Below are 144179 nucleotides of genomic sequence, written 5' to 3'. Positions count from 1 at the left end.
GCTAAACTTGGTATGTGTCCAACTCCAAGTAATAACTTCATGCCCCATCTCCCTTACTTCCAGCTAGTAAGGATCACATAATTCCTAACAAAGTTTTGACACAGATTCCCAATTCGGGCATTCAGAACATATAGCACGTTGCTGTAAGCAAGCACATTCTCATTCAAAGTTGCAAGTTACTATGTAGGAACAAGTTTGTATAGGTATTTCAAACATGCCCAGAACTGAGCTAAACTTGGTATGTGTCCAACTCCTAGAAATAATTTCATTCCCCATCTCCCTTACTTCCAGCTAGTCAGGAGCACATAATTCCTAACAAAGTTTTGACACAGATTCCCAATCCGGGCATTCAGAACATATAGCACGTTGCTGTAAGCAAGCACATTCTCATTCAAAGTTGCAAGTTACTATGTGGGAACAAGTTTGTATAGGTATTTCAAAGATGCCCAGAACTGAGCTAAACTTGGTATGTGTCCAACTCCTAGAAATAACTTCATGCCCCATCTCCCTTACTTCCAGCTAGTAAGGATCACATAATTCCTAACAATGTTTTGACACAGATTCCCAATTCGGGCATTCAGAACATATAGCACGTTGCTGTAAGCAAGCACATTCTCATTCAAAGATGCAAGTTACTATGTAGGAACAAGCTTGTATAGGTATTTCAAAGATGCCCAGAACTGAGCTTAACTTGGTATGTGTCCAACTCCTAGAAATAACTTCATGCCCCATCTCCCTTACTTCCAGCTAGTAAGGATCACATAATTCCTAACAAAGTTTTGACACAGATTCCCAATTCGGGCATTCAGAACATATAGCACGTTGCTGTAAGCAACCAGATTCTCATTCAAAGATGCAAGTTACTATGTAGGAACAAGTTTGTATAGGTATTTCAAAGATGCACAGAACTGAGCTAAACTTGGTATGTGTCCAACTCCTAGAAATAACTTCATGCCCCATCTCCCTTACTTCCAGCTAGTAAGATTCACATAATTCCTAACAAAGTTTTGGCACAGATTCCCAATTCGGGCATTCAGAACATATAGCACGTTGCTGTAAGCAAGCACATTCTCATTCAAAGTTGCAAGTTACTATGTAGGTACAAGTTTGTATAGGTATTTCAAAGATGCCCAGAACTGAGCTAAACTTGGTATGTGTCCAACTCCTAGAAATAACTTCATGCCCCATCTCACTTACTTCCAGCTAGTAAGGATCACATAATTACTAACAAAGTTTTGACACAGATTCCCAATTCGTGCATTCAGAACATATAGCACGTTGCTGTAAGCAAGCACATTCTCATTCAAATTTGCAAGTTGCTATGTAGGAACAAGTTCGTATAGGTATTTCAAAGATGCACAGAACTGAGCTAAACGTTGTATGTCTCCAACTCCTAGAAATAACTTCATGCCCCATCTCACTTACTTCCAGCTAGTAAGGATCACATAATTCCTAACAAAGTTTTGACACAGATTCCGTTTTCGGGCATTCAGAGCATATAGCACGTTGCTGTAAGCAAGCACATTCTCATTCAAATTTGCAAGTTACTATGTAGGAACAAGTTTGTATAGGTATTTCAAAGATGCCCAGAACTGAGCTAAACTTGGTATGTGTCCAACTCCTAGAAATAACTTCATGCCCCATCTCCCTTACTTCCAGGTAGTAAGGATCACATAATTCCTAACAAATTTTGACACAGATTCCCAATTCGGGCATTCAGAACATATAGCACGTTGCTGTAAGCAAGCACATTCTAATTCAAAGATGCAAGTTACTATGTAGGAACAAGTTTGTATAGGTATTTCAAAGATGCCCAGAACTGAGCTAAACTTGGTATGTCTCCAACTCCTAGAAATAACTTCATGCCCCATCTCCCTTACTTCCAGCTAGTAAGGATCACATAATTCCTAACAAAGTTTTGACACAGATTCCCTATTCGGGCATTCAGAACATATAGCACGTTGCTGTAAGAAAGCACATTCTCATTCAAAGATGCAAGTTACTATGTAGGAACAAGTTTGTATAGGTATTTCAAAGATGCCCAGAACTGAGCTAAACTTGGCATGTGTCCAACTCCTAGAAATAACTTCATGCCCCATCTCCCTTACTTCCAGCTAGTAAGGATCACATAATTCCTAACAAAGTTTTGACACAGATTCCCAATTCGGGCATTCCGAACATATAGCACGTTGCTGTAAGCAAGCACATTCTCATTCAAAGATGCAAGTTACTATGTAGGAACAAGTTTGTATAGGTATTTCAAAGATGCCCAGAACTGAGCTAAACTTGGCATGTGTCCAACTCCTAGAAATAACTTCATGCCCCATCTCCCTTACTTCCAGCTAGTAAGGATCACAAATTTCCTAACAAAGTTTTGACACAGATTCCCAATTCGGGCATTCAGAACATATAGCACGTTGCTGTAAGGAAGCACATTTTCATTCAAAGTTGCAAGTTACTATGTAGGAACAAGTTTGTATAGGTATTTCAAAGATGCCCAGAACTGAGCTAAACTTGGTATGTGTCCAACTCCTAGAAATAACTTCATGCCCCTTCTCCCTTACTTCCAGCTAGTAAGGATCACATAATTCCTAACAAAGTTTTGACACAGATTCCCAATTCGGGCATTCAGAACATATAGCACGTTGCTGTAAGCAAGCACATTCTCATTCAAAGATGCAAGTTACTATGTAGGAACAAGTTTGTATAGGTATTTCAAAGATGCCCAGAACTGAGCTAAACTTGGTATGTGTCCAACTCCTAGAAATAACTTCATGCCCCATCTCCCTTACTTCCAGCTAGTAAGGATCACATAATTCCTAACAAAGTTTTGACACAGATCCCCAATTCGGGCATTCAGAACATATAGCACGTTGCTGTAAGCAAGCACATTCTCATTCAAAGATGCAAGTTACTATGTAGGAACAAGTTTGTATAGGTATTTCAAAGATGCCCAGAACTGAGCTAAACTTGGTATGTGTCCAACTCCTAGAAATAACTTCATGCCCCATCTCCCTTACTTCCAGCTAGTAAGGATCACATAATTCCTAACAAAGTTTTGACACAGATTCCCAATTCGGGCATTCAGAACATATAGCACGTTGCTGTAAGCAAGCACATTTTCGTTCAAAGTTGCAAGTTACTATGTAGGAACAAGTTTGTATAGCTATTTCAAAGATGCCCCGAACTGAGCTAAACTTGGTATGTGTCCAACTCCTAGAAATAACTTCATGCCCCATCTCCCTTACTTCCAGCTAGTAAGGATCACATAATTCCTAACAAAGTTTTGACACAGATTCCCAATTCGGGCATTCAGAACATATAGCACGTTGCTGTAAGCAAGCAGATTCTCATTCAAAGATGCAAGTTACTATGTAGGAACAAGTTTGTATAGGTATTTCAAAGATGCCCAGAACTGAGCTAAACTTGGTATGTGTCCAACTCCTAGAAATAACTTCATACTCCATCTCCCTTACTTCCAGCTAGTAAGGATCACATAATTCCTAACAAAGTTTTGACACAGATTCCCAAATCGGGCATTCAGAACATATAGCACGTTGCTGTAAGCAAACACATTCTCATTCAAAGATGCAAGTTACTATGTAGGAACAAGTTTGTATAGGTATTTCAAAGATGCCCAGAACTGAGCTAAACTTGGTATGTGTCCAACTCCTAGAAATAACTTCATGCCCCATCTCCCTTACTTCCAGCTAGTAAGGATCACATAATTCCTAACAAAGTTTTGACACAGATTCCCAATTCGGGCATTCAGAACATATAGCACGTTGCTGTAAGCAAGCAGATTCTCATTCAAAGATGCAAGTTACTATGTAGGACCAAGTTTGTATAGGTATTTCAAAGATGCCCAGAATTGAGCTAAACTTGGTATGTCTCCAACTCCTAGAAATAACTTCATGCCCCATCTCCCTTACTTCCAGCTAGTAAGGATCACATAATTCCTAACAAAGTTTTGACACAGATTGCCAATTCGGGCATTCGGAACATAGAGCACGTTGCTCTAAGCAAACACATTCTCATTCAAAGATGCAAGTTACTATGTAGGAACAAGTTTGTATAGGTATTTCAAAGATGCCCAGAACTGAGCTAAACTTGGTATCTGTCCAACTCCTAGAAATAACTTCATGCCCCATCTCCCTTACTTCCAGCTAGTAAGGATCACATAATTCCTAACAAAGTTTTGACACAGATTCCCAATTCGGGCATTCAGAACATATAGCATGTTGCTGTAAGCAAGAACATTTTCATTCAAAGTTGCAAGTTACTATGTAGGAACAAGTTTGTATAGGTATTTCAAAGATGCCCAGAACTGAGCTAAGCTTGGTATGTGTCCAACTCCTAGAAATAACTTCATGCCCCATCTCCCTTACTTCCAGCTAGTAAGGATCACAAAATTCCTAACAAAGTTTTGACACAGATTCCCAATTCGGGCATTCAGAACATATAGCACGTTGCTGTAAGCAAGCAGATTCTCATTCAAAGATGCAAGTTACTATGTAGGACCAAGTTTGTATAGGTATTTCAAAGATGCCCAGAATTGAGCTAAACTTGGTATGTCTCCAACTCCTAGAAATAACTTCATGCCCCATCTCCCTTACTTCCAGCTAGTAAGGATCACATAATTCCTAACAAAGTTTTGACACAGATTGCCAATTCGGGCATTCGGAACATATAGCACGTTGCTGTAAGCAAACACATTCTCATTCAAAGATGCAAGTTACTATGTAGGAACAAGTTTGTATAGGTATTTCAAAGATGCCCAGAACTGAGCTAAACTTGGTATGTGTCCGACTCCTAGAAATAACTTCATGCCCCATCTCCCTTACTTCCAGCTAGTAAGGATCACATAATTATTAACAAAGTTTTGACACAGATTCCCAATTCGGGCATTCAGAACATATAGCACGTTGCTGTAAGCAAGCACATTCTCATTCAAAGTTGCAAGTTACTATGTAGGAACAAGTTGTATAGGTATTTCAAAGATGCCCAGAACTGTGCTAAACTTGGTATGTGTCCAACTCCTAGAAATACCTTCATGCCCCATCTCCCTTACTTCCAGCTAGTAAGGATCACATAATTCCTAACAAAGTTTTGACACAGATTCCCAATTCGGGCATTCAGAACATATAGCACGTTGCTGTAAGCAAGCACATTTTCGTTCAAAGTTGCAAGTTACTATGTAGGAACAAGTTTGTATAGCTATTTCAAAGATGCCCCGAACTGAGCTAAACTTGGTATGTGTCCAACTCCTAGAAATAACTTCATGCCCCATCTCCCTTACTTCCAGCTAGTAAGGATCACATAATTCCTAACAAAGTTTTGACACAGATTCCCAATTCGGGCATTCAGAACATATAGCACGTTGCTGTAAGCAAGCAGATTCTCATTCAAAGATGCAAGTTACTATGTAGGAACAATTTGTATAGGTATTTCAAAGATGCCCAGAACTGAGCTAAACTTGGTATGTGTCCAACTCCTAGAAATAACTTCATACTCCATCTCCCTTACTTCCAGCTAGTAAGGATCACATAATTCCTAACAAAGTTTTGACACAGATTCCCAAATCGGGCATTCAGAACATATAGCACGTTGCTGTAAGCAAACACATTCTCATTCAAAGATGCAAGTTACTATGTAGGAACAAGTTTGTATAGGTATTTCAAAGATGCCCAGAACTGAGCTAAACTTGGTATGTGTCCAACTCCTAGAAATAACTTCATGCCCCATCTCCCTTACTTCCAGCTAGTAAGGATCACATAATTCCTAACAAAGTTTTGACACAGATTCCCAATTCGGGCATTCAGAACATATAGCACGTTGCTGTAAGCAAGCAGATTCTCATTCAAAGATGCAAGTTACTATGTAGGACCAAGTTTGTATAGGTATTTCAAAGATGCCCAGAATTGAGCTAAACTTGGTATGTCTCCAACTCCTAGAAATAACTTCATGCCCCATCTCCCTTACTTCCAGCTAGTAAGGATCATATAATTCCTAACAAAGTTTTGACACAGATTGCCAATTCGGGCATTCGGAACATATAGCACGTTGCTGTAATCAAACACATTCTCATTCAAAGATGCAAGTTACTATGTAGGAACAAGTTTGTATAGGTATTTCAAAGATGCCCAGAACTGAGCTAAACTTGGTATGTGTCCGACTCCTAGAAATAACTTCATGCCCCATCTCCCTTACTTCCAGCTAGTAAGGATCACATAATTATTAACAAAGTTTTGACACAGATTCCCAATTCGGGCATTCAGAACATATAGCACGTTGCTGTAAGCAAGCACATTCTCATTCAAAGTTGCAAGTTACTATGTAGGAACAAGTTGTATAGGTATTTCAAAGATGCCCAGAACTGTGCTAAACTTGGTATGTGTCCAACTCCTAGAAATACCTTCATGCCCCATCTCCCTTACTTCCAGCTAGTAAGGATCACATAATTCCTAACAAAGTTTTGACACAGATTCCCAATTCGGGCATTCAGAACATATAGCACGTTGCTGTAAGCAAGCACATTTTCATTCAAAGTTGCAAGTTACTATGTAGGAACAAGTTTGTATAGGTATTTCAAAGATGCCCAGAACTGAGCTAAACTTGGTATGTGTCCAACTCCTAGAAATAACTTCATGCTCCATCTCCCTTACTTCCAGCTAGTAAGGATCACATAATTCCTAACAAAGTTTTGACACAGATTCCCTATTCGGGCATTCAGAACATATAGCACGTTGCTGTAAGCAAGCACATTTTCATTCAAAGTTGCAAATTACTATGTAGGAACAAGTTTGTATAGGTATTTCAAAGATGCCCAGAACTGAGCTAAACTTGGTATGTGTCCAACTCCTAGAAATAACTTCATGCCCCATCTCCCTTACTTCCAGCTAGTAAGGATCACATAATTCCTAACAAAGTTTTGACACAGATTCCCAATTCGGGCATTCAGAACATATAGCACGTTGCTGTAAGCAAGCAGATTCTCATTCAAAGATGCAAGTTACTATGTAGGAACAAGTTTGTATAGGTATTTCAAAGATGCCCAGAACTGAGCTAAACTTGGTATGTGTCCAACTCCTAGAAATAACATCATGCCCCATCTCCCTTACTTCCAGCTAGTAAGGATCACATAATTCCTAACAAAGTTTTGACACAGATTCCCAAATCGGGCATTCAGAACATATAGCACGTTGCTGTAAGCAAGCACATTCTCATTCAAAGTTGCAAGTTTCTATGTAGGAACAAGTTTGTATAGGTATTTCAAAGATGCCCAGAACTGAGCTAAACTTGGTATGTGTCCAACTCCTAGAAATAACGTCATGCTCCATCTCCCTTACTTCCAGCTAGTAAGGATCACATAATTCCTAACAAAGTTTTGACACAGATTCCCAAATCGGGCATTCAGAGCATATAGCACGTTGCTGCAAGCAAGCACATTCTCATTCAAAGTTGCAAGTTACTATGTAGGAACAAGTTTGTATAGGTATTTCAAAGATGCCCAGAACTGAGCTAAACGTTGTATGTGTCCAACTCCTAGAAATAACTTCATGCCCCATCTCCCTTACTTCCAGCTAGTAAGGATCACATAATTCCTAACAAAGTTTTGACACAGATTCCCAATTCGGGCATTCAGAACATATAGCACGTTGCTGCAAGCAAGCACATTCTCATTCAAAGTTGCAAGTTAGTATGTAGGAACAAGTTTGTATAGGTATTTCAAAGATGCCCAGAACTGAGCTAAACTTGGTATGTGTCCAACTCCTAGAAATAACTTCATGCCCCATCTCCCTTACTTCCAGCTAGTAAGGATCACATAATTCCTAACAAAGTTTTGACACAGATTCCCAATTCGGGCATTCAGAACATATAGCACGTTGCTGTAAGCAAGCACATTTTCATTCAAAGTTGCAAGTTACTATGTAGGAACAAGTTTGTATAGGTATTTCAAAGATGCCCAGAACTGAGCTAAACTTGGTATGTGTGCAACTCCTAGAAATAACTTCATGCCCCATCTCCCTTACTTCCAGCTAGTAAGGATCACATAATTCCTAACAAAGTTTTGACACAGATTCCCAATTCGGGCATTCAGAACATATAGCACGTTGCTGTAAGCAAAGACATTCTCATTCAAAGATGCAAGTTACTATGTAGGAACAAGTTTGTATAGGTATTTCAAAGATGCCCAGAACTGAGCTAAACTTGCTATGTCTCCAACTCCAAGAAATAACTTCATGCCCCATATCCCTTACATCCAGCTAGTAAGGATCACATAATTCCTAACAAAGTTTTGACACAGATTCCCAATTTGGGCATTCAGAACATATAGCACGTTGCTGTAAGCAAGCACATTCTCATTCAAAGTTGCAAGTTACTATGTAGGAAGAAGTTTGTATAGGTATTTCAAAGATGCCCAGAACTGAGCTAAACTTGGTATCTGTCCAACTCCTAGAAATAACTTCATGCCCCATCTCCCTTACTTCCAGCTAGTAAGGATCACATAATTCCTAACAAAGTTTTGACACAGATTCCCAATTCGGGCATTCAGAACATATAGCACGTTGCTGTAAGCAAGAACATTTTCATTCAAAGTTGCAAGTTACTATGTAGGAACAAGTTTGTATAGGTATTTCAAAGATGCAAAGAACTGAGCTAAGCTTGGTATGTGTCCAACTCCTAGAAATAACTTCATGCCCCATCTCCCTTACTTCCAGCTAGTAAGGATCACATAATTCCTAACAAAGTTTTGACACAGATTCCCAATTCGGGCATTCAGAACATATAGCACGTTGCTGTAAGCAAGCAGATTCTCATTCAAAGATGCAAGTTACTATGTAGGACCAAGTTTGTATAGGTATTTCAAAGATGCCCAGAATTGAGCTAAACTTGGTATGTCTCCAACTCCTAGAAATAACTTCATGCCCCATCTCCCTTACTTCCAGCTAGTAAGGATCACATAATTCCTAACAAAGTTTTGACACAGATTGCCAATTCGGGCATTCGGAACATATAGCACGTTGCTGTAAGCAAACACATTCTCATTCAAAGATGCAAGTTACTATGTAGGAACAAGTTTGTATAGGTATTTCAAAGATGCCCAGAACTGAGCTAAACTTGGTATGTGTCCGACTCCTAGAAATAACTTCATGCCCCATCTCCCTTACTTCCAGCTAGTAAGGATCACATAATTCCTAACAAAGTTTTGACACAGATTCCCAATTCGGGCATTCAGAACATATAGCACGTTGCTGTAAGCAAGCACATTTTCATTCAAAGTTGCAAGTTACTATGTAGGAACAAGTTTGTATAGGTATTTCAAAGATGCCCAGAACTGAGCTAAACTTGGTATGTGTCCAACTCCTAGAAATAACTTCATGCTCCATCTCCCTTACTTCCAGCTAGTAAGGATCACATAATTCCTAACAAAGTTTTGACACAGATTCCCTATTCGGGCATTCAGAACATATAGCACGTTGCTGTAAGCAAGCACATTTTCATTCAAAGTTGCAAATTACTATGTAGGAACAAGTTTGTATAGGTATTTCAAAGATGCCCAGAACTGAGCTAAACTTGGTATGTGTCCAACTCCTAGAAATAACTTCATGCCCCATCTCCCTTACTTCCAGCTAGTAAGGATCACATAATTCCCAACAAAGTTTTGACACAGATTCCCAATTCGGGCATTCAGAACATATAGCACGTTGCTGTAAGCAAGCAGATTCTCATTCAAAGTTGCAAGTTACTATGTAGGAACAAGTTTGTATAGGTATTTCAAAGATGCCCAGAACTGAGCTAAACTTGGTATGTGTCCAACTCCTAGAAATAACTTCATGCCCCATCTCCCTTACTTCCAGCTAGTAAGGATCACATAATTCCTAACAAAGTTTTGACACAGATTCCCAAATCGGGCATTCAGAACATATAGCACGTTGCTGTAAGCAAGCACATTCTCATTCAAAGTTGCAAGTTTCTATGTAGGAACAAGTTTGTATAGGTATTTCAAAGATGCCCAGAACTGAGCTAAACTTGGTATGTGTCCAACTCCTAGAAATAACGTCATGCTCCATCTCCCTTACTTCCAGCTAGTAAGGATCACATAATTCCTAACAAAGTTTTGACACAGATTCCCAAATCGGGCATTCAGAGCATATAGCACGTTGCTGCAAGCAAGCACATTCTCATTCAAAGTTGCAAGTTACTATGTAGGAACAAGTTTGTATAGGTATTTCAAAGATGCCCAGAAATGAGCTAAACGTTGTATGTGTCCAACTCCTAGAAATAACTTCATGCCCCATCTCCCTTACTTCCAGCTAGTAAGGATCACATAATTCCTAACAAAGTTTTGACACAGATTCCCAATTCGGGCATTCAGAACATATAGCACGTTGCTGCAAGCAAGCACATTCTCATTCAAAGTTGCAAGTTAGTATGTAGGAACAAGTTTGTATAGGTATTTCAAAGATGCCCAGAACTGAGCTAAACTTGGTATGTGTCCAACTCCTAGAAATACCTTCATGACCCAACTCCCTTACTTCCATCTAGTAAGGATCACATAATTTCTAACAAAGTTTTGACACAGATTCCCAATTCGGGCATTCAGAACATATAGCACGTTGCTGTAAGCAAGCACATTCTCATTCAAAGTTGCAAGTTACTATGTAGGAACAAGTTTGTATAGGTATTTCAAAGATGCCCAGAACTGAGCTAAACGTTGTATGTCTCCAACTCCTAGAAATAACTTCATGCCCCATCTCACTTACTTCCATCTAGTAAGGATCACATAATTACTAACAAAGATTTGACACAGATTGCCAATTCGGGCATTCAGAACATATAGCACGTTGCTGTAAGCAAACACATTCTCATTCAAAGTTGTAAGTTACTATGTAGGAACAAGTTCGTATAGGTATTTCAAAGATGCCCAGAACTGAGCTAAACGTTGTATGTCTCCAACTCCTAGAAATAACTTCATGCCCCATCTCCCTTACTTCCAGCTAGTAAGCATCACATAATTCCTAACAAAGTTTTGACACTGATTCCGTTTTCGGGCATTCAGACCATATAGCACGTTGCTGTAAGCAAGCACATTCTCATTCAAAGTTGCAAGTTACTATGTAGGAACAAGTTTGTATAGGTATTTCAAAGATGCCCAGAACTGAGCTAAACTTGGTATGTGTCCAACTCCTAGAAATAACTTCATGCCCCATCTCCCTTACTTCCAGCTAGTAAGGATCACATAATTCCTAACCAATTTTGACACAGATTCCCAATTCGGGCATTCAGAACATATAGCACGTTGCTGTAAGCAAACACATTCTCATTCAAAGATGCAAGTTACTATGTAGGAACAAGTTTGTATAGGTATTTCAAAGATGCCCAGAACTGAGTTAAACTTGGTATGTGTCCAACTCCTAGAAATAACTTCATGCCCCATCTCCCTTACTTCCAGCTAGTAAGGATCACATAATTCCTAACAAAGTTTTGACACAGATTCCCTATTCGGGCATTCAGAACATATAGCACGTTGCTGTAAGCAAGCACATTCTCATTCAAAGTTGCAAGTTACTATGTAGGAACAAGTTGTATAGGTATTTCAAAGATGCCCAGAACTGTGCTAAACTTGGTATGTGTCCAACTCCTAGAAATACCTTCATGCCCCATCTCCCTTACTTCCAGCTAGTAAGGATCACATAATTCCTAACAAAGTTTTGACACAGATTCCCAATTCGGGCATTCAGAACATATAGCACGTTGCTGTAAGCAAGCACATTTTCATTCAAAGTTGCAAGTTACTATGTAGGAACAAGTTTGTATAGGTATTTCAAAGATGCCCAGAACTGAGCTAAACTTGGTATGTGTCCAACTCCTAGAAATAACTTCATGCCCCATCTCCCTTACTTCCAGCTAGTAAGGATCACATAATTCCTAACAAAGTTTTGACACAGATTCCCAATTCGGGCATTCAGAACATATAGCACGTTGCTGTAAGCAAGCAGATTCTCATTCAAAGATGCAAGTTACTATGTAGGAACAAGTTTGTATAGGTATTTCAAAGATGCCCAGAACTGAGCTAAACTTGGTATGTGTCCAACTCCTAGAAATAACTTCATGCCCCATCTCCCTTACTTCCAGCTAGTAAGGATCACATAATTCCTAACAAAGTTTTGACACAGATTCCCAAATCGGGCATTCAGAACATATAGCACGTTGCTGTAAGCAAGCACATTCTCATTCAAAGTTGCAAGTTTCTATGTAGGAACAAGTTTGTATAGGTATTTCAAAGATGCCCAGAACTGAGCTAAACTTGGTATGTGTCCAACTCCTAGAAATAACGTCATGCCCCATCTCCCTTACTTCCAGCTAGTAAGGATCACATAATTCCTAACAAAGTTTTGACACAGATTCCCAAATCGGGCATTCAGAGCATATAGCACGTTGCTGCAAGCAAGCACATTCTCATTCAAAGTTGCAAGTTTCTATGAAGGAACAAGTTTGTATAGGTATTTCAAAGATGCCCAGAACTGAGCTAAACTTGGTATGTCTCCAACTCCAAGAAATAACTTCATGCCCCATCTCCCTTACTTCCAGCTAGTAAGGATCACATAATTACTAACAAAGTTTTGACACAGATTCCCAATTCGGGCATTCAGAACATATAGCACGTTGCTGTAAGCAAGCACATTTTTATTCAAAGTTGCAAGTTACTATGTAGGAACAAGTTTGTATAGGTATTTCAAAGATGCCCAGAACTGAGCTAAACTTGGTATGTGTCCAACTCCTAGAAATAACTTCATGCCCCATCTCCCTTACTTCCAGCTAGTAAGGATCACATAATTCCTAACAAAGTTTTGACACAGATTCCCAATTCGGGCATTCAGAACATATAGCACGTTGCTGCAAGCAAGCAGATTCTCATTCAAAGATGCAAGTTACTATGTAGGAACAAGTTTGTATAGGTATTTCAAAGATGCCCAGAACTGAGCTAAACTTGGTATGTGTCCAACTCCTAGAAATAACTTCATGCCCCATCTCCCTTACTTCCAGCTCGTAAGGATCACATAATTCCTAACAAAGTTTTGACACAGATTGCCAATTCGGGCATTAAGAACATATAGCACGTTGCTGTAAGCAAGCACATTCTCATTCAAAGATGCAAGTTACTATGTAGGAACAAGTTTGTATAGGTATTTCAAAGATGCCCAGAACTGAGCTAAACTTGGTATGTCTCCAACTCCAAGAAATAACTTCATGCCCCATGTCCCTTACTTCCAGCTAGTAAGGATCACATAATTCCTAACAAAGTTTTGACACAGATTCCCAATTCGGGCATTCGGAACATATAGCACGTTGCTGTAAGCAAAGACATTCTCATTCAAAGATGCAAGTTACTATGTAGGAACAAGTTTGTATAGGTATTTCAAAGATGCCCAGAACTGAGCTAAACTTGGTATGTCTCCAACTCCAAGAAATAACTTCATGCCCCATATCCCTTACATCCAGCTAGTAAGGATCACATAATTCCTAACAAAGTTTTGACACAGATTCCCAATTCGGGCATTCAGAACATATAGCACGTTGCTGTAAGCAAGCACATTCTCATTCAAAGTTGCAAGTTACTATGTAGGAACAAGTTTGTATAGGTATTTCAAAGATGCCCAGAACTGAGCTAAACTTGGTATCTGTCCAACTCCTAGAAATAACTTCATGCCCCATCTCCCTTACTTCCAGCTAGTAAGGATCACATAATTCCTAACAAAGTTTTGACACAGATTCCCAATTCGGGCATTCAGAACATATAGCACGTTGCTGTAAGCAAGAACATTTTCATTCAAAGTTGCAAGTTACTATGTAGGAACAAATTTGTATAGGTATTTCAAAGATGCCCAGAACTGAGCTAAGCTTGGTATGTGTCCAACTCCTAGAAATAACTTCATGCCCCATCTCCCTTACTTCCAGCTAGTAAGGATCACATAATTCCTAACAAAGTTTTGACACAGATTCCCAATTCGGGCATTCAGAACATATAGCACGTTGCTGTAAGCAAGCAGATTCTCATTCAAAGATGCAAGTTACTATGTAGGACCAAGTTTGTATAGGTATTTCAAAGATGCCCAGAATTGAGCTAAACTTGGTATGTCTCCAACTCCTAGAAATAACTTCATGCCCCATCTCCCTTACTTCCAGCTAGTAAGGATCACATAATTCCTAACAAAGTTTTGACACAGATTGCCAATTCGGGCATTCGGAACATATAGCACGTTGCTGTAAGCAAACACATTCTCATTCAAAGATGCAAGTTACTATGTAGGAACAAGTTTGTATAGGTATTTCAAAGATGCCCAGAACTGAGCTAAACTTGGTATGTGTCCGACTCCTAGAAATAACTTCATGCCCCATCTCCCTTACTTCCAGCTAGTAAGGATCACATAATTATTAACAAAGTTTTGACACAGATTCCCAATTCGGGCATTCAGAACATATAGCACGTTGCTGTAAGCAAGCACATTCTCATTCAAAGATGCAAGTTACTATGTAGGAACAAGTTTGTATAAGTATTTCAAAGATGCCCAGAACTGAGCTAAACTTGGTATGTGTCCAACTCCTAGAAATAACTTCATGCCCCATCTCCCTTACTTCCAGCTAGTAAGGATCACATAATTCCTAACAAAGTTTTGACACAGATTCCCAATTCGGGCATTCAGAACATATAGCACGTTGCTGTAAGCAAGCAGATTCTCATACAAAGATGCAAGTTACTATGTAGGAACAAGTTTGTATAGGTATTTCAAAGATGCCCAGAACTGAGCTAAACTTGGTATGTGTCCAACTCCTAGAAATAACTTCATGCCCCATCTCCCTTACTTCCAGCTTGTAAGGATCACATAATTCCTAACAAAGTTTTGACACAGATTCCCAATTCGGGCATTCAGAACATATAGCACGTTGCTGTAAGCAAGCACATTCTCATTCAAAGTTGCAAGTTACTATGTAGGAACAAGTTTGTATAGGTATTTCAAAGATGCCCAGAACTGAGCTAAACTTGGTATGTGTCCAACTCCTAGAAATAACTTCATGCCCCATCTCCCTTACTTCCAGCTAGTAAGGATCACATAATTCCTAACAAAGTTTTGACACAGATTGCCAATTCGGGCATTCAGAACATATAGCACGTTGCTGTAAGCAAGCACATTCTCATTCAAAGATGCAAGTTACTATGTAGGAACAAGTTTGTATAGGTATTTCAAAGATGCCCAGAACTGAGCTAAACTTGGTATGTGTCCAACTCCTAGAAATAACTTCATGCTCCATCACCCTTACTTCCAGCTAGTAAGGATCACATAATTCCTAACAAAGTTTTGACACAGATTCCCAATTCGGGCATTCAGAACATATAGCACGTTGCTGCAAGCAAGCACATTCTCATTCAAAGTTGCAAGTTACTATGTAGGAACAAGTTTGTATAGGTATTTCAAAGATGCCCAGAACTGAGCTAAACTTGGTATGTGTCCAACTCCAAGAAATAACTTCATGCCCCATCTCCCTTACTTCCAGCTAGTAAGGATCACATAATTCCTAACAAAGTTTTGACACAGATTCCCAATTCGGGCATTCAGAACATATAGCACGTTGCTGTAAGCAAGCACATTCTCATTCAAAGATGCAAGTTACTATGTAGGAACAAGTTTGTATAGGTATTTCAAAGATGCCCAGAACTGAGCTAAACTTGGTATGTGTCCAACTCCTAGAAATAACTTCATGCCCCATCTCCCTTACTTCCAGCTAGTAAGGATCACATAATTCCTAACAAAGTTTTGACACAGATTCCCAATTCGGGCATTCAGAACATATAGCACGTTGCTGTAAGCAAGCACATTCTCATTCAAAGTTGCAAGTTACTATGTAGGAACAAGTTTGTATAGGTATTTCAAAGATGCCCAGAACTGAGCTAAACTTGGTATGTGTCCAACTCCTAGAAATAACTTCATGCCCCATCTCCCTTACTTCCAGCTAGTAAGGATCACATAATTCCTAACAAAGTTTTGACACAGATTCCCAATTCGGGCATTCAGAACATATAGCACGTTGCTGTAAGCAAGCAGATTCTCATTCAAAGATGCAAGTTACTAGGTAGGAACAAGTTTGTATAGGTATTTCAAAGATGCCCAGAACTGAGCTAAACTTGGTATGTGTCCAACTCCTAGAAATAACATCATGCCCCATCTCCCTTACTTCCAGCTAGTAAGGATCACATAATTCCTAACAAAGTTTTGACACAGATTGCCAATTCGGGCATTCAGAACATATAGCACGTTGCTGTAAGCAAGCACATTCTCATTCACAGATGCAAGTTACTATGTAGGAACAAGTTTGTATAGGTATTTCAAAGATGCCCAGAACTGAGCTAAACTTGGTATGTGTCCAACTCCTAGAAATAACTTCATGCCCCATCTCCCTTACTTCCAGCTAGTAAGGATCACATAATTCCTAACAAAGTTTTGACACAGATTCCCAATTCGGGCATTCAGAACATATGGCACGTTGCTGCAAGCAAGCACATTCTCATTCAAAGTTGCAAGTTACTATGTAGGAACAAGTTTGTATAGGCATTTCAAAGTTGCCCAGAACTGAGCTAAACTTGGTATGTGTCCAACTCCTAGAAATAACTTCATGCCCCATCTCCCTTACTTCCAGCTAGTAAGGATCACATAATTCCTAACAAAGTTTTGACACAGATTGCCAATTCGGGCATTCAGAACATATAGCACGTTGCTGTAAGCAAGCACATTCTCATTCAAAGATGCAAGTTACTATGTAGGAACAAGTTTGTATAGGTATTTCAAAGATGCCCAGAACTGAGCTAAACTTGGTATGTGTCCAACTCCTAGAAATAACTTCATGCCCCATCTCCCTTACTTCCAGCTAGTAAGGATCACATAATTCCTAACAAAGTTTTGACACAGATTCCCAATTCGGGCATTCAGAACATATAGCACGTTGCTGTAAGCAAGCACATTCTCATTCAAAGATGCAAGTTACTATGTAGGAACAAGTTTGTATAGGTATTTCAAAGATGCCCAGAACTGAGCTAAACTTGGTATGTGTCCAACTCCTAGAAATAACTTCATGCCCCATCTCCCTTACTTCCAGCTAGTAAGGATCACATAATTCCTAACAAAGTTTTGACACAGATTCCCAATTCATGCATTCAGAACATATAGCACGTTGCTGTAAGCAGGCACATTTTCATTCAAAGTTGCAAGTTACTATGTAGGAACAAGTTTGTATAGGTATTTCAAAGATGCCCAGAACTCAGCTAAACTTCGTATGTGTCCAACTCCTAGAAATAACTTCATGCCTCATCTCCCTTACTTCCAGCTAGTAAGGATCACATAATTCCTAACAAAGTTTTGACACAGATTCCCAATTCGGGCATTCAGAACATATAGCACGTTGCTGTAAGCAAGCACATTTTCATTCAAAGTTGCAAGTTACTATGTAGGAACAAGTTTGTATAGGTATTTCAAAGATGCCCAGAACTGAGCTAAACTTGGTATGTGTCCAACTCCAAGAAATAACTTCATGCCCCATCTCCCTTACTTCCAGCTAGTAAGGATCACATAATTCCTAACAAAGTTTTGACACAGATTCCCAATTCGGGCATTCAGAACATATAGCACGTTGCTGCAAGCAAGCACATTCTCATTCAAAGATGCAAGTTACTATGTAGGAACAAGTTTGTATAGGTATTTCAAAGATGCCCAGAACTGAGCTAAACTTGGTATGTGTCCAACTCCTAGAAATAACTTCATGCCCCATCTCCCTTACTTCCAGCTAGTAAGGATCACATAATTCCTAACAAAGTTTTGACACAGATTGCCAATTCGGGCATTCAGAACATATAGCACGTTGCTGCAAGCAAGCACATTCTCATTCAAAGATGCAAGTTACTATGTAGGAACAAGTTTGTATAGGTATTTCAAAGACGCCCAGAACTGAGCTAAACTTGGTATGTGTCCAACTCCTAGAAATAACTTCATGCCCATCTCCCTTACTTCCAGCTAGTAAGGATCACATAATTCCTAACAAAGTTTTGACACAGATTCCCTATTCGGGCATTCAGAACATATAGCACGTTGCTGCAAGCAAGCACATTCTCATTCAAAGTTGCAAGTTACTATGTAGGAACAAGTTTGTATAGGTATTTCAAAGATGCCCAGAACTGAGCTAAACTTGGTATGTGTCCAACTCCTAGAAATAACTTCATGCCCCATCTCCCTTACTTCCAGCTAGTAAGGATCACATAATTCCTAACAAAGTTTTGACACAGATTCCCAATTCGGGCATTCAGAACATATAGCACGTTGCTGCAAGCAAGCACATTCTCATTCAAAGTTGCAAGTTACTATGTAGGAACAAGTTTGTATAGGTATTTCAAAGATGCCCAGAACTGAGCTAAACTTGGTATGTGTCCAACTCCTAGAAATAACTTCATGCCCCATCTCCCTTACTTCCAGCTAGTAAGGATCACATAATTCCTAACAAAGTTTTGACACAGATTCCCAATTCGGGCATTCAGAACATATAGCACGTTGCTGCAAGCAAGCACATTCTCATTCAAAGTTGCAAGTTACTATGTAGGAACAAGTTTGTATAGGTATTTCAAAGATGCCCAGAACTGAGCTAAACTTGGTATGTGTCCAACTCCTAGAAATAACTTCATGCCCCATCTCCCTTACTTCCAGCTTGTAAGGATCACATAATTCCTAACAAAGTTTTGACACAGATTCCCAATTCGGGCATTCAGAACATATAGCACGTTGCTGTAAGCAAGCACATTCTCATTCAAAGTTGCAAGTTACTATGTAGGAACAAGTTTGTATAGGTATTTCAAAGATGCCCAGAACTGAGCTAAACTTGGTATGTGTCCAACTCCTAGAAATAACTTCATGCCCCATCTCCCTTACTTCCAGCTTGTAAGGATCACATAATTCCTAACAAAGTTTTGACACAGATTCCCAATTCGGGCATTCAGAACATATAGCACGTTGCTGTAAGCAAGCACATTCTCATTCAAAGTTGCAAGTTACTATGTAGGAACAAGTTTGTATAGGTATTTCAAAGATGCCCAGAACTGAGCTAAACTTGGTATGTGTCCAACTCCTAGAAATAACTTCATGCCCCATCTCCCTTACTTCCAGCTAGTAAGGATCACATAATTCCTAACAAAGTTTTGACACAGATTGCCAATTCGGGCATTCAGAACATATAGCACGTTGCTGTAAGCAAGCACATTCTCATTCAAAGATGCAAGTTACTATGTAGGAACAAGTTTGTATAGGTATTTCAAAGATGCCCAGAACTGAGCTAAACTTGGTATGTGTCCAACTCCTAGAAATAACTTCATGCTCCATCACCCTTACTTCCAGCTAGTAAGGATCACATAATTCCTAACAAAGTTTTGACACAGATTCCCAATTCGGGCATTCAGAACATATAGCACGTTGCTGCAAGCAAGCACATTCTCATTCAAAGTTGCAAGTTACTATGTAGGAACAAGTTTGTATAGGTATTTCAAAGATGCCCAGAACTGAGCTAAACTTGGTATGTGTCCAACTCCAAGAAATAACTTCATGCCCCATCTCCCTTACTTCCAGCTAGTAAGGATCACATAATTCCTAACAAAGTTTTGACACAGATTGCCAATTCGGGCATTCAGAACATATAGCACGTTGCTGTAAGCAAGCACATTCTCATTCAAAGATGCAAGTTACTATGTAGGAACAAGTTTGTATAGGTATTTCAAAGATGCCCAGAACTGAGCTAAACTTGGTATGTGTCCAACTCCTAGAAATAACTTCATGCCCCATCTCCCTTACTTCCAGCTAGTAAGGATCACATAATTCCTAACAAAGTTTTGACACAGATTCCCAATTCGGGCATTCAGAACATATAGCACGTTGCTGTAAGCAAGCACATTCTCATTCAAAGTTGCAAGTTACTATGTAGGAACAAGTTTGTATAGGTATTTCAAAGATGCCCAGAACTGAGCTAAACTTGGTATGTGTCCAACTCCTAGAAATAACTTCATGCCCCATCTCCCTTACTTCCAGCTAGTAAGGATCACATAATTCCTAACAAAGTTTTGACACAGATTCCCAATTCGGGCATTCAGAACATATAGCACGTTGCTGTAAGCAAGCAGATTCTCATTCAAAGATGCAAGTTACTAGGTAGGAACAAGTTTGTATAGGTATTTCAAAGATGCCCAGAACTGAGCTAAACTTGGTATGTGTCCAACTCCTAGAAATAACTTCATGCCCCATCTCCCTTACTTCCAGCTAGTAAGGATCACATAATTCCTAACAAAGTTTTGACACAGATTGCCAATTCGGGCATTCAGAACATATAGCACGTTGCTGTAAGCAAGCACATTCTCATTCACAGATGCAAGTTACTATGTAGGAACAAGTTTGTATAGGTATTTCAAAGATGCCCAGAACTGAGCTAAACTTGGTATGTGTCCAACTCCTAGAAATAACTTCATGCCCCATCTCCCTTACTTCCAGCTAGTAAGGATCACATAATTCCTAACAAAGTTTTGACACAGATTCCCAATTCGGGCATTCAGAACATATGGCACGTTGCTGCAAGCAAGCACATTCTCATTCAAAGTTGCAAGTTACTATGTAGGAACAAGTTTGTATAGGCATTTCAAAGATGCCCAGAACTGAGCTAAACTTGGTATGTGTCCAACTCCTAGAAATAACTTCATGCCCCATCTCCCTTACTTCCAGCTAGTAAGGATCACATAATTCCTAACAAAGTTTTGACACAGATTGCCAATTCGGGCATTCAGAACATATAGCACGTTGCTGTAAGCAAGCACATTCTCATTCAAAGATGCAAGTTACTATGTAGGAACAAGTTTGTATAGGTATTTCAAAGATGCCCAGAACTGAGCTAAACTTGGTATGTGTCCAACTCCTAGAAATAACTTCATGCCCCATCTCCCTTACTTCCAGCTAGTAAGGATCACATAATTCCTAACAAAGTTTTGACACAGATTCCCAATTCGGGCATTCAGAACATATAGCACGTTGCTGTAAGCAAGCACATTCTCATTCAAAGATGCAAGTTACTATGTAGGAACAAGTTTGTATAGGTATTTCAAAGATGCCCAGAACTGAGCTAAACTTGGTATGTGTCCAACTCCTAGAAATAACTTCATGCCCCATCTCCCTTACTTCCAGCTAGTAAGGATCACATAATTCCTAACAAAGTTTTGACACAGATTCCCAATTCATGCATTCAGAACATATAGCACGTTGCTGTAAGCAGGCACATTTTCATTCAAAGTTGCAAGTTACTATGTAGGAACAAGTTTGTATAGGTATTTCAAAGATGCCCAGAACTCAGCTAAACTTCGTATGTGTCCAACTCCTAGAAATAACTTCATGCCTCATCTCCCTTACTTCCAGCTAGTAAGGATCACATAATTCCTAACAAAGTTTTGACACAGATTCCCAATTCGGGCATTCAGAACATATAGCACGTTGCTGTAAGCAAGCACATGTTCATTCAAAGTTGCAAGTTACTATGTAGGAACAAGTTTGTATAGGTATTTCAAAGATGCCCAGAACTGAGCTAAACTTGGTATGTGTCCAACTCCAAGAAATAACTTCATGCCCCATCTCCCTTACTTCCAGCTAGTAAGGATCACATAATTCCTAACAAAGTTTTGACACAGATTCCCAATTCGGGCATTCAGAACATATAGCACGTTGCTGCAAGCAAGCACATTCTCATTCAAAGATGCAAGTTACTATGTAGGAACAAGTTTGTATAGGTATTTCAAAGATGCCCAGAACTGAGCTAAACTTGGTATGTGTCCAACTCCTAGAAATAACTTCATGCCCCATCTCCCTTACTTCCAGCTAGTAAGGATCACATAATTCCTAACAAAGTTTTGACACAGATTGCCAATTCGGGCATTCAGAACATATAGCACGTTGCTGCAAGCAAGCACATTCTCATTCAAAGATGCAAGTTACTATGTAGGAACAAGTTTGTATAGGTATTTCAAAGACGCCCAGAACTGAGCTAAACTTGGTATGTGTCCAACTCCTAGAAATAACTTCATGCCCATCTCCCTTACTTCCAGCTAGTAAGGATCACATAATTCCTAACAAAGTTTTGACACAGATTCCCTATTCGGGCATTCAGAACATATAGCACGTTGCTGCAAGCAAGCACATTCTCATTCAAAGTTGCAAGTTACTATGTAGGAACAAGTTTGTATAGGTATTTCAAAGATGCCCAGAACTGAGCTAAACTTGGTATGTGTCCAACTCCTAGAAATAACTTCATGCCCCATCTCCCTTACTTCCAGCTAGTAAGGATCACATAATTCCTAACAAAGTTTTGACACAGATTCCCAATTCGGGCATTCAGAACATATAGCACGTTGCTGCAAGCAAGCACATTCTCATTCAAAGTTGCAAGTTACTATGTAGGAACAAGTTTGTATAGGTATTTCAAAGATGCCCAGAACTGAGCTAAACTTGGTATGTGTCCAACTCCTAGAAATAACTTCATGCCCCATCTCCCTTACTTCCAGCTAGTAAGGATCACATAATTCCTAACAAAGTTTTGACACAGATTCCCAATTCGGGCATTCAGAACATATAGCACGTTGCTGCAAGCAAGCACATTCTCATTCAAAGTTGCAAGTTACTATGTAGGAACAAGTTTGTATAGGTATTTCAAAGATGCCCAGAACTGAGCTAAACTTGGTATGTGTCAAACTCCTAGAAATAACTTCATGCCCCATCTCCCTTACTTCCAGCTAGTAAGGATCACATAATTCCTAACAAAGTTTTGACACAGATTCTCAATTCGGGCATTCAGAAAAAATAGCACGTTGCTGTAAGCAAGCAGATTCTCATTCAAAGATGCAAGTTACTATGTAGGAACAAGTTTGTATAGGTATTTCAAAGATGCCCAGAACTGAGCTAAACTTGGTATGTGTCCAACTCCTAGAAATAACTTCATGCCCCATCTCCCTTACTTCCAGCTAGAAAGGATCACATAATTCCTAACAAAGTTTTGACACAGATTCCCAATTCGGGCATTCAGAACATATAAAACGTTGCTGAAAGCAAGCACATTCTTATTCAAAGTTGCAAGTTACTATGTAGGAACAAGTTTGTATCGGTATTTCAAAGATGCCCAGAACTGAGCTAAACTTGGTATGTGTCCAACTCCTAGAAATAACTTCATGCCCCATCTCCCTTACTTCCAGCTAGTAAGGATCACATAATTCCTAACAAAGTTTTGACACAGATTCCCAATTCGGGCATTCAGAACATATAGCACGTTGCTGTAAGCAAGCACATTCTCATTCAAAGATGCAAGTTACTATGTAGGAACAAGTTTGTATAGGTATTTCAAAGATGCCCAGAACTGAGCTAAACTTGGTATGTGTCCAACTCCTAGAAAAAACTTCATGCCCCATCTCCCTTACTTCCAGCCTGTAAGGATCACATAATTCCTAACAAAGTTTTGACACAGATTCCCAATTCGGGCATTCAGAACATATAGCACGTTGCTGTAAGCAAGCACATTCTCATTCAAAGTTTCAAGTTACTATGTAGGAACAAGTTTGTATAGGTATTTCAAAGATGCCCAGAACTGAGCTAAACTTGGTATGTGTCAAACTCCTAGAAATAACTTCATGCCCCATCTCCCTTACTTCCAGCTAGTAAGGATCACTTAATTCCTAACAAAGTTTTGACACAGATTCCCAATTCGGGCATTCAGAACATATAGCACGTTGCTGTAAGCAAGCACATTCTCATTCAAAGTTGCAAGTTACTATGTAGGAACAAGTTTGTATAGGTATTTAAAAGATGCCCAGAACTGAGCTAAACTTGGTATGTGTCCAACTCCTAGAAATAACTTCATGCCCCATCTCCCTTACTTCCAGCTAGTAAGGATCACATAATTCCTAACAAAGTTTTGACACAGATTCCCAATTCGGGCATTCAGAACATATAGCACGTTGCTGTAAGCAAGCACATTCTCATTCAAAGTTGCAAGTTACTATGTAGGAACAAGTTTGTATAGGTATTTCAAAGATGCCCAGAACTGAGCTAAACTTGGTATGTGTCCAACTCCTAGAAATAACTTCATGCCCCATCTCCCTTACTTCCAGCTGGTAAGGATCACATAATTCCTAACAAAGTTTTGACACAGATTCCCAATTCGGGCATTCAGAACATATAGCACGTTGCTGTAAGCAAGCACATTCTCATTCAAAGATGCAAGTTACTATGTAGGAACAAGTTTGTATAGGTATTTCAAAGATGCCCAGAACTGAGCTAAACTTGGTATGTGTCCAACTCCTAGAATTAACTTCTTGCTCCATCTCCCTTACTTCCAGCTAGTAAGGATCACATAATTCCTAACAAAGTTTTGACACAGATTGCCAAATCGGGCATTCAGAACATATAGCACGTTGCTGCAAGCAAGCACATTTTCATTCAAAGTTGCAAGTTACTATGTAGGAACAAGTTTGTATAGGTATTTCAAAGATGCCCAGAACTGAGCTAAACTTGGTATGTGTCCAACTCCAAGAAATAACTTCATGCCCCATCTCCCTTACTTCCAGCTAATAAGGATCACATAATTCCTAACAAAGTTTTGACACAGATTCCCAATTCGGGCATTCAGAACATATAGCACGTTGCTGTAAGCAAGCAGATTCTCATTCAAAGTTGCAAGTTACTATGTAGGAACAAGTTTGTATAGGTATTTCAAAGATGCCCAGAACTGAGCTAAACTTGGTATGTGTCCAACTCCTAGAAATAACTTCATGCCCCATTTCCCTTACTTCCAGCTAGTAAGGATCACATAATTCCTAACAAAGTTTTGACACAGATTCCCAATTCGGGCATTCAGAACATATAGCACGTTGCTGTAAGCAAGCACATTTTCATTCAAAGTTGCAAGTTACTATGTAGGAACAAGTTTGTATAGGTATTTCAAAGATGCCCAGAACTGAGCTAAACTTGGTATGTCTCCAACTCCAAGAAATAACTTCATGCCCCATCTCCCTTACTTCCACCTAGTAAGGATCACATAATTCCTAACCAAGATTTGATACAGATTCCCAATTCGGGCATTCAGAACATATAGCACGTTGCTGTAAGCAAGCACATTCTCATTCAAAGATGCAAGTTACTATGTAGGAACAAGTTTGTATAGGTATTTCAAAGATGCCGAGAACTGAGCTAAACTTGGTATGTGTCCAACTCCTAGAAATAACTTCATGCCCCATCTCCCTTACTTCCAGCTAGTAAGGATCACATAATACCTAACAAAGTTTTGACACAGATTCCCAATTCGGGCATTCAGAACATATAGCACGTTGCTGTAAGCAAGCACATTCTCATTCAAAGACGCAAGTTACTATGTAGGAACAAGTTTGTATAGGTATTTCAAAGATGCACAGAACTGAGCTAAACTTGGTATGTGTCCAACTCCTAGAAATAACTTCATGCCCCATCTCCCTTACTTCCAGCTAGTAAGGATCACATAATTCCTAACAAAGTTTTGACACAGATTCCCAATTCGGGCATTCAGAACATATAGCACGTTGCTGTAAGCAAGCACATTTTCATTCAAAGTTGCAAGTTACTATGTAGGAACAAGTTTGTATAGGTATTTAAAAGATGCCCAGAACTGAGCTAAAATTGGTATGTGTCCAACTCCTAGAAATAACTTCATGCCCCATCTCCCTTACTTCCAGCTAGTAAGGATCACATAATTCCTAACAAAGTTTTGACACAGATTCCCAATTCGGGCATTCAGAACATATAGCACGTTGCTGTAAGCAAGCAGATTCTCATTCAAAGATGCAAGTTACTATGTAGGAACAAGTTTGTATAGGTATTTCAAAGATGCCCAGAACTGAGCTAAACTTGGTATGTGTCCAACTCCTAGAAATAACTTCATGCCCCATCTCCCTTACTTCCAGCTAGTAAGGATCACATAATTCCTAACAAAGTTTTGACACAGATGGCCAATTCGGGCATTCAGAACATATAGCACGTTGCTGTAAGCAAGCACATTCTCATTCAAAGATGCAAGTTACTATGTAGGAACAAGTTTGTATAGGTATTTCAAAGATGCCCAGAACTGAGCTAAACTTGGTATGTGTCCAACTCCTAGAAATAACTTCATGTCCCATCTCCCTTACTTCCAGCTAGTAAGGATCACATAATTCCTAACAAAGTTTTGACACAGATTCCCAATTCGGGCATTCAGAACATATAGCACGTTGCTGTAAGCAAGCACATTTTCATTCAAAGTTGCAAGTTACTATGTAGGAACAAGTTTGTATAGGTATTTCAAAGATGCCCAGAACTGAGCTAAACTTGGTATGTGTCCAACTCCTAGAAATAACTTCATGCCCCATCTCCCTTACTTCCAGCCAGTAAGGATCACATAATTCCTAACAAACTTTTGACACAGATTCTCAATTCGGGCATTCAGAACATATAGCACGTTGCTGTAAGCAAGCAGATTCTCATTCAAAGATGCAAGTTACTATGTAGGAATAAGTTTGTATAGGTATTTCAAAGATGCCCAGAACTGAGCTAAACTTGGTATGCGTCCAACTCCTAGAAATAACTTCATGCCCATCTCCCTAACTTCCAGCTAGTAAGGATCACATAATTCCTATCAAAGTTTTGACACAGATTCCCAATTCGGGCATTCAGAACATATAGCACGTTGCTGTAAGCAAGCACATTCTCATTCAAATATGCAAGTTACTATGTAGGAACAAGTTTGTATAGGTATTTCAAAGATGCTCAGAACTGAGCTAAACTTGGTATGTGTCCAACTCCTAGAAATAACTTCATGCCCCATCTCCCTTACTTCCAGCTAGTAAGGATCACATAATTCCTAACAAAGTTTTGACACAGACTCCCAATTCGGGCATTCAGAACATATAGCACGTTGCTGTAAGCAAGCACATTTTCATTCAAAGTTGCAAGTTACTATGTAGGAACAAGTTTGTATAGGTATTTCAAAGATGCCCAGAACTGAGCTAAACTTGGTATGTGTCCAACTCCTAGAAATAAATTCATGCTCCATCTCCCTTACTTCCAGCTAGTAAGGATCACATAATTCCTAACAAAGTTTTGACACAGACTCCCAATTCGGGCATTCAGAACATATAGCACGTTGCTGTAAGCAAGCACATTCTCATTCAAAGTTGCAAGTTACTATGTAGGAACAAGTTTGTATAGGTATTTCAAAGATGCCTAGAACTGAGCTAAACTTGGTATGTGTCCAACTCCTAGAAATAACTTCATGCCCCATCTCCCTTACTTCCAGCTAGTAAGGATCACATAATTCCTAACAAAGTTTTGACACAGATTCCCAATTCGGGCATTCAGAACATATAGCACGTTGCTGCAAGCAAGCACATTTTCATTCAAAGTTGCAAGTTACTATGTAGGAACAAGTTTGTATAGGTATTTCAAAGATGCCCAGAACTGAGCTAAACTTGGTATGTGTCCAACTCCAAGAAATAACTTCATGCCCCATCTCCCTTACTTCCAGCTAGTAAGGATCACATAATTCCTAACAAAGTTTTGACACAGATTCCCAATTCGGGCATTCAGAACATATAGCACGTTGCTGTAAGCAAGCACATTCTCATTCAAAGTTGCAAGTTACTATGTAGGAACAAGTTTGTATAGGTATTTCAAAGATGCCCAGAACTGAGCTAAACTTGGTATGTGTCCAACTCCTAGAAATAACTTCATGCCCCATCTCCCTTACTTCCACCTAGTAAGGATCACATAATTCCTAACAAAGTTTTGACACAGATTCCCAATTCGGGCATTCAGAACATATAGCACGTTGCTGTAAGCAAGCACATTTTCATTCAAAGTTGCAAGTTACTATGTAGGAACAAGTTTGTATAGGTATTTCAAAGATGCCCAGAACTGAGCTAAACTTGGTATGTCTCCAACTCCAAGAAATAACTTCATGCCCCATCTCCCTTACTTCCACCTAGTAAGGATCACATAATTCCTAACAAAGTTTGGACACAGATTCCCAATTCGGGCATTCAGAACATATAGCACGTTGCTGTAAGCAAGCACATTCTCATTCAAAGATGCAAGTTACTATGTAGGAACAAGTTTGTATAGGTATTTCAAAGATGCCCAGAACTGAGCTAAACTTGGTATGTGTCCAACTCCTAGAAATAACTTCATGCCCCATCTCCCTTACTTCCACCTAGTAATGATCACATAATTCCTAACAAAGTTTTGACACAGATTCCCAATTCGGGCATTCAGAACATATAGCACGTTGCTGTAAGCAAGCACATTCTCATTCAAAGATGCAAGTTACTATGTAGGAACAAGTTTGTATAGGTATTTCAAAGATGCCCAGAACAGAGCTAAACTTGGTATGTGTCCAACTCCTAGAAATAACTTCATGCCCCATCTCCCTTACTTCCAGCTAGTAAGGATCACATAATTCCTAACAAAGTTTTGACACAGATTCTCAATTCGGGCATTCAGAACATATAGCACGTTGCTGTAAGCAAGCAGATTCTCATTCAAATATGCAAGTTACTATGTAGGAATAAGTTTGCATAGGTATTTCAAAGATGCCCACAACTGAGCTAAACTTGGTATGCGTCCAACTCCTAGAAATAACTTCATGCCCCATCTCCCTTACTTCCAGCTAGTAAGGATCACATAATTCCTAACAAAGTTTTGACACAGATTCCCAATTCGGGCATTCAGAACATATAGCACGTTGCTGTAAGCAAGCACATTCTCATTCAAAGATGCAAGTTACTATGTAGGAACAAGTTTGTATAGGTATTTCAAAGATGCCCAGAACTGAGCTAAACTTGGTATGTGTCCAACTCCTAGAAATAACTTCATGCCCCATCTCACTTACTTCCAGCTAGTAAGGATCACATAATTCCTAACAAAGTTTTGACACAGACTCCCAATTCGGGCATTCAGAACATATAGCACGTTGCTGTAAGCAAGCACATTTTCATTCAAAGTTGCAAGTTACTATGTAGGAACAAGTTTGTATAGGTATTTCAAAGATGCCCAGAACTGAGCTAAACTTGGTATGTGTCCAACTCCTAGAAATAACTTCATGCTCCATCTCCCTTACTTCCAGCTAGTAAGGATCACATAATTCCTAACAAAGTTTTGACACAGATTCCCAAATCGGGCATTCAGAACATATAGCACGTTGCTGCAAGCAAGCACATTCTCATTCAAAGTTGCAAGTTACTATGTAGGAACAAGTTTGTATAGGTATTTCAAAGATGCCCAGAACTGAGCTAAACTTGGTATGCGTCCAACTCCAAGAAATAACTTCATGCCCCATCTCCCTTACTTCCAGCTAGTAAGGATCACATAATTCCTAACAAAGTTATGACACAGATTCCCAATTCGGGCATTCAGAACATATAGCACGTTGCTGTAAGCAAGCACATTCTCATTCAAAGTTGCAAGTTACTATGTAGGAACAAGTTTATATAGGTATTTCAAAGATGCCCAGAACTGAGCTAAACTTGGTATGTCTCCAACTCCTAGAAATAACTTCATGCCCCATCTCCCTTACTTCCACCTAGTAAGGATCACATAATTCCTAACAAAGTTTTGACACAGATTCCCAATTCGGGCATTCAGAACATATAGCACGTTGCTGTAAGCAAGCACATTCTCATTCAAAGTTGCAAGTTACTATGTAGGAACAAGTTTGTATAGGTATTTCAAAGATGCCCAGAACTGAGCTAAACTTGGTATGTTTCCAACTCCTAGAAATAACTTCATGCACCATCTCCCTTACTTCCAGCTAGTAAGGATCACATAATTCCTAACAAAGTTTTGACACAGATTCCCAATTCGGGCATTGAGAACATATAGCACGTTGCTGTAAGCAAGCACATTTTCATTCAAAGTTACAAGTTACTATGTAGGAACAAGTTTGTATAGGTATTTCAAAGATGCCCAGAACTGAGCTAAACTTGGTGTGTGTCCAACTCCTAGAAATAACTTCATGCCCCATCTCCCTTACTTCCAGCTAGTAAGGATCACATAATTCCTAACAAAGTTTTGACACAGATTCCCAATTCGGGCATTCAGAACATATAGCACGTTGCTGTAAGCAAGCACATTCTCATTCAAAGTTGCAAGTTACTATGTAGGAACAAGTTTGTATAGGTATTTCAAAGATGCCCAGAACTGAGCTAAACTTGGTATGTGTCCAACTCCTAGAAATAACTTCATGCCCCATCTCCCTTACTTCCACCTAGTAAGGATCACATAATTCCTAACAAAGTTTTGACACAGATTCCCAATTCGGGCATTCAGAACATATAGCACGTTGCTGTAAGCAAGCACATTTTCATTCAAAGTTGCAAGTTACTATGTAGGAACAAGTTTGTATAGGTATTTCAAAGATGCCCAGAACTGAGCTAAACTTGGTATGTCTCCAACTCCAAGAAATAACTTCATGCCCCATCTCCCTTACTTCCACCTAGTAAGGATCACATAATTACTAACAAAGTTTGGACACAGATTCCCAATTCGGGCATTCAGAACATATAGCACGTTGCTGTAAGCAAGCACATTCTCATTCAAAGATGCAAGTTACTATGTAGGAACAAGTTTGTATAGGTATTTCAAAGATGCCCAGAACTGAGCTAAACTTGGTATGTGTCCAACTCCTAGAAATAACTTCATGCCCCATCTCCCTTACTTCCACCTAGTAATGATCACATAATTCCTAACAAAGTTTTGACACAGATTCCCAATTCGGGAATTCAGAACATATAGCACGTTGCTGTAAGCAAGCACATTCTCATTCAAAGATGCAAGTTACTATGTAGGAACAAGTTTGTATAGGTATTTCAAAGATGCCCAGAACTGAGCTAAACTTGGTATGTGTCCAACTCCTAGAAATAACTTCATGCCCCATCTCCCTTACTTCCAGCTAGTAAGGATCACATAATTCCTAACAAAGTTTTGACACAGATTCTCAATTCGGGCATTCAGAACATATAGCACGTTGCTGTAAGCAAGCAGATTCTCATTCAAATATGCAAGTTACTATGTAGGAATAAGTTTGCATAGGTATTTCAAAGATGCCCAGAACTGAGCTAAACTTGGTATGCGTCCAACTCCTAGAAATAACTTCATGCCCCATCTCCCTTACTTCCAGCTAGTAAGGATCACATAATTCCTAACAAAGTTTTGACACAGATTCCCAATTCGGGCATTCAGAACATATAGCACGTTGCTGTAAGCAAGCACATTCTCATTCAAAGATGCAAGTTACTATGTAGGAACAAGTTTGTATAGGTATTTCAAAGATGCCCAGAACTGAGCTAAACTTGGTATGTGTCCAACTCCTAGAAATAACTTCATGCCCCATCTCACTTACTTCCAGCTAGTAAGGATCACATAATTCCTAACAAAGTTTTGACACAGACTCCCAATTCGGGCATTCAGAACATATAGCACGTTGCTGTAAGCAAGCACATTTTCATTCAAAGTTGCAAGTTACTATGTAGGAACAAGTTTGTATAGGTATTTCAAAGATGCCCAGAACTGAGCTAAACTTGGTATGTGTCCAACTCCTAGAAATAACTTCATGCTCCATCTCCCTTACTTCCAGCTAGTAAGGATCACATAATTCCTAACAAAGTTTTGACACAGATTCCCAAATCGGGCATTCAGAACATATAGCACGTTGCTGCAAGCAAGCACATTCTCATTCAAAGTTGCAAGTTACTATGTAGGAACAAGTTTGTATAGGTATTTCAAAGATGCCCAGAACTGAGCTAAACTTGGTATGCGTCCAACTCCAAGAAATAACTTCATGCCCCATCTCCCTTACTTCCAGCTAGAAAGGATCACATAATTCCTAACAAAGTTATGACACAGATTCCCAATTCGGGCATTCAGAACATATAGCACGTTGCTGTAAGCAAGCACATTCTCATTCAAAGTTGCAAGTTACTATGTAGGAACAAGTTTATATAGGTATTTCAAAGATGCCCAGAACTGAGCTAAACTTGGTATGTCTCCAACTCCTAGAAATAACTTCATGCCCCATCTCCCTTACTTCCACCTAGTAAGGATCACATAATTCCTAACAAAGTTTTGACACAGATTCCCAATTCGGGCATTCAGAACATATAGCACGTTGCTGTAAGCAAGCACATTCTCATTCAAAGTTGCAAGTTACTATGTAGGAACAAGTTTGTATAGGTATTTCAAAGATGCCCAGAACTGAGCTAAACTTGGTATGTGTCCAACTCCTAGAAATAACTTCATGCCCCATCTCCCTTACTTCCACCTAGTAAGGATCACATAATTCCTAACAAAGTTTTGACACAGATTCCCAATTCGGGCATTCAGAACATATAGCACGTTGCTGTAAGCAAGCACATTTTCATTCAAAGTTGCAAGTTACTATGTAGGAACAAGTTTGTATAGGTATTTCAAAGATGCCCAGAACTGAGCTAAACTTGGTATGTCTCCAACTCCAAGAAATAACTTCATGCCCCATCTCCCTTACTTCCACCTAGTAAGGATCACATAATTCCTAACAAAGTTTGGACACAGATTCCCAATTCGGGCATTCAGATCATATAGCACGTTGCTGTAAGCAAGCACATTCTCATTCAAAGTTGCAAGTTACTATGTAGGAACAAGTTTGTATAGGTATTTCAAAGATGCCCAGAACTGAGCCTAACTTGGTATGTGTCCAACTCCTAGAAATAACTTCATGCCCCATCTCCCTTACTTCCACCTAGTAATGATCACATAATTCCTAACAAAGTTTTGACACAGATTCCCAATTCGGGCATTCAGAACATATAGCACGTTGCTGTAAGCAAGCACATTCTCATTCAAAGATGCAAGTTACTATGTAGGAACAAGTTTGTATAGGTATTTCAAAGATGCCCAGAACTGAGCTAAACTTGGTATGTGTCCAACTCCTAGAAATAACTTCATGCCCCATCTCCCTTACTTCCAGCTAGTAAGGATCACATAATTCCTAACAAAGTTTTGACACAGATTCTCAATTCGGGCATTCAGAACATATAGCACGTTGCTGTAAGCAAGCAGATTCTCATTCAAATATGCAAGTTACTATGTAGGAATAAGTTTGCATAGGTATTTCAAAGATGCCCAGAACTGAGCTAAACTTGGTATGCGTCCAACTCCTAGAAATAACTTCATGCCCCATCTCCCTTACTTCCAGCTAGTAAGGATCACATAATTCCTAACAAAGTTTTGACACAGATTCCCAATTCGGGCATTCAGAACATATAGCACGTTGCTGTAAGCAAGCACATTCTCATTCAAAGATGCAAGTTACTATGTAGGAACAAGTTTGTATAGGTATTTCAAAGATGCCCAGAACTGAGCTAAACTTGGTATGTGTCCAACTCCTAGAAATAACTTCATGCCCCATCTCCCTTACTTCCAGCTAGTAAGGATCACATAATTCCTAACAAAGTTTTGACACAGACTCCCAATTCGGGCATTCAGAACATATAGCACGTTGCTGTAAGCAAGCACATTTTCATTCAAAGTTGCAAGTTACTATGTAGGAACAAGTTTGTATAGGTATTTCAAAGATGCCCAGAACTGAGCTAAACTTGGTATGTGTCCAACTCCTAGAAATACCTTCATGCCCCATCTCCCTTACTTCCAGCTAGTAAGGATCACATAATTCCTAACAAAGTTTTGACACAGATTCCCAAATCGGGCATTCAGAACATATAGCACGTTGCTGCAAGCAAGCACATTCTCATTCAAAGTTGCAAGTTACTATGTAGGAACATGTTTGTATAGGTATTTCAAAGATGCCCAGAACTGAGCTAAACTTGGTATGCGTCCAACTCCAAGAAATAACTTCATGCCCCATCTCCCTTACTTCCAGCTAGTAAGGATCACATAATTCCTAACAAAGTTATGACACAGATTCCCAATTCGGGCATTCAGAACATATAGCACGTTGCTGTAAGCAAGCACATTCTCATTCAAAGTTGCAAGTTACTATGTAGGAACAAGTTTATATAGGTATTTCAAAGATGCCCAGAACTGAGCTAAACTTGGTATGTCTCCAACTCCTAGAAATAACTTCATGCCCCATCTCCCTTACTTCCAGCTAGTAAGGATCACATAATTCCTAACAAAGATTTGACACAGATTGCCAATTCGGGCATTCAGAACATATAGCACGTTGCTGTAAGAAAGCACATTCTCATTCAAAGTTGCAAGTTACTATGTAGGAACAAGTTTGTATAGGTATTTCAAAGATGCCCAGAACTGAGCTAAACTTGGTATGTGTCCAACTCCTAGAAATGACTTCATGCCCCATCTCCCTTACCTCCAGCTAGTAAGGATCACATAATTTCCAACAAAGATTTGACACAGATTCCCTATTCGTGCATTCAGAACATATAGCATGTTGCTGTAAGCAAGCAGATTCTCATTCAAAGATGCAAGTTACTAGGTAGGAACAAGTTTGTATAGTTATTTCAAAGATGCCCAGAACTGAGCTAAACTTGGTATGTGTCCAACTCCTAGAAATAACTTCATGCCCCATCTCCCTTACTTCCAGCTAGTAAGGATCACATAATTCCTAACAAAGTTTTGACACAGATTCCCAATTCGGGCATTCAGAACATATAGCACGTTGCTGTAAGCAAGCACATTCTCATTCAAAGATGCAATTTACTAGGTAGGAACAAGTTTGTATAGGTATTTCAAAGATGCACAGAACTGAGCTAAACTTGGTATGTGTCCAACTCCTAGAAATAACTTCATGCTCCATCTCCCTTACTGACAGCTAGTAAGGATCGCATAATTCCTAACAAAGTTTTGACACAGATTCCCTATTCGGGCATTCAGAACATATAGCACGTTGCTGCAAGCAAGCACATTCTCATTCAAAGTTGCAAGTTACTATGTAGGAACAAGTTTGTATAGGTATTTCAAAGATGCCCAGAACTGAGCTAAACTTGGAATGTCTCCAACTCCAAGAAATAACTTCATGCCCCATCTCCATTACTTCCAGCTAGTAAGGATCACATAATTCCTAACAAAGTTTTGACACAGATTCCCAATTCGGGCATTCAGAACATATAGCACATTGCTGTAAGCAAGCACATTTTCATTCAAAGTTGCAAGTTACTATGTAGGAACAAGTTTGTATAGGTATTTCAAAGATGCCCAGAACTGAGCTAAACTTGGTATGTGTCCAACTCCTAGAAATAACTTCATGCCCCATCTCCCTTACTTCCATCTAGTAAGGATCACATAATTCCTAACAAAGTTTTACACAGATTCCCAATTCAGGCATTCAGAACATATAGCACGTTGCTGCAAGCAAGCACATTCTCATTCAAAGTTGCAAGTTACTATGTAGGAACAAGTTTGTATAGGTATTTCAAAGATGCCCAGAACTGAGCTAAACTTGGTATGTGTCCAACTCCAAGAAATAACTTCTTGCCCCATCTCCCTTACTTCCAGCTAGTAAGGATCACATAATTCCTAACAAAGTTTTGACACAGATTCCCAATTCGGGCATTCAGAACATATAGAACGTTGCTGTAAGCAAGCACATTTTCATTCAAAGTTGCAAGTTACTATGTAGGAACAAGTTTGTATAGGTATTTCAAAGATGCCCAGAACTGAGCTAAACTTGGTATGTGTCCAACTCCTAGAAATGACTTCATGCCCCATCTCCCTTACTTCCAGCTAGTAAGGATCACATAATTTCCAACAAAGATTTGACACAGATTCCCTATTCGGGCATTCAGAACATATAGCATGTTGCTGTAAGCAAGCAGATTCTCATTCAAAGATTCAAGTACTACGTAGGAACAAGTTTGTATAGGTATTTCAAAGATGCCCAGAACTGAGCTAAACTTGGTATGTGTCCAACTCCTAGAAATAACTTCATGCCCCATCTCCCTTACTTCCAGCTAGTAAGGATCACATAATTCCTAACAAAGTTTTGACACAGATTCCCAATTCGGGCATTCAGAACATATAGCACGTTGCTGTAAGCAAGCAGATTCTCATTCAAAGATGCAAGTTACTATGTAGGAACAAGTTTGTATAGGTATTTCAAAGATGCCCAGAACTGAGCTAAACTTGGTATGTGTCCAACTCCTAGAAATAACTTCATGCCCCATCTGGCTTACTTCCAGCTAGTAAGGATCACATAATTCCTAACAAAGTTTTGACACAGATTCCCAATTCGGGCATTCAGAACATATAGCACGTTGCTGTAAGCAAGCACATTCTCATTCAAAGATGCAAGTTACTATGTAGGAACAAGTTTGTATAGGTATTTCAAAGATGCCCAGAACTGAGCTAAACTTGGTATGCGTCCAACTCCTAGAAATAACTTCATGCCCCATCTCCCTTACTTCCAGCTAGTAAGGATCACATAATTCCTAACAAAGTTTTGACACAGATTCCCAATTCGGGCATTCAGAACATATAGCACGTTGCTGTAAGCAAGCACATTTTCATTCAAAGTTGCAAGTTACTATGTAGGAACAAGTTTGTATAGGTATTTCAAAGATGCCCAGAACTGAGCTAAACTTGGTATGTGTCCAACTCCTAGAAATAACTTCATGCCCCATCTCCCTTACTTCCAGCTAGTAAGGATCACATAATTCCTAACAAAGTTTTGACACAGATTCCCAATTCGGGCATTCAGAACATATAGCACGTTGCTGTAAGCAAGCAGATTCTCATTCAAAGATGCAAGTTACTATGTAGGAACAAGTTTGTATAGGTATTTCAAAGATGCCCAGAACTGAGCTAAACTTGGTATGTGTCCAACTCCTAGAAATAACTTCATGCCCCATCTCCCTTACTTCCAGCTAGTAAGGATCACATAATTCCTAACAAAGTTTTGACACAGATTCCCAATTCGGGCATTCAGAACATATAGCACGTTGCTGTAAGCAAGCACATTCTCATTCAAAGATGCAAGTTACTATGTAGGAACAAGTTTGTATAGGTATTTCAAAGATGCCCAGAACTGAGCTAAACTTGGTATGTGTCCAACTCCTAGAAATAACTTCATGCCCCATCTCCCTTACTTCCAGCTAGTAAGGATCACATAATTCCTAACAAAGTTTTGACACAGATTCCCAATTCGGGCATTCAGAACATATAGCACGTTGCTGTAAGCAAGCACATTCTCATTCAAAGTTGCAAGTTACTATGTAGGAACAAGTTTGTATAGGTATTTCAAAGATGCCCAGAACTGAGCTAAACTTGGTATGTGTCCAACTCCTAGAAATAACTTCATGCCCCATCTCCCTTACTTCCAGCTAGTAAGGATCACATAATTCCTAACAAAGTTTTGACACAGATTCCCAATTCGGGCATTCTGAACATATAGCACGTTCCTGTAAGCAAGCACATTCTCATTCAAAGATGCAAGTTACTATGTAGGAACAAGTTTGTATAGGTATTACAAAGATGCCCAGAACTGAGGTAAACTTGGTATGTGTCCAACTCCTAGAAATAACTTCATGCCCCATCTCCCTTACTTCCAGCTAGTAAGGATCACATAATTCCTAACAAAGTTTTGACACAGATTCCCAATTCGGGCATTCAGAACATATAGCACGTTGCTGTAAGCAAGCAGATTCTCATTCAAAGATGCAAGTTACTATGTAGGAACAAGTTTGTATAGGTATTTCAAAGATGCCCAGAACTGAGCTAAACTTGGTATGTGTCCAACTCCTAGAAATAACTTCATGCCCCATCTCCCTTACTTCAAGCTAGTAAGGATCACATAATTCCTAACAAAGTTTTGACACAGATTCCCAATTCGGGCATTCAGAACATATAGCACGTTGCTGTAAGCAAGCACATTCTCATTCAAAGATGCAAGTTACTATGTGGGAACAAGTTTGTATAGGTATATCAAAGATGCCCAGAACTGAGCTAAACTTGGTATGTGTCCAACTCCTAGAAATAACTTCATGCCCCATCTCCCTTACTTCCAGCTAGTAAGGATCACATAATTCCTAACAAAGTTTTGACACAGATTCCCAATTCGGGCATTCAGAACATATAGCACGTTGCTGTAAGCAAGCACATTCTCATTCAAAGATGCAAGTTACTATGTAGGAACAAGTTTGTATAGGTATTTCAAAGATGCCCAGAACTGAGCTAAACTTGGTATGTGTCCAACTCCTAGAAATAACTTCATGCCCCATCTCCCTTACTTCCAGCTAGTAAGGATCACATAATTCCTAACAAAGTTTTGACAAAGATTCCCAATTCGGGCATTCAGAACATATAGCACGTTGCTGTAAGCAAGCACATTCTCATTCAAAGTTGCAAGTTACTATGTAGGAACAAGTTTGTATAGGTATTTCTAAGATGCCCAGAACTGAGCTAAACTTGGTATGTGTCCAACTCCTAGAAATAACTTCATGCCCCATCTCCCTTACTTCCAGCTAGTAAGGATCACATAATTCCTAACAAAGTTTTGACACAGATTCCCAATTCGGGCATTCAGAACATATAGCACGTTGCTGTAAGCAAGCACATTCTCATTCAAAGATGCAAGTTACTATGTAGGAACAAGTTTGTATAGGTATTACAAAGATGCCCAGAACTGAGCTAAACTTGGTATGTGTCCAACTCCTAGAAATAACTTCATGCCCCATCTCCCTTACTTCCAGCTAGTAAGGATCACATAATTCCTAACAAAGTTTTGACACAGATTCCCAATTCGGGCATTCAGAACATATAGCACGTTGCTGTAAGAAAGCAGATTCTCATTCAAAGATGCAAGTTACTATGTAGGAACAAGTTTGTATAGGTATTTCAAAGATGCCCAGAACTGAGCTAAACTTGGTATCTGTCCAACTCCTAGAAATAACTTCATGCCCCATCTCCCTTACTTCCAGCTAGTAAGGATCACATAATTCCTAACAAAGTTTTGACACAGATTCCCAATTCGGGCATTCAGAACATATAGCACGTTGCTGTAAGCAAGCACATTTTCATTCAAAGTTGCAAGTTACTATGTAGGAACAAGTTTGTATAGGTATTTCAAAGATGCCCAGAACTGAGCTAAACTTGGTATGTGTCCAACTCCTAGAAATAACATCATGCCCCATCTCCCTTACTTCCAGCTAGTAAGGATCACATAATTCCTAACAAAGTTTTGACACAGATTCCCAATTCGGGCATTCAGAACATATAGCACGTTGCTGTAAGCAAGCACATTTTCATTCAAAGTTGCAAGTTACTATGTAGGAACAAGTTTGTATAGGTATTTCAAAGATGCCCAGAACTGAGCTAAACTTGGTATGTGTCCAACTCCTAGAAATAGCTTCATGCCCCATCTCCCTTACTTCCAGCTAGTAAGGATCACATAATTCCTAACAAAGTTTTGACACAGATTCCCAATTCGGGCATTCAGAACATATAGCACGTTGCTGTAAGCAAGCACATTTTCATTCAAAGTTGCAAGTTACTATGTAGGAACAAGTTTGTATAGGTATTTCAAAGATGCCCAGAACTGAGCTAAACTTGGTATGTGTCCAACTTCTAGAAATAACTTCATGCCCCATCTCCCTTACTTCCAGCTAGTAAGGATCACATAATTCCTAACAAAGTTTTGACACAGATTCCCAATTCGGGCATTCAGAACATATAGCACGTTGCTGTAAGCAAGCAGATTCTCATTCAAAGATGCAAGTTACTAGGTAGGAATAAGTTTGTATAGGTATTTCAAAGATGCCCAGAACTGAGCTAAACTTGGTATGTGTCCAACTCCTAGAAATAACTTCATGCCCCATCTCCCTTACTTCCACCTAGTAAGGATCGCATAATTCCTAACAAAGTTTTGACACAGATTCCCTATTCGGGCATTCAGAACATATAGCACGTTGCTGTAAGCAAGCACATTCTCATTCAAAGATGCAAGTTACTATGTAGGAACAAGTTCGTATAGGTATTTCAAAGATGCCCAGAACTGAGCTAAACTTGGTATGTGTCCAACTCCTAGAAATAACTTCATGCCCCATCTCCCTTACTTCCAGCTAGTAAGGATCACATAATTCCTAACAAAGTTTTGACACAGATTCCCAATTCGGGCATTCAGAACATGTAGCACGTTGCTGTACGCTAGCACATTTTCATTGAATGTTGCAAGTTACTATGTAGGAACAAGTTTGTATAGGTATTTCAAAGATGCCCAGAACTGAGCTAAACTTGGTATGTGTCCAACTCCTAGAAATAACTTCATGCCCCATCTCCCTTACTTCCAGCTAGTAAGGATCATATAATTCCTAACAAAGTTTTGACACAGATTCCCAATTCGGGCATTCAGAACATATAGCACGTTGCTGTAGGCAAGCACATTTTCATTCAAAGTTGCAAGTTACTATGTAGGAACAAGTTTGTATAGGTATTTCAAAGATGCCCAGAACTGAGCTAAACTTGGTATGTGTCCAACTCCTAGAAATAACTTCATGCCCCATCTGCCTTACTTCCAGCTAGTAAGGATCACATAATTCCTAACAAAGTTTTGACACAGATTCCCAATTCGGGCATTCAGAACATATAGCACGTTGCTGTAAGCAAGCAGATTCTCATTCAAAGATGCAAGTTACTATGTAGGAACAAGTTTGTATAGGTATTTCAAAGATGCCCAGAACTGAGCTAAACTTGGTATGTGTCCAACTCCTAGAAATAACTTCATGCCCCATCTCCCTTACTTCCAGCTAGTAAGGATCACATAATTCCTAACAAAGTTTTGACACAGATTCCCAATTCGGGCATTCAGAACATATAGCACGTTGCTGTAAGCAAGCACATTCTCATTCAAAGATGAAAGTTACTATGTAGGAACAAGTTTGTATAGGTATTTCAAAGATGCCCAGAACTGAGCTAAACTTGGTATGTGTCCAACTCCTAGAAATAACTTCATGCCCCATCTCCCTTACTTCCAGCTAGTAAGGATCACATAATTCCTAACAAAGTTTTGACACAGATTCCCAAATCGGGCATTCAGAACATATAGCACGTTGCTGTAAGCAAGCACATTCTCATTCAAAGTTGCAAGTTACTATGTAGGAACAAGTTTGTATAGGTATTTCAAAGATGCCCAGAACTGAGCTAAACTTGGTATGTGTCCAACTCCTAGAAATAACTTCATGCCCCATCTCCCTTACTTCCAGCTAGTAAGGATCACATAATTCCTAACAGTTTTGACACAGATTCCCAATTCGGGCATTCAGAACATATAGCACGTTGCTGTAAGCAAGCAGATTCCCATTCAAAGATGCAAGTTACTATGTAGGAACAAGGTTGTATAGGTATTTCAAAGATGCCCAGAACTGAGCTAAACTTGGTATGTGTCCAACTCCTAGAAATAACTTCATGCCCCATCTCCCTTACTTCCAGCTAGTAAGGATCACATAATTCCTAACAAAGTTTTGACACAGATTCCCTATTCGGGCATTCAGAACATATAGCACGTTGCTGTAACCAAGGACATTCTCATTCAAAGATGCAAGTTACTATGTAGGAACAAGTTTGTATAGGTATTTCAAAGATGCCCAGAACTGAGCTAAACTTGGTATGTGTCCAACTCCTAGAAATACCTTCATGCCCCATCTCCCTTACTTCCAGCTAGTAAGGATCACATAATTCCTAACAAAGTTTTGACACAGATTCCCAATTCGGGCATTCAGAACATATAGCACGTTGCTGCAAGCAAGCACATTCTCATTCATAGTTGTAAGTTACTATGTAGGAACAAGTTTGTATAGGTATTTCAAAGATGCCCAGAACTGAGCTAAACTTGGTATGTCTCCAACTCCAAGAAATAACTTCATGCCCCTTTTCCCTTACTTCCAGCTAGTAAGGATCACATAATTCCTAACAAAGTTTTGACACAGATTCCCAATTCGGGCATTCAGAACATATAGCACGTTGCTCTAAGCAAGCACATTCTCATTCAAAGTTGCAAGTTACTATGTAGGAACAAGTTTGTATAGGTATTTCAAAGATGCCCAGAACTGAGCTAAACTTGGTATGTGTCCAACTCCTAGAAATAACTTCATGCCCCATCTCTCTTACTTCCAGCTAGTAAGGATCACATAATTCCTAACAAAGTTTTGACACAGATTCCCAATTCGGGCATTCAGAACATATAGCACGTTGCTGTAAGCAAGCACATTTTCATTCAAAGTTGCAAGTTACTATGTAGGAACAAGTTTGTATAGGTATTTCAAAGATGCCCAGAACTGAGCTAAACTTGGTATGTGTCCAACTCCTAGAAATAACTTCATGCCACATCTCCCTTACTTCCAGCTAGTAAGGATCGCATAATTCCTAACAAAGTTTTGACACAGATTGCCAATTCGGGCATTCAGAACATATAGCACGTTGCTGTAAGCAAGCACATTCTCATTCAAAGATGCAAGTTACTATGTAGGAACAAGTTTGTATAGGTATTTCAAAGATGCCCAGAACTGAGCTAAACTTGGTATGTGTCGAACTCCTAGAAATAACTTCATGCTCCATCTCCCTTACTTCCAGCTAGTAAGGATCACATAATTCCTAACAAAGTTTTGACACAGATTCCCAAATCGGGCATTCAGAACATATAGCATGTTGCTGCAAGCAAGCACATTCTCATTCAAAGTTGCAAGTTACTATGTAGGAACAAGTTTGTATACGTATTTCAAAGATGCCCAGAACTGAGCAAAACTTGGTATGTCTCCAACTCCAAGAAATAACTTCATGCCCCATCTCCCTTACTTCCAGCTAGTAAGGATCACATAATTCCTAACAAAGTTTTGACACAGATTCCCAATTCGGGCATTCAGAACATATAGCACGTTGCTGTAAGCAAGCACATTTTCATTCAAAGTTGCAAGTTACTATGTAGGAACAAGTTTGTATAGGTATTTCAAAGATGCCCAGAACTGAGCTAAACTTGGTATGTGTCCAACTCCTAGAAATAACTTCATGCCCCATCTCCCTTACTTCCAGCTAGTAAGGATCACATAATTCCTAACAGTTTTGACACAGATTCCCTATTTGGGCATTCAGAACATATAGCACGTTGCTGTAAGCAAGCAGATTCCCATTCAAAGATGCAAGTTACTATGTAGGAACAAGTTTGTATAGGTATTTCAAAGATGCCCAGAACTGAGCTAAACTTGGTATGTGTCCAACTCCTAGAAATAACTTCATGCCCCATCTCCCTTACTTCCAGCTAGTAAGGATCACATAATTCCTAACAAAGTTTTGACACAGATTCCCAATTCGGGCATTCAGAACATATAGCACGTTGCTCTAAGCAAGCACATTCTCATTCAAAGTTGCAAGTTACTATGTAGGAACAAGTTTGTATAGGTATTTCAAAGATGCCCAGAACTGAGCTAAACTTGGTATGTGTCCAACTCCTAGAAATAACTTCATGCCCCATCTCCCTTACTTCCAGCTAGTAAGGATCACATAATTCCTAACAAAGTTTTGACACAGATTCCCAATTCGGGCATTCAGAACATATAGCACGTTGCTGTAAGCAAGCACATTTTCATTCAAAGTTGCAAGTTACTATGTAGGAACAAGTTTGTATAGGTATTTCAAAGATGCCCAGAACTGAGCTAAACTTGGTATGTGTCCAACTACTAGAAATAACTTCATGCCCCATCTCCCTTACTTCCAGCTAGTAAGGATCGCATAATTCCTAACAAAGTTTTGACACAGATTGCCAATTCGGGCATTCAGAACATATAGCACGTTGCTGTAAGCAAGCACATTCTCATTCAAAGATGCAAGTTACTATGTAGGAACAAGTTTGTATAGGTATTTCAAAGATGCCCAGAACTGAGCTAAACTTGGTATGTGTCGAACTCCTAGAAATAACTTCATGCTCCATCTCCCTTACTTCCAGCTAGTAAGGATCACATAATTCCTAACAAAGTTTTGACACAGATTCCCAAATCGGGCATTCAGAACATATAGCATGTTGCTGCAAGCAAGCACATTCTTATTCAAAGTTGCAAGTTACTATGTAGGAACAAGTTTGTATACGTATTTCAAAGATGCCCAGACCTGAGCTAAACTTGGTATGTCTCCAACTCCAAGAAATAACTTCATGCCCCATCTCCCTTACTTCCAGCTAGTAAGGATCACATAATTCCTAACAAAGTTTTGACACAGATTCCCAATTCGGGCATTCAGAACATATAGCACGTTGCTGTAAGCAAGCACATTTTCATTCAAAGTTGCAAGTTACTATGTAGGAACAAGTTTGTATAGGTATTTCAAAGATGCCCAGAACTGAGCTAAACTTGGTATGTGTCCAACTCCTAGAAATAACTTCATGCCCCATCTCCCTTACTTCCAGCTAGTAAGGATCACATAATTCCTAACAGTTTTGACACAGATTCCCAATTCGGGCATTCAGAACATATGGCACGTTGCTGTAAGCAAGCAGATTCCCATTCAAAGATGCAAGTTACTATGTAGGAACAAGTTTGTATAGGTATTTCAAAGATGCCCAGAACTGAGCTAAACTTGGTATGTGTCCAACTCCTAGAAATAACTTCATGCCCCATCTCCCTTACTTCCAGCTAGTAAGGATCACATAATTCCTAACAAAGTTTTGACACAGATTCCCTATTCGGGCATTCAGAACATATAGCACGTTGCTGTAAGCAAGCACATTCTCATTCAAAGATGCAAGTTACTATGTAGGAACAAGTTTGTATAGGTATTTCAAAGATGCCCAGAACTGAGCTAAACTTGGTATGTGTCCAAGTCCTAGAAATAACTTCATGCCCCATCTCCCTTACTTCCAGGTAGTAATGATCGCATAATTCCTAACAAAGTTTTGACACAGATTCACTATTCGGGCATTCAGAACATATAGCACGTTGCTGCAAGCAAGCACATTCTCATTCAAAGTTGCAAGTTACTATGTAGGAACAAGTTTGTATAGGTATTTCAAAGATGCCCTGAACTGAGCTAAACTTGGTATGTCTCCAACTCCAAGAAATAACTTCATGCCCCATCTCCCTTACTTCCAGCTAGTAAGGATCACATAATTCCTAACAAAGTTTTGACACAGATTCCCAATTCGGGCATTTAGAACATATAGCACGTTGCTGTAAGCAAGCACATTCTCATTCAAAGTTGCAAGTTAGTATGTAGGAACAAGTTTGTATAGGTATTTCAAAGATGCCCAGAACTGAGCTAAACTTGGTATGTGTCCAACTCCTAGAAATAACTTCATGCCCCATCTCCCTTACTTCCAGCTAATAAGGATCACATAATTCCTAACAAAGTTTTGACACAGATTCCCAATTCGGGCATTCAGAACATATAGCACGTTGCTGTAAGCAAGCACATTTTCATTCAAAGTTGCAAGTTACTATGTAGGAACAAGTTTGTATAGGTATTTCAAAGACGCCCAGAACTGAGCTAAACTTGGTATGTGTCCAACTCCTAGAAATAACTTCATGCCCCATCTCCCTTACTTCCAGCTAGTAAGGATCACATAATTCCTAAAAAAGTTTTGACACAGATTCTCAATTCGGGCATTCAGAACATATAGCACGTTGCTGTAAGCAAGCAGATTCTCATTCAAAGATGCAAGTTACTATGTAGGAACAAGTTTGTATAGGTATTTCAAAGATGCCCAGAACTGAGCTAAACTTGGTATGTGTCCAACTCCTAGAAATAACTTCATGCCCCATCTCCCTTACTTCCAGCTAGTAAGGATCACATAATTCCTAACAAAGTTTTGACACAGATTCCCAATTCGGGCATTCAGAACATAGAGCACGTTGCTGTAAGCAAGCACATTTTCATTCAAAGTTGCAAGTTACTATGTAGGAACAAGTTTGTATAGGTATTTCAAAGATGCCCAGAACTGAGCTAAACTTGGTATGTGTCCAACTCCTAGAAATAACTTCATGCCCCATCTCCCTTACTTCCAGCTAGTAAGGATCACATAATTCCTAACAAAGTTTTGACACAGATTGCCAATTCGGGCATTCAGAACATATAGCACGTTGCTGTAAGCAAGCACATTCTCATTCAAAGTTGCAAGTTAATATGTAGGAACAAGTTTGTATAGGTATTTCAAAGATGCCCAGAACTGAGCTAAACTTGGTATGTGTCCACCTCCTAGAAATAACTTCATGCCCCATCTCCCTTACTTCCAGCTAGTAAGGATCACATAATTCCTAACAGAGTTTTGACACAGATTCCCAATTCGGGCATCAGAACATATAGCACGTTGCTGTAAGCAAGCACATTCTCATTCAAAGTTGCAAGTTACTATGTAGGAACAAGTTTGTATAGGTATTTCAAAGATGCCCAGAACTGAGCTAAACTTGGTATGTGTCCAACTCCTAGAAATAACTTCATGCCCCATCTCCCTTACTTCCAGCTAGTAAGGATCACATAATTCCTAACAAAGTTTTGACACAGATTCCCAATTCGGGCATTCAGAACATATAGCACGTTGCTGTAAGCAAGCACATTCTCATTCAAAGTTGCAAGTTACTATGTAGGAACAAGTTTGTATAGGTATTTCAAAGATGCCCAGAACTGAGCTAAACTTGGTATGTGTCCAACTCCTAGAAATAACTTCATGCCCCATCTCCCTTACTTCCAGCTAGTAAGGATCACATAATTCCTAACAGTTTTGACACAGATTCCCAATTCGGGCATTCAGAACATATAGCACGTTGCTGTAAGCAAGCAGATTCTCATTCAAAGATGCAAGTTACTATGTAGGAACAAGTTTGTATAGGTATTTCAAAGATGCCCAGAACTGAGCTAAACTTGGTATGTGTCCAACTCCTAGAAATAACGTCATGCCCCATCTCCCTTACTTCCAGCTAGTAAGGATCACATAATTCCTAACAAAGTTTTGACACAGATTGCCAATTCGGGCATTCAGAACATATAGCACGTTGCTGTAAGCAAGCACATTCTCATTCAAAGATGCAAGTTACTATGTAGGAACAAGTTTGTATAGGTATTTCAAAGATGCCCAGAACTGAGCTAAACTTGGTATGTGTCCAACTCCTAGAAATAACTTCATGCCCCATCTCCCTTACTTCCAGCTAGTAAGGATCACATAATTCCTAACAAAGTTTTGACACAGATTCCCTATTCGGGCATTCAGAACATATAGCACGTTGCTGCAAGCAAGCACATTCTCATTCAAAGTTGCAAGTTACTAGGTAGGAACAAGTTTGTATAGGTATTTCAAAGATGCCCAGAACTGAGCTAAATTTGGTATGTCTCCAACTCCAAGAAATAACTTCATGCCCCATCTCCCTTACTTCCAGCTAGTAAGGATCACATAATTCCTAACAAAGTTTTGACACAGATTCCCAATTCGGGCATTTAGAACATATAGCACGTTGCTGTAAGCAAGCACATTCTCATTCAAAGTTGCAAGTTACTATGTAGGAACAAGTTTGTATAGGTATTTCAAAGATGCCCAGAACTGAGCTAAACTTGGTATGTGTCCAACTCCTAGAAATAACTTCATGCCCCATCTCCCTTACTTCCAGCTAGTAAGGATCACATAATTCCTAACAAAGTTTTGACACAGATTCCCAATTCGGGCATTCAGAACATATAGCACGTTGCTGTAAGCAAGCACATTTTCATTCAAAGTTGCAAGTTACTATGTAGGAACAAGTTTGTATAGGTATTTCAAAGATGCCCAGAACTGAGCTAAACTTGGTATGTGTCCAACTCCTAGAAATAACTTCATGCCCCATCTCCCTTACTTCCAGCTAGTAAGGATCACATAATTCCTAACAAAGTTTTGACACAGATTCCCAATTCGGGCATTCAGAACATAGAGCACGTTGCTGTAAGCAAGCACATTCTCATTCAAAGATGCAAGTTACTATGTAGGAACGAGTTTGTATAGGTATTTCAAAGATGCCCAGAACTGAGCTAAACGTTGTATGTCTCCAACTCCTAGAAATAACTTCATGCCCCATCTCCCTTACTTCCAGCTAGTAAGGATCGCATAATTCCTAACAAAGTTTTGACACAGATTCACTATTCGGGCATTCAGAACATATAGCACGTTGCTGTAAGCAAGCACATTCTCATTCAAAGTTGCAAGTTACTATGTAGGAACAAGTTTGTATAGGTATTTCAAAGATGCCCAGAACTGAGCTAAACTTGGTATGTGTCCAACTCCTAGAAATAACTTCATGCCCCATCTCCCTTACTTCCAGCTAGTAAGGATCACATAATTCCTAACAAAGTTTTGACACAGATTCCCAATTCGGGCATTCAGAACATATAGCACGTTGCTGTAAGCAAGCACATTCTCATTCAAAGTTGCAAGTTACTATGTAGGAACAAGTTTGTATAGGTATTTCAAAGATGCCCAGAACTGAGCTAAACTTGGTATGTGTCCAACTCCTAGAAATAACTTCATGCCCCATCTCCCTTACTTCCAGCTAGTAAGGATCACATAATTCCTAACAAAGTTTTGACACAGATTCCCAATTCGGGCATTCAGAATATAGAGCACGTTGCTGTAAGCAAGCACATTCTCATTCAAAGATGCAAGTTACTATGTAGGAACGAGTTTGTATAGGTTATTCAAAGATGCCCAGAACTGAGCTAAACTTGGTATGTGTCCAACTCCTAGAAATAACTTCATGCCCCATCTCCCTTACTTTCAGCTAGTAAGGATCGCATAATTCCTAACAAAGTTTTGACACAGATTCACTATTCGGGCATTCAGAACATATAGCACGTTGCTGCAAGCAAGCACATTCTCATTCAAAGTTGCAAGTTACTATGTAGGAACAAGTTTGTATAGGTATTTCAAAGATGCCCAAAACTGAGCTAAACTTGGTATGTGTCCAACTCCAAGAAAGAACTTCATGCCCCATCTCCCTTACTTCCAGCTAGTAAGGATCACATAATTCCTAACAAAGTTTTGACACAGATTCCCAATTCGGGCATTTAGAACATATAGCACGTTGCTGTAAGCAAGCACATTCTCATTCAAAGTTGCAAGTTACTATGTAGGAACAAGTTTGTATAGGTATTTCAAAGATGCCCAGAACTGAGCTAAACTTGGTATGTGTCCAACTCCTAGAAATAACTTCATGCCCCATCTCCCTTACTTCCAGTTAGTAAGGATCACATAATTCCTAACAAAGTTTTGACACAGATTCCCTATTCGGGCATTCAGAACATATAGCACGTTGCTGCAAGCAAGCACATTCTCATTCAAAGTTGCAAGTTACTATGTAGGAACAAGTTTGTATAGGTATTTCAAAGATGCCCAGAACTGAGCTAAACTTGGTATGTGTCCAACTCCTAGAAATAACTTCATGCCCCATCTCCCTTACTTCCAGCTAGTAAGGATCACATAATTCCTAACAAAGTTTTGACACAGATTCCCAATTCGGGCATTCAGAACATAGAGCACGTTGCTGTAAGCAAGCACATTCTCATTCAAAGATGCAAGTTACTATGTAGGAACAAGTTTGTATAGGTATTTCAAAGATGCCCAGAACTGAGCTAAACTTGGTATGTGTCCAACTCCTAGAAATAACTTCATGCCCCATCTCCCTTACTCCCAGCTAGTAAGGATCGCATAATTCCTAACAAAGTTTTGACACAGATTCACTATTCGGGCATTCAGAACATATAGCACGTTGCTGCAAGCAAGCACATTCTCATTCAAAGTTGCAAGTTACTATGTAGGAACAAGTTTGTATAGGTATTTCAAAGATGCCCAGAACTGAGCTAAACTTGGTATGTCTCCAACTCCTAGAAATAACTTCATGCCCCATCTCCCTTACTTCCAGCTAGTAAGGATCACATAATTCCTAACAAATTTTGACACAGATTCCCAATTCGGGCATTCAGAACATATAGCACGTTGCTGTAAGCAAGCACATTCTCATTCAAAGATGCAAGTTACTATGTAGGAACAAGTTTGTATAGGTATTTCAAAGATGCCCAGAACTGAGCTAAACTTGGTATGTGTCCAACTCCTAGAAATAACTTCATGCCCCATCTCCCTTACTTCCAGCTAGTAAGGATCACATAATTCCTAACAAAGTTTTGACACAGATTCCCAATTCGGGCATTCAGAACATATAGCACGTTGCTGTAAGGAAGCACATTTTCATTCAAAGTTGCAAGTTACTATGTAGGAACAAGTTTGTATAGGTATTTCAAAGATGCCCAGAACTGAGCTAAACTTGGTATGTGTCCAACTCCTAGAAATAACTTCATGCCCCATCTCCCTTACTTCCAGCTAGTAAGGATCACATAATTCCTAACAAAGTTTTGACACAGATTCCCAATTCGGGCATTCAGAACATATAGCACGTTGCTGTAAGCAAGCACATTCTCATTCAAAGTTGCAAGATACTATGTAGGAACAAGTTTGTATAGGTATTTCAAAGATGCCCAGAACTGAGCTAAACTTGGTATGTGTCCAACTCCTAGAAATAACTTCATGCCCCATCTCCCTTACTTCCAGCTAGTAAGGATCACATAATTCCTAACAAAGTTTTGACACAGATTCCCAATTCGGGCATTCAGAACATATAGCACGTTGCTGTAAGCAAGCACATTTTCATTCAAAGTTGCAAGTTACTATGTAGGAACAAGTTTGTATAGGTATTTCAAAGATGCCCAGAACTGAGCTAAACTTGGTATGTGTCCAACTCCTAGAAATAACTTCATGCCCCATCTCCCTTACTTCCAGCTAGTAAGGATCACATAATTCCTAACAAAGTTTTGACACAGATTCCCAATTCGGGCATTCAGAACATATAGCACGTTGCTGTAAGCAAGCACATTTTCATTCAAAGTTGCAAGTTACTATGTAGGAACAAGTTTGTATAGGTATTTCAAAGATGCCCAGAACTGAGCTAAACTTGGTATGTGTCCAACTCCTAGAAATAACTTCATGCCCCATCTCCCTTACTTCCAGCTAGTAAGGATCACATAATTCCTAACAAAGTTTTGACACAGATTCCCAATTCGGGCATTCAGAACATAGAGCACGTTGCTGTAAGCAAGCACATTCTCATTCAAAGATGCAAGTTACTATGTAGGAACGAGTTTGTATAGGTATTTCAAAGATGCCCAGAACTGAGCTAAACGTTGTATGTCTCCAACTCCTAGAAATAACTTCATGCCCCATCACCCTTACTTCCAGCTAGTAAGGATCGCATAATTCCTAACAAAGTTTTGACACAGATTCACTATTCGGGCATTCAGAACATATAGCACGTTGCTGCAAGCAAGCACATTCTCATTCAAAGTTGCAAGTTACTATGTAGGAACAAGTTTGTATAGGTATTTCAAAGATGCCCAAAACTGAGCTAAACTTGGTATGTGTCCAACTCCAAGAAAGAACTTCATGCCCCATCTCCCTTACTTCCAGCTAGTAAGGATCACATAATTCCTAACAAAGTTTTGACACGTATTCCCAATTCGGGCATTTAGAACATATAGCACGTTGCTGTAAGCAAGCACATTCTCATTCAAAGTTGCAAGTTACTATGTAGGAACAAGTTTGTATAGGTATTTCAAAGATGCCCAGAACTGAGCTAAACTTGGTATGTGTCCAACTCCTAGAAATAACTTCATGCCCCATCTCCCTTACTTCCAGCTAGTAAGGATCACATAATTCCTAACAAAGTTTTGACACAGATTCCCAATTCGGGCATTCAGAACATATAGCACGTTGCTGTAAGCAAGCACATTCTCATTCAAAGTTGCAAGTTACTATGTAGGAACAAGTTTGTATAGGTATTTCAAAGATGCCCAGAACTGAGCTAAACTTGGTATGTGTCCAACTCCTAGAAATAACTTCATGCCCCATCTCCCTTACTTCCAGCTAGTAAGGATCACATAATTCCTAACAAAGTTTTGACACAGATTCCCAATTCGGGCATTCAGAACATAGAGCACGTTGCTGTAAGCAAGCACATTCTCATTCAAAGATGCAAGTTACTATGTAGGAACGAGTTTGTATAGGTATTTCAAAGATGCCCAGAACTGAGCTAAACTTGGTATGTGTCCAACTCCTAGAAATAACTTCATGCCCCATCTCCCTTACTTCCAGCTAGTAAGGATCACATAATTCCTAACAAAGTTTTGACACAGATTGCCAATTCGGGCATTCAGAACATATAGCACGTTGCTGTAAGCAAGCACATTCTCATTCAAAGATGCAAGTTACTATGTAGGAACAAGTTTGTATAGGTATTTCAAAGATGCCCAGAACTGAGCTAAACTTGGTATGTGTCCAACTCCTAGAAATAACTTCATGCCCCATCTCCCTTACTTCCAGCTAGTAAGGATCGCATAATTCCTAACAAAGTTTTGACACAGATTCACTATTCGGGCATTCAGAACATATAGCACGTTGCTACAAGCAAGCACATTCTCATTCAAAGTTGCAAGTTACTATGTAGGAACAAGTTTGTATAGGTATTTCAAAGATGCCCAGAACTGAGCTAAACTTGGTATGTCTCCAACTCCAAGAAATAACTTCATGCCCCATCTCCCTTACTTCCAGCTAGTAAGGATCACATAATTCCTAACAAATTTTGACACAGATTCCCAATTCGGGCATTCAGAACATATAGCACGTTGCTGTAAGCAAGCACATTCTCATTCAAAGATGCAAGTTACTATGTAGGAACAAGTTTGTATAGGTATTTCAAAGATGCCCAGAACTGAGCTAAACGTTGTATGTATCCAACTCCTAGAAATAACTTCATGCCCCATCTCACTTACTTCCAGCTAGTAAGGATCACATAATTCCTAACAAAGTTTTGACACAGATTCCCAATTCGGGCATTCAGAACATATAGCACGTTGCTGTAAGCAACCACATTTTCATTCAAAGTTGCAAGTTACTATGTAGGAACAAGTTTGTATAGGTATTTCAAAGATGCCCAGAACTGAGCTAAACTTGGTATGTGTCCAACTCCTAGAAATAACTTCATGCCCCATCTCCCTTACTTCCAGCTAGTAAGGATCACATAATTCCTAACAAAGTTTTGACACAGATTCTCAATTCGGGCATTCAGAACATATAGCACGTTGCTGTAAGCAAGCAGATTCTCATTCAAAGATGCAAGTTACTATGTAGGAACAAGTTTGTATAGGTATTTCAAAGATGCCCAGAACTGAGCTAAACTTGGTATGTGTCCAACTCCTAGAAATAACTTCATGCCCCATCTCCCTTACTTCCAGCTAGTAAGGAGCACATAATTCCTAACAAAGTTTTGACACAGATTCCCAATTCGGGCATTCAGAACATATAGCACGTTGCTGTAAGCAAGCACATTTTCATTCAAAGTTGCAAGTTACTATGTAGGAACAAGTTTGTATAGGTATTTCAAAGATGCCCAGAACTGAGCTAAACTTGGTATGTGTCCAACTCCTAGAAATAACTTCATGCCCCATCTCCCTTACTTCCAGCTGGTAAGGATCACATAATTCCTAACAAAGTTTTGACACAGATTCCCAATTCGGGCATTCAGAACATATAGCACGTTGCTGTAAGCAAGCACATTCTCATTCAAAGTTGAAAGTTACTATGTAGGAACAAGTTTGTATAGGTATTTCAAAGATGCCCAGAACTGAGCTAAACTTGGTATGTGTCCAACTCCTAGAAATAACTTCATGCCCCATCTCCCTTACTTCCAGCTAGTAAGGATCACATAATTCCTAACAAAGTTTTGACACAGATTGCCAAATCGGGCATTCAGAACATATAGCACGTTGCTGTAAGCAAGCAGATTCTCATTCAAAGATGCAAGTTACTATGTAGGAACAAGTTTGTATAGGTATTTCAAAGATGCCCAGAACTGAGCTAAACTTGGTATGTGTCCAACTCCTAGAAATAACTTCATGCCCCATCTCCCTTACTTCCAGCTAGTAAGGATCACATAATTCCTAACAAAGTTTTGACACAGATTGCCAAATCGGGCATTCGGAACATATAGCACGTTGCTGTAAGCAAGCACATTCTCATTCAAAGATGCAAGTTACTATGTAGGAACAAGTTTGTATAGGTATTTCAAAGATGCCCAGAACTGAGCTAAACTTGGTATGTGTCCAACTCCTAGAAATAACTTCATGCCCCATCTCCCTTACTTCCAGCTAGTAAGGATCACATAATTCCTAACAAAGATTTGACACAGATTCCCTATTTGGGCATTCAGAACATATACCACGTTGCTGCAAGCAAGCACATTCTCATTCAAAGTTGCAAGTTACTATGTAGGTACAAGTTTGTATAGGTATTTCAAAGATGCCCAGAACTGAGCTAAACTTGGTATGTCTCCAACTCCAAGAAATAACTTCATGCCCCATCTCCCTTACTTCCAGCTAGTAAGGATCGCATAATTCCTAACAAAGTTTTGACACAGATTCACTATTTGGGCATTCAGAACATATAGCACGTTGCTGCAAGCAAGCACATTCTCATTCAAATTTGCAAGTTACTATGTAGGAACAAGTTTGTATAGGTATTTCAAAGATGCCCAGAACTGAGCTAAACTTGGTATGTCTCCAACTCCAAGAAATAACTTCATGCCCCATCTCTCTTACTTCCAGCTAGTAAGGATCACATAATTCCTAACAAATTTTGACACAGATTCCCAATTCGGGCATTCAGAACATATAGCACGTTGCTGTAAGCAAGCACATTCTCATTCAAAGATGCAAGTTACTATGTAGGAACAAGTTTGTATAGGTATTTCAAAGATGCCCAGAACTGTGCTAAACTTGGTATGTGTCCAACTCCTAGAAATCCCTTCATGCCCCAACTCACTTACTTCCAGCTAGTAAGGATCACATAATTCCTAACAAAGTTTTGACACATATTCCCAATTCGGGCATTCAGATCACATACCACGTTGCTGTAAGGAAGCACATTCTCATTCAAAGATGCAAGTTACTATGTAGGAACAAGTTTGTATAGGTATTTCAAAGATGCCCAGAACTGAGCTAAACTTGGTATGTCTCCACCTCCTAGAAATAACTTCATGCCCCATCTCCCTTACTTCCAGCTAGTAAGGATCACATAATTCCTAACAAAGTTTTGACACAGATTCCCAATTCGGGCATTCAGAACATATAGCACGTTGCTGTATGCAAGCACATTTTCATTCAAAGTTGCAAGTTACTATGTAGGAACAAGTTTGTATAGGTATTTCAAAGACGCCCAGAACTGAGCTAAACTTGGTATGTGTCCAACTCCTAGAAATAACTTCATGCCCCATCTCCCTTACTTCCAGCTAGTAAGGATCACATAATTCCTAACAAAGTTTTGACACAGATTCTCAATTCGGGCATTCAGAACATATAGCACGTTGCTGTAAGCAAGCAGATTCTCATTCAAAGATGCAAGTTACTATGTAGGAACAAGTTTGTATAGGTATTTCAAAGATGCCCAGAACTGAGCTAAACTTGGTATGTGTCCAACTCCTAGAAATAACTTCATGCCCCATCTCCCTTACTTCCAACTAGTAAGGATCACATAATTCCTAACAAAGTTTTGACACAGATTCCCAATTCGGGCATTCAGAACATATAGCACGTTGCTGTAAGCAAGCACATTTTCATTCAAAGTTGCAAGTTACTATGTAGGAACAAGTTTGTATAGGTATTTCAAAGATGCCCAGAACTGAGCTAAACTTGGTATGTGTCCAACTCCTAGAAATAACTTCATGCCCCATCTCCCTTACTTCCAGCTAGTAAGGATCACATAATTCCTAACAAAGTTTTGACACAGATTCCCAATTCGGGCATTCAGAACATATAGCACGTTGCTGTAAGCAAGCACATTCTCATTCAAAGTTGCAAGTTACTATGTAGGAACAAGTTTGTATAGGTATTTCAAAGATGCCCAGAACTGAGCTAAACTTGGTATGTGTCCAACTCCTAGAAATAACTTCATGCCCCATCTCCCTTACTTCCAGCTAGTAAGGATCACATAATTCCTAACAGAGTTTTGACACAGATTCCCAATTCGGGCATTCAGAACATATAGCACGTTGCTGTAAGCAAGCACATTCTCATTCAAAGTTGCAAGTTACTATGTAGGAACAAGTTTGTATAGGTATTTCAAAGATGCCCAGAACTGAGCTAAACTTGGTATGTGTCCAACTCCTAGAAATAACTTCATGCCCCATCTCCCTTACTTCCAGCTAGTAAGGATCACATAATTCCTAACAAAGTTTTGACACAGATTCCCAATTCGGGCATTCAGAACATATAGCACGTTGCCTGAAGCAAGCACATTCTCATTCAAAGTTGCAAGTTACTATGTAGGAACAAGTTTGTATAGGTATTTCAAAGATGCCCAGAACTGAGCTAAACTTGGTATGTGTCCAACTCCTAGAAATAACTTCATGCCCCATCCCCCTTACTTCCAGCTCGTCAGGATCACATAATTCCTAACAGTTTTGACACAGATTCCCAATTCGGGCATTCTGAACATATAGCACGTTGCTGTAAGAAAGCAGATTCTCATTCAAAGATGCAAGTTACCATGTAGGAACAAGTTTGTATAGGTATTTCAAAGATGCCCAGAACTGAGCTAAACTTGGTATGTGTCCAACTCCTAGAAATAACTTCATGCCCCATCTCCCTTACTTCCAGCTAGTAAGGATCACATAATTCCTAACAAAGTTTTGACACAGATTGCCAATTCGGGCATTCAGAACATATAGCACGTTGCTGTAAGAAAGCAGATTCTCATTCAAAGATGCAAGTTACTATGTAGTAACAAGTTTGTATAGGTATTTCAAAGATGCCCAGAACTGAGCTAAACTTGGTATGTGTCCAACTCCTAGAAATAACTTCATGCCCCATCTCCCTTACTTCCAGCTAGTAAGGATCACATAATTCCTAACAAAGTTTTGACACAGATTCCCTATTCGGGCATTCAGAACATATAGCACGTTGCTGCAAGCAAGCACATTCTCATTCAAAGTTGCAAGTTACTATGTAGGAACAAGTTTGTATAGGTATTTCAAAGATGCCCAGAACTGAGCTAAACTTGGTATGTCTCCAACTCCAAGAAATAACTTCATGCCCCATCTCCCTTACTTACAGCTAGTAAGGATCACATAATTCCTAACAAAGTTTTGACACAGATTCCCAATTCGGGCATTTAGAACATATAGCACGTTGCTGTAAGCAAGCACATTCTCATTCAAAGTTGCAAGTTACTATGTAGGAACAAGTTTGTATAGGTATTTCAAAGATGCCCAGAACTGAGCTAAACTTGGTATGTGTCCAACTCCTAGAAATAACTTCATGCCCCATCTCCCTTACTTCCAGCTAGTAAGGATCACATAATTCCTAACAAAGTTTTGACACAGATTCCCAATTCGGGCATTCAGAACATATAGCACGTTGCTGTAAGCAAGCACATTTTCATTCAAAGTTGCAAGTTACTATGTAGGAACAAGTTTGTATAGGTATTTCAAAGATGCCCAGAACTGAGCTAAACTTGGTATGTGTCCAACTCCTAGAAATAACTTCATGCCCCATCTCCCTTACTTCCAGCTAGTAAGGATCACATAATTCCTAACAAAGTTTTGACACAGATTGCCAATTCGGGCATTCAGAACATATAGCACGTTGCTGTAAGCAAGCACATTCTCATTCAAAGATGCAAGTTACTATGTAGGAACAAGTTTGTATAGGTATTTCAAAGATGCCCAGAACTGAGCTAAACTTGGTATGTGTCCAACTCCTAGAAATAACTTCATGCCCCATCTCCCTTACTTCCAGCTAGTAAGGATCGCATAATTCCTAACAAAGTTTTGACACAGATTCACTATTCGGGTATTCAGAACATATAGCACGTTGCTGCAAGCAAGCACATTCTCATTCAAAGTTGCAAGTTACTATGTAGGAACAAGTTTGTATAGGTATTTCAAAGATGCCCAGAACTGAGCTAAACTTGGTATGTCTCCAACTCCAAGAAATAACTTCATGCCCCATCTCCCTTACTTCCAGCTAGTAAGGATCACATAATTCCTAACAAATTTTGACACAGATTCCCAATTCGGGCATTCAGAACATATAGCACGTTGCTGTAAGCAAGCACATTCTCATTCAAAGATGCAAGTTACTATGTAGGAACAAGTTTGTATAGGTATTTCAAAGATGCCCAGAACTGAGCTAAACGTTTTATGTATCCAACTCCTAGAAATAACTTCATGCCCCATCTCACTTACTTCCAGCTAGTAAGGATCACATAATTCCTAACAAAGTTTTGACACAGATTCCCAATTCGGGCATTTAGAACATATAGCACGTTGCTGTAAGGAAGCACATTCTCATTCAAAGTTGCAAGTTACTATGTAGGAACAAGTTTGTATAGGTATTTCAAAGATGCCCAGAACTGAGCTAAACTTGGTATGTGTCCAACTCCTAGAAATAACTTCATGCCCCATCTCCCTTACTTCCAGCTAGTAAGGATCACATAATTCCTAACAAAGTTTTGACACAGATTCTCAATTCGGGCATTCAGAACATATAGCACGTTGCTGTAAGCAAGCACATTTTCATTCAAAGTTGCAAGTTACTATGTAGGAACAAGTTTGTATAGGTATTTCAAAGATGCCCAGAACTGAGCTAAACTTGGTATGTGTCCAACTCCTAGAAATAACTTCATGCCCCATCTCCCTTACTTCCAGCTAGTAAGGATCACATAATTCCTAACAAAGTTTTGACACAGATTGCCAATTCGGGCATTCAGAACATATAGCACGTTGCTGTAAGCAAGCACATTCTCATTCAAAGATGCAAGTTACTATGTAGGAACAAGTTTGTATAGGTATTTCAAAGATGCCCAGAACTGAGCTAAACTTGGTATGTGTCCAACTCCTAGAAATAACTTCATGCCCCATCTCCCTTACTTCCAGCTAGTAAGGATCGCATAATTCCTAACAAAGTTTTGACACAGATTCACTATTAGGGCATTCAGAACATATAGCACGTTGCTGCAAGCAAGCACATTCTCATTCAAAGTTGCAAGTTACTATGTAGGAACAAGTTTGTATAGGTATTTCAAAGATGCCCAGAACTGAGCTAAACTTGGTATGTCTCCAACTCCAAGAAATAACATCATGCCCCATCTCCCTTACTTCCAGCTAGTAAGGATCACATAATTCCTAACAAATTTTGACACAGATTCCCAATTCGGGCATTCAGAACATATAGCACGTTGCTGTAAGCAAGCACATTCTCATTCAAAGATGCAAGTTACTATGTAGGAACAAGTTTGTATAGGTATTTCAAAGATGCCCAGAACTGAGCTAAACTTGGTATGTCTCCACCTCCTAGAAATAACTTCATGCCCCATCTCCCTTACTTACAGCTAGTAAGGATCACATAAGTCCTAACAAAGTTTTGACACAGATTCCCAATTCGGGCATTCAGAACATATAGCACGTTGCTGTAAGCAAGAACATTTTCATTCAAAGTTGCAAGTTACTATGTAGGAACAAGTTTGTATAGGTATTTCAAAGATGCCCAGAACTGAGCTAAACTTGGTATGTGTCCAACTCCTAGAAATAACTTCATGCCCCATCTCCCTTACTTCCAGCTAGTAAGGATCACATAATTCCTAACAAAGTTTTGACACAGATTCTCAATTCGGGCATTCAGAACATATAGCACGTTGCTGTAAGCAAGCAGATTCTCATTCAAAGATGCAAGTTACTATGTAGGAACAAGTTTGTATAGGTATTTCAAAGATGCCCAGAACTGAGCTAAACTTGGTATGTGTCCAACTCCTAGAAATAACTTCATGCCCCATCTCCCTTACTTCCAGCTAGTAAGGATCACATAATTCCTAACAAAGTTTTGACACAGATTCCCAATTCGGGCATTCAGAACATATAGCACGTTGCTGTAAGCAAGCACATTCTCATTCAAAGATGCAAGTTACTATGTAGGAACAAGTTTGTATAGGTATTTCAAAGATGCCCAGAACTGAGCTAAACTTGGTATGTCTCCACCTCCTAGAAATAACTTCATGCCCCATCTCCCTTACTTCCAGCTAGTAAGGATCACATAATTCCTAACAAAGTTTTGACACAGATTCCCAATTCGGGCATTCAGAACATATAGCACGTTGCTGTAAGCAAGCACATTTTCATTCAAAGTTGCAAGTTACTATGTAGGAACAAGTTTGTATAGGTATTTCAAAGATGCCCAGAACTGAGCTAAACTTGGTATGTGTCCAACTCCTAGAAATAACTTCATGCCCCATCTCCCTTACTTCCAGCTAGTAAGGATCACATAATTCCTAACAAAGTTTTGACACAGATTCTCAATTCGGACATTCAGAACATATAGCACGTTGCTGTAAGCAAGCAGATTCTCATTCAAAGATGCAAGTTACTATGTAGGAACAAGTTTGTATACGTATTTCAAAGATGCCCAGAACTGAGCTAAACTTGGTATGTGTCCAACTCCTAGAAATAACTTCATGCCCCATCTCCCTTACTTCCAGCTAGTAAGGATCACATAATTCCTAACAAAGTTTTGACACAGATTCCCAATTCGGGCATTCAGAACATATAGCACGTTGCTGTAAGCAAGCACATTTTCATTCAAAGTTGCAAGTTACTATGTAGGAACAAGTTTGTATAGGTATTTCAACAATGCCCAGAACTGAGCTAAACTTGGTATGTGTCCAACTCCTAGAAATAACTTCATGCCCCATCTCCCTTACTTCCAGCTAGTAAGGATCACATAATTCCTAACAAAGTTTTGACACAGATTCCCAATTCGGGCATTCAGAACATATAGCACGTTGCTGTAAGCAAGCACATTCTCATTCAAAGTTGCAAGTTACTATGTAGGAACAAGTTTGTATAGGTATTTCAAAGATGCCCAGAACTGAGCTAAACTTGGTATGTGTCCAACTCCTAGAAATAACTTCATGCCCCATCTCCCTTACTTCCAGCTAGTAAGGATCACATAATTCCTAACAGAGTTTTGACACAGATTCCCAATTCGGGCATTCAGAACAGATAGCACGTTGCTGTAAGCAAGCACATTCTCATTCAAAGTTGCAAGTTACTATGTAGGAACAAGTTTGTATAGGTATTTCAAAGATGCCCAGAACTGAGCTAAACTTGGTATGTGTCCAACTCCTAGAAATAACTTCATGCCCCATCTCCCTTACTTCCAGCTAGTAAGGATCACATAATTCCTAACAAAGTTTTGACACAGATTCCCAATTCGGGCATTCAGAACATATAGCACGTTGCTGTAAGCAAGCACAATCTCATTCAAAGTTGCAAGTTACTATGTAGGAACAAGTTTATATAGGTATTTCAAAGATGCCCAGAACTGAGCTAAACTTGGTATGTGTCCAACTCCTAGAAATAACTTCATGCCCCATCTCCCTTACTTCCAGCTAGTAAGGATCACATAATTCCTAACAGTTTTGACACAGATTCCCAATTCGGGCATTCAGAACATATAGCACGTTGCTGTAAGCAAGCAGATTCTCATTCAAAGATGCAAGTTACTATGTAGGAACAAGTTTGTATAGGTATTTCAAAGATGCCCAGAACTGAGCTAAACTTGGTATGTGTCCAACTCCTAGAAATAACTTCATGCCCCATCTCCCTTACTTCCAGCTAGTAAGGATCACATAATTCCTAACAAAGTTTTGACACAGATTCCCAATTCGGGCATTCAGAACATATAGCACGTTGCTGTAAGCAAGCACATTCTCATTCAAAGATGCAAGTTACTATGTAGGAACAAGTTTGTATAGGTATTTCAAAGATGCCCAGAACTGAGCTAAACTTGGTATGTGTCCAACTCCTAGAAATAACTTCATGCCCCATCTCCCTTACTTCCAGCTAGTAAGGATCACATAATTCCTAACAAAGTTTTGACACAGATTCCCTATTCGGGCATTCAGAACATATAGCACGTTGCTGCAAGCAAGCACATTCTCATTCAAAGTTGCAAGTTACTATGTAGGAACAAGTTTGTATAGGTATTTCAAAGATGCCCAGAACTGAGCTAAACTTGGTATGTCTCCAACTCCAAGAAATAACTTCTTGCCCCATCTCCCTTACTTCCAGCTAGTAAGGATCACATAATTCCTAACAAATTTTGACACAGATTCCCAATTCGGGCATTCAGAACATATAGCACGTTGCTGTAAACAAGCACATTCTCATTCAAAGATGCAAGTTACTAGGTAGGAACAAGTTTGTATAGGTATTTCAAAGATGCCCAGAACTGAGCTAAACGTTGTATGTATCCAACTCCTAGAAATAACTTCATGCCCCATCTCACTTACTTCCAGCTAGTAAGGATCACATAATTCCTAACAAAGATTTGACACAGATTCCCAATTCGGGCATTCAGAACATATAGCACGTTGCTGTAAGCAAGCACATTCTCATTCAAAGGTGCAAGTTACTATGTAGGAACAAGTTTGTATAGGTATTTCAAAGATGCCCAGAACTGTGCTAAACTTGGTATGTGTCCAACTCCTAGAAATCCCTTCATGCCCCAACTCACTTACTTCCATCTAGTAAGGATCACATAATTCCTAACAAAGTTTTGACACATATTCCCAATTCGGGCATTCAGAACACATAGCACGTTGCTGTAAGGAAGCACATTTTCATTCAAAGATGCAAGTTACTATGTAGGAACAAGTTTGTATAGGTATTTCAAAGATGCCCAGATCTGAGCTAAACTTGGTATGTCTCCACCTCCTAGAAATAACTTCATGCCCCATCTCCCTTACTTCCAGCTAGTAAGGATCACATAATTCCTAACAAAGTTTTGACACAGATTCCCAATTCGGGCATTCAGAACATATAGCACGTTGCTGTAAGCAAGCACATTTTCATTCAAAGTTGCAAGTTACTATGTAGGAACAAGTTTGTATAGGTATTTCAAAGATGCCCAGAACTGAGCTAAACTTGGTATGTGTCCAACTCCTAGAAATAACTTCATGCCCCATCTCCCTTACTTCCAGCTAGTAAGGATCACATAATTCCTAACAAAGTTTTGACACAGATTCTCAATTCGGGCATTCAGAACATATAGCACGTTGCTGTAAGCAAGCAGATTCTCATTCAAAGATGCAAGTTACTATGTAGGAACAAGTTTGTATAGGTATTTCAATGATGCCCAGAACTGAGCTAAACTTGGTATGTGTCCAACTCCTAGAAATAACTTCATGCCCCATCTCCCTTACTTCCAGCTAGTAAGGATCACATAATTCCTAACAAAGTTTTGACACAGATTCCCAATTCGGGCATTCAGAACATATAGCACGTTGCTGTAAGCAAGCACATTTTCATTCAAAGTTGCAAGTAACTATGTAGGAACAAGTTTCTATAGGTATTTCAAAGATGCCCAGAACTGAGCTAAACTTGGTATGTGTCCAACTCCTAGAAATAACTTCATGCCCCATCTCCCTTACTTCCAGCTAGTAAGGATCACATAATTCCTAACAAAGTTTTGACACAGATTCCCAATTCGGGCATTCAGAACATATAGCACGTTGCTGTAAGCAAGCACATTCTCATTCAAAGTTGCAAGTTACTATGTAGGAACAAGTTTGTATAGGTATTTCAAAGATGCCCAGAACTGAGCTAAACTTGGTATGTGTCCAACTCCTAGAAATAACTTCATGCCCCATCTCCCTTACTTCCAGCTAGTAAGGATCACATAATTCCTAACAGAGTTTTGACACAGATTCCCAATTCGGGCATTCAGAACATATAGCACGTTGCTGTAAGCAAGCACATTCTCATTCAAAGTTGCAAGTTAGTATGTAGGAACAAGTTTGTATAGGTATTTCAAAGATGCCCAGAACTGAGCTAAACTTGGTATGTGTCCAACTCCTAGAAATAACTTCATGCCCCATCTCCCTTACTTCCAGCTAGTAAGGATCACATAATTCCTAACAAAGTTTTGACACAGATTCCCAATTCGGGCATTCAGAACATATAGCACGTTGCTGTAAGCAAGCACATTCTCATTCAAAGTTGCAAGTTACTACGTAGGAACAAGTTTGTATAGGTATTTCAAAGATGCCCAGAACTGAGCTAAACTTGGTATGTGTCCAACTCCTAGAAATAACTTCATGCCCCATCTCCCTTACTTCCAGCTAGTAAGGATCACATAATTCCTAACAGTTTTGACACAGATTCCCAATTCGGGCATTCAGAACATATAGCACGTTGCTGTAAGCAAGCAGATTCTCATTCAAAGATGCAAGTTACTATGTAGGAACAAGTTTGTATAGGTATTTCAAAGATGCCCAGAACTGAGCTAAACTTGGTATGTGTCCAACTCCTAGAAATAACTTCATGCCCCATCTCCCTTACTTCCAGCTAGTAAGGATCACATAATTCCTAACAAAGTTTTGACACAGATTCCCTATTCGGGCATTCAGAACATATAGCACGTTGCTGCAAGCAAGCACATTCTCATTCAAAGTTGCAAGTTACTATGTAGGAACAAGTTTGTATAGGTATTTCAAAGATGCCCAGAACTGAGCTAAACTTGGTATGTCTCCAACTCCAAGAAATAACTTCATGCCCCATCTCCCTTACTTCCAGCTAGTAAGGATCACATAATTCCTAACAAACTTTTGACACACATTCCCAATTCGGGCATTTAGAACATACAGCACGTTGCTGTAAGCAAGCACATTCTCATTCAAAGTTGCAAGTTACTATGTAGGAACAAGTTTGTATAGGTATTTCAAAGATGCCCAGAACTGAGCTAAACTTGGTATGTGTCCAACTCCTAGAAATAACTTCATGCCCCATCTCCCTTACTTCCAGCTAGTAAGGATCACATAATTCCTAACAAACTTTTGACACACATTCCCAATTCGGGCATTTAGAACATACAGCACGTTGCTGTAAGCAAGCACATTCTCATTCAAAGTTGCAAGTTACTATGTAGGAACAAGTTTGTATAGGTATTTCAAAGATGCCCAGAACTGAGCTAAACTTGGTATGTGTCCAACTCCTAGAAATAACTTCATGCCCCATCTCCCTTACTTCCAGCTAGTAAGATTCGCATAATTCCTAACAAAGTTTTGACACAGATTCACTATTCGGCCATTCAGAACATATAGCACGTTGCTGCAAGCAAGCACATTCTCATTCAAAGTTGCAAGTTACTATGTAGGAACAAGTTTGTATAGGTATTTCAAAGATGCCCAGAACTGAGCTAAACTTGGTATGTGTCCAACTCCTAGAAATAACTTCATGCCCCATCTCCCTTACTTCCAGCTAGTAAGGATCACATAATTCCTAACAGAGTTTTGACACAGATTCCCAATTCGGGCATTCAGAACAGATAGCACGTTGCTGTAAGCAAGCACATTCTCATTCAAAGTTGCAAGTTACTATGTAGGAACAAGTTTGTATAGGTATTTCAAAGATGCCCAGAACTGAGCTAAACTTGGTATGTGTCCAACTCCTAGAAATAACTTCATGCCCCATCTCCCTTACTTCCAGCTAGTAAGGATCACATAATTCCTAACAAAGTTTTGACACAGATTCCCAATTCGGGCATTCAGAACATATAGCACGTTGCTGTAAGCAAGCACAATCTCATTCAAAGTTGCAAGTTACTATGTAGGAACAAGTTTATATAGGTATTTCAAAGATGCCCAGAACTGAGCTAAACTTGGTATGTGTCCAACTCCTAGAAATAACTTCATGCCCCATCTCCCTTACTTCCAGCTAGTAAGGATCACATAATTCCTAACAGTTTTGACACAGATTCCCAATTCGGGCATTCAGAACATATAGCACGTTGCTGTAAGCAAGCAGATTCTCATTCAAAGATGCAAGTTACTATGTAGGAACAAGTTTGTATAGGTATTTCAAAGATGCCCAGAACTGAGCTAAACTTGGTATGTGTCCAACTCCTAGAAATAACTTCATGCCCCATCTCCCTTACTTCCAGCTAGTAAGGATCACATAATTCCTAACAAAGTTTTGACACAGATTCCCAATTCGGGCATTCAGAACATATAGCACGTTGCTGTAAGCAAGCACATTCTCATTCAAAGATGCAAGTTACTATGTAGGAACAAGTTTGTATAGGTATTTCAAAGATGCCCAGAACTGAGCTAAACTTGGTATGTGTCCAACTCCTAGAAATAACTTCATGCCCCATCTCCCTTACTTCCAGCTAGTAAGGATCACATAATTCCTAACAAAGTTTTGACACAGATTCCCTATTCGGGCATTCAGAACATATAGCACGTTGCTGCAAGCAAGCACATTCTCATTCAAAGTTGCAAGTTACTATGTAGGAACAAGTTTGTATAGGTATTTCAAAGATGCCCAGAACTGAGCTAAACTTGGTATGTCTCCAACTCCAAGAAATAACTTCTTGCCCCATCTCCCTTACTTCCAGCTAGTAAGGATCACATAATTCCTAACAAATTTTGACACAGATTCCCAATTCGGGCATTCAGAACATATAGCACGTTGCTGTAAACAAGCACATTCTCATTCAAAGATGCAAGTTACTAGGTAGGAACAAGTTTGTATAGGTATTTCAAAGATGCCCAGAACTGAGCTAAACGTTGTATGTATCCAACTCCTAGAAATAACTTCATGCCCCATCTCACTTACTTCCAGCTAGTAAGGATCACATAATTCCTAACAAAGATTTGACACAGATTCCCAATTCGGGCATTCAGAACATATAGCACGTTGCTGTAAGCAAGCACATTCTCATTCAAAGGTGCAAGTTACTATGTAGGAACAAGTTTGTATAGGTATTTCAAAGATGCCCAGAACTGTGCTAAACTTGGTATGTGTCCAACTCCTAGAAATCCCTTCATGCCCCAACTCACTTACTTCCATCTAGTAAGGATCACATAATTCCTAACAAAGTTTTGACACATATTCCCAATTCGGGCATTCAGAACACATAGCACGTTGCTGTAAGGAAGCACATTTTCATTCAAAGATGCAAGTTACTATGTAGGAACAAGTTTGTATAGGTATTTCAAAGATGCCCAGATCTGAGCTAAACTTGGTATGTCTCCACCTCCTAGAAATAACTTCATGCCCCATCTCCCTTACTTCCAGCTAGTAAGGATCACATAATTCCTAACAAAGTTTTGACACAGATTCCCAATTCGGGCATTCAGAACATATAGCACGTTGCTGTAAGCAAGCACATTTTCATTCAAAGTTGCAAGTTACTATGTAGGAACAAGTTTGTATAGGTATTTCAAAGATGCCCAGAACTGAGCTAAACTTGGTATGTGTCCAACTCCTAGAAATAACTTCATGCCCCATCTCCCTTACTTCCAGCTAGTAAGGATCACATAATTCCTAACAAAGTTTTGACACAGATTCTCAATTCGGGCATTCAGAACATATAGCACGTTGCTGTAAGCAAGCAGATTCTCATTCAAAGATGCAAGTTACTATGTAGGAACAAGTTTGTATAGGTATTTCAATGATGCCCAGAACTGAGCTAAACTTGGTATGTGTCCAACTCCTAGAAATAACTTCATGCCCCATCTCCCTTACTTCCAGCTAGTAAGGATCACATAATTCCTAACAAAGTTTTGACACAGATTCCCAATTCGGGCATTCAGAACATATAGCACGTTGCTGTAAGCAAGCACATTTTCATTCAAAGTTGCAAGTAACTATGTAGGAACAAGTTTCTATAGGTATTTCAAAGATGCCCAGAACTGAGCTAAACTTGGTATGTGTCCAACTCCTAGAAATAACTTCATGCCCCATCTCCCTTACTTCCAGCTAGTAAGGATCACATAATTCCTAACAAAGTTTTGACACAGATTCCCAATTCGGGCATTCAGAACATATAGCACGTTGCTGTAAGCAAGCACATTCTCATTCAAAGTTGCAAGTTACTATGTAGGAACAAGTTTGTATAGGTATTTCAAAGATGCCCAGAACTGAGCTAAACTTGGTATGTGTCCAACTCCTAGAAATAACTTCATGCCCCATCTCCCTTACTTCCAGCTAGTAAGGATCACATAATTCCTAACAGAGTTTTGACACAGATTCCCAATTCGGGCATTCAGAACATATAGCACGTTGCTGTAAGCAAGCACATTCTCATTCAAAGTTGCAAGTTAGTATGTAGGAACAAGTTTGTATAGGTATTTCAAAGATGCCCAGAACTGAGCTAAACTTGGTATGTGTCCAACTCCTAGAAATAACTTCATGCCCCATCTCCCTTACTTCCAGCTAGTAAGGATCACATAATTCCTAACAAAGTTTTGACACAGATTCCCAATTCGGGCATTCAGAACATATAGCACGTTGCTGTAAGCAAGCACATTCTCATTCAAAGTTGCAAGTTACTACGTAGGAACAAGTTTGTATAGGTATTTCAAAGATGCCCAGAACTGAGCTAAACTTGGTATGTGTCCAACTCCTAGAAATAACTTCATGCCCCATCTCCCTTACTTCCAGCTAGTAAGGATCACATAATTCCTAACAGTTTTGACACAGATTCCCAATTCGGGCATTCAGAACATATAGCACGTTGCTGTAAGCAAGCAGATTCTCATTCAAAGATGCAAGTTACTATGTAGGAACAAGTTTGTATAGGTATTTCAAAGATGCCCAGAACTGAGCTAAACTTGGTATGTGTCCAACTCCTAGAAATAACTTCATGCCCCATCTCCCTTACTTCCAGCTAGTAAGGATCACATAATTCCTAACAAAGTTTTGACACAGATTCCCTATTCGGGCATTCAGAACATATAGCACGTTGCTGCAAGCAAGCACATTCTCATTCAAAGTTGCAAGTTACTATGTAGGAACAAGTTTGTATAGGTATTTCAAAGATGCCCAGAACTGAGCTAAACTTGGTATGTCTCCAACTCCAAGAAATAACTTCATGCCCCATCTCCCTTACTTCCAGCTAGTAAGGATCACATAATTCCTAACAAACTTTTGACACACATTCCCAATTCGGGCATTTAGAACATACAGCACGTTGCTGTAAGCAAGCACATTCTCATTCAAAGTTGCAAGTTACTATGTAGGAACAAGTTTGTATAGGTATTTCAAAGATGCCCAGAACTGAGCTAAACTTGGTATGTGTCCAACTCCTAGAAATAACTTCATGCCCCATCTCCCTTACTTCCAGCTAGTAAGGATCACATAATTCCTAACAAACTTTTGACACACATTCCCAATTCGGGCATTTAGAACATACAGCACGTTGCTGTAAGCAAGCACATTCTCATTCAACGTTGCAAGTTACTATGTAGGAACAAGTTTGTATAGGTATTTCAAAGATGCCCAGAACTGAGCTAAACTTGGTATGTGTCCAACTCCTAGAAATAACTTCATGCCCCATCTCCCTTACTTCCAGCTAGTAAGATTCGCATAATTCCTAACAAAGTTTTGACACAGATTCACTATTCGGCCATTCAGAACATATAGCACGTTGCTGCAAGCAAGCACATTCTCATTCAAAGTTGCAAGTTACTATGTAGGAACAAGTTTGTATAGGTATTTCAAAGATGCCCAGAACTGAGCTAAACTTGGTATGTCTCCAACTCCAAGAAATAACTTCATGCCCCATCTCCCTTACTTCCAGCTAGTAAGGATCACATAATTCCTAACAAATTTTGACACAGATTCCCAATTCGGGCATTCAGAACATATAGCACGTTGCTGTAAGCAAGCACATTCTCATTCAAAGATGCAAGTTACTAGGTAGGAACAAGTTTGTATAGGTATTTCAAAGATGCCCAGAACTGAGCTAAACGTTGTATGTATCCAACTCCTAGAAATAACTTCATGTCCCATCTCACTTACTTCCAGCTAGTAAGGATCACATAATTCCTAACAAAGTTTTGACACAGATTCCCAATTCGGGCATTCAGAACATATAGCACGTTGCTGTAAGCAAGCACATTCTCATTCAAAGGTGCAAGTTACTATGTAGGAACAAGTTTGTATAGGTATTTCAAAGATGCCCAGAACTGTGCTAAACTTGGTATGTGTCCAACTCCTAGAAATCCCTTCATGCCCCAACTCACTTACTTCCATCTAGTAAGGATCACATAATTCCTAACAAAGTTTTGACACATATTCCCAATTCGGGCATTCAGAACACATAGCACGTTGCTGTAAGGAAGCACATTCTCATTCAAAGATGCAAGTTACTATGTAGGAACAAGTTTGTATAGGTATTTCAATGATGCCCAGAACTGAGCTAAACTTGGTATGTGTCCAACTCCTAGAAATAACTTCATGCCCCATCTCCCTTACTTCCAGCTAGTAAGGATCACATAATTCCTAACAAAGTTTTGACACAGATTCCCAATTCGGGCATTCAGAACATATAGCACGTTGCTGTAAGCAAGCACATTTTCATTCAAAGTTGCAAGTTACTATGTAGGAACAAGTTTGTATAGGTATTTCAAAGATGCCCAGAACTGAGCTAAACTTGGTATGTGTCCAACTCCTAGAAATAACTTCATGCCCCATCTCACTTACTTCCAGCTAGTAAGGATCACATAATTCCTAACAAAGTTTTGACACAGATTCCCAATTCGGGCATTCAGAACATATAGCACGTTGCTGTAAGCAAGCACATTCTCATTCAAAGTTGCAAGTTACTATGTAGGAACAAGTTTGTATAGGTATTTCAAAGATGCCCAGAACTGAGCTAAACTTGGTATGTGTCCAACTCCTAGAAATAACTTCATGCCCCATCTCCCTTACTTCCAGCTAGTAAGGATCACATAATTCCTAACAAAGTTTTGACACAGATTCCCAATTCGGGCATTCAGAACATATAGCACGTTGCTGTAAGCAAGCACATTTTCATTCAAAGTTGCAAGTTACTATGTAGGAACAAGTTTGTATAGGTATTTCAAAAATGCCCAGAACTGAGCTAAACTTGGTATGTGTCCAACTCCTAGAAATAACTTCATGCCCCATCTCCCTTACTTCCAGCTAGTAAGGATCACATAATTCCTAACAAAGTTTTGACACAGATTCCCAATTCGGGCATTCAGAACATATAGCACGTTGCTGTAAGCAAGCACATTCTCATTCAAAGTTGCAAGTTACTATGTAGGAACAAGTTTGTATAGGTATTTCAAAGATGCCCAGAACTGAGCTAAACTTGGTATGTGTCCAACTCCTAGAAATAACTTCATGCCCCATCTCCCTTACTTCCAGCTAGTAAGGATCACATAATTCCTAACAGAGTTTTGACACAGATTCCCAATTCGGGCATTCAGAACAGATAGCACGTTGCTGTAAGCAAGCACATTCTCATTCAAAGTTGCAAGTTACTATGTAGGAACCAGTTTGTATAGGTATTTCAAAGATGCCCAGAACTGAGCTAAACTTGGTATGTGTCCAACTCCTAGAAATAACTTCATGCCCCATCTCCCTTACTTCCAGCTAGTAAGGATCACATAATTCCTAACAAAGTTTTGACACAGATTCCCAATTCGGGCATTCAGAACATATAGCACGTTGCTGTAAGCAAGCACAATCTCATTCAAAGTTGCAAGTTACTATGTAGGAACAAGTTTGTATAGGTATTTCAAAGATGCCCAGAACTGAGCTAAACTTGGTATGTGTCCAACTCCTAGAAATAACTTCATGCCCCATCTCCCTTACTTCCAGCTAGTAAGGATCACATAATTCCTAACAGTTTTACACAGATTCCCAATTCGGGCATTCAGAACATATAGCACGTTGCTGTAAGCAAGCAGATTCTCATTCAAAGAATCAAGTTACTATGTAGGAACAAGTTTGTATAGGTATTTCAAAGATGCCCAGAACTGAGCTAAACTTGGTATGTGTCCAACTCCTAGAAATAACTTCATGCCCCATCTCCCTTACTTCCAGCTAGTAAGGATCACATAATTCCTAACAAAGTTTTGACACAGATTCCCAATTCGGGCATTCAGAACATATAGCACGTTGCTGTAAGCAAGCACATTCTCATTCAAAGATGCAAGTTACTATGTAGGAACAAGTTTGTATAGGTATTTCAAAGATGCCCAGAACTGAGCTAAACTTGGTATGTGTCCAACTCCTAGAAATAACTTCATGCCCCATCTCCCTTACTTCCAGCTAGTAAGATTCGCATAATTCCTAACAAAGTTTTGACACAGATTCACTATTCGGCCATTCAGAACATATAGCACGTTGCTGCAAGCAAGCACATTCTCATTCAAAGTTGCAAGTTACTATGTAGGAACGAGTTTGTATAGGTATTTCAAAGATGCCCAGAACTGAGCTAAACTTGGTATGTCTCCAACTCGAAGAAATAACTTCATGCCCCATCTCCCTTACTTCCAGCTAGTAAGGATCACATAATTCCTAACAAATTTTGACACAGATTCCCAATTCGGGCATTCAGAACATATAGCACGTTGCTGTAAGCAAGCACATTCTCATTCAAAGATGCAAGTTACTAGGTAGGAACAAGTTTGTATAGGTATTTCAAAGATGCCCAGAACTGAGCTAAACGTTGTATGTATCCAACTCCTAGAAATAACTTCATGCCCCATCTCACTTACTTCCAGCTAGTAAGGATCACATAATTCCTAACAAAGTTTTGACACAGATTTCCAATTCGGGCATTCAGAACATATAGCACGTTGCTGTAAGCAAGCATATTCTCATTCAAAGGTGCAAGTTACTATGTAGGAACAAGTTTGTATAGGTATTTCAAAGATGCCCAGAACAGAGCTAAACTTGGTATGTGTCCAACTCCTAGAAATAACTTCATGCCCCATCTCCCTTACTTCCAGCTAGTAAGGATCACATAATTCCTAACAAAGTTTTGACACAGATTCCCAATTCGGGCATTCAGAACATATAGCACGTTGCTGTAAGCAAGCACATTTTCATTCAAAGTTGCAAGTTACTATGTAGGAACAAGTTTCTATAGGTATTTCAAAGATGCCCAGAACTGAGCTAAACTTGGTATGTGTCCAACTCCTAGAAATAACTTCATGCCTCATCTCCCTTACTTCCAGCTAGTAAGGATCACATAATTCCTAACAAAGTTTTGACACAGATTCCCAATTCGGGCATTCAGAACATATAGCACGTTGCTGTAAGCAAGCACATTCTCATTCAAAGTTGCAAGTTACTATGTAGGAACAAGTTTGTATAGGTATATCAAAGATGCCCAGAACTGAGCTAAACTTGGTATGTGTCCAACTCCTAGAAATAACTTCATGCCCCATCTCCCTTACTTCCAGCTAGTAAGGATCACATAATTCCTAACAGAGTTTTGACACAGATTCCCAATTCGGGCATTCAGAACATATAGCACGTTGCTGTAAGCAAGCACATTCTCATTCAAAGTTGCAAGTTACTATGTAGGAACAAGTTTGTATAGGTATTTCAAAGATGCCCAGAACTGAGCTAAACTTGGTATGTGTCCAACTCCTAGAAATAACTTCATGCCCCATCTCCCTTACTTCCAGCTAGTAAGGATCACATAATTCCTAACAAAGTTTTGACACAGATTCTCAATTCGGGCATTCAGAACATATAGCACGTTGCTGTAAGCAAGCAGATTCTCATTCAAAGATGCAAGTTACTATGTAGGAACAAGTTTGTGTAGGTATTTCAAAGATGCCCAGAACTGAGCTAAACTTGGTATGTGTCCAACTCCTAGAAATAACTTCATGCCCCATCTCCCTTACTTCCAGCTAGTAAGGATCACATAATTCCTAACAAAGTTTTGACACAGATTCCCAATTCGGGCATTCAGAACATATAGCACGTTGCTGTAAGCAAGCACATTTTCATTCAAAGTTGCAAGTTACTATGTAGGAACAAGTTTGTATAGGTATTTCAAAGATGCCCAGAACTGAGCTAAACTTGGTATGTGTCCAACTCCTAGAAATAAATTCATGCCCCATCTCCCTTACTTCCAGCTAGTAAGGATCACATAATTCCTAACAAAGTTTTGACACAGATTCCCAATTCGGGCATTCAGAACATATAGCACGTTGCTGTAAGCAATCACATTCTCATTCAAAGATGCAAGTTACTATGTAGGAACAAGTTTGTATAGGTATTTCAAAGATGCCCAGAACTGAGCTAAACTTGGTATGTGTCCAACTCCTAGAAATAACTTCATGCCCCATCTCCCTTACTTCCAGCTAGTAAGGATCACATAATTCCTAACAAAGTTTTGACACAGATTCCCTATTCGGGCATTCAGAACATATAGCACGTTGCTGCAAGCAAGCACATTCTCATTCAAAGTTGCAAGTTACTATGTAGGAACAAGTTTGTATAGGTATTTCAAAGATGCCCAGAACTGAGCTAAACTTGGTATGTCTCCAACTCCAAGAAATAACTTCATGCCCCATCTCCCTTACTTACAGCTAGTAAGGATCACATAATTCCTAACAAAGTTTTGACACAGATTCCCAATTCGGGCATTTAGAACATATTGCACGTTGCTGTAAGCAAGCACATTCTCATTCAAAGTTGCAAGTTACTATGTAGGAACAAGTTTGTATAGGTATTTCAAAGATGCCCAGAACTGAGCTAAACTTGGTATGTGTCCAACTCCTAGAAATAACTTCATGCCCCATCTCCCTTACTTCCAGCTAGTAAGGATCACATAATTCCTAACAAAGTTTTGACACAGATTCCCAATTCGGACATTCAGAACATATAGCACGTTGCTGTAAGCAAGCACATTCTCATTCAAAGTTGCAAGTTACTATGTAGGAACAAGTTTGTATAGGTATTTCAAAGATGCCCAGAACTGAGCTAAACTTGGTATGTGTCCAACTCCTAGAAATAACTTCATGCCCCATCTCCCTTACTTCCAGCTAGTAAGGATCACATAATTCCTAACAAAGTTTTGACACAGATTCCCAATTCGGGCATTCAGAACATATAGCACGTTGCTGTAGGCAAGCACATTCTCATTCAAAGTTGCAAGATACTATGTAGGAACAGGTTTGTATAGGTATTTCAAAGATGCCCAGAACTGAGCTAAACTTGGTATGTGTCCAACTCCTAGAAATAACTTCATGCCCCATCTCCCTTACTTCCAGCTAGTAAGGATCACATAATTCCTAACAAAGTTTTGACACAGATTCCCAATTCGGGCATTCAGAACATATAGCACGTTGCTGTAAGCAAGCACATTCTCATTCAAAGTTGCAAGTTACTATGTAGGAACAAGTTTGTATAGGTATTTCAAAGATGCCCAGAACTGAGCTAAACTTGGTATGTGTCCAACTCCTAGAAATAACTTCATGCCCCATCTCCCTTACTTCCAGCTAGTAAGGATCACATAATTCCTAACAAAGTTTTGACACAGATTCCCAATTCGGGCATTCAGAACATATAGCACATTGCTGTAAGCAAGCACATTCTCATTCAAAGATGCAAGTTACTATGTAGGAACAAGTTTGTATAGGTATTTCAAAGATGCCCAGAACTGAGCTAAACTTGGTATGTGTCCAACTCCTAGAAATAACTTCATGCCCCATCTCCCTTACATCCAGCTAGTAAGGATCACATAATTCCTAACAAAGTTTTGACACAGATTGCCAATTCGGGCATTCAGAACATATAGCACGTTGCTGTAAGCAAGCACATTCTCATTCAAAGATGCAAGTTACTATGTAGGAACAAGTTTGTATAGGTATTTCAAAGATGCCCAGAACTGAGCTAAACTTGGTATGTGTCCAACTCCTAGAAATAACTTCATGCCCCATCTCCCTTACTTCCAGCTAGTAAGGATCACATAATTCCTAACAGTTTTGACACAGATTCCCAATTTGGGCATTCAGAACATATAGCACGTTGCTGTAAGCAAGCAGATTCTCATTCAAAGATGCAAGTTACTATGTAGGAACAAGTTTGTATAGGTATTTCAAAGATGCCCAGAACTGAGCTAAACTTGGTATGTGTCCAACTCCTAGAAATAACTTCATGCCCCATCTCCCTTACTTCCAGCTAGTAAGGATCACATAATTCCTAATAAAGTTTTGACACATATTGCCAATTCGGGCATTCAGAACATATAGCACGTTGCTGTAAGCAAGCACATTCTCATTCAAAGATGCAAGTTACTATGTAGGAACAAGTTTGTATAGGTATTTCAAAGATGCCCAGAACTGAGCTAAAATTGGTATGTGTCCAACTCCTAGAAATAACTTCATGCTCCATCTCCCTTACTTCCAGCTAGTAAGGATCACATAATTCCTAACAAAGTTTTGACACAGATTCCCTATTCGGGCATTCAGAACATATAGCACGTTGCTGCAAGCAAGCACATTCTCATTCAAAGTTGCAAGTTACTATGTAGGAACAAGTTTGTATAGGTATTTCAAAGATGCCCAGAACTGAGCTAAACTTGGTATGTCTCCAACTCCAAGAAATAACTTCTTGCCCCATCTCCCTTACTTCCAGCTAGTAAGGATCACATAATTCCTAACAAAGTTTTGACACAGATTCCCAATTCGGGCATTTAGAACATATTGCACGTTGCTGTAAGCAAGCACATTCTCATTCAAAGTTGCAAGTTACTATGTAGGAACAAGTTTGTATAGGTATTTCAAAGATGCCCAGAACTGAGCTAAATTTGGTATGTGTCCAACTCCTAGAAATAACTTCATGCCCCATCTCCCTTACTTCCAGCTAGTAAGGATCACATAATTCCTAACAAAGTTTTGACACAGATTCCCAATTCGGACATTCAGAACATATAGCACGTTGCTGTAAGCAAGCACATTTTCATTCAAAGTTGCAAGTTACTATGTAGGAACAAGTTTGTATAGGTATTTCAAAGATGCCCAGAACTGAGCTAAACTTGGTATGTGTCCAACTCCTAGAAATAACTTCATGCCCCATCTCCCTTACTTCCAGCTAGTAAGGATCACATAATTCCTAACAAAGTTTTGACACAGATTGCCAATTCGGGCATTCAGAACATATAGCACGTTGCTGTAGGCAAGCACATTCTCATTCAAAGTTGCAAGTTACTATGTAGGAACAAGTTTGTATAGGTATTTCAAAGATGCCCAGAACTGAGCTAAACTTGGTATGTGTCCAACTCCTAGAAATAACTTCATGCCCCATCTCCCTTACTTCCAGCTAGTAAGGATCACATAATTCCTAACAAAGTTTTGACACAGATTCCCAATTCGGGCATTCAGAACATATAGCACGTTGCTGTAAGCAAGCACATTCTCATTCAAAGTTGCAAGTTACTATGTAGGAACAAGTTTGTATAGGTATTTCAAAGATGCCCAGAACTGAGCTAAACTTGGTATGTGTCCAACTCCTAGAAATAACTTCATGCCCCATCTCCCTTACTTCCAGCTAGTAAGGATCACATAATTCCTAACAAAGTTTTGACACAGATTCCCAATTCGGGCATTCAGAACATATAGCACGTTGCTGTAGTCAAGCACATTCTCATTCAAAGTTGCAAGTTACTATGTAGGAACAAGTTTGTATAGGTATTTCAAAGATGCCCAGAACTGAGCTAAACTTGGTATGTGTCCAACTCCTAGAAATAACTTCATGCCCCATCTCCCTTACTTCCAGCTAGTAAGGATCACATAATTCCTAACAAAGTTTTGACACAGATTCCCAATTCGGGCATTCAGAACATATAGCACGTTGCTGTAAGCAAGCACATTCTCATTCAAAGATGCAAGTTACTATGTAGGAACAAGTTTGTATAGGTATTTCAAAGATGCCCAGAACTGAGCTAAACTTGGTATGTGTCCAACTCCTAGAAATAACTTCATGCCCCATCTCCCTTACTTCCAGCTAGTAAGGATCACATAATTCCTAACAAAGTTTTAACACAGATTGCCAATTCGGGCATTCAGAACATATAGCACGTTGCTGTAAGCAAGCACATTCTCATTCAAAGATGCAAGTTACTATGTAGGAACAAGTTTGTATAGGTATTTCAAAGATGCCCAGAACTGAGCTAAACTTGGTATGTGTCCAACTCCTAGAAATAACTTCATGCCCCATCTCCCTTACTTCCAGCTAGTAAGGATCACATAATTCCTAACAGTTTTGACACAGATTCCCAATTCGGGCATTCAGAACATATAGCACGTTGCTGTAAGCAAGCAGATTCTCATTCAAAGATGCAAGTTACTACGTAGGAACAAGTTTGTATAGGTATTTCAAAGATGCCCAGAACTGAGCTAAACTTGGTATGTGTCCAACTCCTAGAAATAACTTCATGCCCCATCTCCCTTACTTCCAGCTAGTAAGGATCACATAATTCCTAATAAAGTTTTGACACAGATTGCCAATTCGGGCATTCAGAACATATAGCACGTTGCTGTAAGCAAGCACATTCTCATTCAAAGATGCAAGTTACTATGTAGGAACAAGTTTGTATAGGTATTTCAAAGATGCCCAGAACTGAGCTAAACTTGGTATGTGTCCAACTCCTAGAAATAACTTCATGCCCCATCTCCCTTACTTCCAGCTAGTAAGGATCACATAATTCCTAACAAAGTTTTGACACAGATTACCTATTCGGGCATTCAGAACATATAGCACGTTGCTGCAAGCAAGCACATTCTCATTCAAAGTTGCAAGTTACTATGTAGGAACAAGTTTGTATAGGTATTTCAAAGATGCCCAGAACTGAGCTAAACTTGGTATGTCTCCAACTCCAAGAAATAACTTCATGCCCCATCTCCCTTACTTCCAGCTAGTAAGGATCACATAATTCCTAACAAAGTTTTGACACAGATTCCCAATTCGGGCATTTAGAACATATTACACGTTGCTGTAAGCAAGCACATTCTCATTCAAAGTTGCAAGTTACTATGTAGGAACAAGTTTGTATAGGTATTTCAAAGATGCCCAGAACTGAGCTAAACTTGGTATGTGTCCAACTCCTAGAAATAACTTCATGCCCCATCTCCCTTACTTCCAGCTAGTAAGGATCACATAATTCCTAACAAAGTTTTGACACAGATTCCCAATTCGGACATTCAGAACATATAGCACGTTGCTGTAAGCAAGCACATTTTCATTCAAAGTTGCAAGTTACTATGTAGGAACAAGTTTGTATAGGTATTTCAAAGATGCCCAGAACTGAGCTAAACTTGGTATGTGTCCAACTCCTAGAAATAACTTCATGCCCCATCTCCCTTACTTCCACCTAGTAAGGATCACATAATTCCTAACAAAGTTTTGACACAGATTGCCAATTCGGGCATTCAGAACATATAGCACGTTGCTGTAAGCAAGCACATTCTCATTCAAAGATGCAAGTTACTATGTAGGAACAAGTTTGTATAGGTATTTCAAAGATGCCCAGAACTGAGCTAAACTTGGTATGTGTCCAACTCCTAGAAATAACTTCATGCCCCATCTACCTTACTTCCAGCTAGTAAGGATCGCATAATTCCTAACAAAGTTTTGACACAGATTCACTATTCGGGCATTCAGAACATATAGCACGTTGCTGCAAGCAAGCACATTCTCATTCAAAGTTGCAAGTTACTATGTAGGAACAAGTTTGTATAGGTATTTCAAAGATGCCCAGAACTGAGCTAAACTTGGTATGTCTCCAACTCCAAGAAATAACTTCATGCCCCATCTCCCTTACTTCCAGCTAGTAAGGATCACATAATTCCTAACAAAGTTTTGACACAGATTCCCAATTCGGGCATTTAGAACATATAGCACGTTGCTGTAAGCAAGCACATTCTCATTCAAAGTTGCAAGTTACTATGTAGGAACAAGTTTGTATAGGTATTTCAAAGATGCCCAGAACTGAGCTAAACTTGGTATGTGTCCAACTCCTAGAAATAACTTCATGCCCCATCTCCCTTACTTCCAGCTAGTAAGGATCACATAATTCCTAACAAAGTTTTGACACAGATTCCCAATTCGGGCATTCAGAACATATAGCACGTTGCTGTAAGCAAGCAGATACTCATTCAAAGTTGCAAGTTACTATGTAGGAACAAGTTTGTATAGGTATTTCAAAGATGCCCAGAACTGAGCTAAACTTGGTATGTGTCCAACTCCTAGAAATAACTTCATGCCCCATCTCACTTACTTCCAGCTAGTAAGGATCACATAGTTCCTAACAAAGTTTTGACACAGATTGCCAATACCGGCATTCAGAACATATAGCACGTTGCTGTAGGCAAGCACATTCTCATTCAAAGTTGCAAGTTACTATGTAGGAACAAGTTTGTATAGGTATTTCAAAGATGCCCAGAACTGAGCTAAACTTGGTATGTGTCCAACTCCTAGAAATAACTTCATGCCCCATCTCCCTTACTTCCAGCTAGTAAGGATCACATAATTCCTAACAAAGTTTTGACACAGATTCACTATTCGGGCATTCAGAACATATAGCACGTTGCTGCAAGCAAGCACATTCTCAATCAAAGTTGCAAGTTACTATGTAGGAACAAGTTTGTATAGGTATTTCAAAGATGCCCAGAACTGAGCTAAACTTGGTATGTCTCCAACTCCAAGAAATAACTTCATGCCCCTTCTCCCTTACTTCCAGCTAGTAAGGATCACATAATTCCTAACAAAGTTTTGACACAGATTCCCAATTCGGGCATTTAGAACATATAGCACGTTGCTGTAAGCAAGCACATTCTCATTCAAAGTTGCAAGTTACTATGTAGGAACAAGTTTGTATAGGTATTTCAAAGATGCCCAGAACTGAGCTAAACTTGGTATGTGTCCAACTCCTAGAAATAACTTCATGCCCCATCTCCCTTACTTCCAGCTAGTAAGGATCGCATAATTCCTAACAAAGTTTTGACACAGATTCCCAATTCGGGCATTCAGAACATATAGCACGTTGCTGTAAGCAAGCACATTTTCATTCAAAGTTGCAAGTTACTATGTAGGAACAAGTTTGTATAGGTATTTCAAAGATGCCCAGAACTGAGCTAAACTTGGTATGTGTCCAACTCCTAGAAATAACTTCATGCCCCATCTCCCTTACTTCCAGCTAGTAAGGATCGCATAATTCCTAACAAAGTTTTGACACAGATTGCCAATTCGGGCATTCAGAACATATAGCACGTTGCTGTAAGCAAGCACATTCTCATTCAAAGATGCAAGTTACTATGTAGGAACAAGTTTGTATAGGTATTTCAAAGATGCCCAGAACTGAGCTAAACTTGGTATGTGTCCAACTCCTAGAAATAACTTCATGCCCCATCTCCCTTACTTCCAGCTAGTAAGGATCGCATAACTCCTAACAAAGTTTTGACACAGATTCCCAATTCGGGCATTCAGAACATATAGCACGTTGCTGTAAGCAAGCACATTGTCATTCAAAGTTGCAAGTTACTATGTAGGAACAAGTTTGTATAGGTATTTCCAAGATGCCCAGAACTGAGCTAAACTTGGTATGTGTCCAACTCCTAGAAATAACTTCATGCCCCATCTCCCTTACTTCCAGCTAGTAAGGATCACATAATTCCTACCAAAGTTTTGACACAGATTCCCAATTCGGGCATTCAGAACATATATCACGTTCCTGTAAGCAAGCATATTCTCATTCAAAGTTGCAAGTTACTATGTAGGAACAAGTTTGTATAGGTATTTCAAAGATGCCCAAAACTGAGCTAAACTTGGTATGTGTCCAACTCCTAGAAATAACTTCATGCCCCATCTCCCTTACTTCCAGCTAGTAAGGATCACATAATTCCTAACAAAGTTTTGACACAGATTGCCAATTCGGGCATTCAGAACATATAGCACGTTGCTGTAAGCAAGCACATTCTCATTCAAAGTTGCAAGTTACTATGTAGGAACAAGTTTGTATAGGTATTTCAAAGATGCCCAGAACTGAGCTACACTTGGTATGTGTCCAACTCCTAGAAATAACTTCATGCCCCATCTCCCTTACTTCCAGCTAGTAAGGATCACATAATTCCTAACAGTTTTGACACAGATTCCCAATTCGGGCATTCAGAACATATAGCACGTTGCTGTAAGCAAGCAGATTCTCATTCAAAGATGCAAGTTACTATGTAGGAACAAGTTTGTATAGGTATTTCAAAGATGCCCAGAACTGAGCTAAACTTGGTATGTGTCCAACTCCTAGAAATAACTTCATGCCCCATCTCCCTTACTTCCAGCTAGTAAGGATCACATAATTCCTAACAAAGTTTTGACACAGATTGCCAATTCGGGCATTCAGAACATATAGCACGTTGCTGTAAGCAAGCACATTCTCATTCAAAGATGCAAGTTACTATGTAGGAACAAGTTTGTATAGGTTTTTCAAAGATGCCCAGAACTGAGCTAAACTTGGTATGTGTCCAACTCCTAGAAATAACTTCATGCCCCATCTCCCTTACTTCCAGCTAGTAAGGATCACATAATTCCTAACAAAGTTTTGACACAGATTCCCTATTCGGGCATTCAGAACATATAGCACGTTGCTGCAAGCAAGCACATTCTCATTCAAAGTTGCAAGTTACTATGTAGGAACAAGTTTGTATAGGTATTTCAAAGATGCCCAGAACTGAGCTAAACTTGGTATGTCTCCAACTCCAAGAAATAACTTCATGCCCCATCTCCCTTACTTCCAGCTAGTAAGGATCACATAATTCCTAACAAAGTTTTGACACAGATTCCCAATTCGGGCATTTAGAACATATAGCACGTTGCTGTAAGCAAGCACATTCTCATTCAAAGTTGCAAGTTACTATGTAGGAACAAGTTTGTATAGGTATTTCAAAGATGCCCAGAACTGAGCTAAACTTGGTATGTGTCCAACTCCTAGAAATAACTTCATGCCCCATCTCCCTTACTTCCAGCTAGTAAGGATCACATAATTCCTAACAAAGTTTTGACACAGATTCCCAATTCGGGCATTTAGAACATATAGCACGTTGCTGTAAGCAAGCACATTCTCATTCAAAGTTGCAAGTTACTATGTAGGAACAAGTTTGTATAGGTATTTCAAAGATGCCCAGAACTGAGCTAAACTTGGTATGTGTCCAACTCCTAGAAATAACTTCATGCCCCATCTCCCTTACTTCCAGCTAGTAAGGATCACATAATTCCAAAAAAGTTTTGACACAGATTGCCAATTCGGGCATTCAGAACATATAGCACGTTGCTGTAAGCAAGCACATTCTCATTCAAAGATGCAAGTTACTATGTAGGAACAGGTTTGTATAGGTATTTCAAAGATGCCCAGAACTGAGCTAAACTTGGTATGTGTCCAACTCCTAGAAATAACTTCATGCCCCATCTCCCTTACTTCCAGCTAGTAAGGATCGCATAATTCCTAACAAAGTTTTGACACAGATTCACTATTCGGGCATTCAGAACATATAGCACGTTGCTGCAAGCAAGCACATTCTCATTCAAAGTTGCAAGTTACTATGTAGGAACAAGTTTGTATAGGTATTTCGAAGATGCCCAGAACAGAGCTAAACTTGGTATGTCTCCAACTCCAAGAAATAACTTCATGCCCCATCTCCCTTACTTCCAGCTAGTAAGGATCACATAATTCCTAACAAAGTTTTGACACAGATTCCCAATTCGGGCATTTAGAACATATAGCACGTTGCTGTAAGCAAGCACATTCTCATTCAAAGTTGCAAGTTACTATGTAGGAACAAGTTTGTATAGGTATTTCGAAGATGCCCAGAACTGAGCTAAACTTGGTATGTGTCCAACTCCTAGAAATAACTTCATGCCCCATCTCCCTTACTTCCAGCTAGTAAGGATCACATAATTCCTAACAAAGTTTTGACACAGATTGCCAATTCGGGCATTCAGAACATATAGCACGTTGCTGTAAGGAAGCACATTCTCATTCAAAGATGCAAGTTACTATGTAGGAACAAGTTTGTATAGGTATTTCAAAGATGCCCAGAACTGAGCTAAACTTGGTATGTGTCCAACTCCTAGAAATAACTTCATGCCCCATCTCCCTTACTTCCAGCTAGTAAGGATCGCATAATTCCTAACAAAGTTTTGACACAGATTCACTATTCGGGCATTCAGAACATATAGCACGTTGCTGTAAGCAAGCACATTCTCATTCAAAGTTGCAAGTTACTATGTAGGAACTAGTTTGTATAGGTATTTCAAAGATGCCCAGAACTGAGCTAAACTTGGTATGTGTCCAACTCCAAGAAATAACTTCATGCCCCATCTCCCTTACTTCCAGCTAGTAAGGATCACATAATTCCTAACAAAGTTTTGACACAGATTCCCAATTCGGGCATTCAGAACATATAGCACGTTGCTGTAAGCAAGCACATTCTCATTCAAAGTTGCAAGTTACTATGTAGGAACAAGTTTGTATAGGTATTTCAAAGATGCCCAGAACTGAGCTAAACTTGGTATGTGTTCAACTCCTAGAAATAACTTCATGCCCCATCTCCCTTACTTCCAGCTAGTAAGGATCACATAATTCCTAACAAAGTTTTGACACAGATTCCCAATTCGGGCATTCAGAACATATAGCACGTTGCTGTAAGCAGGCACATTCTCATTCAAAGTTGCAAGTTACTATGAAGGAACAAGTTTGTATAGGTATTTCAAAGATGCCCAGAACTGAGCTAAACTTGGTATGTGTCCAACTCCTAGAAATAACTTCATGCCCCATCTCTCTTACTTTCAGCTAGTAAGGATCACATAATTCCTAACAAAGTTTTGACACAGATTGCCAATTCGGGCATTCAGAACATATAGCACGTTGCTGTAAGCAAGCACATTCTCATTCAAAGATGCAAGTTACTATGTAGGAACAAGTTTGTATAGGTATTTCAAAGATGCCCAGAACTGAGCTAAACTTGGTATGTGTCCAACTCCTAGAAATAACTTCATGCTCCATCTCCCTTACTTCCAGCTAGTAAGGATCACATAATTCCTAACAAAGTTTTGACACAGATTCCCAAATCGGGCATTCAGAACATATAGCACGTTGCTGCAAGCAAGCACATTCTCATTCAAAGTTGCAAGTTACTATGTAGGAACAAGTTTGTATAGGTATTTCAAAGATGCACAGAACTGAGCTAAACGTGGTATGTGTCCAACTCCAAGAAATAACTTCATGCCCCATCTCCCTTACTTCCAGCTAGTAAGGATCACATAATTCCTAACAAAGTTTTGACACAGATTCCCAATTCCGGCATTCAGAACATATAGCACGTTGCTGTAAGCAAGCACATTTTCATTCAAAGTTGCAAGTTACTATGTAGGAACAAGTTTGTATAGGTATTTCAAAGATGCCCAGAACTGAGCTAAACTTGGTATGTGTCCAACTCCTAGAAATAACTTCATGCCCCATCTCCCTTACTTCCAGCTAGTAAGGATCACATAATTCCTAACAAAGTTTTGACACAGATTCCCAATTCGGGCATTCAGAACATATAGCACGTTGCTGTAAGCAAGCAGATTCTCATTCAAAGATGCAAGTTACTATGTAGGAACAAGTTTGTATAGGTATTTCGAAGATGCCCAGAACTGAGCTAAACTTGGTATGTGTCCAACTCCTAGAAATAACTTCATGCCCCATCTCCCTTACTTCCAGCTAGTAAGGATCACATAATTCCTAACAAAGTTTTGACACAGATTGCCAATTCGGGCATTCAGAACATATAGCACGTTGCTGTAAGGAAGCACATTCTCATTCAAAGATGCAAGTTACTATGTAGGAACAAGTTTGTATAGGTATTTCAAAGATGCCCAGAACTGAGCTAAACTTGGTATGTGTCCAACTCCTAGAAATAACTTCATGCCCCATCTCCCTTACTTCCAGCTAGTAAGGATCGCATAATTCCTAACAAAGTTTTGACACAGATTCACTATTCGGGCATTCAGAACATATAGCACGTTGCTGTAAGCAAGCACATTCTCATTCAAAGTTGCAAGTTACTATGTAGGAACTAGTTTGTATAGGTATTTCAAAGATGCCCAGAACTGAGCTAAACTTGGTATGTGTCCAACTCCAAGAAATAACTTCATGCCCCATCTCCCTTACTTCCAGCTAGTAAGGATCACATAATTCCTAACAAAGTTTTGACACAGATTCCCAATTCGGGCATTCAGAACATATAGCACGTTGCTGTAAGCAAGCACATTCTCATTCAAAGTTGCAAGTTACTATGTAGGAACAAGTTTGTATAGGTATTTCAAAGATGCCCAGAACTGAGCTAAACTTGGTATGTGTTCAACTCCTAGAAATAACTTCATGCCCCATCTCCCTTACTTCCAGCTAGTAAGGATCACATAATTCCTAACAAAGTTTTGACACAGATTCCCAATTCGGGCATTCAGAACATATAGCACGTTGCTGTAAGCAGGCACATTCTCATTCAAAGTTGCAAGTTACTATGAAGGAACAAGTTTGTATAGGTATTTCAAAGATGCCCAGAACTGAGCTAAACTTGGTATGTGTCCAACTCCTAGAAATAACTTCATGCCCCATCTCTCTTACTTTCAGCTAGTAAGGATCACATAATTCCTAACAAAGTTTTGACACAGATTGCCAATTCGGGCATTCAGAACATATAGCACGTTGCTGTAAGCAAGCACATTCTCATTCAAAGATGCAAGTTACTATGTAGGAACAAGTTTGTATAGGTATTTCAAAGATGCCCAGAACTGAGCTAAACTTGGTATGTGTCCAACTCCTAGAAATAACTTCATGCTCCATCTCCCTTACTTCCAGCTAGTAAGGATCACATAATTCCTAACAAAGTTTTGACACAGATTCCCAAATCGGGCATTCAGAACATATAGCACGTTGCTGCAAGCAAGCACATTCTCATTCAAAGTTGCAAGTTACTATGTAGGAACAAGTTTGTATAGGTATTTCAAAGATGCACAGAACTGAGCTAAACGTGGTATGTGTCCAACTCCAAGAAATAACTTCATGCCCCATCTCCCTTACTTCCAGCTAGTAAGGATCACATAATTCCTAACAAAGTTTTGACACAGATTCCCAATTCGGGCATTCAGAACATATAGCACGTTGCTGTAAGCAAGCACATTTTCATTCAAAGTTGCAAGTTACTATGTAGGAACAAGTTTGTATAGGTATTTCAAAGATGCCCAGAACTGAGCTAAACTTGGTATGTGTCCAACTCCTAGAAATAACTTCATGCCCCATCTCCCTTACTTCCAGCTAGTAAGGATCACATAATTCCTAACAAAGTTTTGACACAGATTCCCCATTCGGGCATTCAGAACATATAGCACGTTGCTGTAAGCAAGCAGATTCTCATTCAAAGATGCAAGTTACTATGTAGGAACAAGTTTGTATAGGTATTTCAAAGATGCCCAGAACTGAGCTAAACTTGGTATGTGTCCAACTCCTAGAAATAACTTCATGCCCCATCTCCCTTACTTCCAGCTAGTAAGGATCACATAATTCCTAACAAAGTTTTGACACAGATTCCCAATTCGGGCATTCAGAACATATAGCACGTTGCTGTAAGCAAGCACATTTTCATTTAAAGTTGCAAGTTACTATGTAGGAACAAGTTTGTATAGGTATTTCAAAGATGCCCAGAACTGAGCTAAACTTGGTATGTGTCCAACTCCTAGAAATAACTTCATGCCCCATCTCCCTTACTTCCAGCTAGTAAGGATGACATAATTCCTAACAAAGTTTTGACACAGATTCCCAATTCGGGCATTCAGAACATATAGCACGTTGCTGTAAGCAAGCACATTCTCATATAAAGTTGCAAGTTACTATGTAGGAACAAGTTTGTATAGGTATTTCCAAGATGCCCAGAACTGAGCTAAACTTGGTATGTGTCCAACTCCTAGAAATAACTTCATGCCCCATCTCCCTTACTTCCAGCTAGTAAGGATCACATAATTCCTACCAAAGTTTTGACACAGATTCCCAATTCGGGCATTCAGAACATATAGCACGTTGCTGTAAGCAAGCATATTCTCATTCAAAGTTGCAAGTTACTATGTAGGAACAAGTTTGTATAGGTATTTCAAAGATGCCCAAAACTGAGCTAAACTTGGTATGTGTCCAACTCCTAGAAATAACTTCATGCCCCATCTCCCTTACTTCCAGCTAGTAAGGATCACATAATTCCTAACAAAGTTTTGACACAGATTCCCAATTCGGGCATTCAGAACATATAGCACGTTGCTGTAAGCAAGCATATTCTCATTCAAAGTTGCAAGTTACTATGTAGGAACAAGTTTGTATAGGTATTTCAAAGATGCCCAAAACTGAGCTAAACTTGGTATGTGTCCAACTCCTAGAAATAACTTCATGCCCCATCTCCCTTACTTCCAGCTAGTAAGGATCACATAATTCCTAACAAAGTTTTGACACAGATTCCCAATTCGGGCATTCAGAACATATAGCACGTTGCTGTAAGCAAGCACATTCTCATTCAAAGTTGCAAGTTACTATGTAGGAACAAGTTTGTATAGGTATTTCAAAGATGCCCAGAACTGAGCTAAACTTGGTATGTGTCCAACTCCTAGAAATAACTTCATGCCCCATCTCCCTTACTTCCAGCTAGTAAGGATCACATAATTCCTAACAGTTTTGACACAGATTCCCAATTCGGGCATTCAGAACATATAGCACGTTGCTGTAAGCAAGCAGATTCTCATTCAAAGATGCAAGTTACTATGTAGGAACAAGTTTGTATAGGTATTTCAAAGATGCCCAGAACTGAGCTAAACTTGGTATGTGTCCAACTCCTAGAAATAACTTCATGCCCCATCTCCCTTACTTCCAGCTAGTAAGGATCACATAATTCCTAACAAAGTTTTGACACAGATTGCCAATTCGGGCATTCAGAACATATAGCACGTTGCTGCAAGCAAGCACATTCTCATTCAAAGATGCAAGTTACTATGTAGGAACAAGTTTGTATAGGTATTTCAAAGATGCCCAGAACTGAGCTAAACTTGGTATGTGTCCAACTCCTAGAAATAACTTCATGCCCCATCTCCCTTACTTCCAGCTAGTAAGGATCACATAATTCCTAACAAAGTTTTGACACAGATTCCCTATTCGGGCATTCAGAACATATAGCACGTTGCTGCAAGCAAGCACATTCTCATTCAAAGTTGCAAGTTACTATGTAGGAACAAGTTTGTATAGGTATTTCAAAGATGCCCAGAACTGAGCTAAACTTGGTATGTCTCCAACTCCAAGAAATAACTTCATGCCCCATCTCCCTTACTTCCAGCTAGTAAGGATCACATAATTCCTAACAAAGTTTTGACACAGATTCCCAATTCGGGCATTTAGAACATATAGCACGTTACTGTAAGCAAGCACATTCTCATTCAAAGTTGCAAGTTACTATGTAGGAACAAGTTTGTATAGGTATTTCAAAGATGCCCAGAACTGAGCTAAACTTGGTATGTGTCCAACTCCTAGAAATAACTTCATGCCCCATCTCCCTTACTTCCAGCTAGTAAGGATCACATAATTCCTAACAAAGTTTTGACACAGATTCCCAATTCGGGCATTCAGAACATATAGCACATTGCTGTAAGCAAGCACATTCTCATTCAAAGTTGCAAGTTACTATGTAGGAACAAGTTTGTATAGGTATTTCAAAGATGCCCAGAACTGAGCTAAACTTGGTATGTGTCCAACTCCTAGAAATAACTTCATGCCCCATCTCCCTTACTTCCAGCTAGTAAGGATCACATAATTCCTAACAAAGTTTTGACACAGATTGCCAATTCGGGCATTCAGAACATATAGCACGTTGCTGTAAGCAAGCAGATTCTCATTCAAAGATGCAAGTTACTATGTAGGAACAAGTTTGTATAGGTATTTCAAAGATGCCCAGAACTGAGCTAAACTTGGTATGTGTCCAACTCCTAGAAATAACTTCATGCCCCATCTCCCTTACTTCCAGCTAGTAAGGATCGCATAATTCCTAACAAAGTTTTGACACAGATTCACTATTCGGGCATTCAGAACATATAGCACGTTGCTGCAAGCAAGCACATTCTCATTCAAAGTTGCAAGTTACTATGTAGGAACAAGTTTGTATAGGTATTTCGAAGATGCCCAGAACTGAGCTAAACTTGGTATGTCTCCAACTCCAAGAAATAACTTCATGCCCCATCTCCCTTACTTCCAGCTAGTAAGGATCACATAATTCCTAACAAAGTTTTGACACAGATTCCCAATTAGGGCATTTAGAACATATAGCACGTTGCTGTAAGCAAGCACATTCTCATTCAAAGTTGCAAGTTACTATGTAGGAACAAGTTTGTATAGGTATTTCGAAGATGCCCAGAACTGAGCTAAACTTGGTATGTGTCCAACTCCTAGAAATAACTTCATGCCCCATCTCCCTTACTTCCAGCTAGTAAGGATCACATAATTCCTAACAAAGTTTTGACACAGATTGCCAATTCGGGCATTCAGAACATATAGCACGTTGCTGTAAGGAAGCACATTCTCATTCAAAGATGCAAGTTACTATGTAGGAACAAGTTTGTATAGGTATTTCAAAGATGCCCAGAACTGAGCTAAACTTGGTATGTGTCCAACTCCTAGAAATAACTTCATGCCCCATCTCCCTTACTTCCAGCTAGTAAGGATCGCATAATTCCTAACAAAGTTTTGACACAGATTCACTATTCGGGCATTCAGAACATATAGCACGTTGCTGTAAGCAAGCACATTCTCATTCAAAGTTGCAAGTTACTATGTAGGAACTAGTTTGTATAGGTATTTCAAAGATGCACAGAACTGAGCTAAACTTGGTATGTGTCCAACTCCAAGAAATAACTTCATGCCCCATTTCCCTTACTTCCAGCTAGTAAGGATCACATAATTCCTAACAAAGTTTTGACACAGATTCCCAATTCGGGCACTCAGAACATATAGCACGTTGCTGTAAGCAAGCACATTCTCATTCAAAGTTGCAAGTTACTATGTAGGAACAAGTTTGTATAGGTATTTCAAAGATGCCCAGAACTGAGCTAGACTTGGTATGTGTTCAACTCCTAGAAATAACTTCATGCCCCATCTCCCTTACTTCCAGCTAGTAAGGATCACATAATTCCTAACAAAGTTTTGACACAGATTCCCAATTCGGGCATTCAGAACATATAGCACGTTGCTGTAAGCAGGCACATTCTCATTCAAAGTTGCAAGTTACTATGAAGGAACAAGTTTGTATAGGTATTTCAAAGATGCCCAGAACTGAGCTAAACTTGGTATGTGTCCAACTCCTAGAAATAACTTCATGCCCCATCTCTCTTACTTTCAGCTAGTAAGGATCACATAATTCCTAACAAAGTTTTGACACAGATTGCCAATTCGGGCATTCAGAACATATAGCACGTTGCTGTAAGCAAGCACATTCTCATTCAAAGATGCAAGTTACTATGTAGGAACAAGTTTGTATAGGTATTTCAAAGATGCCCAGAACTGAGCTAAACTTGGTATGTGTCCAACTCCTAGAAATAACTTCATGCTCCATCTCCCTTACTTCCAGCTAGTAAGGATCACATAATTCCTAACAAAGTTTTGACACAGATTCCCAAATCGGGCATTCAGAACATATAGCACGTTGCTGCAAGCAAGCACATTCTCATTCAAAGTTGCAAGTTACTATGTAGGAACAAGTTTGTATAGGTATTTCAAAGATGCACAGAACTGAGCTAAACGTGGTATGTGTCCAACTCCAAGAAATAACTTCATGCCCCATCTCCCTTACTTCCAGCTAGTAAGGATCACATAATTCCTAACAAAGTTTTGACACAGATTCCCAATTCGGGCATTCAGAACATATAGCACGTTGGTGTAAGCAAGCACATTTTCATTCAAAGTTGCAAGTTACTATGTAGGAACAAGTTTGTATAGGTATTTCAAAGATGCCCAGAACTGAGCTAAACTTGGTATGTGTCCAACTCCTAGAAATAACTTCATGCCCCATCTCCCTTACTTCCAGCTAGTAAGGATCACATAATTCCTAACAAAGTTTTGACACAGATTCCCTATTCGGGCATTCAGAACATATAGCACGTTGCTGTAAGAAAGCAGATTCTCATTCAAAGTTGCAAGTTACTATGTAGGAACAAGTTTGTATAGGTATTTCAAAGATGCCCAGAACTGAGCTAAACTTGGTATGTGTCCAACTCCTAGAAATAACTTCATGCCCCATCTCCCTTACTTCCAGCTAGTAAGGATCACATAATTCCTAACAAAGTTTTGACACAGATTCCCAATTCGGGCATTCAGAACATATAGCACGTTGCTGTAAGCAAGCACATTTTCATTCAAAGTTGCAAGTTACTATGTAGGAACAAGTTTGTATAGGTATTTCAAAGATGCCCAGAACTGAGCTAAACTTGGTATGTGTCCAACTCCTAGAAATAACTTCATGCCCCATCTCCCTTACTTCCAGCTAGTAAGGATCACATAATTCCTAACAAAGTTTTGACACAGATGCCCAATTCGGGCATTCAGAACATATAGCACGTTGCTGTAAGCAAGCAGATTCTCATTCAAAGATGCAAGTTACTAGGTAGGAACAAGTTTGTATAGGTATTTCAAAGATGCCCAGAACTGAGCTAAACTTGGTATGTGTCCAACTCCTAGAAATAACTTCATGCCCCATTTCCCTTACTTCCAGCTAGTAAGGATCACATAATTCCTAACAAAGTTTTGACACAGATTCCCAATTCGGGCATTCAGAACATATAGCACGTTGCTGTAAGCAAGCACATTTTCATTCAAAGTTGCAAGTTACTATGTAGGAACAAGTTTGTATAGGTATTTCAAAGATGCCCAGAACTGAGCTAAACTTGGTATGTTTCCAACACCTAGAAATAACTTCATGCCCCATCTCCCTTACTTCCAGCTAGTAAGGATGACATAATTCCTAACAAAGTTGTGACACAGATTCCCAATTCGGGCATTCAGAACATATAGCACGTTGCTGTAAGCAAGCACATTCTCATTCAAAGTTGCAAGTTACTATGTAGGAACAAGTTTGTATAGGTATTTCAAAGATGCCCAAAACTGAGCTAAACTTGGTATGTGTCCAACTCCTAGAAATAACTTCATGCCCCATCTCCCTTACTTCCAGCTAGTAAGGATCACATAATTCCTAACAAAGTTTTGACACAGATTCCCAATTCGGGCATTCAGAACATATAGCACGTTGCTGTAAGCAAGCACATTCTCATTCAAAGTTGCAAGTTACTATGTAGGAACAAGTTTGTATAGGTATTTCAAAGATGCCCAGAACTGAGCTAAACTTGGTATGTGTCCAACTCCTAGAAATAACTTCATGCCCCATCTCCCTTACTTCCAGCTAGTAAGGATCACATAATTCCTAACAGTTTTGACACAGATTCCCAATTCGGGCATTCAGAACATATAGCACGTTGCTGTAAGCAAGCAGATTCTCATTCAAAGATGCAAGTTACTATGTAGGAACAAGTTTGTATAGGTATTTCAAAGATGCCCAGAACTGAGCTAAACTTGGTATGTGTCCAACTCCTAGAAATAACTTCATGCCCCATCTCCCTTACTTCCAGCTAGTAAGGATCACATAATTCCTAACAAAGTTTTGACACAGATTGCCAATTCGGGCATTCAGAACATATAGCACGTTGCTGCAAGCAAGCACATTCTCATTCAAAGATGCAAGTTACTATGTAGGAACAAGTTTGTATAGGTATTTCAAAGATGCCCAGAACTGAGCTAAACTTGGTATGTGTCCAACTCCTAGAAATAACTTCATGCCCCATCTCCCTTACTTCCAGCTAGTAAGGATCACATAATTCCTAACAAAGTTTTGACACAGATTCCCTATTCGGGCATTCAGAACATATAGCACGTTGCTGCAAGCAAGCACATTCTCATTCAAAGTTGCAAGTTACTATGTAGGAACAAGTTTGTATAGGTATTTCAAAGATGCCCAGAACTGAGCTAAACTTCGTATGTCTCCAACTCCAAGAAATAACTTCATGCCCCATCTCCCTTACTTCCAGCTAGTAAGGATCACATAATTCCTAACAAAGTTTTGACACAGATTCCCAATTCGGGCATTTAGAACATATAGCACGTTACTGTAAGCAAGCACATTCTCATTCAAAGTTGCAAGTGACTATGTAGGAACAAGTTTGTATAGGTATTTCAAAGATGCCCAGAACTGAGCTAAACTTGGTATGTGTCCAACTCCTAGAAATAACTTCATGCCCCATCTCCCTTACTTCCAGCTAGTAAGGATCACATAATTCCTAACAAAGTTTTGACACAGATTCCCAATTCGGGCATTCAGAACATATAGCACATTGCTGTAAGCAAGCACATTCTCATTCAAAGTTGCAAGTTACTATGTAGGAACAAGTTTGTATAGGTATTTCAAAGATGCCCAGAACTGAGCTAAACTTGGTATGTGTCCAACTCCTAGAAATAACTTCATGCCCCATCTCCCTTACTTCCAGCTAGTAAGGATCACATAATTCCTAACAAAGTTTTGACACAGATTGCCAATTCGGGCATTCAGAACATATAGCACGTTGCTGTAAGCAAGCAGATTCTCATTCAAAGATGCAAGTTACTATGTAGGAACAAGTTTGTATAGGTATTTCAAAGATGCCCAGAACTGAGCTAAACTTGGTATGTGTCCAACTCCTAGAAATAACTTCATGCCCCATCTCCCTTACTTCCAGCTAGTAAGGATCGCATAATTCCTAACAAAGTTTTGACACAGATTCACTATTCGGGCATTCAGAACATATAGCACGTTGCTGCAAGCAAGCACATTCTCATTCAAAGTTGCAAGTTACTATGTAGGAACAAGTTTGTATAGGTATTTCGAAGATGCCCAGAACTGAGCTAAACTTGGTATGTCTCCAACTCCAAGAAATAACTTCATGCCCCATCTCCCTTACTTCCAGCTAGTAAGGATCACATAATTCCTAACAAAGTTTTGACACAGATTCCCAATTCGGGCATTTAGAACATATAGCACGTTGCTGTAAGCAAGCACATTCTCATTCAAAGTTGCAAGTTACTATGTAGGAACAAGTTTGTATAGGTATTTCGAAGATGCCCAGAACTGAGCTAAACTTGGTATGTGTCCAACTCCTAGAAATAACTTCATGCCCCATCTCCCTTACTTCCAGCTAGTAAGGATCACATAATTCCTAACAAAGTTTTGACACAGATTGCCAATTCGGGCATTCAGAACATATAGCACGTTGCTGTAAGGAAGCACATTCTCATTCAAAGATGCAAGTTACTATGTAGGAACAAGTTTGTATAGGTATTTCAAAGATGCCCAGAACTGAGCTAAACTTGGTATGTGTCCAACTCCTAGAAATAACTTCATGCCCCATCTCCCTTACTTCCAGCTAGTAAGGATCGCATAATTCCTAACAAAGTTTTGACACAGATTCACTATTCGGGCATTCAGAACATATAGCACGTTGCTGTAAGCAAGCACATTCTCATTCAAAGTTGCAAGTTACTATGTAGGAACTAGTTTGTATAGGTATTTCAAAGATGCACAGAACTGAGCTAAACTTGGTATGTGTCCAACTCCAAGAAATAACTTCATGCCCCATCTCCCTTACTTCCAGCTAGTAAGGATCACATAATTCCTAACAAAGTTTTGACACAGATTCCCAATTCGGGCACTCAGAACATATAGCACGTTGCTGTAAGCAAGCACATTCTCATTCAAAGTTGCAAGTTACTATGTAGGAACAAGTTTGTATAGGTATTTCAAAGATGCCCAGAACTGAGCTAGACTTGGTATGTGTTCAACTCCTAGAAATAACTTCATGCCCCATCTCCCTTACTTCCAGCTAGTAAGGATCACATAATTCCTAACAAAGTTTTGACACAGATTCCCAATTCGGGCATTCAGAACATATAGCACGTTGCTGTAAGCAGGCACATTCTCATTCAAAGTTGCAAGTTACTATGAAGGAACAAGTTTGTATAGGTATTTCAAAGATGCCCAGAACTGAGCTAAACTTGGTATGTGTCCAACTCCTAGAAATAACTTCATGCCCCATCTCTCTTACTTTCAGCTAGTAAGGATCACATAATTCCTAACAAAGTTTTGACACAGATTGCCAATTCGGGCATTCAGAACATATAGCACGTTGCTGTAAGCAAGCACATTCTCATTCAAAGATGCAAGTTACTATGTAGGAACAAGTTTGTATAGGTATTTCAAAGATGCCCAGAACTGAGCTAAACTTGGTATGTGTCCAACTCCTAGAAATAACTTCATGCTCCATCTCCCTTACTTCCAGCTAGTAAGGATCACATAATTCCTAACAAAGTTTTGACACAGATTCCCAAATCGGGCATTCAGAACATATAGCACGTTGCTGCAAGCAAGCACATTCTCATTCAAAGTTGCAAGTTACTATGTAGGAACAAGTTTGTATAGGTATTTCAAAGATGCACAGAACTGAGCTAAACGTGGTATGTGTCCAACTCCAAGAAATAACTTCATGCCCCATCTCCCTTACTTCCAGCTAGTAAGGATCACATAATTCCTAACAAAGTTTTGACACAGATTCCCAATTCGGGCATTCAGAACATATAGCACGTTGGTGTAAGCAAGCACATTTTCATTCAAAGTTGCAAGTTACTATGTAGGAACAAGTTTGTATAGGTATTTCAAAGATGCCCAGAACTGAGCTAAACTTGGTATGTGTCCAACTCCTAGAAATAAATTCATGCCCCATCTCCCTTACTTCCAGCTAGTAAGGATCACATAATTCCTAACAAAGTTTTGACACAGATTCCCTATTCGGGCATTCAGAACATATAGCACGTTGCTGTAAGAAAGCAGATTCTCATTCAAAGTTGCAAGTTACTATGTAGGAACAAGTTTGTATAGGTATTTCAAAGATGCCCAGAACTGAGCTAAACTTGGTATGTGTCCAACTCCTAGAAATAACTTCATGCCCCATCTCCCTTACTTCCAGCTAGTAAGGATCACATAATTCCTAACAAAGTTTTGACACAGATTCCCAATTCGGGCATTCAGAACATATAGCACGTTGCTGTAAGCAAGCACATTTTCATTCAAAGTTGCAAGTTACTATGTAGGAACAAGTTTGTATAGGTATTTCAAAGATGCCCAGAACTGAGCTAAACTTGGTATGTGTCCAACTCCTAGAAATAACTTCATGCCCCATCTCCCTTACTTCCAGCTAGTAAGGATCACATAATTCCTAACAAAGTTTTGACACAGATGCCCAATTCGGGCATTCAGAACATATAGCACGTTGCTGTAAGCAAGCAGATTCTCATTCAAAGATGCAAGTTACTAGGTAGGAACAAGTTTGTATAGGTATTTCAAAGATGCCCAGAACTGAGCTAAACTTGGTATGTGTCCAACTCCTAGAAATAACTTCATGCCCCATTTCCCTTACTTCCAGCTAGTAAGGATCACATAATTCCTAACAAAGTTTTGACACAGATTCCCAATTCGGGCATTCAGAACATATAGCACGTTGCTGTAAGCAAGCACATTTTCATTCAAAGTTGCAAGTTACTATGTAGGAACAAGTTTGTATAGGTATTTCAAAGATGCCCAGAACTGAGCTAAACTTGGTATGTTTCCAACACCTAGAAATAACTTCATGCCCCATCTCCCTTACTTCCAGCTAGTAAGGATGACATAATTCCTAACAAAGTTGTGACACAGATTCCCAATTCGGGCATTCAGAACATATAGCACGTTGCTGTAAGCAAGCACATTCTCATTCAAAGTTGCAAGTTACTATGTAGGAACAAGTTTGTATAGGTATTTCAAAGATGCCCAGAACTGAGCTAAACTTGGTATGTGTCCAACTCCTAGAAATAACTTCATGCCCCATCTCCCTTACTTCCAGCTAGTAAGGATCACATAATTCCTAACAGTTTTGACACAGATTCCCAATTCGGGCATTCAGAACATATAGCACGTTGCTGTAAGCAAGCAGATTCTCATTCAAAGATGCAAGTTACTATGTAGGAACAAGTTTGTATAGGTATTTCAAAGATGCCCAGAACTGAGCTAAACTTGGTATGTGTCCAACTCCTAGAAATAACTTCATGCCCCATCTCCCTTACTTCCAGCTAGTAAGGATCACATAATTCCTAACAAAGTTTTGACACAGATTGCCAATTCGGGCATTCAGAACATATAGCACGTTGCTGTAAGCAAGCACATTCTCATTCAAAGATGCAAGTTACTATGTAGGAACAAGTTTGTATAGGTATTTCAAAGATGCCCAGAACTGAGCTAAACTTGGTATGTGTCCAACTCCTAGAAATAACTTCATGCCCCATCTCCCTTACTTCCAGCTAGTAAGGATCACATAATTCCTAACAAAGTTTTGACACAGATTCCCTATTCGGGCATTCAGAACATATAGCACGTTGCTGCAAGCAAGCACATTCTCATTCAAAGTTGCAAGTTACTATGTAGGAACAAGTTTGTATAGGTATTTCAAAGATGCCCAGAACTGAGCTAAACTTGGTATGTCTCCAACTCCAAGAAATAACTTCATGCCCCATCTCCCTTACTTCCAGCTAGTAAGGATCACATAATTCCTAACAAAGTTTTGACACAGATTCCCAATTCGGGCATTTAGAACATATAGCACGTTGCTGTAAGCAAGCACATTCTCATTCAAAGTTGCAAGTTACTATGTAGGAACAAGTTTGTATAGGTATTTCAAAGATGCCCAGAACTGAGCTAAACTTGGTATGTGTCCAACTCCTAGAAATAACTTCATGCCCCATCTCCCTTACTTCCAGCTAGTAAGGATCACATAATTCCTAACAAAGTTTTGACACAGATTCCCAATTCGGGCATTCAGAACATATAGCACGTTGCTGTAAGCAAGCACATTCTCATTCAAAGTTGCAAGTTACTATGTAGGAACAAGTTTGTATAGGTATTTCAAAGATGCCCAGAACTGAGCTAAACTTGGTATGTGTCCAACTCCTAGAAATAACTTCATGCCCCATCTCCCTTACTTCCAGCTAGTAAGGATCACATAATTCCTAACAAAGTTTTGACACAGATTGCCAATTCGGGCATTCAGAACATATAGCACGTTGCTGTAAGCAAGCACATTCTCATTCAAAGATGCAAGTTACTATGTAGGAACAAGTTTGTATAGGTATTTCAAAGATGCCCAGAACTGAGCTAAACTTGGTATGTGTCCAACTCCTAGAAATAACTTCATGCCCCATCTCCCTTACTTCCAGCTAGTAAGGATCGCATAATTCCTAACAAAGTTTTGACACAGATTCACTATTCGGGCATTCAGAACATATAGCACGTTGCTGCAAGCAAGCACATTCTCATTCAAAGTTGCAAGTTACTATGTAGGAACAAGTTTGTATAGGTATTTCGAAGATGCCCAGAACTGAGCTAAACTTGGTATGTCTCCAACTCCAAGAAATAACTTCATGCCCCATCTCCCTTACTTCCAGCTAGTAAGGATCACATAATTCCTAACAAAGTTTTGACACAGATTCCCAATTCGGGCATTTAGAACATATAGCACGTTGCTGTAAGCAAGCACATTCTCATTCAAAGTTGCAAGTTACTATGTAGGAACAAGTTTGTATAGGTATTTCGAAGATGCCCAGAACTGAGCTAAACTTGGTATGTGTCCAACTCCTAGAAATAACTTCATGCCCCATCTCCCTTACTTCCAGCTAGTAAGGATCACATAATTCCTAACAAAGTTTTGACACAGATTGCCAATTCGGGCATTCAGAACATATAGCACGTTGCTGTAAGCAAGCACATTCTCATTCAAAGATGCAAGTTACTATGTAGGAACAAGTTTGTATAGGTATTTCAAAGATGCCCAGAACTGAGCTAAACTTGGTATGTGTCCAACTCCTAGAAATAACTTCATGCCCCATCTCCCTTACTTCCAGCTAGTAAGGATCGCATAATTCCTAACAAAGTTTTGACACAGATTCACTATTCGGGCATTCAGAACATATAGCACGTTGCTGCAAGCAAGCACATTCTCATTCAAAGTTGCAAGTTACTATGTAGGAACAAGTTTGTATAGGTATTTCGAAGATGCCCAGAACTGAGCTAAACTTGGTATGTCTCCAACTCCAAGAAATAACTTCATGCCCCATCTCCCTTACTTCCAGCTAGTAAGGATCACATAATTCCTAACAAAGTTTTGACACAGATTCCCAATTCGGGCATTTAGAACATATAGCACGTTGCTGTAAGCAAGCACATTCTCATTCAAAGTCGCAAGTTACTATGTAGGAACAAGTTTGTATAGGTATTTCGAAGATGCCCAGAACTGAGCTAAACTTGGTATGTGTCCAACTCCTAGAAATAACTTCATGCCCCATCTCCCTTACTTCCAGCTAGTAAGGATCACATAATTCCTAACAAAGTTTTGACACAGATTCCCAATTCGGGCATTCAGAACATATAGCACGTTGCTGTAAGCAAGCACATTCTCATTCAAAGTTGCAAGTTACTATGTAGGAACAAGTTTGTATAGGTATTTCAAAGATGCCCAGAACTGAGCTAAACTTGGTATGTGTCCAACTCCTAGAAATAACTTCAGGCCCCATCTCCCTTACTTCCAGCTAGTAAGGATCACATAATTCCTAACAAAGTTTTGACACAGATTGCCAATTCGGGCATTCAGAACATATAGCACGTTGCTGTAAGCAAGCACATTCTCATTCAAAGATGCAAGTTACTATGTAGGAACAAGTTTGTATAGGTATTTCAAAGATGCCCAGAACTGAGCTAAACTTGGTATGTGTCCAACTCCTAGAAATAACTTCATGCCCCATCTCCCTTACTTCCAGCTAGTAAGGATCACATAATTCCTACCAAAGTTTTGACACAGATTCCCAATTCGGGCATTCAGAACATATATCACGTTGCTGTAAGCAAGCATATTCTCATTCAAAGTTGCAAGTTACTATGTAGGAACAAGTTTGTATAGGTATTTCAAAGATGCCCAAAACTGAGCTAAACTTGGTATGTGTCCAACTCCTAGAAATAACTTCATGCCCCATCTCCCTTACTTCCAGCTAGTAAGGATCACATAATTCCTAACAAAGTTTTGACACAGATTGCCAATTCGGGCATTCAGAACATATAGCACGTTGCTGTAAGCAAGCACATTCTCATTCAAAGTTGCAAGTTACTATGTAGGAACAAGTTTGTATAGGTATTTCAAAGATGCCCAGAACTGAGCTACACTTGGTATGTGTCCAACTCCTAGAAATAACTTCATGCCCCATCTCCCTTACTTCCAGCTAGTAAGGATCACATAATTCCTAACAGTTTTGACACAGATTCCCAATTCGGGCATTCAGAACATATAGCACGTTGCTGTAAGCAAGCAGATTCTCATTCAAAGATGCAAGTTACTATGTAGGAACAAGTTTGTATAGGTATTTCAAAGATGCCCAGAACTGAGCTAAACTTGGTATGTGTCCAACTCCTAGAAATAACTTCATGCCCCATCTCCCTTACTTCCAGCTAGTAAGGATCACATAATTCCTAACAAAGTTTTGACACAGATTGCCAATTCGGGCATTCAGAACATATAGCACGTTGCTGTAAGCAAGCACATTCTCATTCAAAGATGCAAGTTACTATGTAGGAACAAGTTTGTATAGGTTTTTCAAAGATGCCCAGAACTGAGCTAAACTTGGTATGTGTCCAACTCCTAGAAATAACTTCATGCCCCATCTCCCTTACTTCCAGCTAGTAAGGATCACATAATTCCTAACAAAGTTTTGACACAGATTCCCTATTCGGGCATTCAGAACATATAGCACGTTGCTGCAAGCAAGCACATTCTCATTCAAAGTTGCAAGTTACTATGTAGGAACAAGTTTGTATAGGTATTTCAAAGATGCCCAGAACTGAGCTAAACTTGGTATGTCTCCAACTCCAAGAAATAACTTCATGCCCCATCTCCCTTACTTCCAGCTAGTAAGGATCACATAATTCCTAACAAAGTTTTGACACAGATTCCCAATTCGGGCATTTAGAACATATAGCACGTTGCTGTAAGCAAGCACATTCTCATTCAAAGTTGCAAGTTACTATGTAGGAACAAGTTTGTATAGGTATTTCAAAGATGCCCAGAACTGAGCTAAACTTGGTATGTGTCCAACTCCTAGAAATAACTTCATGCCCCATCTCCCTTACTTCCAGCTAGTAAGGATCACATAATTCCTAACAAAGTTTTGACACAGATTCCCAATTCGGGCATTCAGAACATATAGCACGTTGCTGTAAGCAAGCACATTCTCATTCAAAGTTGCAAGTTACTATGTAGGAACAAGTTTGTATAGGTATTTCAAAGATGCCCAGAACTGAGCTAAACTTGGTATGTGTCCAACTCCTAGAAATAACTTCATGCCCCATCTCCCTTACTTCCAGCTAGTAAGGATCACATAATTCCTAACAAAGTTTTGACACAGATTGCCAATTCGGGCATTCAGAACATATAGCACGTTGCTGTAAGCAAGCACATTCTCATTCAAAGATGCAAGTTACTATGTAGGAACAGGTTTGTATAGGTATTTCAAAGATGCCCAGAACTGAGCTAAACTTGGTATGTGTCCAACTCCTAGAAATAACTTCATGCCCCATCTCCCTTACTTCCAGCTAGTAAGGATCGCATAATTCCTAACAAAGTTTTGACACAGATTCACTATTCGGGCATTCAGAACATATAGCACGTTGCTGCAAGCAAGCACATTCTCATTCAAAGTTGCAAGTTACTATGTAGGAACAAGTTTGTATAGGTATTTCGAAGATGCCCAGAACAGAGCTAAACTTGGTATGTCTCCAACTCCAAGAAATAACTTCATGCCCCATCTCCCTTACTTCCAGCTAGTAAGGATCACATAATTCCTAACAAAGTTTTGACACAGATTCCCAATTCGGGCATTTAGAACATATAGCACGTTGCTGTAAGCAAGCACATTCTCATTCAAAGTTGCAAGTTACTATGTAGGAACAAGTTTGTATAGGTATTTCGAAGATGCCCAGAACTGAGCTAAACTTGGTATGTGTCCAACTCCTAGAAATAACTTCATGCCCCATCTCCCTTACTTCCAGCTAGTAAGGATCACATAATTCCTAACAAAGTTTTGACACAGATTGCCAATTCGGGCATTCAGAACATATAGCACGTTGCTGTAAGCAAGCACATTCTCATTCAAAGTTGCAAGTTACTATGTAGGAACAAGTTTGTATAGGTATTTCAAAGATGCCCAGAACTGAGCTAAACTTGGTATGTGTCCAACTCCTAGAAATAACTTCATGCCCCATCTCCCTTACTTCCAGCTAGTAAGGATCACATAATTCCTAACAGTTTTGACACAGATTCCCAATTCGGGCATTCAGAACATATAGCACGTTGCTGTAAGCAAGCAGATTCTCATTCAAAGATGCAAGTTACTATGTAGGAACAAGTTTGTATAGGTATTTCAAAGATGCCCAGAACTGAGCTAAACTTGGTATGTGTCCAACTCCTAGAAATAACTTCATGCCCCATCTCCCTTACTTCCAGCTAGTAAGGATCACATAATTCCTAACAAAGTTTTGACACAGATTGCCAATTCGGGCATTCAGAACATATAGCACGTTGCTGCAAGCAAGCACATTCTCATTCAAAGATGCAAGTTACTATGTAGGAACAAGTTTGTATAGGTATTTCAAAGATGCCCAGAACTGAGCTAAACTTGGTATGTGTCCAACTCCTAGAAATAACTTCATGCCCCATCTCCCTTACTTCCAGCTAGTAAGGATCACATTATTCCTAACAAAGTTTTGACACAGATTCCCTATTCGGGCATTCAGAACATATAGCACGTTGCTGCAAGCAAGCACATTCTCATTCAAAGTTGCAAGTTACTATGTAGGAACAAGTTTGTATAGGTATTTCAAAGATGCCCAGAACTGAGCTAAACTTTGTATGTCTCCAACTCCAAGAAATAACTTCATGCCCCATCTCCCTTACTTCCAGCTAGTAAGGATCACATAATTCCTAACAAAGTTTTGACACAGATTCCCAATTCGGGCATTTAGAACATATAGCACGTTACTGTAAGCAAGCACATTCTCATTCAAAGTTGCAAGTTACTATGTAGGAACAAGTTTGTATAGGTATTTCAAAGATGCCCAGAACTGAGCTAAACTTGGTATGTGTCCAACTCCTAGAAATAACTTCATGCCCCATCTCCCTTACTTCCAGCTAGTAAGGATCACATAATTCCTAACAAAGTTTTGACACAGATTCCCAATTCGGGCATTCAGAACATATAGCACATTGCTGTAAGCAAGCACATTCTCATTCAAAGTTGCAAGTTACTATGTAGGAACAAGTTTGTATAGGTATTTCAAAGATGCCCAGAACTGAGCTAAACTTGGTATGTGTCCAACTCCTAGAAATAACTTCATGCCCCATCTCCCTTACTTCCAGCTAGTAAGGATCACATAATTCCTAACAAAGTTTTGACACAGATTGCCAATTCGGGCATTCAGAACATATAGCACGTTGCTGTAAGCAAGCAGATTCTCATTCAAAGATGCAAGTTACTATGTAGGAACAAGTTTGTATAGGTATTTCAAAGATGCCCAGAACTGAGCTAAACTTGGTATGTGTCCAACTCCTAGAAATAACTTCATGCCCCATCTCCCTTACTTCCAGCTAGTAAGGATCGCATAATTCCTAACAAAGTTTTGACACAGATTCACTATTCGGGCATTCAGAACATATAGCACGTTGCTGCAAGCAAGCACATTCTCATTCAAAGTTGCAAGTTACTATGTAGGAACAAGTTTGTATAGGTATTTCGAAGATGCCCAGAACTGAGCTAAACTTGGTATGTCTCCAACTCCAAGAAATAACTTCATGCCCCATCTCCCTTACTTCCAGCTAGTAAGGATCACATAATTCCTAACAAAGTTTTGACACAGATTCCCAATTCGGGCATTTAGAACATATAGCACGTTGCTGTAAGCAAGCACATTCTCATTCAAAGTTGCAAGTTACTATGTAGGAACAAGTTTGTATAGGTATTTCGAAGATGCCCAGAACTGAGCTAAACTTGGTATGTGTCCAACTCCTAGAAATAACTTCATGCCCCATCTCCCTTACTTCCAGCTAGTAAGGATCACATAATTCCTAACAAAGTTTTGACACAGATTGCCAATTCGGGCATTCAGAACATATAGCACGTTGCTGTAAGGAAGCACATTCTCATTCAAAGATGCAAGTTACTATGTAGGAACAAGTTTGTATAGGTATTTCAAAGATGCCCAGAACTGAGCTAAACTTGGTATGTGTCCAACTCCTAGAAATAACTTCATGCCCCATCTCCCTTACTTCCAGCTAGTAAGGATCGCATAATTCCTAACAAAGTTTTGACACAGATTCACTATTCGGGCATTCAGAACATATAGCACGTTGCTGTAAGCAAGCACATTCTCATTCAAAGTTGCAAGTTACTATGTAGGAACTAGTTTGTATAGGTATTTCAAAGATGCCCAGAACTGAGCTAAACTTGGTATGTGTCCAACTCCAAGAAATAACTTCATGCCCCATCTCCCTTACTTCCAGCTAGTAAGGATCACATAATTCCTAACAAAGTTTTGACACAGATTCCCAATTCGGGCACTCAGAACATATAGCACGTTGCTGTAAGCAAGCACATTCTCATTCAAAGTTGCAAGTTACTATGTAGGAACAAGTTTGTATAGGTATTTCAAAGATGCCCAGAACTGAGCTAGACTTGGTATGTGTTCAACTCCTAGAAATAACTTCATGCCCCATCTCCCTTACTTCCAGCTAGTAAGGATCACATAATTCCTAACAAAGTTTTGACACAGATTCCCAATTCGGGCATTCAGAACATATAGCACGTTGCTGTAAGCAGGCACATTCTCATTCAAAGTTGCAAGTTACTATGAAGGAACAAGTTTGTATAGGTATTTCAAAGATGCCCAGAACTGAGCTAAACTTGGTATGTGTCCAACTCCTAGAAATAACTTCATGCCCCATCTCTCTTACTTTCAGCTAGTAAGGATCACATAATTCCTAACAAAGTTTTGACACAGATTGCCAATTCGGGCATTCAGAACATATAGCACGTTGCTGTAAGCAAGCACATTCTCATTCAAAGATGCAAGTTACTATGTAGGAACAAGTTTGTATAGGTATTTCAAAGATGCCCAGAACTGAGCTAAACTTGGTATGTGTCCAACTCCTAGAAATAACTTCATGCTCCATCTCCCTTACTTCCAGCTAGTAAGGATCACATAATTCCTAACAAAGTTTTGACACAGATTCCCAAATCGGGCATTCAGAACATATAGCACGTTGCTGCAAGCAAGCACATTCTCATTCAAAGTTGCAAGTTACTATGTAGGAACAAGTTTGTATAGGTATTTCAAAGATGCACAGAACTGAGCTAAACGTGGTATGTGTCCAACTCCAAGAAATAACTTCATGCCCCATCTCCCTTACTTCCAGCTAGTAAGGATCACATAATTCCTAACAAAGTTTTGACACAGATTCCCAATTCGGGCATTCAGAACATATAGCACGTTGGTGTAAGCAAGCACATTTTCATTCAAAGTTGCAAGTTACTATGTAGGAACAAGTTTGTATAGGTATTTCAAAGATGCCCAGAACTGAGCTAAACTTGGTATGTGTCCAACTCCTAGAAATAACTTCATGCCCCATCTCCCTTACTTCCAGCTAGTAAGGATCACATAATTCCTAACAAAGTTTTGACACAGATTCCCTATTCGGGCATTCAGAACATATAGCACGTTGCTGTAAGAAAGCAGATTCTCATTCAAAGTTGCAAGTTACTATGTAGGAACAAGTTTGTATAGGTATTTCAAAGATGCCCAGAACTGAGCTAAACTTGGTATGTGTCCAACTCCTAGAAATAACTTCATGCCCCATCTCCCTTACTTCCAGCTAGTAAGGATCACATAATTCCTAACAAAGTTTTGACACAGATTCCCAATTCGGGCATTCAGAACATATAGCACGTTGCTGTAAGCAAGCACATTCTCATTCAAAGATGCAAGTTACTATGTAGGAACAAGTTTGTATAGGTATTTCAAAGATGCCCAGAACTGAGCTAAACTTGGTATGTGTCCAACTCCTAGAAATAACTTCATGCTCCATCTCCCTTACTTCCAGCTAGTAAGGATCACATAATTCCTAACAAAGTTTTGACACAGATTCCCAAATCGGGCATTCAGAACATATAGCACGTTGCTGCAAGCAAGCACATTCTCATTCAAAGTTGCAAGTTACTATGTAGGAACAAGTTTGTATAGGTATTTCAAAGATGCACAGAACTGAGCTAAACGTGGTATGTGTCCAACTCCAAGAAATAACTTCATGCCCCATCTCCCTTACTTCCAGCTAGTAAGGATCACATAATTCCTAACAAAGTTTTGACACAGATTCCCAATTCGGGCATTCAGAACATATAGCACGTTGGTGTAAGCAAGCACATTTTCATTCAAAGTTGCAAGTTACTATGTAGGAACAAGTTTGTATAGGTATTTCAAAGATGCCCAGAACTGAGCTAAACTTGGTATGTGTCCAACTCCTAGAAATAACTTCATGCCCCATCTCCCTTACTTCCAGCTAGTAAGGATCACATAATTCCTAACAAAGTTTTGACACAGATTCCCTATTCGGGCATTCAGAACATATAGCACGTTGCTGTAAGAAAGCAGATTCTCATTCAAAGTTGCAAGTTACTATGTAGGAACAAGTTTGTATAGGTATTTCAAAGATGCCCAGAACTGAGCTAAACTTGGTATGTGTCCAACTCCTAGAAATAACTTCATGCCCCATCTCCCTTACTTCCAGCTAGTAAGGATCACATAATTCCTAACAAAGTTTTGACACAGATTCCCAATTCGGGCATTCAGAACATATAGCACGTTGCTGTAAGCAAGCACATTTTCATTCAAAGTTGCAAGTTACTATGTAGGAACAAGTTTGTATAGGTATTTCAAAGATGCCCAGAACTGAGCTAAACTTGGTATGTGTCCAACTCCTAGAAATAACTTCATGCCCCATCTCCCTTACTTCCAGCTAGTAAGGATCACATAATTCCTAACAAAGTTTTGACACAGATGCCCAATTCGGGCATTCAGAACATATAGCACGTTGCTGTAAGCAAGCAGATTCTCATTCAAAGATGCAAGTTACTAGGTAGGAACAAGTTTGTATAGGTATTTCAAAGATGCCCAGAACTGAGCTAAACTTGGTATGTGTCCAACTCCTAGAAATAACTTCATGCCCCATTTCCCTTACTTCCAGCTAGTAAGGATCACATAATTCCTAACAAAGTTTTGACACAGATTCCCAATTCGGGCATTCAGAACATATAGCACGTTGCTGTAAGCAAGCACATTTTCATTCAAAGTTGCAAGTTACTATGTAGGAACAAGTTTGTATAGGTATTTCAAAGATGCCCAGAACTGAGCTAAACTTGGTATGTTTCCAACACCTAGAAATAACTTCATGCCCCATCTCCCTTACTTCCAGCTAGTAAGGATGACATAATTCCTAACAAAGTTGTGACACAGATTCCCAATTCGGGCATTCAGAACATATAGCACGTTGCTGTAAGCAAGCACATTCTCATTCAAAGTTGCAAGTTACTATGTAGGAACAAGTTTGTATAGGTATTTCAAAGATGCCCAGAACTGAGCTAAACTTGGTATGTGTCCAACTCCTAGAAATAACTTCATGCCCCATCTCCCTTACTTCCAGCTAGTAAGGATCACATAATTCCTAACTGTTTTGACACAGATTCCCAATTCGGGCATTCAGAACATATAGCACGTTGCTGTAAGCAAGCAGATTCTCATTCAAAGATGCAAGTTACTATGTAGGAACAAGTTTGTATAGGTATTTCAAAGATGCCCAGAACTGAGCTAAACTTGGTATGTGTCCAACTCCTAGAAATAACTTCATGCCCCATCTCCCTTACTTCCAGCTAGTAAGGATCACATAATTCCTAACAAAGTTTTGACACAGATTGCCAATTCGGGCATTCAGAACATATAGCACGTTGCTGTAAGCAAGCACATTCTCATTCAAAGATGCAAGTTACTATGTAGGAACAAGTTTGTATAGGTATTTCAAAGATGCCCAGAACTGAGCTAAACTTGGTATGTGTCCAACTCCTAGAAATAACTTCATGCCCCATCTCCCTTACTTCCAGCTAGTAAGGATCACATAATTCCTAACAAAGTTTTGACACAGATTCCCTATTCGGGCATTCAGAACATATAGCACGTTGCTGCAAGCAAGCACATTCTCATTCAAAGTTGCAAGTTACTATGTAGGAACAAGTTTGTATAGGTATTTCAAAGATGCCCAGAACTGAGCTAAACTTGGTATGTCTCCAACTCCAAGAAATAACTTCATGCCCCATCTCCCTTACTTCCAGCTAGTAAGGATCACATAATTCCTAACAAAGTTTTGACACAGATTCCCAATTCGGGCATTTAGAACATATAGCACGTTGCTGTAAGCAAGCACATTCTCATTCAAAGTTGCAAGTTACTATGTAGGAACAAGTTTGTATAGGTATTTCAAAGATGCCCAGAACTGAGCTAAACTTGGTATGTGTCCAACTCCTAGAAATAACTTCATGCCCCATCTCCCTTACTTCCAGCTAGTAAGGATCACATAATTCCTAACAAAGTTTTGACACAGATTCCCAATTCGGGCATTCAGAACATATAGCACGTTGCTGTAAGCAAGCACATTCTCATTCAAAGTTGCAAGTTACTATGTAGGAACAAGTTTGTATAGGTATTTCAAAGATGCCCAGAACTGAGCTAAACTTGGTATGTGTCCAACTCCTAGAAATAACTTCATGCCCCATCTCCCTTACTTCCAGCTAGTAAGGATCACATAATTCCTAACAAAGTTTTGACACAGATTGCGAATTCGGGCATTCAGAACATATAGCACGTTGCTGTAAGCAAGCACATTCTCATTCAAAGATGCAAGTTACTATGTAGGAACAAGTTTGTATAGGTATTTCAAAGATGCCCAGAACTGAGCTAAACTTGGTATGTGTCCAACTCCTAGAAATAACTTCATGCCCCATCTCCCTTACTTCCAGCTAGTAAGGATCGCATAATTCCTAACAAAGTTTTGACACAGATTCACTATTCGGGCATTCAGAACATATAGCACGTTGCTGCAAGCAAGCACATTCTCATTCAAAGTTGCAAGTTACTATGTAGGAACAAGTTTGTATAGGTATTTCGAAGATGCCCAGAACTGAGCTAAACTTGGTATGTCTCCAACTCCAAGAAATAACTTCATGCCCCATCTCCCTTACTTCCAGCTAGTAAGGATCACATAATTCCTAACAAAGTTTTGACACAGATTCCCAATTCGGGCATTTAGAACATATAGCACGTTGCTGTAAGCAAGCACATTCTCATTCAAAGTTGCAAGTTACTATGTAGGAACAAGTTTGTATAGGTATTTCGAAGATGCCCAGAACTGAGCTAAACTTGGTATGTGTCCAACTCCTAGAAATAACTTCATGCCCCATCTCCCTTACTTCCAGCTAGTAAGGATCACATAATTCCTAACAAAGTTTTGACACAGATTGCCAATTCGGGCATTCAGAACATATAGCACGTTGCTGTAAGCAAGCACATTCTCATTCAAAGATGCAAGTTACTATGTAGGAACAAGTTTGTATAGGTATTTCAAAGATGCCCAGAACTGAGCTAAACTTGGTATGTGTCCAACTCCTAGAAATAACTTCATGCCCCATCTCCCTTACTTCCAGCTAGTAAGGATCGCATAATTCCTAACAAAGTTTTGACACAGATTCACTATTCGGGCATTCAGAACATATAGCACGTTGCTGCAAGCAAGCACATTCTCATTCAAAGTTGCAAGTTACTATGTAGGAACAAGTTTGTATAGGTATTTCGAAGATGCCCAGAACTGAGCTAAACTTGGTATGTCTCCAACTCCAAGAAATAACTTCATGCCCCATCTCCCTTACTTCCAGCTAGTAAGGATCACATAATTCCTAACAAAGTTTTGACACAGATTCCCAATTCGGGCATTTAGAACATATAGCACGTTGCTGTAAGCAAGCACATTCTCATTCAAAGTCGCAAGTTACTATGTAGGAACAAGTTTGTATAGGTATTTCGAAGATGCCCAGAACTGAGCTAAACTTGGTATGTGTCCAACTCCTAGAAATAACTTCATGCCCCATCTCCCTTACTTCCAGCTAGTAAGGATCACATAATTCCTAACAAAGTTTTGACACAGATTGCCAATTCGGGCATTCAGAACATATAGCACGTTGCTGTAAGCAAGCACATTCTCATTCAAAGATGCAAGTTACTATGTAGGAACAAGTTTGTATAGGTATTTCAAAGATGCCCAGAACTGAGCTAAACTTGGTATGTGTCCAACTCCTAGAAATAACTTCATGCCCCATCTCCCTTACTTCCAGCTAGTAAGGATCGCATAATTCCTAACAAAGTTTTGACACAGATTCACTATTCGGGCATTCAGAACATATAGCACGTTGCTGTAAGCAAGCACATTCTCATTCAAAGTTGCAAGTTACTATGTAGGAACTAGTTTGTATAGGTATTTCAAAGATGCCCAGAACTGAGCTAAACTTGGTATGTGTCCAACTCCTAGAAATAACTTCATGCCCCATCTCCCTTACTTCCAGCTAGTAAGGATCACATAATTCCTAACAAAGTTTTGACACAGATTCCCAATTCGGGCACTCAGAACATATAGCACGTTGCTGTAAGCAAGCACATTCTCATTCAAAGTTGCAAGTTACTATCTAGGAACAAGTTTGTATAGGTATTTCAAAGATGCCCAGAACTGAGCTAAACTTGGTATGTGTTCAACTCCTAGAAATAACTTCATGCCCCATCTCCCTTACTTCCAGCTAGTAAGGATCACATAATTCCTAACAAAGTTTTGACACAGATTCCCAATTCGGGCATTTAGAACATATAGCACGTTGCTGTAAGCAAGCACATTCTCATTCAAAGTTGCAAGTTACTATGTAGGAACAAGTTTGTATAGGTATTTCAAAGATGCCCAGAACTGAGCTAAACTTGGTATGTGTCCAACTCCTAGAAATAACTTCATGCCCCATCTCCCTTACTTCCAGCTAGTAAGGATCACATAATTCCTAACAAAGTTTTGACACAGATTCCCAATTCGGGCATTCAGAACATATAGCACGTTGCTGTAAGCAAGCACATTCTCATTCAAAGTTGCAAGTTACTATGTAGGAACAAGTTTGTATAGGTATTTCAAAGATGCCCAGAACTGAGCTAAACTTGGTATGTGTCCAACTCCTAGAAATAACTTCATGCCCCATCTCCCTTACTTCCAGCTAGTAAGGATCACATAATTCCTAACAAAGTTTTGACACAGATTGCCAATTCGGGCATTCAGAACATATAGCACGTTGCTGTAAGCAAGCACATTCTCATTCAAAGATGCAAGTTACTATGTAGGAACAAGTTTGTATAGGTATTTCAAAGATGCCCAGAACTGAGCTAAACTTGGTATGTGTCCAACTCCTAGAAATAACTTCATGCCCCATCTCCCTTACTTCCAGCTAGTAAGGATCGCATAATTCCTAACAAAGTTTTGACACAGATTCACTATTCGGGCATTCAGAACATATAGCACGTTGCTGCAAGCAAGCACATTCTCATTCAAAGTTGCAAGTTACTATGTAGGAACAAGTTTGTATAGGTATTTCGAAGATGCCCAGAACTGAGCTAAACTTGGTATGTCTCCAACTCCAAGAAATAACTTCATGCCCCATCTCCCTTACTTCCAGCTAGTAAGGATCACATAATTCCTAACAAAGTTTTGACACAGATTCCCAATTCGGGCATTTAGAACATATAGCACGTTGCTGTAAGCAAGCACATTCTCATTCAAAGTTGCAAGTTACTATGTAGGAACAAGTTTGTATAGGTATTTCGAAGATGCCCAGAACTGAGCTAAACTTGGTATGTGTCCAACTCCTAGAAATAACTTCATGCCCCATCTCCCTTACTTCCAGCTAGTAAGGATCGCATAATTCCTAACAAAGTTTTGACACAGATTCACTATTCGGGCATTCAGAACATATAGCACGTTGCTGTAAGCAAGCACATTCTCATTCAAAGTTGCAAGTTACTATGTAGGAACTAGTTTGTATAGGTATTTCAAAGATGCCCAGAACTGAGCTAAACTTGGTATGTGTCCAACTCCAAGAAATAACTTCATGCCCCATCTCCCTTACTTCCAGCTAGTAAGGATCACATAATTCCTAACAAAGTTTTGACACAGATTCCCAATTCGGGCATTTAGAACATATAGCACGTTGCTGTAAGCAAGCACATTCTCATTCAAAGTTGCAAGTTACTATGTAGGAACAAGTTTGTATAGGTATTTCGAAGATGCCCAGAACTGAGCTAAACTTGGTATGTGTCCAACTCCTAGAAATAACTTCATGCCCCATCTCCCTTACTTCCAGCTAGTAAGGATCGCATAATTCCTAACAAAGTTTTGACACAGATTCACTATTCGGGCATTCAGAACATATAGCACGTTGCTGTAAGCAAGCACATTCTCATTCAAAGTTGCAAGTTACTATGTAGGAACTAGTTTGTATAGGTATTTCAAAGATGCCCAGAACTGAGCTAAACTTGGTATGTGTCCAACTCCAAGAAATAACTTCATGCCCCATCTCCCTTACTTCCAGCTAGTAAGGATCACATAATTCCTAACAAAGTTTTGACACAGATTCCCAATTCGGGCACTCAGAACATATAGCACGTTGCTGTAAGCAAGCACATTCTCATTCAAAGTTGCAAGTTACTATGTAGGAACAAGTTTGTATAGGTATTTCAAAGATGCCCAGAACTGAGCTAGACTTGGTATGTGTTCAACTCCTAGAAATAACTTCATGCCCCATCTCCCTTACTTCCAGCTAGTAAGGATCACATAATTCCTAACAAAGTTTTGACACAGATTCCCAATTCGGGCATTCAGAACATATAGCACGTTGCTGTAAGCAGGCACATTCTCATTCAAAGTTGCAAGTTACTATGAAGGAACAAGTTTGTATAGGTATTTCAAAGATGCCCAGAACTGAGCTAAACTTGGTATGTGTCCAACTCCTAGAAATAACTTCATGCCCCATCTCTCTTACTTTCAGCTAGTAAGGATCACATAATTCCTAACAAAGTTTTGACACAGATTGCCAATTCGGGCATTCAGAACATATAGCACGTTGCTGTAAGCAAGCACATTCTCATTCAAAGATGCAAGTTACTATGTAGGAACAAGTTTGTATAGGTATTTCAAAGATGCCCAGAACTGAGCTAAACTTGGTATGTGTCCAACTCCTAGAAATAACTTCATGCTCCATCTCCCTTACTTCCAGCTAGTAAGGATCACATAATTCCTAACAAAGTTTTGACACAGATTCCCTATTCGGGCATTCAGAACATATAGCACGTTGCTGTAAGAAAACAGATTCTCATTCAAAGTTGCAAGTTACTATGTAGGAACAAGTTTGTATAGGTATTTCAAAGATGCCCAGAACGGAGCTAAACTTGGTATGTGTCCAACTCCTAGAAATAACTTCATGCCCCATCTCCCTTACTTCCAGCTAGTAAGGATCACATAATTCCTAACAAAGTTTTGACACAGATTCCCAATTCGGGCATTCAGAACATATAGCACGTTGCTGTAAGCAAGCACATTTTCATTCAAAGTTGCAAGTTACTATGTAGGAACAAGTTTGTATAGGTATTTCAAAGATGCCCAGAACTGAGCCAAACTTGGTATGTGTCCAACTCCTAGAAATAACTTCATGCCCCATCTCCCTTACTTCCAGCTAGTAAGGATCACATAATTCCTAACAAAGTTTTGACACAGATGCCCAATTCGGGCATTCAGAACATATAGCACGTTGCTGTAAGCAAGCAGATTCTCATTCAAAGATGCAAGTTACTAGGTAGGAACAAGTTTGTATAGGTATTTCAAAGATGCCCAGAACTGAGCTAAACTTGGTATGTGTCCAACTCCTAGAAATAACTTCATGCCCCATTTCCCTTACTTCCAGCTAGTAAGGATCACATAATTCCTAACAAAGTTTTGACACAGATTCCCAATTCGGGCATTCAGAACATATAGCACGTTGCTGTAAGCAAGCACATTTTCATTCAAAGTTGCAAGTTACTATGTAGGAACAAGTTTGTATAGGTATTTCAAAGATGCCCAGAACTGAGCTAAACTTGGTATGTTTCCAACACCTAGAAATAACTTCATGCCCCATCTCCCTTACTTCCAGCTAGTAAGGATGACATAATTCCTAACAAAGTTGTGACACAGATTCCCAATTCGGGCATTCAGAACATATAGCACGTTGCTGTAAGCAAGCACATTCTCATTCAAAGTTGCAAGTTACTATGTAGGAACAAGTTTGTATAGGTATTTCAAAGATGCCCAGAACTGAGCTAAACTTGGTATGTGTCCAACTCCTAGAAATAACTTCATGCCCCATCTCCCTTACTTCCAGCTAGTAAGGATCACATAATTCCTAACAGTTTTGACACAGATTCCCAATTCGGGCATTCAGAACATATAGCACGTTGCTGTAAGCAAGCAGATTCTCATTCAAAGATGCAAGTTACTATGTAGGAACAAGTTTGTATAGGTATTTCAAAGATGCCCAGAACTGAGCTAAACTTGGTATGTGTCCAACTCCTAGAAATAACTTCATGCCCCATCTCCCTTACTTCCAGCTAGTAAGGATCACATAATTCCTAACAAAGTTTTGACACAGATTGCCAATTCGGGCATTCAGAACATATAGCACGTTGCTGTAAGCAAGCAGATTCTCATTCAAAGATGCAAGTTACTATGTAGGAACAAGTTTGTATAGGTATTTCAAAGATGCCCAGAACTGAGCTAAACTTGGTATGTGTCCAACTCCTAGAAATAACTTCATGCCCCATCTCCCTTACTTCCAGCTAGTAAGGATCACATAATTCCTAACAAAGTTTTGACACAGATTCCCAATTCGGGCATTCAGAACATATAGCACGTTGCTGTAAGCAAGCACATTCTCATTCAAAGTTGCAAGTTACTATGTAGGAACAAGTTTGTATAGGTATTTCAAAGATGCCCAGAACTGAGCTAAACTTGGTATGTGTCCAACTCCTAGAAATAACTTCATGCCCCATCTCCCTTACTTCCAGCTAGTAAGGATCACATAATTCCTAACAAAGTTTTGACACAGATTGCCAATTCGGGCATTCAGAACATATAGCACGTTGCTGTAAGCAAGCACATTCTCATTCAAAGATGCAAGTTACTATGTAGGAACAAGTTTGTATAGGTATTTCAAAGATGCCCAGAACTGAGCTAAACTTGGTATGTGTCCAACTCCTAGAAATAACTTCATGCCCCATCTCCCTTACTTCCAGCTAGTAAGGATCGCATAATTCCTAACAAAGTTTTGACACAGATTCACTATTCGGGCATTCAGAACATATAGCACGTTGCTGCAAGCAAGCACATTCTCATTCAAAGTTGCAAGTTACTATGTAGGAACAAGTTTGTATAGGTATTTCGAAGATGCCCAGAACTGAGCTAAACTTGGTATGTCTCCAACTCCAAGAAATAACTTCATGCCCCATCTCCCTTACTTCCAGCTAGTAAGGATCACATAATTCCTAACAAAGTTTTGACACAGATTCCCAATTCGGGCATTTAGAACATATAGCACGTTGCTGTAAGCAAGCACATTCTCATTCAAAGATGCAAGTTACTATGTAGGAACAAGTTTGTATAGGTATTTCGAAGATGCCCAGAACTGAGCTAAACTTGGTATGTGTCCAACTCCTAGAAATAACTTCATGCCCCATCTCCCTTACTTCCAGCTAGTAAGGATCACATAATTCCTAACAAAGTTTTGACACAGATTGCCAATTCGGGCATTCAGAACATATAGCACGTTGCTGTAAGCAAGCACATTCTCATGCAAAGATGCAAGTTACTATGTAGGAACAAGTTTGTATAGGTATTTCAAAGATGCCCAGAACTGAGCTAAACTTGGTATGTGTCCAACTCCTAGAAATAACTTCATGCCCCATCTCCCTTACTTCCAGCTAGTAAGGATCGCATAATTCCTAACAAAGTTTTGACACAGATTCACTATTCGGGCATTCAGAAAATATAGCACGTTGCTGTAAGCAAGCACATTCTCATTCAAAGTTGCAAGTTACTATGTAGGAACTAGTTTGTATAGGTATTTCAAAGATGCCCAGAACTGAGCTAAACTTGGTATGTGTCCAACTCCTAGAAATAACTTCATGCCCCATCTCCCTTACTTCCAGCTAGTAAGGATCACATAATTCCTAACAAAGTTTTGACACAGATTCCCAATTCGGGCACTCAGAACATATAGCACGTTGCTGTAAGCAAGCACATTCTCATTCAAAGTTGCAAGTTACTATCTAGGAACAAGTTTGTATAGGTATTTCAAAGATGCCCAGAACTGAGCTAAACTTGGTATGTGTTCAACTCCTAGAAATAACTTCATGCCCCATCTCCCTTACTTCCAGCTAGTAAGGATCACATAATTCCTAACAAAGTTTTGACACAGATTCCCAATTCGGGCATTCAGAACATATAGCACGTTGCTGTAAGCAGGCACATTCTCATTCAAAGTTGCAAGTTACTATGAAGGAACAAGTTTGTATAGGTATTTCAAAGATGCCCCAAACTGTGCTAAACTTGGCATGTGTCCAACTCCTAGAAATAACTTCATGCCCCATCTCTCTTACTTTCAGCTAGTAAGGATCACATAATTCCTAACAAAGTTTTGACACAGTTTGCCAATTCGGGCATTCAGAACATATAGCACGTTGCTGTAAGCAAGCACATTCTCATTCAAAGATGCAAGTTACTATGTAGGAACAAGTTTGTATAGGTATTTCAAAGATGCCCAGAACTGAGCTAAACTTGGTATGTGTCCAACTCCTAGCAAGAACTTCATGCTCCATCTCCCTTACTTCCAGCTAGTAAGGATCACATAATTCCTAACAAAGTTTTGACACAGATTCCCAAATCGGGCATTCAGAACATATAGCACGTTGCTGCAAGCAAGCACATTCTCATTCAAAGTTGCAAGTTACTATGTAGGAACAAGTTTGTATAGGTATTTCAAAGATGCACAGAACTGAGCTAAACGTGGTATGTGTCCAACTCCAAGAAATAACTTCATGCCCCATCTCCCTTACTTCCAGCTAGTAAGGATCACATAATTCCTAACAAAGTTTTGACACAGATTCCCAATTCGGGCATTCAGAACATATAGCACGTTGCTATAAGCAAGCACATTTTCATTCAAAGTTGCAAGTTACTATGTAGGAACAAGTTTGTATAGGTATTTCAAAGATGCCCAGAACTGAGCTAAACTTGGTATGTGTCCAACTCCTAGAAATAACTTCATGCCCCATCTCCCTTACTTCCAGCTAGTAAGGATCACATAATTCCTAACAAAGTTTTGACACAGATTCCCAATTCGGTCATTCAGAACATATAGCACGTTGCTGTAAGGAAGCACATTTTCATTCAAAGTTGCAAGTTACTATGTAGGAACAAGTTTGTATAGGTATTTCAAAGATGCCCAGAACTGAGCTAAACTTGGTATGTGTCCAACTCCTAGAAATAACTTCATGCCCCATCTCCCTTACTTCCAGCTAGTAAGGATCACATAATTCCTAACAAAGTTTTGACACAGATTCCCTATTCGGGCATTCAGAACATATAGCACGTTTCTGTAAGCAAGCAGATTCTCATTCAAAGATGCAAGTTACTATGTAGGAACAAGTTTGTATAGGTATTTCAAAGATGCCCAGAACTGAGCTAAACTTGGTATGTGTCCAACTCCTAGAAATAACTTCATGCCCCATTTCCCTTACTTCCAGCTAGTAAGGATCACATAATTCCTAACAAAGTTTTGACACAGATTCCCTATTCGGGCATTCAGAACATATAGCACGTTGCTGTAAGAAAGCAGATTCTCATTCAAAGTTGCAAGTTACTATGTAGGAACAAGTTTGTATAGGTATTTCAAAGATGCCCAGAACTGAGCTAAACTTGGTATGTGTCCAACTCCTAGAAATAACTTCATGCCCCATCTCCCTTACTTCCAGCTAGTAAGGATGACATAATTCCTAACAAAGTTTTGACACAGATTCCCAATTCGGGCATTCAGAACATATAGCACGTTGCTGTAAGCAAGCACATTTTCATTCAAAGTTGCAAGTTACTATGTAGGAACAAGTTTGTATAGGTATTTCAAAGATGCCCAGAACTGAGCTAAACTTGGTATGTGTCCAACTCCTAGAAATAACTTCATGCCCCATCTCCCTTACTTCCAGCTAGTAAGGATCACATAATTCCTAACAAAGTTTTGACACAGATGCCCAATTCGGGCATTCAGAACACATAGCACGTTGCTGTAAGTAAGCACATTCTCATTCAAAGATGCAAGTTACTATGTAGGAACAAGTTTGTATAGGTATTTCAAAGATGCCCAGAACTGAGCTAAACTTGGTATGTGTCCAACTCCTAGAAATAACTTCATGCCCCATCTCCCTTACTTCCAGCTAGTAAGGATCACATAATTCCTAACAAAGTTTTGACACAGATTCCCTATTCGGGCATTCAGAACATATAGCACGTTGCTGCAAGCAAGCACATTCTCATTCAAAGTTGCAAGTTACTATGTAGGAACAAGTTTGTATAGGTATTTCAAAGATGCCCAGAACTGAGCTAAACTTGGTATGTGTCCAACTCCTAGAAATAACTTCATGCCCCATCTCCCTTACTTCCAGCTAGTAAGGATCACATAATTCCTAACAAAGTTTTGACACAGATTGCCAATTCGGGCATTCAGAACATATAGCACGTTGCTGTAAGCAAGCACATTCTCATTCAAAGATGCAAGTTACTATGTAGGAACAAGTTTGTATAGGTATTTCAAAGATGCCCAGAACTGAGCTAAACTTGGTATGTGTCCAACTCCTAGAAATAACTTCATGCTCCACCTCCCTTACTTCCTGCTAGTAAGGATCACATAATTCCTAACAAAGTTTTGACACAGATTCCCAAATCGGGCATTCAGAACATATAGCACGTTGCTGCAAGCAAGCACATTCTCATTCAAAGTTGCAAGTTACTATGTAGGAACAAGATTGTATAGGTATTTCAAAGATGCCCAGAACTGAGCTAAACTTGGTATGTCTCCAACTCCAAGAAATAACTTCATGCCCCATCTCCCTTACTTCCAGCTAGTAAGGATCACATAATTCCTAACAAAGTTTTGACACAGATTCCCAATTCGGGCATTCAGAAAATATAGCACGTTGCTGTAAGCAAGCACATTCTCATTTAAAGTTGCAAGTTACTATGTAGGAACAAGTTTGTATAGGTATTTCAAAGATGCCCAGAACTGAGCTAAACTTGGTATGTGTCCAACTCCTAGAAATAACTTCATGCCCCATCTCCCTTACTTCCAGCTAGTAAGGATCACATAATTCCTAACAAAGTTTTGACACAGATTCCCAATTCGGGCATTCAGAACCTATAGCACGTTGCTGTAAGCAAGCACATTTTCATTCAATGTTGCAAGTTACTATGTAGGAACAAGTTTGTATAGGTATTTCAAAGATGCCCAGAACTGAGCTAAACTTGGTATGTGTCCAACTCCTAGAAATAACTTCATGCCCCATCTCCCTTCCAGCTAGTAAGGATCACATAATTCCTAACAAAGTTTTGACACAGATTGCCAATTCGGGCATTCAGAACATATAGCACGTTGCTGTAAGCAAGCACATTCTCATTCAAAGATGCAAGTTACTATGTAGGAACAAGTTTGTATAGGTATTTCAAAGATGCCCAGAACTGAGCTAAACTTGGTATGTGTCCAACTCCTAGAAATAACTTCATGCCCCATCTCCCTTACTTCCAGCTAGTAAGGATCACATAATTCCTAACAAAGTTTTGACACAGATTCCCAATTCGGGCATTCAGAACATATAGCACGTTGCTGTAAGCAAGCACATTCTCATTCAAAGATGCAAGTTACTATGTAGGAACAAGTTTGTATAGGTATTTCAAAGATGCCCAGAACTGAGCTAAACTTGGTATGTGTCCAACTCCTAGAAATAACTTCATGCCCCATCTCCCTTACTTCCAGCTAATAAGGATCACATAATTCCTAACAAAGTTTTGACACAGATTCCCAATTCGGGCATTCAGATCATATAGCACGTTGCTGTAAGCAAGCACATTTTCATTCAAAGTTGCAAGTTACTATGTAGGAACAAGTTTGTATAGGTATTTCAAAGATGCCCAGAACTGAGCTAAACTTGGTATGTGTCCAACTCCTAGAAATAACTTCATGCCCCATCTCCCTTACTTCCAGCTAGTAAGGATAACATAATTCCTAACAAAGTTTTGACACAGATTCCCAATTCGGGCATTCAGAACATATAGCACGTTGCTGTAAAGAGCACATTCTCATTCAAAGTTGCAAGTTACTATGTAGGAACAAGTTTGTATAGGTATTTCAAAGATGCCCAGAACTGAGCTAAACTTGGTATGTGTCCAACTCCTAGAAATAACTTCATGCCCCATCTCCCTTACTTCCAGCTAGTAAGGATCACATAATTCCTAACAAAGTTTTGACACAGATTCCCAATTCGGGCATTCAGAACATATAGCACGTTGCTGTAAGCAAGCAGATTCTCATTAAAGATGCAAGTTACTATGTAGGAACAAGTTTGTATAGGTATTTCAAAGATGCCCAGAACTGAGCTAAACTTGGTATGTGTCCAACTCCTAGAAATAACTGCATGCCCCATCTCCCTTACTTCCAGCTAGTAAGGATCACATAATTCCTAACAAAGTTTTGACACAGATTGCCAATTCGGGCATTCAGAACATATAGCACGTTGCTGTAAGCAAGCACATTCTCATTCAAAGACGCAAGTTACTATGTAGGAACAAGTTTGTATAGGTATTTCAAAGATGCCCAGAACTGAGCTAAACTTGGTATGTGTCCAACTCCTAGAAATAAATTCATGCCCCATCTCCCTTACTTCCAGCTAGTAAGGATCACATAATTCCTAACAAAGTTTTGACACAGATTCCCAAATCGGGCATTCAGAACATATAGCACGTTGCTGCAAGCAAGCACATTCTCATTCAAAGTTGCAAGTTACTATGTAGGAACAAGTGTGTATAGGTATTTCAAAGATGCCCAGAACTGAGCTAAACTTGGTATGTGTCCAACTCCTAGAAATAACTTCATGCTCCACCTCCCTTACTTCCAGCTAGTAAGGATCACATAATTCCTAACAAAGTTTTGACACAGATTCCCAAATCGGGCATTCAGAACATATAGCACGTTGCTGCAAGCAAGCACATTCTCATTCAAAGTTGCAAGTTACTATGTAGGAACAAGTTTGTATAGGTATTTCAAAGATGCCCAAAACTGAGCTAAACTTGGTATGTCTCCAACTCCAAGAAATAACTTCATGCCCCGTCTCCCTTACTTCCAGCTAGTAAGGATCACATAATTCCTAACAAAGTTTTGACACAGATTCCCAATTCGGGCATTCAGAACATATAGCACGTTGCTGTAAGCAAGCACATTCTCATTCAAAGATGCAAGTTACTATGTAGGAACAAGTTTGTATAGGTATTTCAAAGATGCCCAGAACTGAGCTAAACTTGATATGTGTCCAACTCTTAGAAATAACTTCATGCCCCATCTCCCTTACTTCCAGCTAGTAAGGATCACATAATTCCTAACAAAGTTTTGACACAGATTCCCAATTCGGGCATTCAGAACATATAGCACGTTGCTGTAAGCAAGCACATTCTCATTCAAAGATGCAAGTTACTATTAGGAACAAGTTTGTATAGGTATTTCAAAGATGCCCAGAACTGAGCTAAACTTGGTATGTGTCCAACTCCTAGAAATAACTTCATGCCCCATCTCCCTTACTTCCAGCTAGTAAGGATCACATAATTCCTAACAAAGTTTTGACACAAATTGCCAATTCGGGCATTCAGAACATATAGCACGTTGCTGTAAGCAAGCACATTCTCATTCAAAGATGCAAGTTACTATGTAGGAACAAGTTTGTATAGGTATTTCAAAGATGCCCAGAACTGAGCTAAACTTGGTATGTGTCCAACTCCTAGAAATAACTTCATGCCCCATCTCCCTTACTTCCAGCTAGTAAGGATCACATAATTCCTAACAAAGTTTTGACACAGATTCCCAAATCGGGCATTCAGAACATATAGCACGTTGCTGCAAGCAAGCACATTCTCATTCAAAGTTGCAAGTTACTATGTAGGAACAAGTTTGTATAGGTATTTCAAAGATGCCCAGAACTGAGCTAAACTTGGTATGTGTCCAACTCCAAGAAATAACTTCATGCCCCATCTCCCTTACTTCCAGCTAGTAAGGATCACATAATTCCTAACAAAGTTTTGACACAGATTCCCAATTCGGGCATTCAGAACATATAGCACGTTGCTGTAAGCAAGCACATTCTCATTCAAAGTTGCAAGTTACTATGTAGGAACAAGTTTGTATAGGTATTTCAAAGATGCCCAGAACTGAGCTAAACTTGGTATGTGTCCAACTCCTAGAAATAACTTCATGCCCCATCTCCCTTACTTCCAGCTAGTAAGGATCACATAATTCCTAACAAAGTTTTGACACAGATTCCCAATTCGGGCATTCAGAACATATAGCACGTTGCTGTAAGCAAGCACATTTTCATTCAATGTTGCAAGTTACTATGTAGGAACAAGTTTGTATAGGTATTTCAAAGATGCCCAGAGCTGAGCTAAACTTGGTATGTGTCCAACTCCTAGAAATAACTTCATGCCCCATCTCCCTTACTTCCAGCTAGTAAGGATCACATAATTCCTAACAAAGTTTTGACACAGATTGCCAATTCGGGCATTCAGAACATATAGTACGTTGCTGTAAGCAAGCACATTCTCATTCAAAGATGCAAGTTACTATGTGGGAACACGTTTGTATAGGTATTTCAAAGATGCCCAGAACAGAGCTAAACTTGGTATGTGTCCAACTCCTAGAAATAACTTCATGCCCCATCTCCCTTACTTCCAGCTAGTAAGGATCACATAATTCCTAACAAAGTTTTGACACAGATTCCCAAATCGGGCATTCAGAACATATAGCACGTTGCTGCAAGCAAGCACATTCTCATTCAAAGTTGCAAGTTACTATGTAGGAACAAGTTTGTATAGGTATTTCAAAGATGCCCAGAACTGAGCTAAACTTGGTATGTGTCCAACTCCAAGAAATAACTTCATGCCCCATCTCCCTTACTTCCAGCTAGTAAGGATCACATAATTCCTAACAAAGTTTTGACACAGATTCCCAATTCGGGCATTCAGAACATATAGCACGTTGCTGTAAGCAAGCACATTCTCATTCAAAGTTGCAAGTTACTATGTAGGAACAAGTTTGTATAGGTATTTCAAAGATGCCCAGAACTGAGCTAAACTTGGTATGTGTCCAACTCCTAGAAATAACTTCATGCCCCATCTCCCTTACTTCCAGCTAGTAAGGATCACATAATTCCTAACAAAGTTTTGACACAGATTCCCAATTCGGGCATTCAGAACCTATAGCACGTTGCTGTAAGCAAGCACATTTTCATTCAATGTTGCAAGTTACTATGTAGGAACAAGTTTGTATAGGTATTTCAAAGATGCCCAGAACTGAGCTAAACTTGGTATGTGTCCAACTCCTAGAAATAACTTCATGCCCCATCTCCCTTACTTCCAGCTAGTAAGGATCACATAATTCCTAACAAAGTTTTGACACAGATTCCCAATTCGGGCATTCAGAACATATAGCACGTTGCTGTAAGCAAGCAGATTCTCATTCAAAGATGCAAGTTACTATGTAGGAACAAGTTTGTATAGGTATTTCAAAGATGCCCAGAACTGAGCTAAACTTGGTATGTGTCCAACTCCTAGAAATAACTTCATGCCCCATCTCCCTTACTTCCAGCTAGTAAGGATCACATAATTCCTAACAAAGATTTGACACAGATTCCCAATTCGGGCATTCAGAACATATAGCACGTTGCTGTAAAGAGCACATTCTCATTCAAAGTTGCAAGTTACTATGTAGGAACAAGTTTGTATAGGTATTTCAAAGACGCCCAGAACTGAGCTAAACTTGGTATGTGTCCAACTCCTAGAAATAACTTCATGCCCCATCTCCCTTACTTCCAGCTAGTAAGGATCACATAATTCCTAACAAAGTTTTGACACAGATTCCCAATTCGGGCATTCAGAACATATAGCACGTTGCTGTAAGCAAGCACATTCTCATTCAAAGATGCAAGTTACTATGTAGGAACAAGTTTGTATAGGTATTTCAAAGATGCCCAGAACTGAGCTAAACTTGGTATGTGTCCAACTCCTAGAAATAACTTCATGCCCCATCTCCCTTACTTCCAGCTAGTAAGGATCACATAATTCCTAACAAAGTTTTGACACAGATTCCCAATTCGGGCATTCAGAACATATAGCATGTTGCTGTAAGCAAGCACATTCTCATTCAAAGATGCAAGTTACTATGTAGGAACAAGTTTGTATAGGTATTTCAAAGATGCCCAGAACTGAGCTAAACTTGGTGTGTGTCCAACTCCTAGAAATAACTTCATGCCCCATCTCCCTTACTTCCAGCTAGTAAGGATCACATAATTCCTAACAAAGTTTTGACACAGATTCCCAATTCGGGCATTCAGAACATATAGCACGTTGCTGTAAGCAAGCACATTTTCATTCAAAGTTGCAAGTTACTATGTAGGAACAAGTTTGTATAGGTATTTCAAAGATGCCCAGAACTGAGCTAAACTTGGTATGTGTCCAACTCCTAGAAATAACTTCATGCCCCATCTCCCTTATTTCCAGCTAGTAAGGATCACATAATTCCTAACAAAGTTTTGACACAGATTCCCAATTCGGGCATTCAGAACATATAGCACGTTGCTGTAAGCAAGCACATTTTCATTCAAAGTTGCAAGTTACTATGTAGGAACAAGTTTGTATAGGTATTTCAAAGATGCCCAGAACTGAGCTAAACTTGGTATGTGTCCAACTCCTAGAAATAACTTCATGCCCCATCTCCCTTACTTCCAGCTAGTAAGGATCACATAATTCCTAACAAAGTTTTGACACAGATTGCCAATTCGGGCATTCAGAACATATAGCACGTTGCTGTAAGCAAGCAGATTCTCATTCAAAGATGCAAGTTACTATGTAGGAACAAGTTTGTATAGGTATTTCAAAGATGCCCAGAACTGAGCTAAACTTGGTATGTGTCCAACTCCTAGAAATAACTTCATGCCCCATCTCCCTTACTTCCAGCTAGTAAGGATCACATAATTCCTAACAAAGTTTTGACACAGTTTGCCAATTCGGGCATTCAGAACATATAGCACGTTGCTGCAAGCAAGCACATTCTCATTCAAAGTTGCAAGTTACTATGTAGGAACAAATTTGTATAGGTATTTCAAAGATGCCCAGAACTGAGCTAAACTTGGTATGTGTCCAACTCCTAGAAATAACTTCATGCCCCATCTCCCTTACTTCCAGCTAATAAGGATCACATAATTCCTAACAAAGTTTTGACACAGATTCCCAATTCGGGCATTCAGAACATATAGCACGTTGCTGTAAGCAAGCACATTCTCATTCAAAGATGCAAGTTACTATGAAGGAACAAGTTTGTATAGGTATTTCAAAGATGTCCAGAACTGAGCTAAACTTGGTATGTGTCCAACTCCTAGAAATAACTTCATGCCCCATCTCCCTTACTTCCAGCTAGTAAGGATCACATAATTCGTAACAAAGTTTTGACACAGATTGCCAATTCGGGCATTCAGAACATATAGCACGTTGCTGTAAGCAAGCACATTCTCATTCAAAGATGCAAGTTACTATGTAGGAACAAGTTTGTATAGGTATTTCAAAGATGCCCAGAACTGAGCTAAACTTGGTATGTGTCCAACTCCTAGAAATAACTTCATGCCCCATCTCCTTTACTTCCAGCTAGTAAGGATCACATAATTCCTAACAAAGTTTTGACACAGATTCCCAATTCGGGCATTCAGAACATATAGCACGTTGCTGTAAGCAAGCACATTTTCATTCAAAGTTGCAAGTTACTATGTAGGAACAAGTTTGTATAGGTATTTCAAAGATGCCCAGAACTGAGCTAAACTTGGTATGTGTCCAACTCCTAGAAAGAACTTCATGCCCCATCTCCCTTACTTCCAGCTAGTAAGGATCATATAATTCCTAACAAAGTTTTGACACAGATTCCCAATTCGGGCATTCAGAACATAAAGCACGTTGCTGTAAGCAAGCACATTTTCATTCAAAGTTGCAAGTTACTATGTAGGAACAAGTTTGTATAGGTATTTCAAAGATGCCCAGAACTGAGCTAAACTTGGTATGTGTCCAACTCCTAGAAATAACTTCATGCCCCATCTCCCTTACTTCCAGCTAGTAAGGATGACATAATTCCTAAGAAAGATTTGACACAGATTCCCAATTCGGGCATTAAGAACATATAGCACGTTGCTGTAAGCAAGCACATTCTCATTCAAAGATGCAAGTTACTATGTAGGAACAAGTTTGTATAGGTATTTCAAAGATGCACAGAACTGAGGTAAACTTGGTATGTGTCCAACTCCTAGAAATAACTTCATGCCCCATCTCCCTTACTTCCAGCTAGTAAGGATCACATAATTCCTAACAAAGTTTTGACACAGATTCCCAAATCGGGCATTCAGAACATATAGCACGTTGCTGCAAGCAAGCACATTCTCATTCAAAGTTGCAAGTTACTATGTAGGAACAAGTTTGTATAGGTATTTCAAAGATGCCCAAAACTGAGCTAAACTTGGTATGTCTCCAACTCCAAGAAATAACTTCATGCCCCATCTCCCTTACTTCCAGCTAGTAAGGATCACATAATTCCTAACAAAGTTTTGACACAGATTCCCAATTCGGGCATTCAGAACATATAGCACGTTGCTGTAAGCAAGCACATTCTCATTCAAAGATGCAAGTTACTATGTAGGAACAAGTTTGTATAGGTATTTCAAAGATGCCCGGAACTGAGCTAAACTTGATATGTGTCCAACTCTTAGAAATAACTTCATGCCCCATCTCCCTTACTTCCAGCTAGTAAGGATCACATAATTCCTAACAAAGTTTTTACACAGATTCCCAATTCGGGCATTCAGAACATATAGCACGTTGCTGTAAGCAAGCACATTCTCATTCAAAGATGCAAGTTACTATTAGGAACAAGTTTGTATAGGTATTTCAAAGATGCCCAGAACTGAGCTAAACTTGGTATGTGTCCAACTCCTAGAAATAACTTCATGCCCCATCTCCCTTACTTCCAGCTAGTAAGGATCACATAATTCCTAACAAAGTTTTGACACAAATTGCCAATTCGGGCATTCAGAACATATAGGACTTTGCTGTAAGCAAGCACATTCTCATTCAAAGATGCAAGTTACTATGTAGGAACAAGTTTGTATAGGTATTTCAAAGATGCCCAGAACTGAGCTAAACTTGGTATGTGTCCAACTCCTAGAAATAACTTCATGCCCCATCTCCCTTACTTCCAGCTAGTAAGGATCACATAATTCCTAACAAAGTTTTGACACAGATTCCCAAATCGGGCATTCAGAACATATAGCACGTTGCTGCAAGCAAGCACATTCTCATTCAAAGTTGCAAGTTACTATGTAGGAACAAGTTTGTATAGGTATTTCAAAGATGCCCAGAACTGAGCTAAACTTGGTATGTGTCCAACTCCTAGAAATAACTTCATGCCCCATCTCCCTTACTTCCAGCTAGTAAGGATCACATAATTCCTAACAAAGTTTTGACACAGATTCCCAATTCGGGCATTCAGAACATATAGCACGTTGCTGTAAGCAAGCACATTCTCATTCAAAGATGCATGTTACTATGTGGGAACACGTTTGTATAGGTATTTCAAAGATGCCCAGAACTGAGCTAAACTTGGTATGTGTCCAACTCCTAGAAATAACTTCATGCCCCATCTCCCTTACTTCCAGCTAGTAAGGATCACATAATTCCTAACAAAGTTTTGACACAGATTCCCAAATCGGGCATTCAGAACATATAGCACGTTGCTGCAAGCAAGCACATTCTCATTCAAAGTTGCAAGTTACTATGTAGGAACAAGTTTGTATAGGTATTTCAAAGATGCCCAGAACTGAGCTAAACTTGGTATGTGTCCAACTCCTAGAAATAACTTCATGCCCCATCTCCCTTACTTCCAGCTAGTAAGGATCACATAATTCCTAACAAAGTTTTGACACAGATGCCCAATTCGGGCATTCAGAACACATAGCACGTTGCTGTAAGTAAGCACATTCTCATTCAAAGATGCAAGTTACTATGTAGGAACAAGTTTGTATAGGTATTTCAAAGATGCCCAGAACTGAGCTAAACTTGGTATGTGTCCAACTCCTAGAAATAACTTCATGCCCCATCTCCCTTACTTCCAGCTAGTAAGGATCACATAATTCCTAACAAAGTTTTGACACAGATTCCCTATTCGGGCATTCAGAACATATAGCACGTTGCTGCAAGCAAGCACATTCTCATTCAAAGTTGCAAGTTACTATGTAGGAACAAGTTTGTATAGGTATTTCAAAGATGCCCAGAACTGAGCTAAACTTGGTATGTGTCCAACTCCTAGAAATAACTTCATGCCCCATCTCCCTTACTTCCAGCTAGTAAGGATCACATAATTCCTAACAAAGTTTTGACACAGATTGCCAATTCGGGCATTCAGAACATATAGCACGTTGCTGTAAGCAAGCACATTCTCATTCAAAGATGCAAGTTACTATGTAGGAACAAGTTTGTATAGGTATTTCAAAGATGCCCAGAACTGAGCTAAACTTGGTATGTGTCCAACTCCTAGAAATAACTTCATGCTCCACCTCCCTTACTTCCTGCTAGTAAGGATCACATAATTCCTAACAAAGTTTTGACACAGATTCCCAAATCGGGCATTCAGAACATATAGCACGTTGCTGCAAGCAAGCACATTCTCATTCAAAGTTGCAAGTTACTATGTAGGAACAAGATTGTATAGGTATTTCAAAGATGCCCAGAACTGAGCTAAACTTGGTATGTCTCCAACTCCAAGAAATAACTTCATGCCCCATCTCCCTTACTTCCAGCTAGTAAGGATCACATAATTCCTAACAAAGTTTTGACACAGATTCCCAATTCGGGCATTCAGAAAATATAGCACGTTGCTGTAAGCAAGCACATTCTCATTTAAAGTTGCAAGTTACTATGTAGGAACAAGTTTGTATAGGTATTTCAAAGATGCCCAGAACTGAGCTAAACTTGGTATGTGTCCAACTCCTAGAAATAACTTCATGCCCCATCTCCCTTACTTCCAGCTAGTAAGGATCACATAATTCCTAACAAAGTTTTGACACAGATTCCCAATTCGGGCATTCAGAACCTATAGCACGTTGCTGTAAGCAAGCACATTTTCATTCAATGTTGCAAGTTACTATGTAGGAACAAGTTTGTATAGGTATTTCAAAGATGCCCAGAACTGAGCTAAACTTGGTATGTGTCCAACTCCTAGAAATAACTTCATGCCCCATCTCCCTTCCAGCTAGTAAGGATCACATAATTCCTAACAAAGTTTTGACACAGATTGCCAATTCGGGCATTCAGAACATATAGCACGTTGCTGTAAGCAAGCACATTCTCATTCAAAGATGCAAGTTACTATGTAGGAACAAGTTTGTATAGGTATTTCAAAGATGCCCAGAACTGAGCTAAACTTGGTATGTGTCCAACTCCTAGAAATAACTTCATGCCCCATCTCCCTTACTTCCAGCTAGTAAGGATCACATAATTCCTAACAAAGTTTTGACACAGATTCCCAATTCGGGCATTCAGAACATATAGCACGTTGCTGTAAGCAAGCAGATTCTCATTCAAAGATGCAAGTTACTATGTAGGAACAAGTTTGTATAGGTATTTCAAAGATGCCCAGAACTGAGCTAAACTTGGTATGTGTCCAACTCCTAGAAATAACTTCATGCCCCATCTCCCTTACTTCCAGCTAATAAGGATCACATAATTCCTAACAAAGTTTTGACACAGATTCCCAATTCGGGCATTCAGATCATATAGCACGTTGCTGTAAGCAAGCACATTTTCATTCAAAGTTGCAAGTTACTATGTAGGAACAAGTTTGTATAGGTATTTCAAAGATGCCCAGAACTGAGCTAAACTTGGTATGTGTCCAACTCCTAGAAATAACTTCATGCCCCATCTCCCTTACTTCCAGCTAGTAAGGATAACATAATTCCTAACAAAGTTTTGACACAGATTCCCAATTCGGGCATTCAGAACATAAAGCACGTTGCTGTAAAGAGCACATTCTCATTCAAGGTTGCAAGTTACTATGTAGGAACAAGTTTGTATAGGTATTTCAAAGATGCCCAGAACTGAGCTAAACTTGGTATGTGTCCAACTCCTAGAAATAACTTCATGCCCCATCTCCCTTACTTCCAGCTAGTAAGGATCACATAATTCCTAACAAAGTTTTGACACAGATTCCCAATTCGGGCATTCAGAACATATAGCACGTTGCTGTAAGCAAGCAGATTCTCATTAAAGATGCAAGTTACTATGTAGGAACAAGTTTGTATAGGTATTTCAAAGATGCCCAGAACTGAGCTAAACTTGGTATGTGTCCAACTCCTAGAAATAACTGCATGCCCCATCTCCCTTACTTCCAGCTAGTAAGGATCACATAATTCCTAACAAAGTTTTGACACAGATTGCCAATTCGGGCATTCAGAACATATAGCACGTTGCTGTAAGCAAGCACATTCTCATTCAAAGACGCAAGTTACTATGTAGGAACAAGTTTGTATAGGTATTTCAAAGATGCCCAGAACTGAGCTAAACTTGGTATGTGTCCAACTCCTAGAAATAAATTCATGCCCCATCTCCCTTACTTCCAGCTAGTAAGGATCACATAATTCCTAACAAAGTTTTGACACAGATTCCCAAATCGGGCATTCAGAACATATAGCACGTTGCTGCAAGCAAGCACATTCTCATTCAAAGTTGCAAGTTACTATGTAGGAACAAGTGTGTATAGGTATTTCAAAGATGCCCAGAACTGAGCTAAACTTGGTATGTGTCCAACTCCTAGAAATAACTTCTTGCTCCACCTCCCTTACTTCCAGCTAGTAAGGATCACATAATTCCTAACAAAGTTTTGACACAGATTCCCAAATCGGGCATTCAGAACATATAGCACGTTGCTGCAAGCAAGCACATTCTCATTCAAAGTTGCAAGTTACTATGTAGGAACAAGTTTGTATAGGTATTTCAAAGATGCCCAAAACTGAGCTAAACTTGGTATGTCTCCAACTCCAAGAAATAACTTCATGCCCCGTCTCCCTTACTTCCAGCTAGTAAGGATCACATAATTCCTAACAAAGTTTTGACACAGATTCCCAATTCGGGCATTCAGAACATATAGCACGTTGCTGTAAGCAAGCACATTCTCATTCAAAGATGCAAGTTACTATGTAGGAACAAGTTTGTATAGGTATTTCAAAGATGCCCAGAACTGAGCTAAACTTGATATGTGTCCAACTCTTAGAAATAACTTCATGCCCCATCTCCCTTACTTCCAGCTAGTAAGGATCACATAATTCCTAACAAAGTTTTGACACAGATTCCCAATTCGGGCATTCAGAACATATAGCACGTTGCTGTAAGCAAGCACATTCTCATTCAAAGATGCAAGTTACTATGTAGGAACAAGTTTGTATAGGTATTTCAAAGATGCCCAGAACTGAGCTAAACTTGGTATGTGTCCAACTCCTAGAAATAACTTCATGCCCCACCTCCCTTACTTCCAGCTAGTAAGGATCACATAATTCCTAACAAAGTTTTGACACAGATTCCCAAATCGGGCATTCAGAACATATAGCACGTTGCTGCAAGCAAGCACATTCTCATTCAAAGTTGCAAGTTACTATGTAGGAACAAGTTTGTATAGGTATTTCAAAGATGCCCAGAACTGAGCTAAACTTGGTATGTGTCCAACTCCAAGAAATAACTTCATGCCCCATCTCCCTTACTTCCAGCTAGTAAGGATCACATAATTCCTAACAAAGTTTTGACACAGATTCCCAATTCGGGCATTCAGAACATATAGCACGTTGCTGTAAGCAAGCACATTCTCATTCAAAGTTGCAAGTTACTATGTAGGAACAAGTTTGTATAGGTATTTCAAAGATGCCCAGAACTGAGCTAAACTTGGTATGTGTCCAACTCCTAGAAATAACTTCATGCCCCATCTCCCTTACTTCCAGCTAGTAAGGATCACATAATTCCTAACAAAGTTTTGACACAGATTCCCAATTCGGGCATTCAGAACATATAGCACGTTGCTGTAAGCAAGCACATTTTCATTCAATGTTGCAAGTTACTATGTAGGAACAAGTTTGTATAGGTATTTCAAAGATGCCCAGAGCTGAGCTAAACTTGGTATGTGTCCAACTCCTAGAAATAACTTCATGCCCCATCTCCCTTACTTCCAGCTAGTAAGGATCACATAATTCCTAACAAAGTTTTGACACAGATTGCCAATTCGGGCATTCAGAACATATAGTACGTTGCTGTAAGCAAGCACATTCTCATTCAAAGATGCAAGTTACTATGTGGGAACACGTTTGTATAGGTATTTCAAAGATGCCCAGAACAGAGCTAAACTTGGTATGTGTCCAACTCCTAGAAATAACTTCATGCCCCATCTCCCTTACTTCCAGCTAGTAAGGATCACATAATTCCTAACAAAGTTTTGACACAGATTCCCAAATCGGGCATTCAGAACATATAGCACGTTGCTGCAAGCAAGCACATTCTCATTCAAAGTTGCAAGTTACTATGTAGGAACAAGTTTGTATAGGTATTTCAAAGATGCCCAGAACTGAGCTAAACTTGGTATGTGTCCAACTCCAAGAAATAACTTCATGCCCCATCTCCCTTACTTCCAGCTAGTAAGGATCACATAATTCCTAACAAAGTTTTGACACAGATTCCCAATTCGGGCATTCAGAACATATAGCACGTTGCTGTAAGCAAGCACATTCTCATTCAAAGTTGCAAGTTACTATGTAGGAACAAGTTTGTATAGGTATTTCAAAGATGCCCAGAACTGAGCTAAACTTGGTATGTGTCCAACTCCTAGAAATAACTTCATGCCCCATCTCCCTTACTTCCAGCTAGTAAGGATCACATAATTCCTAACAAAGTTTTGACACAGATTCCCAATTCGGGCATTCAGAACCTATAGCACGTTGCTGTAAGCAAGCACATTTTCATTCAATGTTGCAAGTTACTATGTAGGAACAAGTTTGTATAGGTATTTCAAAGATGCCCAGAACTGAGCTAAACTTGGTATGTGTCCAACTCCTAGAAATAACTTCATGCCCCATCTCCCTTACTTCCAGCTAGTAAGGATCACATAATTCCTAACAAAGTTTTGACACAGATTCCCAATTCGGGCATTCAGAACATATAGCACGTTGCTGTAAGCAAGCAGATTCTCATTCAAAGATGCAAGTTACTATGTAGGAACAAGTTTGTATAGGTATTTCAAAGATGCCCAGAACTGAGCTAAACTTGGTATGTGTCCAACTCCTAGAAATAACTTCATGCCCCATCTCCCTTACTTCCAGCTAGTAAGGATCACATAATTCCTAACAAAGATTTGACACAGATTCCCAATTCGGGCATTCAGAACATATAGCACGTTGCTGTAAAGAGCACATTCTCATTCAAAGTTGCAAGTTACTATGTAGGAACAAGTTTTTATAGGTATTTCAAAGACGCCCAGAACTGAGCTAAACTTGGTATGTGTCCAACTCCTAGAAATAACTTCATGCCCCATCTCCCTTACTTCCAGCTAGTAAGGATCACATAATTCCTAACAAAGTTTTGACACAGATTCCCAATTCGGGCATTCAGAACATATAGCACGTTGCTGTAAGCAAGCACATTCTCATTCAAAGATGCAAGTTACTATGTAGGAACAAGTTTGTATAGGTATTTCAAAGATGCCCAGAACTGAGCTAAACTTGGTATGTGTCCAACTCCTAGAAATAACTTCATGCCCCATCTCCCTTACTTCCAGCTAGTAAGGATCACATAATTCCTAACAAAGTTTTGACACAGATTCCCAATTCGGGCATTCAGAACATATAGCATGTTGCTGTAAGCAAGCACATTCTCATTCAAAGATGCAAGTTACTATGTAGGAACAAGTTTGTATAGGTATTTCAAAGATGCCCAGAACTGAGCTAAACTTGGTATGTGTCCAACTCCTAGAAATAACTTCATGCCCCATCTCCCTTACTTCCAGCTAGTAAGGATCACATAATTCCTAACAAAGTTTTGACACAGATTCCCAATTCGGGCATTCAGAACATATAGCACGTTGCTGTAAGCAAGCACATTTTCATTCAAAGTTGCAAGTTACTATGTAGGAACAAGTTTGTATAGGTATTTCAAAGATGCCCAGAACTGAGCTAAACTTGGTATGTGTCCAACTCCTAGAAATAACTTCGTGCCCCATCTCCCTTACTTCCAGCTAGTAAGGATCACATAATTCCTAACAAAGTTTTGACACAGATTCCCAATTCGGGCATTCAGAACATATAGCACGTTGCTGTAAGCAAGCACATTTTCATTCAAAGTTGCAAGTTACTATGTAGGAACAAGTTTGTATAGGTATTTCAAAGATGCCCAGAACTGAGCTAAACTTGGTATGTGTCCAACTCCTAGAAATAACTTCATGCCCCATCTCCCTTACTTCCAGCTAGTAAGGATCACATAATTCCTAACAAAGTTTTGACACAGATTGCCAATTCGGGCATTCAGAACATATAGCACGTTGCTGTAAGCAAGCAGATTCTCATTCAAAGATGCAAGTTACTATGTAGGAACAAGTTTGTATAGGTATTTCAAAGATGCCCAGAACTGAGCTAAACTTGGTATGTGTCCAACTCCTAGAAATAACTTCATGCCCCATCTCCCTTACTTCCAGCTAGTAAGGATCACATAATTCCTAACAAAGTTTTGACACAGTTTGCCAATTCGGGCATTCAGAACATATAGCACGTTGCTGCAAGCAAGCACATTCTCATTCAAAGTTGCAAGTTACTATGTAGGAACAAATTTGTATAGGTATTTCAAAGATGCCCAGAACTGAGCTAAACTTGGTATGTGTCCAACTCCTAGAAATAACTTCATGCCCCATCTCCCTTACTTCCAGCTAATAAGGATCACATAATTCCTAACAAAGTTTTGACACAGATTCCCAATTCGGGCATTCAGAACATATAGTACGTTGCTGTAAGCAAGCACATTCTCATTCAAAGATGCAAGTTACTATGAAGGAACAAGTTTGTATAGGTATTTCAAAGATGTCCAGAACTGAGCTAAACTTGGTATGTGTCCAACTCCTAGAAATAACTTCATGCCCCATCTCCCTTACTTCCAGCTAGTAAGGATCACATAATTCGTAACAAAGTTTTGACACAGATTGCCAATTCGGGCATTCAGAACATATAGCACGTTGCTGTAAGGAAGCACATTCTCATTCAAAGATGCAAGTTACTATGTAGGAACAAGTTTGTATAGGTATTTCAAAGATGCCCAGAACTGAGCTAAACTTGGTATGTGTCCAACTCCTAGAAATAACTTCATGCCCCATCTCCTTTACTTCCAGCTAGTAAGGATCACATAATTCCTAACAAAGTTTTGACACAGATTCCCAATTCGGGCATTCAGAACATATAGCACGTTGCTGTAAGCAAGCACATTTTCATTCAAAGTTGCAAGTTACTATGTAGGAACAAGTTTGTATAGGTATTTCAAAGATGCCCAGAACTGAGCTAAACTTGGTATGTGTCCAACTCCTAGAAAGAACTTCATGCCCCATCTCCCTTACTTCCAGCTAGTAAGGATCATATAATTCCTAACAAAGTTTTGACACAGATTCCCAATTCGGGCATTCAGAACATAAAGCACGTTGCTGTAAGCAAGCACATTTTCATTCAAAGTTGCAAGTTACTATGTAGGAACAAGTTTGTATAGGTATTTCAAAGATGCCCAGAACTGAGCTAAACTTGGTATGTGTCCAACTCCTAGAAATAACTTCATGCCCCATCTCCCTTACTTCCAGCTAGTAAGGATGACATAATTCCTAAGAAAGATTTGACACAGATTCCCAATTCGGGCATTAAGAACATATAGCACGTTGCTGTAAGCAAGCACATTCTCATTCAAAGATGCAAGTTACTATGTAGGAACAAGTTTGTATAGGTTTTTCAAAGATGCACAGAACTGAGGTAAACTTGGTATGTGTCCAACTCCTAGAAATAACTTCATGCCCCATCTCCCTTACTTCCAGCTAGTAAGGATCACATAATTCCTAACAAAGTTTTGACACAGATTCCCAAATCGGGCATTCAGAACATATAGCACGTTGCTGCAAGCAAGCACATTCTCATTCAAAGTTGCAAGTTACTATGTAGGAACAAGTTTGTATAGGTATTTCAAAGATGCCCAAAACTGAGCTAAACTTGGTATGTCTCCAACTCCAAGAAATAACTTCATGCCCCATCTCCCTTACTTCCAGCTAGTAAGGATCACATAATTCCTAACAAAGTTTTGACACAGATTCCCAATTCGGGCATTCAGAACATATAGCACGTTGCTGTAAGCAAGCACATTCTCATTCAAAGATGCAAGTTACTATGTAGGAACAAGTTTGTATAGGTATTTCAAAGATGCCCGGAACTGAGCTAAACTTGATATGTGTCCAACTCTTAGAAATAACTTCATGCCCCATCTCCCTTACTTCCAGCTAGTAAGGATCACATAATTCCTAACAAAGTTTTTACACAGATTCCCAATTCGGGCATTCAGAACATATAGCACGTTGCTGTAAGCAAGCACATTCTCATTCAAAGATGCAAGTTACTATTAGGAACAAGTTTGTATAGGTATTTCAAAGATGCCCAGAACTGAGCTAAACTTGGTATGTGTCCAACTCCTAGAAATAACTTCATGCCCCATCTCCCTTACTTCCAGCTAGTAAGGATCACATAATTCCTAACAAAGTTTTGACACAAATTGCCAATTCGGGCATTCAGAACATATAGGACTTTGCTGTAAGCAAGCACATTCTCATTCAAAGATGCAAGTTACTATGTAGGAACAAGTTTGTATAGGTATTTCAAAGATGCCCAGAACTGAGCTAAACTTGGTATGTGTCCAACTCCTAGAAATAACTTCATGCCCCATCTCCCTTACTTCCAGCTAGTAAGGATCACATAATTCCTAACAAAGTTTTGACACAGATTCCCAAATCGGGCATTCAGAACATATAGCACGTTGCTGCAAGCAAGCACATTCTCATTCAAAGTTGCAAGTTACTATGTAGGAACAAGTTTGTATAGGTATTTCAAAGATGCCCAGAACTGAGCTAAACTTGGTATGTGTCCAACTCCTAGAAATAACTTCATGCCCCATCTCCCTTACTTCCAGCTAGTAAGGATCACATAATTCCTAACAAAGTTTTGACACAGATTCCCAATTCGGGCATTCAGAACATATAGCACGTTGCTGTAAGCAAGCACATTCTCATTCAAAGATGCATGTTACTATGTGGGAACACGTTTGTATAGGTATTTCAAAGATGCCCAGAACTGAGCTAAACTTGGTATGTGTCCAACTCCTAGAAATAACTTCATGCCCCATCTCCCTTACTTCCAGCTAGTAAGGATCACATAATTCCTAACAAAGTTTTGACACAGATTCCCAAATCGGGCATTCAGAACATATAGCACGTTGCTGCAAGCAAGCACATTCTCATTCAAAGTTGCAAGTTACTATGTAGGAACAAGTTTGTATAGGTATTTCAAAGATGCCCAGAACTGAGCTAAACTTGGTTGTGTCCAACTCCAAGAAATAACTTCATGCCCCATCTCCCTTACTTCCAGCTAGTAAGGATCACATAATTCCTAACAAAGTTTTGACACAGATTCCCAATTCGGGCATTCAGAACATATAGCACGTTGCTGTAAGCAAGCACATTCTCATTCAAAGTTGCAAGTTACTATGTAGGAACAAGTTTGTATAGGTATTTCAAAGATGCCCAGAACTGAGCTAAACTTGGTATGTGTCCAACTCCTAGAAATAACTTCATGCCCCATCTCCCTTACTTCCAGCTAGTAAGGATCACATAATTCCTAACAAAGTTTTGACACAGATTCCCAATTCGGGCATTCAGAACCTATAGCACGTTGCTGTAAGCAAGCACATTTTCATTCAATGTTGCAAGTTACTATGTAGGAACAAGTTTTATAGGTATTTCAAAGATGCCCAGAACTGAGCTAAACTTGGTATGTGTCCAACTCCTAGAAATAACTTCATGCCCCATCTCCCTTACTTCCAGCTAGTAAGGATCACATAATTCCTAACAAAGTTTTGACACAGATTCCCAATTCGGGCATTCAGAACATATAGCACGTTGCTGTAAGCAAGCAGATTCTCATTCAAAGATGCAAGTTACTATGTAGGAACAAGTTTGTATAGGTATTTCAAAGATGCCCAGAACTGAGCTAAACTTGGTATGTGTCCAACTCCTAGAAATAACTTCATGCCCCATCTCCCTTACTTCCAGCTAGTAAGGATGACATAATTCCTAAGAAAGATTTGACACAGATTCCCAATTCGGGCATTAAGAACATATAGCACGTTGCTGTAAGCAAGCACATTCTCATTCAAAGATGCAAGTTACTATGTAGGAACAAGTTTGTATAGGTATTTCAAAGATGCCCAGAACTGAGCTAAACTTGGTATGTGTCCAACTCCTAGAAATAACTTCATGCCCCATCTCCCTTACTTCCAGCTAGTAAGGATGACATAATTCCTAAGAAAGATTTGACACAGATTCCCAATTCGGGCATTAAGAACATATAGCACGTTGCTGTAAGCAAGCACATTCTCATTCAAAGATGCAAGTTACTATGTAGGAACAAGTTTGTATAGGTATTTCAAAGATGCACAGAACTGAGCTAAACTTGGTATGTGTCCAACTCCTAGAAATAACTTCATGCCCCATCTCCCTTACTTCCAGCTAGTAAGGATCACATAATTCCTAACAAAGTTTTGACACAGATTCCCAATTCGGGCATTCAGAACATATAGCACGTTGCTGTAAGCAAGCAGATTCTCATTCAAAGATGCAAGTTACTATGTAGGAACAAGTTTGTATAGGTATTTCAAAGATGCCCAGAACTGAGCTAAACTTGGTATGTGTCCAACTCCTATAAATAACTTCATGCCCCATCTCCCTTACTTCCAGCTAGTAAGGATCACATAATTCCTAACAAAGTTTTGACACAGATTCCCTATTCGGGCATTCAGAACATATAGCACGTTGCTGCAAGCAAGCACATTCTCATTCAAAGTTGCAAGTTACTATGTAGGAACAAGTTTGTATAGGTATTTCAAAGATGCCCAGAACTGAGCTAAACTTGGTATGTGTCCAACTCCTAGAAATAACTTCATGCTCCACCTCCCTTACTTCCAGCTAGTAAGGATCACATAATTCCTAACAAAGTTTTGACACAGATTCCCAAATCGGGCATTCAGAACATATACCACGTTGCTGTAAGCAAGCAGATTCTCATTCAAAGATGCAAGTTACTATGTAGGAACAAGTTTGTATAGGTATTTCAAAGATGCCCAGAACTGAGCTAAACTTGGTATGTGTCCAACTCCTAGAAATAACTTCATGCCCCATCTCCCTTACTTCCAGCTAGTAAGGATCACATAATTCCTAACAAAGTTTTGACACAGATTCCCAATTCGGGCATTCAGAACATATAGCACGTTGCTGTAAGCAAGCACATTCTCATTCAAAGATGCAAGTTACTATGTGGGAACACGTTTGTATAGGTATTTCAAAGATGCCCAGAACTGAGCTAAACTTGGTATGTGTCCAACTCCTAGAAATAACTTCATGCCCCATCTCCCTTACTTCCAGCTAGTAAGGATCACATAATTCCTAACAAAGTTTTGACACAGATTGCCAATTCGGGCATTGAGAACATATAGCACGTTGCTGTAAGCAAGCAGATTCTCATTCAAAGATGCAAGTTACTATGTAGGAACAAGGTTGTATAGGTATTTCAAAGATGCCCAGAACTGAGCTAAACTTGGTATGTGTCCAACTCCTAGAAATAACTTCATGCCCCATCTCCCTTACTTCCAGCTAGTAAGGATCACATAATTCCTAACAAAGTTTTGACACAGATTCCCAATTCGGGCATTCAGAACCTATAGCACGTTGCTGTAAGCAAGCACATTTTCATTCAAAGTTGCAAGTTACTATGTAGGAACAAGTTTGTATAGGTATTTCAAAGATGCCCAGAACTGAGCTAAACTTGGTATGTGTCCAACTCCTAGAAATAACTTCATGCCCCATCTCCCTTACTTCCAGCTAGTAAGGATCACATAATTCCTATCAAAGTTTTGACACAGATTGCCAATTCGGGCATTCAGAACATATAGCACGTTGCTGTAAGGAAGCACATTCTCCTTCAAAGATGCAAGTTACTATGTAGGAACAAGTTTGTATAGGTATTTCAAAGATGCCCAGAACTGAGCTAAACTTGGTATGTGTCCAACTCCTAGAAATAACTTCATGCTCCACCTCCCTTACTTCCAGCTAGTAAGGATCACATAATTCCTAACAAAGTTTTGACACAGATTCCCAAATCGGGCATTCAGAACATATACCACGTTGCTGTAAGCAAGCAGATTCTCATTCAAAGATGCAAGTTACTATGTAGGAACAAGTTTGTATAGGTATTTCAAAGATGCCCAGAACTGAGCTAAACTTGGTATGTGTCCAACTCCTAGAAATAACTTCATGCCCCATCTCCCTTACTTCCAGCTAGTAAGGATCACATAATTCCTAACAAAGTTTTGACACAGATTCCCAATTCGGGCATTCAGAACATATAGCACGTTGCTGTAAGCAAGCACATTCTCATTCAAAGATGCAAGTTACTATGTGGGAACACGTTTGTATAGGTATTTCAAAGATGCCCAGAACTGAGCTAAACTTGGTATGTGTCCAACTCCTAGAAATAACTTCATGCCCCATCTCCCTTACTTCCAGCTAGTAAGGATCACATAATTCCTAACAAAGTTTTGACACAGATTGCCAATTCGGGCATTGAGAACATATAGCACGTTGCTGTAAGCAAGCAGATTCTCATTCAAAGATGCAAGTTACTATGTAGGAACAAGGTTGTATAGGTATTTCAAAGATGCCCAGAACTGAGCTAAACTTGGTATGTGTCCAACTCCTAGAAATAACTTCATGCCCCATCTCCCTTACTTCCAGCTAGTAAGGATCACATAATTCCTAACAAAGTTTTGACACAGATTCCCAATTCGGGCATTCAGAACCTATAGCACGTTGCTGTAAGCAAGCACATTTTCATTCAAAGTTGCAAGTTACTATGTAGGAACAAGTTTGTATAGGTATTTCAAAGATGCCCAGAACTGAGCTAAACTTGGTATGTGTCCAACTCCTAGAAATAACTTCATGCCCCATCTCCCTTACTTCCAGCTAGTAAGGATCACATAATTCCTATCAAAGTTTTGACACAGATTGCCAATTCGGGCATTCAGAACATATAGCACGTTGCTGTAAGCAAGCACATTTTCATTCAAAGTTGCAAGTTACTATGTAGGAACAAGTTTGTATAGGTATTTCAAAGATGCCCAGAACTGAGCTAAACTTGGTATGTGTCCAACTCCTAGAAATAACTTCATGCCCCATCTCCCTTACTTCCAGCTAGTAAGGATCATATAATTCCTAACAAAGTTTTGACACAGATTCCCAATTCGGGCATTCAGAACATAAAGCACGTTGCTGTAAGCAAGCACATTTTCATTCAAAGTTGCAAGTTACTATGTAGGAACAAGTTTGTATAGGTATTTCAAAGATGCCCAGAACTGAGCTAAACTTGGTATGTGTCCAACTCCTAGAAATAACTTCATGCCCCATATGCCTTACTTCCAGCTAGTAAGGATGACATAATTCCTAATAAAGATTTGACACAGATTCCCAATTCGGGCATTCAGAACATATAGCACGTTGCTGTAAGCAAGCAGATTCTCATTCAAAGATGCAAGTTACTATGTAGGAACAAGTTTGTATAGGTATTTCAAAGATGCCCAGAACTGAGCTAAACTTGGTATGTGTCCAACTCCTAGAAATAACTTCATGCCCCATCTCCCTTACTTCCAGCTAGTAAGGATCACATAATTCCTAACAAAGTTTTGACACAGATTGCCAATTCGGGCATTGAGAACATATAGCACGTTGCTGTAAGCAAGCAGATTCTCATTCAAAGATGCAAGTTACTATGTAGGAACAAGGTTGTATAGGTATTTCAAAGATGCCCAGAACTGAGCTAAACTTGGTATGTGTCCAACTCCTAGAAATAACTTCATGCCCCATCTCCCTTACTTCCAGCTAGTAAGGATCACATAATTCCTAACAAAGTTTTGACACAGATTGCCAATTCAGGCATTCAGAACATATAGCACGTTGCTGTAAGCAAGCACATTTTCATTC

This window comes from Diceros bicornis, chromosome 24 (assembly GCF_020826845.1).
Source record: "Diceros bicornis minor isolate mBicDic1 chromosome 24, mDicBic1.mat.cur, whole genome shotgun sequence".
In the NCBI taxonomy this organism is placed as follows: Eukaryota; Metazoa; Chordata; class Mammalia; order Perissodactyla; family Rhinocerotidae; genus Diceros; species Diceros bicornis.
Note: the sequence above shows the minus strand (reverse complement) of the source record.